We start from the raw sequence: 142,973 nt of genomic DNA on the forward strand, positions 1-142,973 counted from the left end.
TAGATCTACCCTGCTCCTTTCCCAAAGCCCCACTCTGCTCACTCCATCCCGCCCCCACCCCCATTCACTGGGCTGGGACAGGGGATTGGGCTTTGTGAGGGGGCTTGGGATGCAGAAGGGGGTATAGGTGCTGGCTTTGGAAGGCACCTCAGGGCTGCAGCTTGGGGTGCAGGAGGGAGTGCTGGCTCTTGGAGGGTGTGGGGGGCAGGGCTGAGGCAGGTGCTAGGAGTACAGGAGGGAGTCTGGGGTACAGGAGGGGTATGTATGCTGGCTCTGGGAGCGGGTAAGGGTTGGGCTTTGGGGTGCAGTAAGGCATATGAGGTGCTGGTTCTGAGAGGGGTCAGGGCAAGGGTGGGGGTGCAGGCTCTGGGAAGGGAATCAGAGCTGGGGGTTGGGGTGCAGAAGAGAGTGCTGGCTCTGGGAGATAATTAAGGGTTGTGGTGCAGGCACCCACTAGGTGGCATTTACTGCCGGGAGCTCCAGGATGGAGGTGCAGCATGGCCAAGACAGGCTCCCTGTTTGCTCTGGCCCCAGCCCTATGCTAGAGCCCATGGATAGACATTGGTATCTGCTGATCCACAGGGCTCTGCTCCCGGGAGACGCTGCAGCCAAAGGAGTGGAATGTGGTGTTGCCACTCCCAGGAGCCAGCACCTTGTGCTGGCAGCTCCTCCCAACTGTGTGGTTGCACGGCCCCCAGCCCTATCACCAGCAGGGTTGTGCCACCCTGGAGGCCTGTTGTGCTGGGAAGCAGAGCACCCCAAGCTGCTCCACTCTTCTGAATCCGAGGACAGCAGGAACAGTTGCACCTTGAAGCCCAGTTCTTGTGAGCCATCCAGTGTCCCAATAAGTTCGAGTCCCACCATTCAACAGCAGGAGGCCCGAGAACAAGAAGAGGAAGACACAAGGCACATGCTTGTCTACGAAATGGAGTGCCCCTATTGTTGTACCCTGCCATCCATTGCAGTGTCACTTTAAAGCTGTTTCATCAGCAATTTAAATCAAATGTTTATTTCTGGTTGTTACATCATTATTATTTAATACTAAAAACACTTTGGCTGCATCTAGACTGGCATGATTTTGCACAAATACTTTTAACGGAAAAGTTTTTCCGTTAAAAGTATTTGTGCAAGAGAGCGTCTATACTGGCATGGGCCTTTGCACAAAAGATTTGCTTTTGCGCAAAAGCATCCATGCCAGCGTAGACGCGCTCTTGCGCAAGAAAGCTCTGATGGCTTTAGCCATCGGACTTTCTTGCGCAAGAAATTAACTTGGCTATCTACACTAGACCTCTTGCGCAAGAATACTTGTGCAAGAGGGCTTATCCCTGAGCGGGAGCGTCAGAGTATTTGTGCAAGAACCACTGATTTTGTACAGTACAAAGTCAGTGTTCTTGCGCAAATACTCGCGGCCAGTCTAGACAGGCAGCAAGATTTTGCACAAAAGCGGCCGCTTTTGCGCAAAATCTTGCCAGTCTAGATGCAGCCTTTAAATTAATTTATAAAAAACAGGCAATGCAATCTGCACAGAATATCTATACACTTTGCATAAGTCACAGGGCTTTGCAAAGTTATCAAATCACTCTCGGAAGCTAAAATAAGGAGAGCCATGACATGCTACTTTTACCTCCTGTCAAAGACTGAACTACTCACAATTCCTCCTCCATCCCTGCTCTGGGAAAGCAGCTGGCTATGCAGGTGCATCACTTATTAGCTATGAGTCTCAAAGTCAGAGTCATAGCAGCTCTGACAGTATTGACAAAGCTATTTTCATTTTTAATACCTGCTGATTTCACAGACTGCTAAACAAGTTTCTGTACCTCAGCCTCCCACCCATCACTAAGTCAATCTCCCTTTCTCTCATAAATATTATGCAAAACACAACATGCAGCTATCATCTCAGTGTGACAGAATATACTCCTGAATTCATAACCTACATTCTATTGTATTATGTTTTGTACTAAGCATGTCTTGTGAGGTATTATTTAAAAACTCATAATTTTCTGACCTACCATATCATGGCAAAATGCACTTAACAGTGTTGTATATGAAGTTATAAACATAAATTGAGATCATGATGACTAACATATTGTTTCCACATAAGTCTGGGGAGTGGCCAAACTAATTCCTCAGAAACAAAGGGCAATCTGACACCTCGACACCTCAGCAAGGTGTAAACAAGACTGACGGACCATTACCTGCTAAATGGCCATTCTCTGACAAATAAAGGGTCAGGGGCAAAAAATCCACATTTTAGCAAAGATCTCCAAGTTGAAAATGTTTGAAGGTGAGTCAGGCAGGGAGCCTGCCTGAGGACCATGGCAGGCTGGATCCAAAGGCTTGGGAGGCCAAATCTGATCTGCGAGATGTATTTTGCCTTCCTCTGCCCTAATCACTAGGCTATTACAAAAATGCATAGCTCTCATCTGAGAATTCTAAAAATCAGATGCCAGCTCACCTAACTGAAGGGCAAGTTAGCTCAATCAGCAGCCAAGCCTAGATTTCAAATAGAACAAGCTAATAAACCAGCCCGGAGTCCTACCAAACTCCGTGACAAGTTTCCAACACAAAAAATGTTTCTTTTTTACCCCCTAAGTTAATCAATAACAATGAAGTGTACCAGAGATACTAAGCAGCTGGCTAACTCTGTGTAGGCACATCTACACTGGAATAAAAGACCCACAGCATAGCTGCAGCTGGCCTGAATCAGCTGCCTCTGGCTGTGGGGCTAAAAATTGCTGTGTAGATTTTTGGGCTCACACTGGAGCTTGGACTCTGGGACCTTCCCTGCTTGGGGGATTCCAGAGATCAAGCTGCAGGCCAAACAACATCAGACCAAGCCCACGCCCCATCAGACCACGTCAAATGGCCCGGGCTAGCTATGGGATGTTAAATGATAGTGCAGAGGCCTTCATCTCACTCTCTGCGTGTCATGTTTTATTCAGTCTGAATAGTCATATTGAGTAGCTTGCAGTTTACTAAGAGTGGGTCTTTCAAATGAAACCTTTAAAAGTATATCCTCTGTGCCGTACATGGACATTGAGGACACATGGGCACGGCAAATGATTACAATACGTTAAAATCTTTATTTTCAAAGCACTTTACAGAAATAATTTTTTTGCTAGCGTGTCTCACAGTTACAGAATGAGGTTGGGAAACAGGCATCCAATACTCTATTTCTAACTCTGCTGCTTCATTGCTACATGATCTGGATCAAGTCACTTCACCTCCCTGGCCTTGTCTTCACCAAGGGAGCCAACAGCTTCCACCAGCTCCTGGGCAAGGGGTTCAGGGGAAGATGGAGCTTGGGCAGAAAAGGGTAACTAGCCCTCAGGGCTTCCCAGACTATGATGTGCCCCCCCAACCCTTCAAGAGCTGCCCAAAGCACACAGTGCAGTGCTCCAGTAAGGATTTAAAGGTCCTGGGGCTCTAACCTCTGCCCTTGCTGCAGTAGCAGCAACTGGGAGCCCTGGGCACCTTTGAATTGCTGGGCCCCAGGGCAACTGGCCCCTTTGTCCCCCCTCCCAATGGCAGGTCTGGTCTTCAATATGAGAATAAGGTGTGTTCCTCACTTGTTAGCTAACTCCAGTTAACTACCTTCAGTTAAAAACGCAGTGAAGACAGGGCAGTTAGCCTCTCTGGGATCCCTCAAATGGAGTAAGATTTCCCCTGGGATGCCTATAACCAATGAGTGCAAAGATGAGAAATTAGGCCAATACTGGCAAGAAACACTCTCTGGGTATGTCTACACTACCCTCCTAGTTCGAACTAGCGGGGTAATGTAGGCATACCGCACTTGCAAATGAAGCCCGGGATTTGAATTTCCCGGGCTTCATTTGCATAAGCGGGGAACCGCCATTTTTAAAACCTCGCTGGTTCGAACCCCGTGCAGCGCGGCTACACGGGGCATGAACTAGGTAGTTCGAACTAGGCTTCCTAGTTCGAACTACCGTTACTCCTCATTTCACGAGCTAGCGGGGTAGAGTAGACATACCCTCTGGCATTGGCTGCACATGAGGCCTCTATCTCCATCAGCGCTGACACCAGCGGATTTCATCATCAATGTCAGCACTGCTGGACAGATAGATTCCGAGACAGGGGAAGCTGTTGACATTCTTCAGTACGTGGTCGTCCGCCATGATGGCTGGTTCGGGTAATGGTATGGCAGGTGTTAGCTGAACGAGTACCTGGGTCTTTCGTGTATTGAGCGTCAGTCCCAATCTGCGGTAAGCCATGATGAAAACATCAAAGATTGCTTGGAGACCATTTTCCAAGGTAGCATTGACCTCGGTGTTGTCAGCGTACTGACATTCTACCACTGACCCACTGACATTGTTGTTGTCTTGGTCTTGGCTCAGAAGCAGCCCAATTAAAGAGGCTACCATGCATCCTGTAGGTTATTTTGACTCCACTTGGAAAATCATCTCCAACAGTCTGGAGCATAGCTGCCAGAAAGATATTAAATAGCATAGCTACTATCACACAACATTGTTTGACTCCAGTCCTTACATCAACTGGTTCAGTTGCATCACCATTGTTGAGTATCACAGCCTGCATGTTGTTGTATAAGAGACATATGATATTGACAAATTTTGGTGGACAGCCAAAGTGTTGCAGGATCTTCTAGAGGGCCTCGCGATTGACGGAGTCAAAAGCTTTAGTCAAATTGAGGAACGCCATATACAGAAGCTGACGTTGTTCCTGACATTTCTCTTGTATTAAACAGGCAGAAAAGATCATATCTGTTGTTCCTCGCCCTGGTCAGATGCCACATTGTGACTCTGGAAGGACTTCTTAAGCCAGTGGAAGGAGATGGTTCAGAAGGATTCAGATGAAAATTTTATCTGCGGTTGGAATCAAGGAGATCCCTCGGTAGTTTCCGCAGTCCGTCCTGTCACCCTTCTTAAAAGATGGTCACTACGATGGTGTCTCTGAGCTCGCTGGGTATGGTCTCCTCTCTCCAGGTCACCAGAACGAGGGAGTATAAGCACTACAACAGGGATGGACCTCCGTTTGAATCTCTTGGCAGGGATTCCATCGGTGCCTATGGCCTTGTTGTCTTTCATCTTTTTTGTGGATCCTTGGATTTCGCAGATGGAGGGTTCACGATCCATATAGAGCCAGACAGGTAGATTGATGATCACGTTGAAAAAGCTATTGTTGACAATTGCATCACAGTTGAAAGGTGGCTGAAGTGTTCCTGCCACCAGCTATTGATGACAACTTTGGTCTTGACAGGCAATGTCCCGTCTGCTGATTGTAGGGGAGTGACACCCTGTTTTGACAGACCATAAATTGCCCTAACAGCACTGAAGAACTCATGACTGTTGTTGGAGTCAGCACAGCCCTGCCTGTATTTCCTTTACTTTCTCTCTCCACCAGTTGTTTTTAAGGACTCTAATTCTTTGTTGTGCTTCGCCCTTGGTAAGCTTATAATCATGTTTCTTCTGCTGAAATGAGAAGTTGCTATGCCAGGCTTTGAATGCTCTGTGTTTAACATCAATCTGGCCCTGGATCTCCTTATGGTTAGTATCAAACCAATCCTGGTTCCTTCGCTTGGTGTAGCCACCAGTTTCACCGCAGGTTTTCAGGACAGCGGTTTTCAGAAAAGACCATGCCTGGAGACAGTCCTCTGGGGGATCTTGGCTACTTAACATGTCACTAAGGCTTTGCTGGAAGATAAACCTTGTCTCATGAGTCTTTAAACCCTGCCAGTTAACTACTTGCAATTAAAAAACCCAGTGAAGACAGGGCAGTTAGTAGATTTCACATGGATTAGAAGGTTGAATCAGACTATGTGTGAGCCTACTTTTAGCTTGATCTGCTAACTCATGTGAAAACAACCGGCAACCTTGTCATCACTAGGATTTTATTTTCAGTTAGCTACCCCAAGGAATGCACCTTTTTTCATGGTGAAGGCCCCCATGTCCTAGTTTCTCTATCATGTCAAATTAAATAATTACACTCTGTACAACTTAAGGAAAGGGCTTTGGGATCCTTGGATACAAACAGCTGCATAAAGCACCAAGAAGTATGCTTATTTAACTTTTCGTAAGTGTAGGCATACACCTAGCTGCATTTTTGCCTCTCTATCTCGGGATGTATGCAAGCTAGCTGACACCCATCAGCTACATTTCAGCCAGGCCCATTCCAACCCAGTGACTGAACCCTGCTGTAACTTCTTTTGATAGCACCCACATTGCATGGCCCAAGGTAAAAAGACAGGAACATCTTCCTTCCCATCTGTCCTTTCTAGGTGTGCATGGGGATGCAGCCAGACCTCAAATGACCCTAAGAACAAGGAGCGCATGTTCCCTGATATCATGGTCTTGCATGATATTCTTATCAATAAACTAGGCAAATACAACTTAGATGGGGCTAATATAAGGGGGGTGCATAACTGGCTGGATAACCATTCTCAGAGAGTAGTTAACTGTTCACAATCCTGCTGGAAGGGCATACCAAGTGGGGTTCTGCAGGGGTCTGTTTTGGGACTGGTTCTGTTCAATATCATTATCAACTATTTAAATATTGGCATAGAGAGTACACTTATTAAGTTTTCAGATGATACCAAGATGGGAGGGGTTGCAACTGCTTTGGAGGACAGGGTCATAATTGAAAATGATCTGATCAAACTGGAGAAATGGTCTGAGGTAAATAGGATGAAGTTTAATAAGGACAAATGCAAAGTGCTCCACTTAGGAAGGAACAATCAGTCTCACACATACGGAATGGGAAGCAACTGTCTAGGAAGGAGTACTGCAGAAAGGGATCTAGGAGTTATAGTGGACCACAAGCTAAATATGAGTCAACAGTGTGACGCTGTTGCAAAAAAAGCAAACGTGACTCTGGAATGCATTAACAGGAGTGTTGTGAGCAAGACATGGGAAGTCATTCTTCCGCTCTACTCTGTACTGATTAGACCTCAATTGGAGTTTTGTGTCCAGTTCTGGGCACCACATTTCAAGAAAGATGTGGGAAAATTGAAGGAGGTCCAGAGAAGAGCAACAAGAATGATTAAAGGACTAGAGCACACGACCTATGAAGGAAGACTGAAAGAATTGGGCTTGTTTAGTTTGGAAAGGAGAAGACTGAGAGGGGACATTATAGCCGATTTCAGGTATCCAAAAGGGTGTCACAATGAGGCTGGAGAAAAATTGTTCTCCTTGGCCTCTGAGGCTAGGACGAGAGGTAATGAGCTTAAACTGCAGCAAGGGATGTTTAGGTTGGACATTAGGAAAAATTTCCAGTCAGGGTGGTTAAACACTAGAATATATTAAGGAGCAGGCTAGATAGACATCTATCACGGATGGTCAGATGGTATTGGGTCCTGCCATGAGGGTAGGGGACTGGACTCGATGACCTCTCAAGCTCCCTTTTAGTCCTAGGCTGCGTCTAGATTGGCATGATTTTCCGGAAATGCTTTTAACGGAAAAGTTTTCCGTTAAAAGCGTTTTCGGAACAGAGCGTCTAGATTGGCAAGGACGCTTTTCCGCAAAAGCACTTTTTGCGGAAAAGCGTCCGTGCCAATCTAGACGCGCTTTTCCGCAAAAAAAGCCCCGATCACCATTTTTGCGATCGGGGCTTTTTGCGGAAAACAAATCTGAGCTGTCTACACTGGCCCTTTTGCACAAAAGCTTTGTGCAAAAGGGACTTTTGCCTGAACGGGAGCAGAATAGTATTTCTGCAAGAAGCACTGATTTCTTACGATAGGAAGTCAGTGCTTTTGCAGAAATTCAAGCGGCCAGTGTAGATGCTGGCAAGTTTTTCCGGAAAAGTGGCTGATTTTCCGGAAAAACTGGCCAGTCTAGACACAGCCCTAGTTTTCTATGAACTAAGGGGCGCTAGGGGTGCCCTGTGCCTTGCAACAGGTCTCATCTACCCAGGGTTTAGAGCTTGATTCCAAGACCCCCCATACATACGGGGTGCTCCAGCACCGCCGGTTCCCAGAGAGGCAGGGGGAAGAACAGGACCTGGAGCTGCGCCTCAGGCTGCAAGTCGTTGTCACCGCCCGCCCCGCAGGCGAAGGGCGCCCAGTGCCTGGGCGGGGCTCGGCGCTGCGGTGCGATCCAGCCGGGCGGCGGCGCGTACAGACCGGCTGCCCACAGTCACCTCGGCCCGCCCCTACGTGAGAGGCGCCGCCGGCTCGGGCTCGGCCGGGCTCCTCCCCCGCCTCAGTCAGAGGGCCCCGCCGGCCCCGGCTCCTCCCTCCCGGCTGCCGAGTCGCTCCTGTGGCAGGCAGCAGCATGGCGGCCGTGGAGAGCCGGGTGTGCGAGACCGATGGGTGCAGCCGCGAGGCCAAGCTGCAGTGCCCCACCTGCATCAAGCTGGGCATCCAGGGCTCCTACTTCTGCTCCCAGGTGAGCCCCCGCCGCGGCCCTCGGACCGGCGCCTTGCCCGCCCGCCCGCCCGGGCGCACGCGGCTGCAGACAGGGCGCTGCTTCCTGTCCCGGTGCCCCCTCCCGGCGCTGCTGCTGGGGCGCCTGCCCGGGGCAGCACAGCCGCGAGCGGGACCCCCGCTGCCTCCCCTGCAGGGCTCCGGCCCTGGCCGTAGTTTGCCAAGTCCCGTGATTGTGTCTGGCGGCGAGCAGGCGGGTTCAGGTGGGGCGAGGGCCGGTGTGCGACTGGGCGAGGGTGAGGAGCGGCAGATGGGCCTGAGATCCTTGCAGCGAGGCGTCCAACTTTGCACCCTTTCACGTTCTTTCCCCTCTGAGATCTGCATTTTCAATGGACAGGCAGAAACACAATCTTGGTTTGTATAAGCTTGGGCTAGATATGGTGTGTTCCTTTTGCAGAGGCCAAGTGGGGGAGGACTGTACTTGGACCCTAGAGGAAAGTTCACACCAGTAAATTAGACCCTGTAGGAAGATACTTTAATAGGGGCCATGCTGGATGCAAGCATGTGGAAATGCTGAAACAGTTCTCTTTTTGTGTCTTTCATACTACAGTTTAGCACCTTACATCTTTTTTTCAGCTCTGTCACCTATTTCCTTCTCCCCCCAATCTCCAGTCTCTCTTGCTGGATTTAATTAACTGCAGGTTAATTTGCAGTTCAATTTGCTCTGGCAGATTCTCAGTGCATTTAAGAAAGAAGGGAACAAGGCATTTCAATATGTGTGTGTTTGCTTTTATTTTCACAGAAATCAAAATGTTATTGGATAGGAAGTTAGGTGTTATGGTCTGGATTTTTATCTGTGTAAATCACTGTATCTGTTATCCTATACATGTGTGTAATATTCCAGTCTTGATTAGACAGAGTAATTGTAGCATGAAAGTTTTTCTTCATATTTCACATATGTTGTGTCCTCTTTAAAGTATGTACTTAATACATTAAAATGAAACCTGATAAATTGTTTTTAGAACGTTTCTGTGACCGTGGACTGACTGCTTTGAAGATATGACTTCTCTGGCTATGTTAATTAAATAAGCTTTTGGAAAAAAATGTTAGGCTCTGCAGATTTAAGGTAAAAACTATAATTCACGTGTGGTTAATCATCTCCATGTTTTTTTAAAAAGAAGCCAACCTGATAGGCCTACTTATTTTCAGTTACTACCACAGTTGTAATATTTTTTCTTACTTGGAAAAATGTAAAATAAGTAGTAAAACAAGCTGTTTAGTCCTCTCCTGTTGACATTAGTGAACAAATAGTAATATTTTGGTGCATAATTAACTGGTGCAATAGTCAAAAGCATAGTTGATGATAAGAGGAATAAGGATTTTGGTCCATTTATTTATAAGGCACATGAATGCTCCTGCTTCAGAGTATAAACCAGGTGCAGGAGAGGCATCTGGCCTGGGGGAGGAGTGTAGGAGGTAGGGATGTGAATGTTTAACTGGTTAACCAGTAAGCCTCATCCTTAATGGATGAGGTTTACTGGTTAAGATTAACCTGTGGGGGCTGGAGTAGCTCCCAGCCTGCCATGGGCCTTCTGCAGGTAGGGGCTGCCCTGACATCCTGCTGGTGCATCCCCTGCCTGTGGCAGGATGGGGGATGGGATGGCATTGCTGTCTAGGAGCTGATGGAGAGGCTGCTTTAGCTGGGCTGCAGCAGCTCTCCCTGGCCTCTCTTTAATTGGTTAACAGGCTAACTAATATATTTAACTAGTTAACCAATTAAATGGGATTTTACATCCCTAGTAGCAGGGGGTGCAGGGAGGGAGCTTTGACCAAGGATGGGGGCGGGAAGAGGGGGTGCAGAGGGTTTGGATGGTGACCTGGGGCAGGAGGAGGTGGTGACCTGGGGCAGGGAGAGGGAGAGGTTGGGGTGCCAAAGTCAGGCTGTGGCCGGTAAGCGCTTACCTAGGCGGCTCCCGGCTAGCAGCCCTGCAGGACCCTGAGGCAGACTCCTTGACTGCTGCAGCTCCTGGCTGCTCAATATGGCTGGCTGCTCCGTGTCACTCTTTGCTCTGGGTGCTCGGAGGAGGAGGGAGGGGGCTTTGCACACTGTCCCGGCCCCCAACAAAATCTCTCAGCTCCCATTGGCTTCTTTTTGTGGAGCCTCTCCCCATGCCCGATGCAGCGAGCCACAAGGAGCAGCTAGCTGCTTAAAGCAATGTGGAGCCACTTTGAAGCAGATGGCTCGCTTCTCTGTGCCATAGAGTTTGGTGGGGAGGCCTGTGAACCCGATTGGGTGGCCCATGGGATGACCCAGTGGCTTGGTGGGCCAGATCTTGTCTGCACTGATATAGACATTGGTGAATACAATAAGTTACTAGCCAGTTAAAAGTCTGTGGAGAAATTCTAGGCATATCTGCAGGACCCCTCCCCCAAAACCTGCAGAATGTCTGTATAGTTGGAAGGGATTCTTATTTTCTATTATGCCTACTCTTTTACTGGAATAACAAGTATGTTGTAAGGGTTTGTCTACACTGCCAAGTTTTGCTGCTGAAAGGAATATTGACATGCAGAAGTCGTCAAAATTAGAGTCGCCAAAGCGTGTTCACACTTGCTTCTTCTTTTGGCAGGTTGTGTCTACATTTTTAGCTCCGTTGTTGATACACACCAACAGTGCATTGCTCACAGTATCCCACAGTGCGTGGCAACACCATCTGTTGATAGGTATTGTGGTGAGAATGTGTAATGGCACATGCCACATCTTGGGGACCGTGCAAAACATCCTGTCAGCCACTGCTTTGTTTTCCAGCTTCTAGGGGTTTCCGGTTTGCTTTTGCACCATTGTGCGCTCCAATATCTTTAGTGAAAAAGCATGGATCCCACACTTCTCTCCTATGCTCTGTTTAGTGTCGTGAGATCATCACGCATTGTAGCAGAATTAACAGAGGAATAAGAGTCACAGGCAGCTGATGTTCTGTGTGAGCTGGGACAGCAGCAATCTGTCATTGCATTTGACACTTACAGACTGGTAAGGCAGAGTGTCTCTTTTGGGCTTGGGCAGTTGTTCTCGACTTGTTTCAGTCTGTGGACCACCAGGCCAATCAAAACATTTTCAAGGACCACCTCCAGCACATGTAGCACAGGACGAACAACACAGCAACCACTCAGCATGATGGCAGCAGCTACACTGATGCTCAGAGCCTCAGACGGAAGTTACTGGCAACACAACGCAGTTGCATCCTAGGTGACGCTATGGATGATGCGCTGCGTGCTTGTGAACATGGCGTAAAACAGCCTAACGGCAGCACCTACTCATGTCGTGTGACTTTGGACAATGTTCCTGTGGACCACCGAAAAAGTCACTGTGGACCACCAGTGGCCCATGGACCACCAGTTGAGAACCACAGGGCTAAGGAAACCAGCATGATTGGTGGGATCACATTATCATGCACATGTGAGATGAAGACCAGTGGTTACTTAAAGATGCATAAAGCAGACTTCCTGGAACTGTATGCTGAGCTGACCCAGTGAACTGCGGCACAGGGACACCAGAATGAGAGCTGCCCTCTCAGTAGAGAAGTGTGGGGCAGTTACTGTCTGGAAGCTGGCATCTCAGTTTGAAGTGGGGAAGTTGACCATTGGGGCTGTGCTACTGCAAGTTTGCAGGGCAATAAGTCCCATTCTGCTATGGAGGATTGCGACTTCAGGAAATATGCATGACATACTGGATGGCTTTGCAGAAATGGGCCTTCCTAGCTGTGTGGGAGGTAGAAGATGGAACACATTTTGACTTTAGCACCAGACGGCCTTGTCACAGTAGAGAGCAATAGGAAGGGATACTGCTTGATGGTGCTACAGGTGGGGTCACCATGGGAATTTGACAAACATCAGTGAAAGATGGTCTGGAAAGGTGGATGATGTATACATCTTTAGGAACATTGGCCTGTGCAGAAAGCTGCAGGCAAGGACTTTCTTTCCAGACCACAAGATTTCAGTGGGAGGATATGGAAATACCCCATCTTGGAAGTAATGGAAGTAATCTTGGAAGACTCGGCTTACTCCTTGTAGCCCTGGCTCATGAAACCTTGTACAGAGCACCTGGACAGCAGCAAGAAGTGCTTTAACAGGGTGGCTGCGTCTAGACTGGCAAGTTTGCTTTTGCGGAAAGACTTGCCAGCTGTCCACACTGGCTGCTTGAATTTCCGCAAGAACACTGACAATCTCATGTAAGTATTTGCGGAAATACTAAGCTGCTCCCGTTTCGGCAAAAGCCATCTTGCGCAAATGCTTTTGCGCAAGAGGGCCAGTGTAGACAACGCGGTATTGTTTTGCGCAAAAAAGCCCCAATCGCGAAAATGACGAAAGTGCTTTTGCAGAAAAGCGTCCGTGCCAATCTAGACGCTCTTTTCCACAAATGCTTTTAATGGAAAACTTTTCCGTTAAAAGCATTTGTGGAAAATCATGCCAGTCTAGACGTAGCCGCCGAGTCTGTGCCTCATGGAAGTGGAACGTGCCTTTGGCAGATTGAAAGGAAGTAAATGTCTTTGTAAGGCTAGACCTTATAGAACAGACTTTCTATGACCATAGCTGTGTGCTGCACTTTGCATAATCTCTGTGAATCTAAGAGTGAAAGGTTTGCTCAGAGATGTTGTACAGAGGCACAGTGTTTAGCTGCAGAGTTTGAGCAGCCAGACATTAGGGATGTCAGAAGATTCCAGAGGGAACATCAGCGAGGTTTTGAGGAAACACTTTGACAATGAGCAGCACTGAAACCTACCTCTTTTGCCGTTGATTCCCTGCTGCATCCCATTTAACACATATCTGTACAAGAAAATGCTTGAGCGGCCTGTACCTTGGACCAAAGTGATTGCTATGCTTTGTAGAGCAGAAAATAAAATAATTGTGCCATTAAAAAAGTTTGCCTGTATTAGTCAGTGATATACCACAGCACCCATGTTTTCTGGTAAGGGAGGGGCTTCGAAAGCGTGAAACCTCACAACTGTAGGTCCAGCTGTCATGGTTAAAGTTGTGAGAGGGGGTGGAATGCAGGGGAAACTGAGGATTCAAAGAGAGTGAAAAGGAATGTGTGCGTGTACTGTACAGGATGGGCTGCTGGACAAAGAATTGTATATGTGCTGCAGGAGAGGTTAAGCCCAGATCTGCTCACTTTGCAGCTTGATTGCACACTTGAGCATCTCGGTTTGCTCCTCCACGACCTTGATCATACCATCTTTCCTATCCTGCCTCTCTTTTATCCATTGGTCCTCTTACCCTATATGGAGGAGTGCTTGATCACTTCCCTCACTAAGTCCTCTCTGTTGCGTTTGGGCTGCTTTCTTGTATGACTGCTGGGGTAGGCCCCTATGTCCACAAGTTCTCTGCTGTAAAACACAATGCACAAAGGGAAGAATTGTTAAATTCTAGTTCAACATTGAAACATTTAATTTACAAGCACCTTTTACAACACTCCTAATCGCTTTCTCACTGATCCTTGCAAGACACATACATCTCTGCAGGCACTGTAAACATGGTGAGTGTGGGGGAAAGAGGGGTGATGGACATGCATTGGGGCAAAAGAGAGTACAATTGTGGCTTGTGGAGCAGCTGTGCAGAGAAATTGTTCTTCTCTACAGGCGGGTATCACTGTAGCAGACCTCACACTGCTGAGGGTAAGGAGGGAAACCAGGGCTCAACTACTGGATGCCAGTAGTTATTTCCCGGCTCTGTATGCAGCTCATGTATGTGCTGCTTTGGTCCCTGCGCCATTGATTGCAGAAAGGTATGGGACAGTGCTCTACAACGGGGGAAGAAACACTGCAGCACTGCTGTGGAACTTGCAGCAGAGACTTGACAAGTACCTCAGGCAAAGTTTCCAGAGCATCTTTCTACAAGATTCTATTCACACCTTGGTGTGCATCAGTGCCGTGCTTGGACATAACAGCTAGCTACACAGGGCTACGCTCAGCCCACAGAATCACAGCCAGGCTCCCACTTTTCTGTGTCCTGCACGCACCTCTGCCAGAGCCACTTACCTAGTGTCTCATCTCCTGGGCATCTTGGGTACAGCACCAGAGCAACCCTTTGCCTTACTCACCTTATGGTATGGCTACATCAGCTCCTTTATCTTCGATCTGCACTGTAGCTTAGCTCTTTTCTCACAGGCTTTGTGAAATTTGCCTGTACGTGTCCCAGTTCCTATGGATCACTTGCAGCTGGGACTACACAGACTCCTCTCCCTGTATACTGATTAGGGTTGTTATATTTCAATTAATCAGCTAATTGAGTAGTCAATGGAATTTCCATCGACTATTCAATTAGTCAGTAAGGGGGGGGGGCGCTCGCTATCCCACTGTGCCTCTCCCTTTGAAATGTACAAGAGTCAGCCACAGCTCTTGTATATTTCAGAGGGAGAGACAAAGCAGTTCCCTCTGCTTCTCTTCCTTCCTCCCAGGCTCTTGTATATTTCAAAGGGTGAGAGGCAGTGAGTTCCCTTTGCCTGTCCCTCTAAAACAGGGTTTCCCAACCTATGGGTCGGGACCCAACTAAGGTCGCCATTACATTTCAAAAGGGTCGCCAAGTGTCTCCCCAGGTGGCTCTTCCCTCTTTCCTTCCCCCGTTTTTGAATTGCCTTGGGTCACCAAGTCTTCCTGAATTGTCAAAATGGGTTCCCATCTGGCAAAGGTTGGGAATCGCTGCTCTAAAATGTACAGGAGCCACCCGGGCTCCCCGCAGCTCCTGTACATTTCAAAGGGAGAGAGACAGTGGGAACCCACGCCAGCGGGGAGCAAAGAATTGCAGACGGCGCTTGTACATTCCGAAGAGAGAGGAGCAGCAGTGAGACTGGCGTGAGTGAACCAGTCCCCGCTCATGCTGTTTCCCCTCATCCCCCTGGCTCCTCTGCCCCCTGTGGAGATGGTGCTGGGGGGACGACCATCTTTTAAGCAGGTTCCTCCCAGCACTGGCTTGTGCTCCCCCCCCCACTTGCTGCCTCTATCAGAGAGAGGCAGTAAGGGTGGGGGGAAGCAATTAGTCGAGTTCCTACTCAGCTTCCCGCTAAGCATTTAATTATCAGGTAGTCGACTAGTCACTTACATCCCTAATACTGATCAGATCCAAAAGTTCCATAGTGGTTCTAGATAAGGAGTGTCATGAGATTAAACTCTGTGTCCTGCTGGCTGGCTCAGCGTGAAGTCAAGTTTTGGGGGCTTGTAAGGGGGAGGGGTGAATTGCTGTGTACTTGGCTGCAGGGCAGCGGAGTTCAAAGCACTTCCGAGAGCAGCTGCTTGGGGACATTATGGGGAAACTTCCTGGAGGGCAATAATTGCGAATAAAAGCCTCATGGTGTCCACAATGTGTGTTTGTCGACAGTCACAGAAGGGAGAAAGAAGAAAGTCCCTCATGATTGTGGAAGTTTTTTGTAGCTGAAATTGAGTGTTTTTCACAACAAAAGTTGTGGTGTTCGCTCTTGCAGTTTTATCACCAAAAGACAGGTTTTGGTGACACAATTTGGTAGTGTAGACATATGCCCTAAGATACATGGATGGTTATTCAAAATTATAGTGCAGCAACTTAATTTTAAAAGCTCAGTCTTGCGACACAGAAAAGCAATGCAGCCTAGTGGACAGTGCACTAGACAGGGACTTGGGAAACCTGATTTCTGTTTGTTGCTCAACTTTTCAATGGCTGAATAACACTTGGGCAAATCACTTCACTGGTCTGTGCCTCAGTTTCCCCATTGGTAAAATCGAGACAATGACTCTCATCTCCTTTGTACACTGCTTTGAGAGCTATGGGTGAAAAACATTACAAACATAGGTAAACAGAAAACATAGGTGGTATTAAAAGCTTTACAGCTGTACCATTGTAGTTCCATAATATAGATGTTGCTTACTGCAACAAAAGGGGGTTCCTGTTGCTGTAGTTGATCTGACTCCCTGAGTGGAAGAATTCTTACCTTTTACCAAGGGTTAGGTTGCCTTAACTCACTCGGGGGTGTAAAAGATTCACAGGCCTAACATTCAAGAGAAAACAAATTCCATAGAAAGATCCTGAATTCATTCGTATTCAATATGTATTTTCACACACAAAAATTGTTCCTGATTTGTTTGTTTGCTCCTGGCATAGACTGGAGAAGATGTACAGTGTGTCCTGATGTAGAAATCCATTGCCCAATATGGAAAATGTCTGAAAATATAAGTAGTAATATATAACTCAATACAAACTGTTAAATGTATGCAGTATTGAGTGTTTAAATGAAGAGTAGTGAGGAAATTAAACATTTTATCTCTTTTTAGGGTTTTCTAATACTATAGTTATAGTATTTTCCAGGTAAATTTATATTTGGATGGCAAGGTCTCTAGTGCAGCAGTTCCTAACCGCCGGTCCACAGACTGGCAGTGGGCTACGGACCACGGCAACTCTGGGGGCCGTGGCTGGGGAACATTGCCCAGCGCCTCCCCTCCTGCCACGGCTGTTGGGGGAAGGCATGTCCTGCTCCATCTCGCAGACAGATAGCACCAGGCATGAGGAGGGTCTCCTCCTGGCTGAGGAAGAGCGGTTTGCTGCACAGCTGGAGGGCTGCGCAGAGCCCGGCACGCTGCCATCCTGGGCTCTGCACGGCCCTCCACCGCACAGGGTAGCACTGTTCCGCAGCTGAGAGAAGATCGCGCCCTTGCCCGGCGCTGTTTGGCTGAGAGGCGGGGCAGGATATGCCTTTCCCAACAGCCACAGAGGGAGGGAGGTGCTGAGTGGTGTTCCCCAGCCATGGCCCCCAGAGCCACCATGATGCGGGCAGTGGCATTCAGCTGGGGCTGGGAGGCAGCTCAGTCTAGGTGAGAGGAGTGGGGCAGGCACTTGGAGCTCCAAGGATGGGGCTAGTGCAGGAGGACTCTGGGGGCGAGGGGCTGGAATTGGGGTCTCTGGGGGCAGGGCTAGTATGGGGGGGACTATGAGGATATGGCTGGCACTTGGGGGCTCTGGGCACAGTATTGGGGGGGCTCTAGAGGAGTTTGGTGCAGTGGGGCTCTGAAAACAGGAGGTTGGCACGGGGGGGTCTGGTGGTGGTGGGGGTTCTAAGGGACTGCACTGGGGGGTTTAATGCAGGGGGCTCTGGGTTCAGTAGCTGGCATTAGGGGGGTTAATGAGGGGTGGAGGGCTTTAGGGCTGGCACTGGGGGGCTCTAGAGACCAGGGCTTTTGGCAAACCAGCAACATTTTATTTGCATATTTACATATTCATGATTTGCATAATAAATATTCCGATATACAAATAACATGTTTCTGGTTGGCCAAAAGTTTGTGAATGGATTTGCCAATCCCTGGTTTCAAAAAAGTTGGGAACCACTGCTCTAGTGGACCTCAGTTATCTTCATTTTTCCTTTCCCTGGTAAATGTCACTTTTTCTTGTAAATGAAATTTTTTTCTTCCTCCCTGAGAGAGGAACAATGTTCCTTCTAATTTTTTCCATCCGTGTGCAGAATAAATTTTATGTGCACCAAGGCAAGTGCAGATGTGTTGGTGGTGGTGTACATATTGGCAGCTGTGGATGCTCTGCTAATGAACTGGGAAGCATTGGATCTCTCCTGGCCACCCAAGCACACAGCTTCCAGGGAATGCTGGAAAGGAGATTTCAGCAATTTGCCCAAAAAATGGTTACCGTATTTTCCGGCGTATAAGATGACTTTTGATGTTAAAAAACATCCCCCCAAAATCGGGGGTCGTCTTATACGCTGGGTATGCAGCTTTGCAAAGTCTCGGGAGAAGCCGGCGGCGGGGCAACTCAGGTGCGCCTGGGATGCCCCGCCGCCGGCTTCCCCCGAGGCTTTGCAAAGCTGCAGAGGGGCTCCGGTGGCGGGGCAGCTCAGGTGCGCCTGGGATGCCCCGCCGCCGGCTTCCCCCGAGACTTTGCAAAGCCGCGGAGGGGCTCCGGTGGCGGGGCAGCTCAGGCGCGCCTGGGATGCCCTGCCGCCGGCTTCCCCCGAGGCTTTGCAAAGCCGCGGAGGGGCTCCGGCGGCGGGGCAGCCCAGGCGCGCCGGGACTGTCCCGCTGCCGGGGCGTCCTCAGAGGCTTTGCTCCCGGTGTCCCTGGTCTGCTGGAGACGGTCCCCAGCAGACCAGAGGCACCGGGAGCAAAGCTGAAGCGGCGGCTGGGTGCCGCGCTTCTGAGGCTTTGCTCTGGCTTTGCTCCCAGTGCCTCTGGTCTGCTGGGGACCATCTCCAGCAGACCAGGGACACCGGGAGCAAAGGAGGAGGAGGGGCGCTGGGGTATAAGACGAAACCCTATCTTTTAACTAAAAAATTAGGGGGTCGTCTTATACGCCCAGTCGCCTTATACGCCGGAAAATACGGTACTCTGAATTTGTCTGACTCTCCCTTGAATTTTGTTTCTTGGTCTAAGGTCCCTTTAGTCTGTCTAAAATGAATATTTAACTTTAAGTAGACTGTCATTCCTGTTCGCTTCTGGTCTTCAACCATCTGTTTTGTTACCCAGCTACTGTCTTCTGTTGAAGTTGCTTAATTTTAATGGTGGGTAGAGTCAAGTTACATATTCGTTACTTTTTCACACAATTATCGTGAGGGGTAATTTACAGTTATAAAGCATTTTGAGATCTTTGAATGAAAGGTGTTGGAAAAGTACAAAGCATTTTGACTGTTGTTTCTGATTAATCCTTTCCAGTAGCACATGGCACACACTTCACATTTGTTGCGAAGACCAGGATTTTAACAGGGTTAAAAAAATAACTAGATACCACACACAGGGTTACCAAATTCTGCATGTTTTTGTCTGCATAGTTTTTCTTTCTACCAGAATTACAAAAGTAATATGCACTTAAAGCAAGGGCATTTGAAGTGAGTTGAGTACTGATTGCACACAACATTGTGGGAACAGTGTGCTCCCTCTGCATCCAATCAAAGTGCTGCTATGGTTCAGTCTGTCTGCTCTGCAAGTTCTAGGTATGCATGCAGTTACCAAAACTACCTTATCCTGGGAGACCATCGTCAATCTTGCAGCCTACTAAGATGTAGGGCCACTCATGTGGCCCCCTCACTGCTGCAGAGGGTAACCATTGACTCATGCCACTCTGACACTTTTTTCCTAAAATACTTAATGAACTTGGAGGAAAAACAAATAAATATGCACATACACATGTCCAAATCATACTAATATATTTATGGAGGGTTTTTGGTTGCAGACTCAATAATAATTTACAGTTGTCTTTATTTTATTTTATTTTTGGCGCTAAACAGGATAGAAACACAAGATGTTGTGCATATTCTTGTCCTTTTTTGTTGTTTCTTTTGCTTTTTTGGTTGCTAGCTAGTAAGTCAGCTTCTGTGAAAAGTGGTGTTTTTATTTTGTTAATGTCACTTTTCAAAGCAGCAGCCTTTTCACTGCTTCCAGCTAGCTAAAAAGTGATATTTGCAAAAATCACTTTTCATGGAAGGTTTAGCCCCGTGGTGGAGAATTCAGCCTGGAATGGGGAGGTATGTAGGGCGGCAGCTAGGGACTGGGGTGATGTGGTGGATGGATGAGGCGCCTGGGGCAGTATTGGGAACCAGGGGCAATGAACGGAGAGGTGAGCCCAGAAGCACCGGGACTGGCTGTCCATCAGCAGACTCTAAGTTTGGAGCCCCACAGTCAGTTGGGGTGGGGCCAGCTGCCATGTGGTCTGAACATGCTGCCTGCCACCTCAGGGGCTGAAGCCAGAAGCCTGAGTCCCACAGCCACCAGGAAAGTGGGGAATACAGACTGAATGTCTGCTCCTCCAGTGTTTTTGACTTCAGAGGGGGGCAGGATCCTACCCCATCTTGCAGCGCCAGGGGAGGGACTGCTGCTTTGCCCCTGCTGCTATCACTACCTAGGAGGCTGTGGCTGCAAAAAAAACCCCTGGTGACTGCATGTGAAGAAGGCTGCTTTAAGATATGTGAATAATAGCTGCACAAAAAAGTACACCTATTCCATAGACTTCTTATTTCTGTGGAGATCTTCCATCTAAATAAGGGTCAGGCTTAGCACTATTTACATTTAAAAAAACATATGAAATTCATTTCCTGCATATTGAGCTCAATTCCCTGTGAGTCTCCTAATTTATTTATCACAAACCGTAAACAAAAGTTTTCAACCTTTTTAAAAGCTCACACTCATGAATTGCCCGAGCTGGGAAATCTTTGGAGGCTTTAAAGAACAAATTAGAAAAAATCGACTAGGGATGATCTAGGCATCCCTAATTCTGATTCAGCATGGGGGGGTGACCTAGATAACCTCTTGAGGTTCCTTTCAGCCTGTTATTTGTAAGTTTCTGTGCCCGTATGAGGACTAGGGGAGTATGACATTTTAAGGTTAAACAGTTTTATGTTGTATCTTTTTTTAAATCATTCTCACTATTGTGCATTTTAAAGTTTTTTTTTCATTTTTGCATAACTGAAATCTGGCTTAAATGCCATCAGTCATTCTCTTGGGCAATTTTTGAATATTATGAGCAGCTTCAATAGAGTTTTAAAATGGAATGTGTGTGCAACTTTACTGTTGAATTGGTGCAGTACAGTATAACACAGTAAAAAAAAAAACATTTCTGGGCCAGTTCCTTGACTTAAGCAGCGGGGAGATTGCAGAAGTCACTTTGGGCTGAGTTAAGAATAGAATTTAGGACTGTCTGGTTGTGTCTACACTGCCATTTTTAGTGCTAATATTTTAGTTGTTCAGGAGCATGAAAAACCATTCTCCAAGCGACAAAAAGTTTTAGCACTGAAAAGCACTGGTATAGACAGTGCTTTGTCTTTAAAGTTAAATTGCACCCAATATTTTCCCCAGGTCTCCTCCACTTAACCATAGAGCATCTCTCTCTCTCTTGTTTTGCTTATGGTACAGGAATGACTAAGAAGCCATTAAAGATAGGAAAGGTCAGATAGGTTAAAGAAAGTGGCCATGGGATTGGAACTTTTTAAATGATAAGAGTACTTCAACCAGATGGAGTAAGAGGGCCTGATGAAGGGAAGGAACAGCTTTCTTCTATGGATAAGAGGGCAATCACCAGTGTACATAGACAGTGTAATGCTCCTTATCAGGCCCACTGACAGGGTGTGTGCGCCTGTGCATGCAAAGGAGGCAGCTACCCTGGGGCCTGGCAATTTGAAAGTCCATTATAGTAGCAGTGGCCAGAGCACCAGATTTAAATTGCTATTGGAGCTCCAGACGGCACTGGAGGGCTGGCTAGGGGAGGCTAGCTTCTAGCCCCACTTCTCCAGCCCAAGGCCCTGCCCCTTCCAGGAGCCTCAAGGGCCCCCTCCTTCCATCACCTTGCCCAGGGCTCTGTCAAGTCCGTCAGCCACCCTGCTGCTTACATAAATTGGTAGGAAAGAGAGCCCTTGACTTGACTTAGCACCAGCAATGTGAAAGGTGAGTACGGGTTGTCAGGTTACCCCATGTTCCTAGGGCAGCTTCTCACCTCTTTCTCTTGGTGCTCATCCTTCACTCCAGGAAGTGGGTTTCAGCCTCCTAGACCCTGTCCCCCTGTACTATTAGGGTAGCTGGCTTGTAACCCTGCAAGTTCCTTGTAGCCTCTTCAATTCTTTTTCCCTTCAGATCAGAGGGCCTTAACACATGACAAAAGTGTGACTGTAACAAGATACATTCACTTTTGCCTTTGAATGTGACAGCATACCTGAGTTGTAAGCACGTTTAGCTACAGTTGTGGCTCCTATTTATTTAGAAAAATGCTGATTGGTCCTATGTTCTCATAGCACTTACTCAGCAACCAAGTCAAATTGAACATTTCAGTCATGGATACCTGTTCAGAAAGTGAATGGTTTTGTCTCTAATAATTTAAATGATAAAAAGAGCAATAAAAAAGATTTTTCCATTTGCAACATATATCTAAGATTGGATTATGTAATTACAATAATGGGAAGAACTTTATTAAGTGAGTGTAGTTTTCAGACCTGTTGTATTAGTCAGAGGTTCAGTATGTGCACACACTGGTTTTAATAAATTGCTGGCTCTGGCTAGCAGTTTAAAATGATGATTCATCAGTAGCACTAGATTTTCCTTATAAAGGAAAAAAAGTTTGTTGTCTGCTTATTTTTTTCTGAAACTTCAGCTGTTGATGTAAATCAATGGAATTGCCCTCTTCCGAACAGTTTAATATGATTTAATACAACCAAAACAATGTTCCTACGAATTAAACTTTCATCTACAAGAACAGAAAGTTTACAGCTAACAGAATGACATTTGTAATTAGGCTTTCTGATATATGGAGGGAGACTAAATACCTGCTGTTTAGATATGTAAGATGCTTAGCACAATGGGGAAAGTCAGTGATTTTCACCAAGGACTGGCCTGGAAGATTCAGGCAGCCTGAGCATACTTTTTCGGCAGCTCATCAAAGTGACTGAATGAACAACGTGGAAGGCATTGTGTGATACTGTACTGTGTTCATGTACATATGTATTAGCCGCACATACAACATGCTGGCTTATGCCCTCGCTTAAGGCTGCGTTTAGAATACATATGCTGCAGATCGCCTAGCATGAGGCACTGCTTAGGTGAGTAAAAACATGTCACAGCCTTAGGATATGTACTTTTTGTGGCTTTGCACACACCAAGCAGTACCTTCTTTTAGCAGTGTAGTGTGCCACTGCTGCCTGATGTCCGGGGTTTTCCTTGCTAAACAGAAAGACTCCTGTGGCGGAGAGAGGGGAGAGCTGTCAGGAAAGGCGCCTGTAACTCCTCACTGCAGAAGCCTTTTTCCCACATGGAGAACTGGAGTAACTTTTCCCCACGCCCTTCCCTCTACCAGAGCCATTCACTACTTTGTGTAGATCAGTGTTTCCCAATTTTATTTGATCATGGAAACCTTTTAAAAAAAAAAGGGGTGGGGGTGGGTGGGGAGAGTGGAAATACTGTCGAGCAAAAAAACAAAAAAAAAATGCTGGCCACAGAGCACTACTTGGGAAACACTGGTGTAGATACATACTGGGGACATGAAAGTTTAACCGATTAACCAATCAGCATTACTTTAAACAGGTAATGCTTACTGGTTCTGGTTAATCACAGGGGTCAGAGCAGCTCCCTGCTCACCCCACTGCTACAGGTTACACACTGGCTCCCCAGAAACAAGGCTGGCAGGCCCTGCTCTTGGAGAGACAGCTTCCTCCCTGAGAGGGGGGCCGACAACTCTTGCTGGCTTCACTCCTGGGGCAGCGGTTTTGCCATGGCAAGGAAGCCTCCTCCGTAGGAGCTAGGCCGGCAGCGCTTGAAAGGAATTAATTTACTGTTCTCAGCTTTCATGCTGTCTTCCTCCCAAATACCAACCCCTTTTAGAAATGGTATATGTTGGACTGCAAGCAAAAAGCTGAAAGTGGTTTCCTTTCAGCACCATATTTATCCACTCTTCTATTTTAATCTCTTCTTCCTTCACTGTTTTTACCTTAATCTATTGTTTGCTCCCCATATCTTCTGTCCATCACTCCTATCCATTCTGTCTTTCTCGGCCATTCACTTTACTGCCTCTCCACCCATTCAGTGCATGTTCACTGCTTTGCTTTTTCCTATTCCCATGAAATTCTCTATTCACTCGTCTTTCCATCTACATTTTCTGTCTCTTCTCTCCATACACACCCTCCCATTTCCAAACATTCAGGCTCTCTCCATTTTCCCCTCTATTTCCTATTTCTGTTTCTGTGTCTCTAGTGCATGCACACACATACACCCATATATTTTTCATCTGAGCGCACAACATACCAGTTGAATCCTGTTGCTGCTCTACAGAAGTGCTCCAGCATAGGCGGGCAGAATGCATTTTGCAAGAGGCAGTGCTCTAGCAGCCCAGAGAGAGGACCATCATGGTCTCAGCCCTGGTTCCTAAACATGTTCATTTTGCGAATCATTTCCTACAGTAGTGCACCTCTCCTATACACCTCTTCTCACTTAAAATACTAGGAAATGTGGTAAGTACCAAGCATGCACTGGAAGAGGGGTGAACCAGATGATTGAATGAGCCTTTTCACTCCTGACTGCTGTGATTCTATCAACTCTCTGATAGTACATCATCCCTGTTGGAGCTCTAGTGCTTGGTTACACAGAAAAGTCATATTGGGACAGTATTAAGGAGGTGAGAGGAAATACGCCTGCTGTCATGGAATGGTTGCAGCTGTTTGGCGCGGTTCCCTCCCTTATGGAATATAAACCTGTTGAATACAGTATTTTCTAGTCTTAACGCTGACAGTGAAAGCTGCTTTTTTGAGTGTTGCTAAAGTAGATAATAGATTCCTTATTTTAGTTTCCTTTTAAATATAGTTTGTCATCCATTTTGTAGAGGTCACATTATTCTCTCGGGCAACACTGATTTTTATATTTACAATTTCAGGAATGTTTTAAGGGAAGCTGGGCCACTCACAAGTTACTTCACAAGAAAGCAAGTAAGTAAGCTCCCTGTGTCATCTTAATTCAGTTTTGAATTTGTACAGGAAGACTAACTATTCTTGCTGTTACAAGTGTTCAGGTTTTTTTTTTCACTCTAGTTTGAAAATGCAAAATAAGGGGCAAGTTATATGGTGTACACTGCTCTGTATCTTTACTAATGTGCATGAATGTGTTAGAGTGGTTGTAGATTTTTCTGAGATAGCAATGTGCACTGCAAATCTAAGATTCAATTTAGGTCCTAAGCTAAACTTTTATAATAGAGCTAGGTAAAACTTCAGAGTTTGGGCGTAGAAATCTATTTCTATTCATGCCATATCCATGTGTGACTGAAATATTGTTGAGACTTAAACTGCCAGGGTCGTAAAGAGGGAAAGGAGATCAAATTATGGCATTGAAACATTGCCAGATTTCTTGCATTATGTGTTTTTTAATGCCTGAGGCTAAAAAACCAAAAATTTGAATGGTTATGCTAAAACGGAAATATCCCAGAAGCTAGAGTACAGCTGTGCTTAATATTTAGTGCTTATCTATAACATCTTTCTACGTAGTGTTACCAGTGGGTAATGTGCTCTCTGCCTGGCGGAGGGGGAGGAAGTGGCTCTGTATGCTGCTCTTCCCCCTGGTTTGGGGAACGGCAGCGCAGGAAAGCTAGCACACCCCTCCTGGCTTTTCCCCCATTGCTCCCATTGGCCAGGAAGCTCAGCCAATGGGAACTGTGGGAGGCAGTGCCTAAAAGAGCTGCTACCTGTGCCCCAGTACCCTCTGGGAGCTGGTAAGTGCCCAGATCCCCAGTCCCCTCCCAGACCCCAAATCCCCTGCACCCTCCCCCACTCCTTCACCCCAGCCCACTTCTGCACCCTCTTTCTCTCCCTCCTGCCCTGACCCACAATCACCAGCCCACTTGCTGGAAACCTGCTCCTGCGCACTGAACTCCTCATTTTTGGCCCCACATCAGAGCCTAGAGGGCCCCCACAAAATCTACTAGCCCTGAGCCCCAAGAATACAGGCAGTCCCCGGGTTGCGTACAAGATAGGGACTGTAGGTTTGTTCTTAAGTTGAATCTGTATGTAAGTCGGAACTGGCGTCCAGATTCAGCCCTCCCCCCCCCCCCCCCACACACACTTCCCTACCTTTGTAAGTCGGAACTGGCGTCCAGATTCAGCCCCCCCACCCACACACACTTCCCTACCTTACTTACTTTACGCTCAATAAGACTTTTGTTCCCAGAATAAAATATCATGTGTGTTTTTGTTGTTTTATATTGGGAGCAGTAGAGGAAAAACACCAATGATTTTTTTCTAGTTTAGGCTCTCTCAAGGCAACTCTTGGCACTGTAGTATTCGGTTCTGGTTCACTTTACACCATTGCAGTGGTGGCATAGGCAAGTAATATACAAGTATTTTAGATGCAATGGTGGAATTAATCTTCCCAGTGCAATCCCACAGTGCTCCTGCCCACTTGTCATTGTCAGGTTTGACAGCTCAGTATAAATCTACTCGCTTTACAGCAGCATAAAGGCCTGAGAGGTCTCGTATTCTCCCCATTTTGGGAATAGGTGGTTGGTTTGTCTCAATAACATGCAATTTATTTTTTTATTTTTTTATTTTGCAGAAGATGAAAAAGCTAAGCGTGAAATTTCTTCTTGGACTATGGAAGGTGAAATAAATACAGATCCCTGGGCTGGTTATCGATATACTGGTAAACTCAGGCCACATTATCCACTAGTAAGTGGCTGTATTATCCACTAAGAGTGGCTGAAATAATCTTCTTTTTCCAAACACTGCTAGCAACAAAATCAGAGCAAGGAAATTCCTTGGCAGTTGAGTTCTAAGCCCACTTAGGGTGTGTCTACACAGCAAAGTTATTTTGGAATAATGGCTGTTATACCGAAAGAACAATGTGAGTGTCTATACAACAATTCTGTTATTTCAAAATAATTTTGAGATAATGGACAACTTATTCCAAAATCTGTAACCCTCATTCTACGAAGAATAACGCCTATTCCAAAATACAGAAGCTATTTCGAAATAGAGGCATGTGTAGACGCTCCACTTCTGCTATTTCAAAATAGCACCTTACTAGGGCCATTCTAAGTTATTCCCCCAGGAGCTCTAAATCAAGATAGTACGTCTACATTAGGGAACTCTGTCTTGGACTAATTTTGAGGCTTCCCTGCAGTGTAGACATGCTATTTCAGAATAACTATTCCAGAATAGCTTATTCCAAAATACCTGTGCAGTGTAGACGTAGCCTTAGAGAAAATGGTTAGCTATGAATATTATCACCTGTTACATAGGTGTGTATATTGTATATTTTAAGACTATCTAGTGTGATCCTTTCATTCATAGATGTCTGGTATGGGATGTTTTATGGCAGCAAATGGCCCAGCAGGGCAATCCCCTGGTGGGCCATGAGACATTTTGGTGACATTGACCATTTGCAACCACTCTGCCCTCCCCAGCTGCTGCCTGCAGCTCACAGTGGCTATGGTTTGCCATTCCTGGTCCATGAGAGTTGTGGGAAGTGGTGGGCCACAGGAATGTGCCTGGCCACTGCTTCCTGCGGCTTCCATTGGCCAGGAATGGAGAACTGCAGCCATTAGGAGCTGCACATAATATTATAGGTTGGAAATTAATCTCACTGCAGGGGAGTAAGGGGAGGGAGAATAATTTTAAAATACTCAAATAAACAAAACCTAAAATTACTGGAGATTTATTTAATTATATTGGGGTAGAGTTTCAAAGTTATGCACCTAAATCCCACTGAAAGATGGATTTATGATGCATCCAATCTGTGTGATCCTGTAGCCGTATTGCTGCCAACACCTCACTATTGTTTCCATGGCTACGAAGTATTAAAAAAAATGAGCTCATGATCCTGCAAAACTTGCATACGTGTTTGACTTTATGCCCTGAGTAGTCGCATGTAAGTCAATGGGACTACTCATGGCATGGAAGTTATGTTTGTGTGTAGAATGGTTTTCATGAGAAAGATATACTGGTTTAATTTAAATCAGTTTGATAACTGGTGTAGTGAAACTTGCACAAAACATTGTGTAGATAAACCAAAATAGGAGTATTTTAAATTGGTAATACATCTATTTACACTTACTCGATATAGGCCATTCTTAAAGTCAAATAAGATGGTTTATACAGATTTTTGTGCTGGTTTTACTAAATCATTTAAAAACACACTTTTATGCAAATTTATGGGTAGACAAGGCCTACATTTTGCAGGATTAGGGCCTAAATTATGGAAATGACAAAAGAAAATACATTAGTTGTCTGTCCAGGTGTGGTGGTCTAGTGGCATTTTATTTGTGCCTTTATCTAATTTACTTATAGTGTAAACTGTAGTACCTAAGAATATTTGTTTTTCTCAATGTATTGCAGGTAGGTAGAACAGCCTGATACAGTTTGATCACATCCCAGATTCCGTGCATTTATTGGGATGGGGGAATGGGGAATACTGATCCACTAACCTGGGCTGCACAGCATCACCATCATTCAATCCTTGCCTTCTTGACTGCTGACATCTTCTTGGCTGCTAAAGACTGAATGTTATGAAACCCCAGTACAGACTGATAACAAATGGAATGTTATTTAAACAAAACTAAGGGGATGCGCACGCTGCTCGCTATGCTCGCCAGCCTCCTCCCCTCTGGCGGCTTTCACAGCCAGAGAGCATGAGAGTGTGATGATGTCATTCTGTTGCCTGGCAGGAAAAATCTTTTTTATTTATATAGAGAGAGATAGTTGAATCTCATTAATTTGTACTAATTACTGGAGAGATCTGTCTGCAATGAGTGAATTTTGTTAGTTGGAGTAAGTGAAGAAAGATAACACATTCCAAAATTGACATGTGAAATGTGATTTTTATGAAGCTTCACATGAGAGTACTAAAGGTTCTGTAGTATAAAAGCAATGAGGGTATAGAGCACTTTTCTGAAGTCTCCTATTACTATTACTAAATCTTTGCTGAGAAATGAGCAGAGAGCATTATTTCTATGTATGTAAACTATAAGGCATGGGATTAGCAATCAATTTGATTTGCCAGGTTTGACTGTATTAAGTTTTTATGTACGGGCCTTTGCTTGTTCTTTATGACTATATGTGCTTTTACAATTTAACTAGTTTTGACTTTGCTTCATTTAGATGCCAACGAGGCCTGTGCCAAGTTACATTCAAAGACCGGATTATGCTGATCACCCACTAGGTAATTTGAAATGCACTACAATTAAAAAAATTTAGTTTTTTGATATAGGCTGCAGGTATTCCTAGAACTTGTTATAACAAAGTATGAGAGGAATTTAATAGTCCTTTTGTGATAAGATTGCTTATGTATCATAGATACTCCAGACTTTCTAGTGCCTTATCATTCACAGGTCATTTTGATTTTTGAACTCTGTTTTCTCCAAATGTGCCTTCCTGTCTAACAAAGTACATGTAACAAGGATTATTTAAAAAAATTAACTTGAAAGGACTGATTGTATAAAACTATTCCCATTGACATCAGGGCCCCTGCTGTAAGTGTACTTTATAAAATGACCCATAGATATTTTTGCATGACTTTTTTTTTCAACAGCAATCCTTGGAGAAGACAAACTATTGCACCTGGCATACTAGTGCTGGATCTTATTTCTGGAGAAAGAGTCTTCAAAATCTATTTAATTCTTCAGTTACTTTGCTTCTTCTTTTTTACACTGGGAAATGCTAATAAGTTAATGTTAGACAATAAATAAGTGTTACTCAGAAACCATTTTAACCCTTAGGCAAACTTAAATTATTTAACTTAATATCAAAATAATACACAGTACTGATTTTGGTAGTCATTGTTTATTCTTAACTGAAATTTCAAAACTGATGTTGTAGAAAGCCACAATGTGAATAAGTTGAACACTTTTCCATCAGACAAGTACAGCAATTATTGCATTTTTGCTACAGAGAGATAGCTACTATCACAATCTTTATAATGCTCTCTGCCTCCTGTAGAAAATTATTCATTCCACTAGCTTTAAAGACTAGCAAAACATGTAGATGGTATCGTGAGCTTTTGTGGGAACAGCCCTCTTCTTCAGATGACCAGAAAGCTGGAAGTCCAGAATCAAGAATAAATAAGGGGGGGAAGGCGAAATTTGGGAAGAGGGGAGGAAAGAGGACATTGGGTAGATAAGTTTCAAAGGGATAGCCGAGCTAGTCTGTAACAGGAAGAACTTAAAACAACAACGAATAGTCTATTAGAACCTTAAAGACTAAATAGTTAAAAGAGGCTGATAAGAACCATTCGTTTGCACTAGGAAAGGAAGGGATGTCTACACTGCAAAGTTAATTCTAAATAACAGCCGTTATTTCAAATGAACTTTAATAGCGTCTATACATGCAAACCGCTATTTCGAAATTAATTTGAAATAGTGGAGCGCTTAATTTGAATTTGGTAAACCTCATTCTACGAGGAGTAACGCCAAATTTGAAATAGCTGTTTCAAATTAAGTGCTGTGTAGACACTTAATTCAAAATAGGGGGCCTCCAGCCCTTCCCAGGGAGCCCTGGTGGCCACAACCAGGAAAACTTACTCTCCTCCCTCCCAGCCCCAGAGCCATTAAAGAGGTAGACCCTGGCCACAGTGCCTATGCCAGCTCCAAGCTTGCCAGCCCAGAGCGAGCAGTGGCCGCCGGGGCCCCTGACCCAGTGGCCCCAAAACAGGAGCCAGCAAGCCACTGGTAGCCAGCCCTCCACCGCTCCCTAGGAGCAGACTGCTAGCTCCCAGGAGCCTGACGGGGCTGGAGAAGGTGGGCACCTTCCTGGTCCAGGGTGGAGATCATGGACCTTATTCAGGTTTGGGGGGGATGCCCTCAACGTCCATGATCTCCGCACTAGACGGAGGAACATGGCTGTCTATGGCAGGATAGCTGCCAGCCTGGCCACCAAAGGCCACATGTGAACCCAGGAGCAGGTTTGCATGAAAATCAAGTTGGTCCGGTGAGACCTCCAACCCTAGGCCCTGAGCTTCCCATCCCCCTTCTTCCCCTTGCTTTTCCCTTCCAGCTCCCTCTTCCCAGGTTTCCCCCTCCCCTCTCTCTTCCCCTCTCCCACCTCCTTTCCCCAGTCTCCCCGGAGATTCCTTGCTCCCTCGCCCCCTCCCCAGTTTTGTTCAATAAACCAGTTTCTATTTTTGAACATTCGTGTCAGGGAGGGGGGCTAGGGAGGGGTAAATGGAAAGACATGAGGGAGGAATGGGGCACGTTCCCCCGTTGGGGAGGACCGGGGTGGCTCTGAGGGCTCATCAGGGTGGATGCTCTCCCGCAGGGCCTCCTAGATCCTGATAGCCCACCAATGGACCGCTCTCCCCCGGATGGCAACTTGCAGCAAGTGCATGCGGGCTGATGGCAAAGACCCCACAAGATGCACCAGCGTGCCCAGGGGCAGCTCTGGCTCCATGTGGCCAAGTGCTGTGGTGTCCTGAGTGCGGGCACTCAGGGCACTCCAAGACAGGACTGCTTTGCTGTCCCTCATCGAGGTAGACAAGCAAGCAGGGAAACCTGAGAACTGTCGCTCTGGGGTGGGAGTAGGGTCCCTTTAAGCACAGAGCTCAGTTAGCCTCAGGCAGCAGCCCCACACACTTAAGTCCTAATCCGATGCCCTGCCGGCACTGGTTCCAGCCATCCTTAACTTCGGTTCAGGATCCACTCAGTGTGGACGCGCTATTTCGAAATAGCAAAACGCTATTTTGAAATAGGTTTTGTGTGTAGATGTGTTAATTCAAAATAGTTAATTCGAATTAAGTTAACTCGAATTAACGCTGTAGTGTAGACATACCCGAAGAGTACTAACACCAGATTCTACACAGACATCAAGAAATATTGGCACCTTCATTTGTTTTGTTGATTGATAATGTGCGAGCTATCCGATATCGCGATTTAGACCTTTTGCTTGAGTTAAACTTGAGAATGAAGTGTAATTCCAATCCTTCTCTGTGTATTTGACTTGTGGAATTGGTCTGAAACAGAACAGCAAGTTCTAGATCCCTTAATGAGTGTCTAGGGAGGTTAAAGTGTAGAAATACGTAGAATACCCTTTACACCAACGTTCCACATGAAGACGGATTACAGGTCAGAAACACCATCCCTGATGACAGCACTGTGCACCTGATTACAGAGCTCTGTGACTTTGTCGTCACCCACAACTACTTCAGATTCAGAGACAATTTGTATCTTCAAGTCAGTGGCACAGCCATGGGCACCCACATGGCCCCACAATATGCCTACAACATCTTTATGACTGACCTTGAACATCGTTTTCTCAGCTCTCCCTTAACACCCTTACTTTACTTACGATCTGTCCACACGAGAAATCCACTTCCTTGACACTACAGTCCAATTAAATGATGGACAAATTTCCATCGGCCTATACCGGAAACCTACCGACCGCTACACTTACCTTCATGCCTCTAGCTTCCATCCCAGACACATTTCTCGATCTATTGTATACAGCCAAGCCCTAAGATACAACCGAATTTGCTCCAATCTCACAGAGACAAACACCTACTGGACCTATATAGAAACAAAAAATAAGACTGTGTAGCACTTTAAAGACTAACAAGATGGTTTATTAGGTGATGAGCTTTCGTGGACCAGAAAGCTCATCACCTAATAAACCATCTTGTTAGTCTTTAAAGTGCTACATAATCCTGTTACATAATCCATAAAGTGCTACATAATCCAGCTACACCAGACTAACACGGCTACATTTCTATCACTGGACCTATATAGAGCATTCCTAAAACTGAAATATACCCACCTGGTGAAGTGAAAAAACAGATTGACAGAGCCAAAAAAATATCCAGACATGAACTACTTCAAGACAGACCCAAAAGAGAAAACAACAGAATTCCACTCATCACCACCTATAGTCTACAACTTAAACCCCTCCAGTGCATTAGCCACGTCTACAACCTATCTTGGAAAACGATCCTTGGGGGAAAAGCCTATTCTCGCTTACAGACAACCCCCTAACCTGAAACAAATCCTTTCCGGTAACCAGACTACACAGCTAAATCATAAGGATCCAGGAACCAACCCTGCAGTCAACCCCGGTGCCAATTCTATGCTCTCACATCTATACAAGCGATTTCATCACTGGACCCAACCACATCAGCCACAAAATCAGAGGCTCATTTAACTGCACATCCAGTAATGTGGTCTATGCCAGCAGTGATATACAGGGCTTGCTGAGTGGCGGCGAGCCCTGCTCACCAGCCGCGTGGGTCTGCGCTCTGCACATGCACAGATCGTTCAGCGCATGCGAAGATTACTCCGTGACGGCTCTTCTAGGGTGTAATCTACTCACCATGGGCGAGTAGATTACACCATTTGTCGAGCCCTGGTGATATATATTGGACAAACTGGACCCTACAGGAAAGAATTAATGGACACAAATCAGATATCCGAAAAGGCAACACACAAAAACCTGTTGGGGAACACTTTAACCTCCCTGGTCACTCATTAAGGGATCTAGAAGTTGCTGTTTTGTTTCAAACCAATTCCACAAGTCAAATACACAGAGAAGGATTGGAACTACACTTCATTCTCAAGTTTAACTCTCATGCAAATGGTCTAAATCGCGGTATCGGATGGGTTGCCCGTTATCAACCAACCAAATGAAAGTGCCGATGGTTCTTGATGTCTGTGTAGAATCTGGTGTTAGTACTCTTCCTTTCCTAGTGCAAACTAATGGTCCTTAATCAGCCTCTTTTAACTATTTAGTCTGTAAGGTGCTAATAGACTATTTGTTTAAGTTTTTCCTGTTACAAAGTTGGCTACCCATCTGAAACTTTTGTTTCTTTAAAGCATCTGATGTTGGAGTTAAAAGCATGTGTTTTGAGCAAGACTGAGAAATTGATTATGGGCGTTATGGGAGTTAACTTTCTTTATGAGCATTTAGTGTGGAGGTGTGGAAGTGGGGAGATTGTGTAGGAAGGCATGCAAATTGAGGTTAGTCACATGTTAACCTTGCCATGACTGGTATAAGTGTGGTATGAGTGTGTTTTGTGGAAAGGAAGTACATTTGTATTTAAGTCCACGAAAAGAGATTTTGGTGTGTTTATATACTATAAACGTGTAAAATTGAACCTAAATATAATCCAGATTTTTTTATGATTTTTTTTTCCAGGCATGTCTGAATCAGAACAGGCACTTAAAGGAACGTCTCAAATAAAAATCCTCTCATCTGAAGATATAGAAGGGATGAGAGTAGTGTGTAGGGTGAGCTTATTTTACAGAATGTATATCCTCTCCATAAACTTAGAGAACTTGTGATCTTGCTAGTGTGTGACAATTCACTTGAAGAGTATAAACCTTGAAAATGCAGTTGTACTCTGAGAAGTGACTAACTAAAAATTGGCATGGTTCTGTCTCTGCTTCTCTCCCAGCAACTTCAGATTAAATTGTCTTATTTTGCAAGCGAAAAGGTGATTTTTCTACCTCTTGTCACTACAAAATCAACCTTAGATCTGAAAGTTAAGCTGACTGCTGACTAACAGGACTAACAAAATAACTATTTATTTCAGCCTCCAAAATAAGTAGATCTGTTGAATAAGAACTTCCGAGTTGTAATTAGTTTCTTGATCATAACCATATTTCCAGGTTTAAGTGGTTTATTTTACTTGGCAGGATTGTAAATCTAATTATTTATAAACAGTGAGTGGGATTTTCAAAGATGTCCGAGTGATTGAGGAGCACAAGTTCCATTGACTTTTCAGAAGTCCCAGTCTTCCCTTGCATCCTAGTACAACTTCCCTACTATTCTGGTTGTAATCACAGGAGATTGAGTAACCCCAAAGGGGGGAGGAATCTGTGTTCTAAGTGACTCAGGCTGTGTATAATTTTGAATAAGTAGTTCCTGATGTCATCTTACAGCTTGCTAGAGAAGTGTTGGATGTTGCTGCAATGATGGTGAAACCAGGCATAACTACTGAAGAAATAGATCATGCTGTCCATCTAGTAAGGATACTTTATCATACTTTTGGATTTGCACAAGCTCTCTCCTCCCTTTTCTTTGGTATGACTATGTAGTGTGTGTTACTGCTGAAATGTCTACTTCGATTTTCTTTATTTCCAAACTACCTTTAATTTCCAGCTAAAAAACCCCCAACCAAACAAAAAACCTCACATCCTCTCAAATGAAAGCCACTATATAATAGACATGAGAACAATTCCATTGCTAGAGTGGTAGATTTAAAGCCTTCTACCTCCCCCCCCCTTTGCAAATTTGGAGGCTCCAAGGGATCTACTGCCAGGAATCAGAATGGGGCACTTAAGAGAACAGGGATGGAACTGACTGTTATACAAAACCCACCCTCTGCTCTGAAACTAGCTGCCCTGTGCAAATCAGGCAAACAAAGGCCCAAATCCAGCACAGTACTTGAAGTCTAGCAAGTGCTTTCCTGGATCAGGGTGTAAGTTCTAATTTATCTTGATTTTGTGGTTTTCATAAAGCCCACTTAGGAATTTGTTTATATTGGATCTCGGTTGAGTGTAGACTTCACAAAAAGCACAGCAGTTCCCTGAGATCTTGTAATATCAGAGGCAATTAGTAGGGGAGCTTTATGGTAGCTACTTTGCTATCTGCATTTGAGGCAGCTGGGCCAAAAGCAACAGGGAACACCCTGATTTGAGTTGAGAGGAGTGGAGGATGCTGAACCCTCCTGATGGTTCTGGTTTAATATGGTTTTACAAGGGCTAAATTAACCTACTCTTAAAAATTTCAATATGAACAGCCAGCATGTAAATTGTTAGTGCCCCTACCCTCACCCAAAATAGTGTCTGGGTAGTCTTTCAACGGCTCACTGATAACAGTGAATAATGGTGTTAACTGTTTTAGGAGCAATTTTATTTTTCCAGAATTACTTTTTTTGTGTGTATGTATGTGTGTAGCTGTGTAAGCATCTAAATGGTTACAAAGACAAAAGAAGCTAAACATTTTTCTTTGTTTTAAAAGCAACTTAAATTTTGCTCAGGCTTACATTTTGTAAAAATGAAATTGTATAAATATGTACACTAGCCAGAGTGTTTCCATTGTTTAAAAAAAATCACCCACTCCAAAATAGTTAGCTTTTAAACAAATAAATATTCCCACAAGGTATCGAAGAACCTGAACATTTCAGCATTGATAACTGGAAGTGAAAACATCTGTAAACAAAAGAAAATAAATTAAACTTATTTCACACTGTCAATGTTGAAAGGAAATGCAAAAAGTAACAAACTAAACAAAGTGTGTCATGAGTCTAAACAAATAGGAAAATAAGCATTTGAGGAAATGTAAAGTATCACTTCTAATACAATAATTCCTCATTTAACACGTGCCCGCTTAACACGTTTTTGCGATAGCACAATATTTTTTTAGGGAACGTTTTTTGAATTACACGACTGTCCCTGGAATAACACGATTTCCCCAACCGGCCCGTTGCCAGCAGCTGTGCGGGTCTTCCCCCGCCTCCCTGCAAAGGGGCGGAGGGTTTGTCACTCGCTGCACTGTTCCCCAGTTACCCCCCCTCGCCGGACGCAGTGCAGGTCCCAGCAGACCTGTCAGAGGGGCATACTCCCAACCCGGTCTCCTCCCCTCTCCTCTCCTTCCCTTCCCCAGAGACAAACACCAGTCTCCTTTCTCCCCCAACCTTATGTCCCAGTCCCAACAGACACCATCGCTTGAAATTCAACCCCCACCTTTTCCATTATTTTCAATGGGAAAATTGACCCCGCATAGCACGTTTTCACTTAACACGATCATTTTCTGAAACATATCTATAGAGTTAAATGAGGAATTACTGTACAGAATTAAGATATTGACATTACTCAAAATCTATTCTACTCCTTGACTAATGGCTTTGCTAATCTAAAATGTATTATGTGTATGTTTTCTAAATCTGTTTTAGGCCTGCATTGCCAGGAACTGCTATCCTTCCCCACTGAATTATTATAATTTCCCCAAGTCATGCTGTACGTCAGTGAATGAAGTGATCTGCCATGGAATTCCTGACAGACGGCCATTGCAAGAGAGTGATATTGTTAATGGTAGGTGACATGAAAGTCAGACCTTTCAATAGCTCTATTTGCATCCAGTCTTTACAGCTCAAACACTAGGGTAGGGTTTTGATTTTTAGGGTGGTACATTGTGGTTGGAAGTTGTTTTTCTTCACTCATGAGTTAGCGTTTTGTTATGTGTAGTATCTACGTATCCAAATTCATGGATTGTGTAAAATTCCAACTATACAGAATTAGACAAAAGAACTCAGAAATACTCTTGTTATGACCATATTGCGCACATGTAGTTTCCAGCTGCTATTATTAAATGAGAACCGTTTAACGACATTACACTTCTGCTAGTTCATACCATAAAATCTATAAGATGGACAGTGTGGCTAAGTTAATGTCACTGGAGTTTTGCATGGTTTGAGTTCTGAGAATGCTTTGTATTTAATTACTGTTGTGCCTTAAGCAAAACAAAGGTCAGGAAGTGAGAAGTTTTCTCTTTGATGTTCTTTGCAGTGGATATCACTATATATCGCAATGGTTATCATGGGGATCTGAATGAGACGTTTTATGTTGGAGACGTTGATGAGGGTGCAAGGAGGCTAGTTCAGACAACTTATGAGTGCCTAATGCAAGCAATTGATGCAGGTAAGTACCATTGCTGAAGCCTAAGGTGTCAGGCTGTACTGATTTTTGATGCTAGAACTCTAATGTTTAAACTGCTACTTAGGAATTACTGCTGTTACAGAACCATACTTAATGCGTGTTGCTAGTTGAATACACTTAAACACTGCATAATGCAGGGTCATTCTTAAGTTGCTGTATTTTAGTTTCTGTTGATGGTTGTTGCAAACTTTATTTGGAATGCGCGTTGTTAAGGAAAAGGTGTAATAATCTCTATTTGATAAACTAATTCATATGTGACACTGTGGTTTGTTCATATGCAAACATGTATTTGATTCTCTGCAAGAGAAATAAGGATATGTCTACACTACCACCCTAGTTAGAACTAGGGTAGTAATGTAGGCAACCGGAGTTGCAAATGAAGCCCAGGATTTGAATTTCCCGGGCTTCATTTGCATAAAACCGGGCGCCGCCATTTTTAAATGTCCGCTAGTGCGGACTCTGTGCCGCGTGTAGCCACGCGGCACGGAGTCCGCACTAGCGGACATTTAAAAATGGCAGCGCCCAGCTTTATGCAAATGAAGCCCGGGAAATTCAAATCCCGGGCTTCATTTGCAACTCCGGTTGCCTACATTACCACCCTAGTTTGAACTAGGGTGGTAGTGTAGACATACCCTAAGAGTCCATGACCTGAGTTGCTCTCGCTCTAGGAGGGAAAAAAAAGAGACAGTGCTCAGGATGCTTTGGGAGACCCAAGAGGGGGTAACTTTTTAATTGTAAAGATTATGTTTATTATCTATGATAGGGTCAGAGCAGAAGGCTACAAAAAAGTAGTGGAGGGGAGATATATAAGATCTCTGTTCACAGAGTAACAGGGAGGGGCTGGTTTAGAACCAGCAGAGGCAATGGGTGGGGGGGCTGCAGTGGAACACCTGGGGCTATTTGACCAGGCCTGCAGAGTCAGGCCAGCCTAGGCTACTTGGGACACCTGCAGGTAATTAAAAAAAAAAAAAAACAGTTCAGATTGGCTATTAAGCAGCTTTGCCTGCAGTTAGTGCAGGTGTGTAGCTGGAAGGATGGAGGAAAGTTCTGCTGAGAGGAGGAGGAGAGGAAACAACAACTGAACACTAGGGCCGTGTCCAGACTCAGGGGTTTTTTCGGGAAAAGTAGCCTTTTCCCGAAAAAACTTCCCCTGCGTCCAGACTCAAGCCGCGTTCTTTCGAAATTATTTCGAAAGAACGTGGCTTTTCTTTCGATGGCGGTAAACCTCATTTTACGAAGAAGAACGCCTTCTTTCGAAAGTTCCTCTTTCGAAAGAAGGCGTTCTTCAATGTAAAGAGGCCGTCTTCGAAAGAGAGCATCCAGACTCGCTGGGTGCTCTCTTTCGAAAAAGCGGATTTCCCTTTCGAAAGATCCGCCTGCAGTCTAGACGTGTTCTTTCGAAAGAGGCTCTTTCAAAAGATGCTTTCGAAAGAGGCTCTTTCAAAAGATGCTTTCGAAAGAGGCTCTTTCAAAAGATGCTTTCGAAAGAGGCTCTTTCAAAAGAAGCCTGCAGTCTAGACATAGCATCCGAGAATGAACCAGAGAGAAGGAAAGTGTGGAAAAGTAGCCTAAGGGTCTTGGAGCTGTCTTACAGCAGTTATTGGGGACTCATACAGGCAGATACTATTACAGGGCCCTGGGCTGGAACCCAGAGAAGGGGGTGGGCCCAGATTCCCCACAACATCCACCTCCTTACTTCCACTTGGGGAAGAGAACTGTGGAGTTTATTCTCCGTTTTACCATACGTTGGCGATGATGAAAAGAGCTCAGCAAACAGCAAACTAAAGCCCTAGGCTTAGTGCTTAAAATTGTGGGCTGCTGTAAGCCTCTGGCTATGTCTAGACTGTAAGCTTCCTTTGAAAGACGTTTTTTTGGGAAGAGATCTTCTGAAAGAACTTCTTTCGGAAGAGCATCCACACACATCAAAAAAAAGATCTGCTTTTTCGCAGACTGATTGGACGCTCTCTCACATAAAAGGCCACCTGGCACCACTTCAGCCAGGGCTTGAGGTCACCAGTTGCTTCTGAGTGCTAGTGCCGGAGTCCTTGTAGAGACACACGCTTAAAGGGACCCCCCCGGACAGCCGTTTCTCTTCTACTGCTGCGTGCTTGCCTACCTCTTCGAGGGACAGCAGAGTTCTCGCAGGGCCTGTTGTGGTTGCCCTGCTTTTTTGGACACCACAGCTTTTCTCTTGGTGCCATGGAGCCAGAGCTGCCCCTGGGCATGCAGTGGTGCCACACGCCCATGCTGCAGTTTTTGCAGCACTTTGTGCCAGCTGCCTTCTTGGTTCTGCACAAGCTCGACCCTGAGCTTATTCTTGGGACCCTCTCCCTGGGTGCGGGAGCTACACTCCGGCAACCGCTCCCCATGGTGGAGGCATTTCTGGAGGCTGGACACCAGTTTGGACTGATGGGACCGGCTGGTCCTGGAGCAGTGGGAAGACCAGCAGTGGCTCCAAAAACTGTTTTGGAGCTGTGTGCCTGGCTCGCCCCCGCCCTCCAGAGACACGACACCCACCTGTGGCCTGCCATCCCCTGGAGAAATGGGTTGCAATCGCCATTTGGAAGCATGCCACCCTAGACAGCTAGCAGTCGGTGGGCAATCAGTTTGGCCACACATTTTGGAGAGGAAGGGGCAGGCCTTTCTCCTGGAGTGGAGGGGAGATGCTGGCCACGAGGGGTGAGCCATTGAGCAGCCGCGGACAGCTGCCATCCGCCAGGCCCATCAGGCTGGGGTGCGAATCTGGGAAGCCCTGAGGGAGAGGTTCTTTCAAAGACCCCAGTAAGTCTCCCCAGGGCATTGCAGCCCTCCCCCCCGACCTCTCTTTGTCCTTTCCTTGACCTCACAATAAAGACACCTGTTTGGTTTCCAACAAAATGAAGTCTGTATTTATCTTTCATTAAAAAAGGTGGGTAGGGGAGAAGGGGGGCTCATAAGCTGGAGGGGGAGGCAGGCTCAGAGTGGCATGGGGGGTTAGCTAGATGTCCCACCTCGGGTGAAGGGACCTTATCAGAGTTGGGGTTGTGTGGGTCCGGGGATCACAGGGTTAGGGCATAGGCATCACATGGGGAGGGGACATGGGCATTGCTTGGGGAAGGAGCAGAGGCATTGTATGGGGGGCAGAAGGAGGAAGAATGGGCATAGCAGGTGGGGTGACAGCAGGCGGGGCTTCCATCATTTCTCTCATGACGGCACACGTGCTATCACACTGCTGCATGAGATGGTCCCAGGCACGGTTCTGCCACTCGGACCCTGGCATGCTTTTGGGTCCCCCCGGACTGTGATAGCTGGCACAGGTGGCGTGGATCACCCCTCAGTCCCGACTGGTCTGGCTGTGGAGAACACTTAAGAGGGAGAGTCATCCCTGCAGACACTGTCCCTGAGGCCGTGCCTCCTCTGTGAGCAGCCACCAACAGTCCTGTCCATGTGTGGCCTGGACAGCAGGCTCTGCCTCACAAGGGCCCCATGCAGGCAAGGGAGGTGTCCAGCGACAGTGGGATCCCATGGGCATCAGAGGAGCTGGGAGCAGCCTGGCCCTCCCTGGGGTCTGCACACACACACCTGCGCCTCACAGCACTGCCCGCATGAGTGGGTGGTGCCTTGCATGTGCAGGCATGCCTGTGTGCTGTGTGCGGCACTCCTTGGGGTGTCTGAGGTCGTGCCTGTGCCCTTGTGGCTAGCTTGCTTCCAGCCGTGGCTGGTGCTGGGAGTCCCAACCTCCCCCCCTCTGGGGGAAGGGGCAGACGTGTGTGTGGCCTCCCCTGAGCCTGGCATCAGGATCCCACCCATGCTCGGGCTGCCTGCTGTGTCTGCGTGCCGCAGGGCTCGCTGAACCATGGTGAGCCCCACTCGCCAGCTGCGCTGTCCTGCGATCTGCACATGCACAGATCGCCTAAACCCGGCTCTTCTGGGTTGCAATCTACTCGCCCTGGGCAAGTAGATTGCATTATTTGTTGAGCCCTGGCGTGCCGCACCCTGGGTGCTGGAACCCCTGGGGCTTCTTCCTGTGATCACCCGGGGGGAGGAGGCGCGGGGTTTTGTGGCTCCACCCTGGGTGGCAAGGCCTGTAGTAGGGAGAGCCATGCGGTCAAGGTGCTGCTCTCAGGCCAGCTTCCTGCCACAAGCCTTGTCCAGGGTGCTTGCAGCTTTAAGAGCTGGCAGGAGACAGGAAGTATAGAGTTGTGATAAGTATGGCTGGTGTCTACCAGGGCACCTGTGTTATTTCCTGGAGGCCTCTTTTTTCGAAAGAAAACTCTCTTCCCTATCCACACACGCCTTTTTGCGAAAGATGATGGTGTAGGGAGGAAGGGATTAGATTTTTAGGAAACAGGGAAGTTTTTGGAAAAGGGGGAGCCTCTGACTGGGCGGGGCTGATTAATCACCTGTGAAGATGAGGGAACACGTATGTTGGTTGATTGCTGTAATTCACAAAATCATGCGTGTTTTAAAAAAAAAAGCCAAAAATAATTGTAAACTTAAAAATTGGATGGTTACAGACTATGAATCCCGGTGGTTGAACATGGGGATATTTGAAACTAAAAGAGCTCTAAACTATGCAGGGACCTGTTTCCATCATTTCACACTGATGCTACAGACATTCCAGACTTCAGAGTGATGCCTAGACAGTGACCATTATGGAATCTGACTTGATAGCTAGATGGAGGTGGCAACCTTGGCCCATACAAAGTAGATGGAAATGTGTTGAAGGAGGGCTCTTGTTAAAAACATGCATGTCTTGTCTTTCAGTAAAACCTGGCGTTCGATATAGAGAGCTGGGAAATATTATTCAGAAACACGCCCAAGCAAATGGCTTTTCAGTTGTTCGGAGCTACTGTGGGCATGGGATCCACAAGCTTTTCCATACTGCTCCTAATGTGCCACATTATGCCAGTGAGTATTCAGTTATCTGCCAGTACATGGCTAGTGATGAATAAACACAATTAACGTTTGTTCCTTTCCTACTAACGTCATGTATGTGGCTTGACAGCCTGTCCCTTTGGATTTTTGTATTTACAGAATAATTTCTTGAATGTTGGATTTAAAATATGTTATGAACAAACTGGGCCAACGTGCATCTGCTTTGGAGGTGGGGAATGGACCCTTGCTGCTGTGAATGAATGACAACTTGCCATGTGACAATTCCCGATTTTGTTGATTCAAGACATTTAGAGGAGGAGTTTGAAGAGGACTAGATACACTTAACATTCTTTAAAATTGTTTAGACTAAACTAAAACCAAAATTACTTGATTTAAAAAAACAAAACCCTACTGAGAGAGGAATAAGTTCGAGGAGTAAAAAGAGAATGGAGGCAGAAGCCCAGCAGCAGCGTGGGGGCTCTCCAGTTTATTGCACCCAATGTACCAGGCAGGATTACCTGCCCTATGGACAGGTGGCATATATGTGCATTCGGTGGAAGACAGGTGTCAGTAATTGGGGCTTTGATCATTAGAAGCATAAAGAGCTGAAATTTGGGATGACCGGGAAAACTGAGACTTACCTGTCTGGTGTGAAGGTTGTGGACCTCTTGAGACATCTAGATAGACTTACGTGTAGTGCTGGGGAGGAGTTGGTGGTCCTGGTATATGTAGGTACCAATGACATAGGGAAGAGCTCCTGGAGGCCAAATTTACTTGCTAGGTAAGAGAGTGAAATCTGGGACCTCCATGGTAGTGTTCTGTGAAATGCTTCCAGTTCCACATCAAGTGCTAGGTAGACAGGCAGAACTGCAAGGTGTCAGTGTGTGGATGAGATGATGGTGTAGGGAGGAAGGGTTTAGATTTTAGGAAACAGGGAACCTTTTGGAAAAGGGGGAGTCTATACACGAAGGATGGGCTCCACCTAAACTAAAATGGAACCAGATTGCTGGCACTTAAAAGTTAAAAAAGGTCATAGAGCAGTTTTTAAAGTAAGGGCTGGGAGAAAGCTGACAGATGCAGAGGAGTACATGTTTGTACAGAGACAAGTTTGTAAAATGCTTATATTATAACTGCTAGAACAATAAATATTAAGATAGGTCAACTAGAGTGTCTCATATTGAATGAGGATATTTTGTATAATCAGGGCTCGACAAATTAGTCAATCTACTCGCCCGGGGCGAGTAGATTATAAGCCAGCACGGCTCTGCAGTGCGATCTGCGCATGCGCAGCGTGCCAAATCGTGCGGCTGGCGAGCAGGGCTCACCATCACTTGTCAAGCCCTGGGTATAATAATAGGCATAATTGAAACTGGCTGAAATTAAGATACTCAGTTGGACACAGTAATACAGGATACAAAATATATCAGAAGGACAAAACAGATCATGCTGGTGGGGGAGTGGCACTATATGTGAAAGAAAAAGCAGAGTCAAATTAAGTAAAAATCTTAAATGAACCACATTGTTCCATAGAATTTCTGTGGATAGTAATTCCATGCTGTAATAATATGAATATAACAGCAGGGATATATTATTGACCACTTGACCAGGGTGGTGAAAGTGATTGTGAAGTGTTAAGGGAGATTAAAGAGTCTATAAAAATAAAAAAAACTTAATAAAATAATAATAATAATTAATAATAGGTAATCCCCATATTGACTGGGTATATGTCACCTCAGGACAAAATGCAGAGATCAAGTTTCTTGATACCTTCAATGACTGCTTTTTGGAACAGCTAGTCTTGAATTCCACAATGGAAGTCTTGATTTAGTCCTAAGTGGAGCATAGGATCTGGTCCAAGAGGTAGGTAAGAGCTGGCCTGCTTGAAAATAGTGACCATAATATAATTACGTTTAACATCCTTGTGCTGGGAAAAACACCACAGCAGCTCAACACTGTAGCATTTAATTCCAGAAAGGGGAACTATGGAGGTTAAACATATTAAAAGGTACAGGGCCAAAAGTGAAATCCCTGCAAACTGCATGGAAACTTTTCAGACACCATAATACAGGTTCAATTTAAATGTCTACCTGAAATTTAAGAAAACCACAGTAAGAGAACTAAATAAGTGCCACCATGGCTTGGCTTAAGTAAAAGAAGCAGTGAGAGATAAAAAGGCATCATATAAAAAGTGGAAGTTACATCCTAGTGAGAAAAATAGAAAGGAGCATAAATTGTCATATGAAGTATAAAAATATAATTAGGAGGGCCAAAAAGGAATTTGAAGAACAGCTAGCCAAAATTTCAGAAAATAATAGCAGGTTTTTTAAGTTTATGAGAAGCAAGAAGCCACCTGCTAAACAACCAGTAGGGCCACTGGATGATTGAGATGCTAAAGGAGCACTCAACAACAATAAGACCATTGTGGAAAAAATAAATGAATTCTTTGCAGTAGATGTAAGGAAGATTGCCAAACCTGAGCCAGTTTTTTAGATGACAAATATGAGGAACTGTCTCAGGTTGAATTGTCATCAGAGGTTGTTTTGGAAATTGCAGAACTACTATCTGTTGTTTGTAACTTACCCTTTAAATCATCTTCTGTACCAAATGACTGGAAGATAGCTAATGTGATGCCAGTCTTTAAAAAGGGCTCTAGAGGTGAGCTTGGCAATTACGGGCCAGTAAGTGTAATGTCAGTACTGGGCAAATTCATTGAAACTATAGTAAAGAGCAGAATTATCAGACACATAAATAAACATAATTTGTTGGTGGGCAAAAGTCAACATGGTTTTTGTAAAAGGAAATCATGCCTCACCAATCTATTAGAATTCTTTCAGGGGATCAACAAGCAAGAGGACAAGGTAGATCCAGTGGATATAGTGTACTTAGATTTCCAGACAACCTTTGACAAGGTCCCTCACCAAAGGCTCTTAAGCAAAGTAAGCTGTCCTGAGATAAAAATCCATGAGTCCTCTTATGGATTGATAACTGATTAAAAGAAAGGAAACAAAGGTTAAGAATAAATGGTCAGTTTTCAGAATGGAGTGAGGTAACTAGTGGTGTCGCCCAGGGGTCTGTACTGGGACCAGTCCTATTCCATATATTCACAAATGATCTGGAAAAAGGTGGCAAAATTAGCTGCTGATACTAAACTGCTCAAGCTAGTTAAGTTCAAAGTAGACTGTGAAGAGCATACAAAGGATCTGACAAAACTAGGTGACTGGGTAGCAAAATGGCAGATTAATTTTAATGTTGATTAATGCAAAGTAATGCATATAGGAAAACATAATCCCAACTACACGTATAAAATGATGGGGACTAAATTAGTTATTACCACTTAAGAGATATTGGATAGGTCTCTAAAAATATCCATTCAATGTGCAGCATCAGTGAAAAAAGCAAACAATGTTAGGGATGATTAAAAAGGGATTAAGACTTAAACAGAGAATAATTAATTGCATATCTATACATTCATGGAACATTCACATCTTCACTATTGTGTACAGATGTGGTTGCCTCATCTCAAAAAAGATATCTGGGTATTGAAAGAAGTTCAGAAAAAGGCAACAAAATGTCTACAAGTATAAAACAGGAGAGATTAATAAGACTGAGACTTTTCAGTTTGGATATGATAAGAAGGATTATGATAGAGGTTTATAAAATCATGACTGGTGTGTAAAAGTGAATAAAGAAGAGTTATTTGCTCCTTCCCATAATACAAGAACTAGGGGTCACCAAATGAAATAGGTAGAAAATTTAAAACAAACAAAAGGAAATACTACTTTACACAATGTACAGTTAACTTGTGGAACTCATTGCTGGAGTATGTTGTGAAGTCCAAGACTATAACAGGGTTAAAAAATGAGCTAGATAAATTCATGGAGGATATGTCATTAGCCAGAATTGATAGGAATGGTGTCCCTAGCCACTTTTTGCCAGAAGCTGGGAGAGAGGGATCATTTGATGATTATTCCTTCTGAGACAAGTGGCATTGGCTACTATTGGAGGACAGGATACTGGGCTAGGTGGACCTAGAATGGTGGTGGATATGTAATTACCCAATTTTCTTAGTGTAACTAAAAAAAAACCTGAGAGAGAAATTCACATTCTTCTTGGATATTAGGGACAATGGACGCTTATTGATGGAAACAATAAGCAAGCTTCATTTTGAGGAGGGAAATGCATTATTTTCCTTAGGTTTGGATGAGTGACAAAAGCAAAAAGGAAAAATCTAAAGTGGAATTGTTAATGAGAACAGAGTGGAAGGGTCAGTTCCTTTCTGGCTAAACCCAAATGCATTTTAAAAGAAAAAACAAACAAACCACAAAAACCACTCAGTTTAGTCCACAAACTCTGCTGAACAAGATTAGAAGCAGAATCTACAAGAGGAGTGAAACTCGTACAGAAACAAAGGGGTGTGTGTGAAAGCTTAGCATAATTGTTTATAGCATGCAACAGCAGCACATGATTGGGTTAAGGGAAGCCTTGTTAAGTGTAAGAAAGATTTACTGTACTATGTACAGTGAATCAGTGTGAAGACATAATGGTTGAGATTTGTCAAAGCTATGTAGATGATTTTTGACATACCACTTTCATTAGATATATTCCCTATTCAAACGTTATTAGTATACCCCAGATTCTTAAATTGCTTATGTAACACAATGACTCTACTTGCCAAAGTAAAGATAAAAAACCTTTTTGTTGACATGGCAACTCTGGACAGCAAGATGATCTGAATCCCATCTCTTCTTGACTTTTTGTTGCTCAGAGAAGAATCAACGATAGAAACAAATTGACATTTTAAAATCTTCTTTGAATATTTTTAAACAATTATGCCATATGCTTTTCATTCAACCTGCCACTTGTGCTTTTCATATTCTTAAAAAAAACTTCTCTTGGAGTTTCTGCATTTTGTTGACTTGATTGCTTTCATGGAGTGAAAACTGAGGTCTAGAAAAGACAGGAATGAATTGCAAGCACTTTTCATGAAATGGAAGCATAACAATAATGTATATTAGGCTGAGAAGGGAGGGGAGGGAGATAGAAATATAACTTGGAGGAATGTAGGTGGCTCTGCAGTACACTGCATTGAGGGGATTGAGCATCCCTTGCATACATCTTTTGACCTTCACTCTTGGAAGATGTGTTCAACTATAATTAATGTTCTAATTTCATTTCAGAAAATAAGGCTGTTGGAGTGATGAAGCCTGGTCATGTCTTTACAATTGAACCAATGATTTGTGAAGGTAAGTGGTGAGGTGTGAAGAAGGGGACTTAAGTAAAGAGTGAGGAAGTGGAATTTGTTGGGGGTGTCATTTCTTGGTATGGAGCTTCCTCTAAACGGGAAGTGTCAAACAGATGGCCCAGGGGCCATATTCATCCCCGAAAGCTTTTTTTTCCATCCTGCAAATACCTTTGCAATTTACAGAGGGTTTCTACCTACAGTTGCCTGGCTGTGCCAGTTCTAAGGGGCTGGGATGAAGCCAGTTTAGAGCTTCAGTTGGTGGAGTTTCTGAGGGAGCCAGTGCCAGATTGGATGCGGGATTCTGCCCCTGCCCCTTCTTCTCCCCTTTGCTTGCAATGATGCTTCATGCAGCCAGTGGGGATGCTATGACCCCCTACATACCAGGGTTCTGAAGAGGCATCTTTCCAGTTCTTTGTCCCTCCTTGCCAAGCCTTATTTCTCTACTAGACCCTCCAAGAGCTGGGCTCCTTCTCTTTTTTTTTTTCCTCACTCCTTCCCTGGTCCCTGCTGACACTGAGCCCAGCAGCGCTCAAACCTTTATTCCCTGTACTGCACTGTTGCTGAGTCCCACAGGAGCAGGTTCTGGGAAGTAGGTTCTTTTTCATTCCCCCAATTCCAGGGAACAGGATGTGGGCAGAACTGGAAGGGAGGAGAGACTCCTCACTGGGAGAGTGAGACACATGGGCAATAGATAGTCTCCAAAGGTAAAGCAGGTGTGCATATACATGCTGGTGAGGAAAATTGAGGTCATGGGTAAGGAGAAATCATAAGAGGGTAGAGGGTATGACCTGTATTGAGGGGATGCAGAGCTGAATTAATGAGCAGAGGAAAAGAGGTTTCCTCGTGCACTTTTTTTTTTTAAGACTATTTGTCTTTAAATGTGATACTGAACTTGGCAAGCTAAAGAGAAATACTGTGGTCTGATGTGGAAGGCAAAATTTTGCCTCTTGCCAGTTAACTTTATACTCTCAGCTTAGTGACACTCTGCCATGGTAAGTCTGCTGCTATTGCAGAATGAAGTTAACAACTTTAATAAGCTCTAAAAGACTGTAATGACTGAAGAAAACTGAGTTTGAAGTTCTGTCTTCATTTGTTGTCTGTCTTATGTTTCATTGTGTATTATTAAGCAGGCATGGTGTAGCAGTGATAGAAGCTAAGTGGAAAAAGTATGCCAAAAATTGGAAATTTTAAGAGGCCTTTGACAAATTAATTCTGATTCAAGTGTAATACACATTCATAATTCACTGTTTCTATACTACTTAGAAGAGACACCTTTAAGAACTACCGTTGTCCATACTTTGCGTGATTTTGAAAACAAAAGTCAAAAAGTAACACTCAGTGAACAATTTTAATATTTAAATTATTTTGCTAGGTGGGTGGCAAGATGAAACCTGGCCTGATGGCTGGACTGCAGTGACAAGAGATGGAAAGCGGTCTGCACAGTTTGAGCACACGCTTCTGGTCACAGATACTGGTTGTGAAATCTTAACCCGGCGATTGGACAGTATTCGTCCTCACTTCATGTCCCAGTGTTAGTTTAGACTGAACTGATGGATATGAGTATCTTTTGTCTCTGTACTATGCATTTTATTAAGAGTACAGAACAGAGGGGGATTTTATCATTTGTTTTGTTCTCATTGACTGTAGTTAAGAGAGGAATACAGCATTTGGTACATATTTTGAAGAACCTGACCCAGCATCTGAAAACGAAGTATTTAAAATATTTTCTGCTTCCATCCTGTCCACAACACACTGTATTTTCTTTATTTTTGTTTTCTTTCATTTCCCCCCCCCCCTTGCTTTCAACCCGACCTACAGTTTTTTCTGCACATGCATGGTATTATCTAGAAAGTGTAGGTTACTTTCCCACTGAGGACTTGATGTGTTGTGCATCAAGTCTTTTCTCACTTCTTCAATGTGCCTGACCTTTCTCTATGTATAGTGGCACCTGCAATTTTAATTGTTGCCATTTCTGCAAATGGGCTTTGTTTATAACCAGACAGAGGAGGGGGATAACTACTTAGAAAGAGGCACTTGTTGCCAAGACTTGTCTTCCTTAGTTCTGTCCCAGATCTTTGTCAATTGCCACTGCTGTAATTGAGACCATAGACATCTTTCTTGCTGGAAATTGTTAATGCTGCTTCTCTGCTTATAAAATCACTTGAAAATTGCTTCCTGCAAAGAGCTGCCTTTCTGAAGAGCAGAATTTTCGGTGGTCAGAATTTTCGGTGCACCAAAAGTTCACCGTGAAACTGCTACTTCATACCTGAACATGAAAAGGAATAAGCTGGGTCACCAAGACAAAATTATTTACACGCTACTGTGCATGTTATTGAGGGGCCTCTCCCCTAGAGATATGAGGGGATGGGGACTGCAAAGTGAAGACATTACAGCAAGAGGAGATTCAGAACTATTTCAAAATAATGCTCATATCTGAGTGAAGAGGAAATGTCTGAGCTACTGCTGCTGTATTAGTTTTCTTGGAATTTTAAGAAAGTTTTATGTGAATTTCAAGCTCTTGAGAAGTGTCAGGCTGACAGCCCTGGAAACTGAAGTGCTGGCCTCAGACCAGATACAGTGTGGGCAGCAGTAGAACAATTTTCCCCATGCATCTTGACTAGGGTGCCACCATCCTGCTCTGAAAGGAGTATGGGAGCTGGTTAGCCTCTCCCCCTGCCCTACCCTTGAGTCTTTAGTGTTTCTGCCGAGATTTTTTTCTTTTCTGAATCAGTAATGAAAATGGTTTCACCCACAGTTGCAGTTCCAATGTCTATTTTCCTTGAAACACTATAATGCCAGAAAAACTTAAACCAATGAAGACAAATCAAATCATAAAATCATGGGCATAAAGTGCACATTTTACTTGGTGTCTGACTTCTTGTCACACAGCGGGCCTGGTCTTTGAAGGCACTGAGTGTTCTCACCTGTTGTTGGCACCAATTAAACTTGAGAGCAATTAATGCATCACAGAACTGGACCCATTGTGGACACAATGAAATGTGAAACTTGCCAGAAAATGTCTTCTCTTCCCACAGTGCCTCAGACCTTTATTGCTGTAAGAGTATCATTGTGATAACATTTTCATTACCTTTATTATTTTTAATGATACAGTAAAAAATGACCTAAAATGGTTCACACGTGTGCGCACGTGTGTAAGTGTAGATTTTAACAAAACAGACTGCAATATTTGAGTGGAATTACCTGTGTTGAGTGCCATGTATGTAATGTACTAAGGAGATTAAAAGTTGGGATGACTATCATGGAAATTTGCCCACCATGCCACCTGAGTGGGTACAATTGTCTTGACTTTTTTGTGTGCGCATATGTGACAGGAAGTCTTCACTTTGGCATATAAAAATTGCAGCTTCTTTTAATGGAAACTATTTTTATAGTATAAAATTATAACACAGTATTTCTGAGCCCTGGGGACATACAAGAGTATTTGAACCTGTAAAAATCCTTATCAGATTCATCGTAGGTTAATTCCATTAATTTAACAATGCGCTAAACTCCCTCAGGCATGGTTTAATATACATTTGTTAAGTATTTGCAGTAGGATAACTAAATGGACAATTCTCAAATGGGATTTTGGTTCTCAATTAATAATTTATATTTAGGATCTTAACTTTAATACACCAGATAGCAAATCAGTCTAAAAAGCAGAACAGTTTGGCTTCTCTCTCCTCCTATCTGTATTTTTTTCCAGTGTCTAGATTTAAAAAGTGTCCAGCTGTAGTTTTGCTTACACATGCATACTAGATTTCTGGTTCTTCCAAATTTTTGGAAATAGATGGAAACTTTGATAAGATTTAAACTGTTTACAAAGAGTCTTGAATTTCTGAGCGTTTCTCTTTACTTGAAGGATGCTGCCAAAAGCACAACTGTGGAGTTGCTCTGAAGCTACCTTTTAGGTACCTACTTCGTTCCTCAGCCCATACATGGGGTTAGGGAAGCTGCTTCCATTTCCTTGTAGCATGTAGTAGTTTTGGCTATGCATGGATATTTTCCAAGGAGACAAGCAGTTACAATTTATGCTGAAGATCAATGCACAGCATGAAACTAAACAAATTCTTGAACTACGTGAAGGGGAAGGGGTGGAATAAAGAAATGCAGAGTGAATTCTCCAACCTTTACGTGACTGTCATTGCATGGGCTTGGCTGACAGGCTCGTATTGCTCCTACGTGGAATCAGATTTGTCTGAAAGTCCTCAAAATGGGTAAATATTTCACATGCTACAATTCATAACAGTGTGAGTGACATCAGCACAATTTTTATTAAGAGGAAAAACTTTTGCTTTATCCCTTCTTATTCTTTAGCAGATGCTACATCACAAAAATTGCCGTTTAACTGAATGGTCAACTGGTCAAAATATTAAGTGGCTAAGAGGGCTTTTAGGCCTGTTGGTTTGGGGTGGGATCCTTATAATTATTTTCCAGTTATTACAAAAACTGGCTTTTTACTAATTGAGCCAGATACTTAAGATATAATTAATATTTAATTACTTTCTCATTTTTGGAACAAGAGCGAATGGAGTCTCTGTGTCACACTACTTACTCACATCATGTAGTAGTGCAGGCAGCGCACCCTAGAAGTTATGGATGCTATGACTTAACCAGAATTGATATGTCTGAAGTTGCATGTTAAGAAACCCTGTTCAGGGTGATCTCATTGGGATTCTTCACTCCCTACTTTAACTTTTTCTTAGACTTAACTGGTCTTGCATCCACTTAATTGGAATACCTACAGCCTAAGGTGGTAAATGAATCAAATTGTTTCTTCCTAAACACTTCGTCAGCATGAAACCATGTCTGAACAATGGACTAAACATGAATCTGTAGATAGGAGTATGGCATGATCGTGTAGGATTTCCATTATACTGATCTGCAAGCAGGCCTCCAGCATACTTTATTTACTACTGCTAGCTCATTAACAGTGACACTGTAGCACAGGAGTGGAAGGCAAAGTATAATTTTAGCCAAATGGGAAAGGAAGCAGGACGAAGCAACCAGCATCTTGTGAAGTTACCAAGGGATGTTCATGGTACTTAATTTGGCCCTTGATATTGGTCACATTTACTACAGGAGTGGTTCCTAACCTTTTTTACACTAACATTTTATCTGCATTATGAATATGCACATAAAATGTGATCAGTCCATCAAAAACCCCAGCCCCGGTAGCCACCCCACTACTATTGCTACCCCCAGAGGGTCCCAGTGTCTGCCCTAATGTGCTTATGCAACCCTCCTGCTGCACAGCCAACTGCTCTTCTGCACCGGGGAGACCATGCCCCCCAGTGCTGGTTGGTTGTGAGGTGCGGCAGGACATACCTCTTCCAACAGCTGTGGCAGGAGAGGAGATGCTGGGTGTACCCTAGCCCCAGTTCCCACAGCCCAGCAGCCATTGGTTGGGAATGGCTGTACTACATAGGCCAGCCATTTTTTGGCCAAGAGGAACAAAGTGAATCTCTCATCACTTCACACTGTGCTCAGTTTTCCTTCAGCACTACTGTGTCAGAGTGAACTTTCCTCACACTGCTTACAATAGTAGACAAATCACAACCCACACGGCAGTGGTTTCTGGCTTCATACTGCAACATCATCACAGCAACCTCTGATTAGTTCTAATGTTTTTGGGGGAGGGGAAATTAGTCCCTGCTACTGTAAACAGCCCTAAGGGGTAACATGTTGGCTGAGTATTGGGCCTTGAGATAAATCATTCTCTCCTGTGCCCCATAACTTCCGCAAGTTGGCCAGGAGTTTGCTCTGAGGTCTTTTCCTTAAACTTAACCAGGAAAGAAAGTTTATACGAAGGATTATGTCAATTGCAGCCTGTAGTGCAGCATTTCACTGGCATCTCCATCTTCAGCAACACAGCTTACCTTAAGAATCCTGCCCCCCCCCCAATAAAAGAATCCTGTTCCTCCCCAAAATAACAAAAACCCCACCCACACGAAAATTAATAAAATGATGTAAAATATTGCCTTCAGCCAGAGGATTCTCAGCAATGTGAGAGATTCACTGCAATACTCAGCTTTTACTGCAGGAAGATCCCTCAGCATGAAACTTTGTAAGCTGCTGCAGAAGCAGGTGTATTTTCTCTCCTAAATCATTTTGCACGGGGAGGGAGTTCTGTACACATGTGAAGCCCACATACCTTTAGGTAGTAAGTACTCCATCTAATAACTACAGAACTAGAAAAAAAATCCATGGCAAAAGGAATGAAAGGGTCCAGGTGATGTTTACAAAAAGTTAACCAGCTTTAAAGATTTAGGCACTGTCAAAATTCAAAAAAAGGAAACATGAATTTCATGACTACAACCAGCATTAGTTACCATATGTGGATTCAGTATTTACCATTAGTCTGAGATCAGGTTACCATATTTTATTAGAGACTATGATCCTAAAGCAGATGGTTTTCCCATCACACAATTTTTTTCTCCAGCTGATCCTACACTTCTTCAAAAAGCTCCATTATCCAGCAGGCATGGCACAACACGAAGACTGGCTGGATCCATCTTTGGGATCCTTAAAATTTCAGGACACTTCGAATGCTTCAACAAAAGAAAAAAATAGGAATCAATAAGAAGACTGTTTCACCACTGCCCCTAAAATGTTGTTAAACCTCTTCTAAGATGCTCCCTGTCAAATGAGTGTTTCTTCTTTTTTTTTAATGCTGAATTAGCTGCTAAGTTGAACTGGTCACTCACATTGGTTAAGGTCTTAAATTCTCTATTCTCTTAAAACCCTCTCTTCAAAGATGTGTGTTCTTCCATGCTCAGTTTGAGGCTATTTGTATTAGCTGGGCCAAAGGGACGGCTTTAAATGCATTTTCTTCTTCTCCCACCTGAATTTAAAAACTGCTCTCTCTATTATAATCAGAAAGTGCTCTCACAGGGGAGCACGAAAGTGCACTAAATAGTTGGAATTATTCCATTTATAAGAATCATTTCCTACAAGCTAATTCATAAATAGAATTGGTGCAGGCAATGCAGTGTCTGCAGAAAATATAAAGCCTCATAATTACTAGGAAAAAAAAGACAACGGCATGTTTGTCTGATTTCATGTCCACTAAGCGATTCCCTCTTCTCTATTTACTCATGCTATTAATAGATAGGTGACCTGGACCATTTATTAATCCTGTTTCTGTTTCTACAGGGAAAGATAGCTATTTCATACAAATGGTCTAGAAACTCAATTAGGAGTTGGGAATTAATGCTCTCACTTACTACCCTGAACAAAAATGAATTCCCAGTAGTCTGGCCTACAGCTTACAGGCATAGACCTCACCACCCTTGGAGAACAAACCTTAATGTTACTGCTAAGACTGACACTGGGTGTTGCCTTTTCCTCTGAGTTTAATCTTAAGCTCACAAGCTGTGTAGTCTGCCATTGTGTCTCCATACAGGCTCTCTTCTTCACATGTGTGGAGAAATTGTATACAAAAATACATAAGTGGATCCAGCTTTTGCTTTACATGGAGAGATCCTCCCTTTCACAAAAGCTGAGAGGGTTATACTATATGATATGACTGGAACAGATCCTGGACTGTGTGCATTATGTGTTGATGATATGTCACTTGTTATTCACCAGGTGGCAGAGTTGCTCGTGCTTTGATTCACAATCTGTAAATAACATGCATGTTTTTTCTTCCAGGTTTGTACCAAGCTCAATGAGAGCCTCAGTTAGCCTTTCTTGAGGAAAAGTGTTGAATTTACTTACTGTTATAGCCGAGGCTTTGCTCTGGAAACAGAAGCACATTTACCTGAGCAGAGCAAAAACTCTGGGCAAGATAACATGGGCAGAAGTCACACAGCCAGTGACTAAAGTTTTCTTTAGTTCTGCCTGAAGTCTTATGTTAGAGAGGGGGAAAACATTCATTGGTTTGCAAGATAAGAACAGAATGAATACAACAACTTGTTAATAAATGTAAACTTCACATTAACAGTTCACTATCATATAACTGTCAATATTGAATCTAGCATAGCTATCAGCCAGTTATTTAAACTACTCTGTTTGAGGAACATTGCATTTAATGAAGTTAAATACTGTAGAAACTGTATATGTAGGGCACCGAGCTTGTTCGTAGCTGTGAACACAATATTATGCTCTGTCAAAAGTTTACAAGCAAACATTGACTTAATACAGCTTTGAAATTTTACTAAGCAGGAGAAAAATGCTGTTTCCCTTTACTTTTGCAGTAGTTTAACACTGTATTGTACGTGGGGTTTTTTTGTCTGCTGCTGTCTGATTGTGTACTTCTAGTTCCAAATAAGGCTTGTGGTTGACTGCTGAATTCATAACTCTGAGGTATGACTGTAATAACTGTTCTAAAATAATGCTAATTGTTCTGAATTAAGTTTAATGGAGATTTTAATATCAAGTACTTTCTTTTGTTATTTCCTTTTCAGTCTCTACTTTTATTCTGGTGCTAGAAGTTAGCACTCCATTTATTTATTTTTGTCCTTTATGGCTTGAGTTTTCCTTCTCTAGTTTGTTTTCCTCCTCTGCTCAGACACCAACCATTATAATTTTCCTTGCCTTTCACCTGCCCCCACCCAAGATAGCGGCTTATACTAGAGCACTCACCTAAGAGCAGTGTGAGCAACTAGTTGCTTTAGCTGTGGGATGCATGAAAAGGCAGGAATGCCAGTCAAAAGAGGCAGAGAGGAAGAACATAGTGGTCTACCAACTTTTATTGAGCTACTCAATCTTACAGACATAAGACATTTAAACCTACCTCTTCCCTGCGTGCATCAACTCAAAAGCCTCATTAATTCTGTCAAAAGGGAGAGTGTGAGTCACGAATTCATCAACCTTGATCTTTTTTGACATATATTCAGTCACCAGCTTTGGTACACTCTCTACACTCTTCCAACCTGAAAAAAAAAATTTATATTTTTTAATTGACTAAATTCAAAGCCACAGAAGGACAGAGGTTGGACACAAAATCTATCAACCCTACCCCCAATAGTATGAGTCATTAAAACTCAGTTTCCTTGGTGAGAGAGAGATCCTGGGATCATGTTATAATATCCATACCTATCTGGCTGTAGAATAGCACTGTAGTAAAGAATGCAAGAGTACAGCTGAAATCAGTCAAAATGGAGGGCTTAATTGTAGTACTTTTCACTGCAGGGATCTGCATTCAATATCTAGCTGAGATTAGGGATGGTTAGTGTGTATGTTTACACATGATTAACCGATAAGCCTGGGCTCATCAGTTAATCTTAATGATTATATGCACTGCTCCCTTGCTGCCTCTGTATTGGAGTCAGGAGCCAGTGCCCATGGGGAGCTGGCTGCCCACTACCCGCTCCTTCCCATAGAGGTAGCGCTGGAGGGTAGGCAAGAACTGGTGGGGAGACGCTGGACCCTCCCCACATGCTATTGCCTCTGACAGAGGCAGCAGCGTGAGAGGGGCAGGCAGGAGAGGGTACATGTGTGAAGCCAACTTTCAAACCGGCTCCCTGCACATACCGGCTCCCATGGAGCTGCCTCTCTATCAGAAACAGCAGCATGTGGGGTGGGCAGGCAGCTCCACGGGCACATACCAGCTCCTACCTCCCCCCACCTCTGCTGCCTCTTTGGGAGGCTGTGGCGGGGGAAGAGGGGAGGGCAGCCAGCTCACTGAGAGCACCAGCTCTGGCCTGCCCCGCCCTGCATGTAAACGTGTACATGTTAAAAATTTCAGTGGTTACACATTTACACAAATACATGTCTTTTAAAATCCCTAGCGGAGATCACCTCACAAAACTGGCTCTGTCTATTCTTCCTGTTCTACATTTGTGTATTTTCTAACCAGACCGCAGCACCGGTTTGAGTTGCATGTAAGAGAGTTGCATAAAAGTGTTATCAATTTTGGACACTTTGTAAAGATTCCAGCAGCTTTTCATGCCTGAATTATGTCCACAAAGAGGTTAGATAATAAATTCAGTGAAAGATGACAAGTTTCTGTTCTGACAGGTAAGAGGTCAACTATGCTTCCTGTATTTTAAACAGTTTCTTCATAAAGCCTCCCGTTTTACTGTCTAAACCCATTCCCTCCTCACCTCAAACTACGTATCCTCACAACTGAGGACAATGCTTTCATTTTCTCAGTGACTGAAAAGTGCAGAGTTACTTATACAAACCCATTTACATTATTCCCTGTGTCCCAGTGAACACCTCTCCTTACTATTGCTCAAGTTTTCAAAAGTAATAATTTGGCACTTCAACCACAGACCTATACAGAAGAAGTACTCCCATTATGGCTACTTTTTGCATTTTAAATTCATATATGTGCAGCAGAAGGATGATAATTCACAGCTTGTCTATGGGGACAGTTATTTATAAAAGGTTATATTTGAAAAGCCAACATAACAATGTCTTGATAGGAAGAAGTTTACTAGAGAGGAAGACAGTATTTTCACCCTCTTTTCCTAGATAAGAGAGCATGAGTGTACCAGAAAGTTACCTCCAAAGGCAGTCCCTTTCCATGTGCGACCCGTTACTAGTTGGAAGGGCCGGGTAGCGATCTCCTGACCAGCAGCTGCTACTCCAACTATCACACTGACTCCCCAGCCTTTGTGACAGGCTTCCAAGGCAGCCCTCTTCAGACAGAAAGAACAAAGCAAATAGCTGGTTAGAAATAAAGTTTCAGCACAGATTCCTTGTGACTTCATCTTTCTTCCCCTATGACAAACTTAATAGCTTAGGGTATGGCTACACAGTGGAGTTATTTCAGAATAACTGATGATATAACATAGTACGCATCTACACTACAAGCCTTTATTTCGAAATAATGTCAAGCTGGAGGACTTCTTACTCTGACTCTTGTAACCCTCATTTCACGAGGAGTAAAGGAAGTCGAAGGAAGAGTGTTCTTCGACTTCCCACTGTGCAGACAACGCCAAAAGCCGAATTAAGCTATTTCAACTTAAGCTACGCAATTGACATAGGTGAAGTTGTGTTGCTTAAATTGACTTTAGCCCTGCTGTGTAGACCTACCCTTAATTACAATATTGCTAGGAAATAATGCTAATTCTTTCAATAATAGAATAGACCAATCCAGCACCCATTGAAATAAACAAACTCCATTTAACTCCTGGTAAAAGATAGGAATGCACTGTTAAAAATAATTTGCAGGGCAAGGTATTAATAGTGCTCCTTTTCACCAAGGAAGTGTCTTGAACTAATTAAATTATCAGACTAATTCAGGTAGCTGAGTTAGTCTGTACAGAATAAACTTAAACTACAAATAGTCTGGTGGCACTTTAAAGACTAACAAAACATGTAGATGGTATCATGAGCTTTCATGGGCACAGCCCAGCACCATCTATGTGTTTTGTTAGTCTTTAAAGTGCTACCAGACTATTTTTTGTTTTTTAAGTTTTATTAAATTATGTCCATTTTTTCTTAACTATGTACATCACCTCTGACATTTACTCTCAATGTTTAAAAAATGGTGAAATCTGTGGGGCTAGATAACATCAATATATATAACAGATGCTTTTCAGCCCTAACAGAGTTTGCATAACACATTTTCTTCCATAACTATATTTTAGAACATAAAGGAGCTATTCTTCACCTAAGCGGTAAAGTTATTTCTTCATTTTATAATCCGGATGGGTTGAAATAAGGCTGCCAACTTTCTAATTGCACAAAACTGAACACCCTTCCCCTTACCTTACCCCACCCCTGCACTGGGGCCCTGCCCCCACTCAGCTCATCCTCTGTCACTTGCTCTCCCCCACCCTCACTCATTTTCACTGGACTGGGGTTGGGGTGCAGGAGAGAATGAGGATTCCAGCTGGAGGTATGGGCTTTGGAGTGGGTCCATGGTTGAGGTGTGGGAGGGAGAGGGGCTTAGGGCTGGGTGGTTGAAGTACCAGAAGGAATTTAGGGGCCTGGGCTGGCTAGGTGGTGCTTATCCTTGGGTAGGTCCCAACTGGTGGCACAATGGGGCTTTGCCCGGACTCTGTGTGATTCCCAGAAGCTGCCAAGTGGAGGAGCTAGGGGGACTCTGTGCAATGCTGAAGCCTGCAGGTGTTACCCCTGCCCGGGGTGGCAGCCGTGCCGAGGGCACTTCCTAACCCTTCCACCTGTGAGTTGAACATGCCAACTGCTTCCAAGAGCCACACAAAGCAGCCAGGACAGGCAGCCTGTTTTAACTCTGGCTCACCACCGATTGAGTTTCTATCTGCCCTGTCCGCAGTGGAGACTAGAGCCACTATCACTTTTTGACTGGGTGTTCCAAAAAAATACCAAACCAGACACCTAGCAACTCTTGTTGAAATAAACCCTTTTAAGCTACTGTGAAAGAACTACCAAGCTCCTCTCAATAAAAACTGAAGTTGATAAACTGTTCCCTGGTAAAGGTCCTTGTCTTTCTTTTAAGGTAAGTAACTGTCCCAAGTCACAGTCAGATTTCTCTTCCCTGTCAGTACTGCCACGTATACACTTACCATAACACCAACATTCCCAATGCACTCAAAAGAGTAGTCCACACCACCCTCAGTAAGCTCCACCAGCACCTCTTGTATGGGCTTCTTAAAGTCCTGAGGGTTGATGCACTCAGTGGCTCCAAACTCCTTAGCCTTGGCAAATTTATCTTTGTTGAGATCAACTCCAATGATCCGGGAAGCTCCAGCCACTTTACAGCCCATAATAACTGCCAGCCCAACTCCTCCCAAACCAAAGATGGCGCAAGTCGAACCAGGTTCCACCTAACAGAGCAAGAGAAATCAGTTCAGGAGGAAGGAAAGAAACACATCCGCCTATGGGTATGAGAAATACAGATTATTTATTATATATTAAGAAAAACAGACTAAAAATTCCCAAAAGTTGCAAATTCATTATCGCTCAGAGGTAGGGAACTATGTCAGAGATTTCGCTGGTCTATGAATTGTTTTTTGAAGTGCTCTAATGGGCTGTGCTTCTTCCAAATGCAGGGGGAGAACTTGGCACATAATAGGATGGTATAAGGGCAGAAGGAAGCAGAGCTCACTTTGCCAAAGGGGATATTTAAAACAGCTTTGCATTGTCAATATGTACAAGTCTGTCCTTACTCTAAGATAACCCCCCACCACTAGACCCTAATGTCCATCCACAAATAAATCCTTGAACATTGCAAAGTGGCTCCTCTCCACAGCCATGTGTCTCCATCAAGACAGGCTTCCTCTACCCCATTCTCTACAGAGAGCACTGGCAGGAGGAGGAACAGGGGTTTTCATCTGTATTTGATTCTGTCTGCTGAGGCTAAAGCAGGTGGAAACCCAGGTCAATATCCCTGTTTCCTACTACGTCTTGCTTCCTGTCAAATTTGGCAGTGGAGAAGGAACAAAGGGGTGAACACGTCTCCTCACCCTCTACCCAGTAGGCAGTTATTCCTCTGGTCTTACTTGCTCCTGGCCCCAACAGATTTTCATTACAGTACTTGGTCTCCAGTTCAGGGTCATTAGCCACACGATCAGCTATAGCCCATACCTTGGCAGTGTTGATGACAGCTCCATAGCCTGTTGAAATTCCACAGCCCAAAAGACAAACTTTATCCAGAGGTGCCGCAGCATCTATTTTAGCCAAAGAGATATCCGCCACAACAGTGTATTCAGAGAACGTGCTAGTCCCCATGAAGTGATAAATCTGCTTCCCTTTGCAGGTAAACCTGCTGGTACCATCTGGCATTAGTCCTTTTCCTTGGGTAACTCTTAAACACAATACAACAAATAGTATTTATTGTAGTGTCACAGAAAGTTATAGGACAAAGTCTAGGGAGCAAAGTCGTGAAAATTAACGAAGTGGTACAGTAACAGTGCATGCATGGAGATTTAGCTAATGATTACCCTTAAACACTTTGAAAATATTTAAGTAAATCTTGACTTCATGGAAGTGAGGGTACGTCTACACTACAACGTTAATTCGAACTAACTTAGTTCGAATTAGTTAATTCGAACTAAGCTAATTCGAACTAGCATGTCCACATTAAGTGGACCCTGAACCAGGCTTAAGGATGGCCGGAAGCAGTGCCGGCAGGGCATCAGAGGAGGACTTAGAGCGTGGAGATGCTGTCTCAGGCTAGCCGAGGGCTGTGCTTAAAGGGTCCCGACCCCCACCCCGGACAGACAGTTCTCAGGGGCGCCCCGCTTGCAAAGCAGTCCTGGCTTGGATTGCCCGGAGTACCCACACTGGGCACATCACAGCACTTGGCCATCTGACCGGCTGCACTTGCCGCAGGCTGCCTTCTGGGGAGAGGGGGCAATTGGAGGGCTGCAGGAGAGCTTCCACCCCAAAAGCCTGCAGAGCCAGCCCAGTCCTCCCCATTGGGTGCTCATACCCCCCATTCCTCCCTCACTTCCTTCCACTTACCCTTCCCTAGACCCTCTTCTTGATGTACAAAATAAAGGACAATTGTGTTCAAAAATGGAATCTGTCTTTATTGAACAAAACTGGGGGAGACTGGGAAAAGGAGGTGGGAGAGGGGAAGAGACAGGCTGGGAGAGGGGAGGGCAACTAAAATGATCAGGGGTTGGGAACAGGTCCCATATGAAGAGAGGCTAAAGAGACTGGGACTTTTCAGCTTAGAAAAGAGGAGACGGAGGGGGGGACAGGATAGAGGTCTCTAAAAGCAGGAGTTGGGTGGAGAGGGTGAATACAGAAAAGTTCTTCATTAGTTCCCATAAAGAAGGACTAGAGGACACCAAAGGAAAGGAATGGGTAGCAGGCTTCAAACTAGTAAGAGAAAGTTATTCTTCACAAAGCAAAGAGTCAACCTGTGGAACTCCTTGCTGCAGGAGGCTGTGAAGGCTAGAACTAGAACAGAGTTTAAAGGGACGTGAGATCTAGTCATGGAGGTTGGGCCCATGGAGTGCTATTAGCCAGGGGGTAGGAGTGGTGTCCCTGCCCAAGGTTTGTGGAAGGCTGGAGAGGGATGGCACGAGACAAATGGCTTGGTCACTGTCTTTGGTCCATCCCCTCCAGGGTCCCTAGGGTTGGTCGCTGTCGGTAGACAGGCTACTGGGCTAGATGGACCTTTGGTCTGACCCAGTACAGCCATTCTAAGCTCAGGGTCGGGGGTCTCACTGGACCACCCTGATTTTCATGCAAACCTGCTCCTGGGTGGCCAGGCTGGCAGCTCTCCTGCCCTAGCTGGCCACTTTCCTGTGCCTAGTGCAGAGGTCGTGGACGAGGTCCACGATGTCTGCACTAGCCCAGGAAGGTGCCCGCCTCTTGCAGTCCCGGGAGCCGCCAGCCTGGTCCCGGGAAGAGGGGGAGGGCTGGGGGGCATCGGGTGGGTGGCTCGATCCGTGCCAGGTGCAGGGTCTGCTGGCTGGGTGCTGGTAGGCTTGAACCTGGCACGGGCACCGTAGCCAGCCCGTGCCCCTTTAAGGGCTCCGGGGCCGGGAGGGGGGCAGTAGAGTTTCCCTGGTGTTGGCCAGAGTGGCCACCAGGGAAACCTGGGGAGGGCTAGCCTCCCAATAGTTTGAATTAAGGGTCTACACAGCCCTTAATTCGAACTAGTAAATTCGAACTAGGCTTAATCCTCATGGAATGAGGATTACCTAGTTCGAACTAAGCGCTCCGTTAGTTCGAATTAAATTCGAACTAACGGAGCGCTAGTGTACCGCCTATGAAAGTTAGTTCGAAGTAGACATACCCTTAGAGACTACAGGCCTGTTATAGGCTATGGATCATGCTCCAATGCCACAATTCTTAATGCACAATTAAGTGCATTAAGAATGCATTTAAGTCTCTGACTTCACCCTTACGTTGATAAACCATAACTCTGCTTGTCAAAACCTCCCCTCCTGTCCCAACATATCCTGTACCTTTTAGTCCTACAGTATTTTTGTCTGATTTTGTTAGCAAGTGATTTTCAAGTGAGGTAAAATTTTGGGGTTTACAAGACCAGATTCTTGAGGAGGGGTACAGTAGTCTGGAAAGGAGGAGACACAGTGGTGTACAAGACTGACATCAACATGTATGACACCTTAGCCCAGGCTAACTGAAGTGCACACATTTAGGACAAAGACATATTAAAGGGCAGAATACGCAGTCTGTGGAGTAATACTATTCCGTGGGCTGAAGCTATGGACTACAGTGAGTCTTGTTTTTCCTTAGTAAAAATTATTACTCTTTGAACATCAGCTACCACTTGAATCTAGAATTTTGAATAGATCCTCACTCCCTAGGTCCCCTTTCAAACGACAGTATTAGTGCAGTGCTTCTCAAAGTGGGCCGTGGACTCGCATTGAGAAAACTGCTAACAGACCACTACACTTTGCCTAACTAAAGGCTCTGCAGTGGTGTGGCCCGGGCTGCAGCTCCCCTTGGCTGGAAATGGCACACTGGAGTCAATGGAAGCCACGAGGTTCTGTGGCCGTGGAGCTGCCTGTTAGCAGCTCTCTCAAAGTGAGCCCACGGCCCACTTTGAGAAACCCTGTATCAGTGGTGTAGTATCATGCCTACACATACAGAAGTGAATTTAAGACAGACTAAAAAAGGAGACTGAAAACCCCTACTACTAAGCCTTGAAAGGAGGGGGGGAAATGGGTATTGCACAACAAACCTTAAACATGCATCTTTCCAATTAAGTGACCTTGCTCTGCATGTAATAAGATGACACATGAAGTCAAAACAACGTGATTCAAAGTCAGGTAGCTTTGTTACATAAGCGAGCACACACTGAACAATTATTATTCCCTGTGTATCAAGAAAAAAATACACCAACCTTATCTTTTGACAGAGATTGGTTTTAGGGTTCAAACAGAACTTGCATTCTCCACATTGTGGGACGTACAGTGGGATGACTGTGTCACCTAGAGAACATAACGAGAGAAACATTGTATATGACTAACTATCTAAAGGACAGCGTGTCAGAATATACACACATTTGGTATGTGGTCAAATGTAACATGGTCAATACCGTGAAATGTTAATTGCGGCAATCATTCATGCAATCTTATTTGTCCATCTGAAATTTCCAAAGTGCTTACAAATATAGAATGACAAAGTACAGGTTTTGTAAAGTGAAGTGTATAAAAAACCTGATTCATCTGATGCCTGAATAATCAATTTCCATCTAAAGTTAAAAAAGAACACAAGGAACAAAGATATAAAACCTATCCTGAGAAACCAGCATATTTAGACAGCTGTTAGCTCTAATTGTTCAACTGATTAAAAACAACTGACACTTTTTTTAAACACAAACCAAATTCAAACAGTTTCTTCATACAGTATTACATAATAAACCTGTATCCAGGGGTGGGCAAAAGGGCCTCCGTGAGCTGGATCCGGCCCATCAAGCAGGTTGATCCAGCCCATGGAGGCCCTTCCACTCCCCCACTCCCCCACCCCCAGGCCATTTAAGGCCCAGGGGCAGAGGAAACACATAAAGTTTCCTCCACCCTGCCAGGAGCATGCGGCACTTAGAAGTTCCACGCACTCCTGGCAGGACGGGAGAAGACTTTGCACGCTCCCCACCCCCAAACCTGACTGGCCTGGGGGCAGGGGGAGCGTGCAAAGTCTCCTCCCACCGCCAGGGGCATGGGAGCCTTGTGGGGGGGTTCCCCCCCAACCAATCATGGGCTGTAGGTGGGGAAGCAGGGAAGTATCCTGGCCCCACCCCTTCTGGTGCAGCCTGGGGCCATTTAAAAAATTTCTGAAGTGGCCCCTGGCAAAAAATTATTGCCCACCCCTGCTGTAAACTATTCTCTTCTGAACAGCAAACCAAGATCACAGTAGTTAGGCTAGTATTGGACCACCAGCATTGAGGAAAATTTTAGGCAGGCATAGCCCAACAGAAACATCACTGCAGCTCAATAACTCTGCTTTTCAGCGGACAAGTATGAGCAATTTATTTTAGTAAACCAAAAAAGCAGTCCTGTAGCACTTTAAAGACTTACAGGATGGTTTATTAGGTGATGAGCTTTCGTGGGGCAGACCCACTTCTAAAGTGGGTCTGCCCCACGAAAGCTCATCACCTAATAAACCATCCTGTAAGTCTTTAAAGTGCTACAGGACTGCTTTTTTATTTTATCATGATCAGACTAATACAGCTACCTCTCTGTGACAATTTATTTTAGTGAAGAAAGATTTCCAAAGAAATTAGAAAAGATTATTTTTGTGAAGAGCCAAATGTTTTCCTACCTGGTTTTACCTTAGTCACTCCTTCTCCAACACTCTCCACAATTCCTGCTCCTTCATGACCCAAAATCACTGGAAAACACCCCTCAGGATCAGCACCACTCAGTGTATAGGCATCCGTGTGACAGACAGCAGTGGCAACAACCTAAAGAAATATAATAATCAGAAATATCCTGCAGGTAAAAAAGGAGAATCTAAAGAGATAAATGGTATTAATGTGTTTCCTAAGTCAGCAATCCAAGACTAGTGCTAGGATGAATTCACTATTCTGAAAACTTATGTAGTAGTTTAACAAAAATGTTTTTAGCTCTGGCAACTCACAAGATATCTTGGACCTGAAAAAATAATCACATCGCTTTGATCTCTGCTTACATAAGAATGGCCATACTGGGTCAGACCAAAGGACCATCCAAGCCCAGTACCCTGTCTGCCAACAGTGGCCAATGCCAGGTATCCCAGAGGGAGTGAATCGAACAGTTAATGATCAAGTGATCTCTCTCCTGCCATCCATCTCCACCCTCTGAAAAACAGAGGCCAGGGACACCATTCCTTACCCATACTGGCTAACAGCCATTTATGGATTTAACCTCCATGAATTGTTTCTCATCCCTTCAGTTCTGACATGAAAATGGCAGCCACTGGCTGAAGATCTGCTAAAGCCAATGGTCTATGTCATCTGAAAACAACGTGCCACACCAGAGTTCAAATGGGATCAAGTCAATTTACAAGTGAAAAAAAATCACCTCATCCAGAGAGTCCATATGCTATCATAGGGCACCACATACATCCAATTTCATTTAAAGTCTGATAAATTATGACTTAAAATGGCTAGCACTGAATGACTCATACAATTTGAAAAATTAAAATAAATGAATGAAATCAGTTTTCCAGTGGGATAAAGCACGTATTCCTAGCTCAGATGGTTTAAAATTGCCATTGATTCCAGAGACTAGCAGTGATTTTTAGGCTTGCTCCCAAAGTAGGTGTTAGGCCTCTGACCAGCAGCAATTTCATTTTATGCCATCCCCAAAAACCAGACACAATCATTTTCTTTAGAGCCATACCTAGATTTAACAAGCAAACAGATAACACAAACACTATAAATTCAATATTTTTTCCTGCAAGGGCAAACAAATTATTCAGCTTTCTTATTTGGTCTCCCAAATAAACATTTGCTTAAATTACCTTAATACGGACTTCATGTACTTTTGGTGGTGCAACCTCCACCTCTTCTATAGAGAGAGGTTTACCTGCCTCCCAGGCAACAGCGGCCTTGCATTTAATAACCTAAATGAGAGAGAAGAACATAGTTACTGCACTGTTCGTTTATAACAATTCCTGCTCACTGGAGTGAACAAACAAGAAAAAGGCTACTAATTTTTGGAAATAATCCCAGATATGAAATTATGGGTCAGATCCTACTCACAACTTCCAATGACTTTAGAACAAAGGAACAGCTGCCCCTTCATTTGTTTTCAGGTACAGAAACAAGAATCGCCAAGATCTGGACTTTAAGTTTTATTTTAGAACTTTGAAGACAATATGCTGTAGCAAGGTGTGTGTGTGGGAGGAGGGGGTGTCATATGAAAAAATTTAGATAATGTCAGTAACATTTTAAAATAAGCATTCAGCATGCATGTAAAGCACAAGATGTTTTTCTACAGCTAGTGCCAACAGTACATGCAATCGAGATTACAACGTTTGGAAAATGTTAAGACATTTGTATACGTAAGAGTGTGGAGCCTCATAAATGTCAGTCTGTTGCCCCACACCCAGCCCACTCCCATTGTGCCTTTCTGGGACAGATTATAGGCAGCCAGCACAGAGAATCTTTAAGCAATGCATAGGGGATGCACAGATATCCCATGTGAAGACTCAACAGAACTGCTCCTCATCAACACTCTGTGTAGGCTTCTGCATCGTGGATAAATTTCACCCTTATAACACAGTCCGTTTATTTATCTAGGGAGGGAAGCTCACTTTCTCAAGCAAGAAAGATAGAAACATTTTGAAGAAAAACAGAACTTCAGTTCTGAAAAAAGCAACATTTTTTGAACCAATGCTTCCAGTAACAAGGTTGCACTTCCAGCCAACAAAGTCAGAAGGAATTATGTCCAGGCAACAAAGAGGAAAAAATGGGTCCTGTGAGAATGAGGACTGCTCTTAGATTTCTTTTTAAAAGTTTGATGAGCTTCATCTCCATTGTCTGAGGAGGTGTGGGAAAATCTTACATTGGTAGTACATTGGTCAACCTAACACTCCTTTTTAATCACACAAAGCAGCATATTTGTTAGAGAAATGCTATATATAATAGCTTGCCACAGAACATAGTTTGCCTATTATAATAAATTCTGAAGCTGCGTTTAAGGCCTTGTCTACACAGAAACTGACTAGCACAGCTAGAGCTATTGTTTTGTGAGCAGAGCATTCCAAAACTGAGTGCCAACATGGGGAAGCTATTGCAAAATAGTTACCTTATATTGGAAAAGTCACAGCAATAAATTTCCCACAAGTAGAAAAGGGTTTTGTTACTTCTTTCCCATCCTCTTTCACAAACATAAGGTTAGTTTATTCTGCATTATTGTCTGTATGCATATAATAAACATGATATATTAACTTGGTAAAGCAGCTGCATAGAAATCAACAAGTTGCACTGCTTTGCACTTGGGGAACAGTGACTAAACTCCTGAAAGTTTGCCAGGAAATCTAGTCAGTTTCCAGGGATCAAAGTACAAAAGGAATTGTCAATCTTTAAAAAACTTGGAAGTTTTCACTTAAGCCTTCCCCCCCCCCCCCACTTTATAAAAATGTATTCATTCTCTCAAATTAAATGTGAACATTTAAGAGTAAATGTTTTCAAAATATGCAAGGATATTGGTTATTTAAATAAAGAGAAGGCTTAAAAGTTATAGAATAGACTTAGACCTTCTTAGTTGGCTGGGAACGTTCAGTGAACAAACATTTTAACTCTTAAATTTATGATAAAAGTAGACGCTCCTAGTTTTTCCCCACATACATATCTCTAAAAATAAAAAGCAAAAAAAGGTAAGACAATTCAACAGCTATGACAAGATGTTGCAGAAGGCTCATTCCAAGTACCTCTCGGTCTACAACAGGGGTGGACAATAATTTTTGATGGGGTGGCCACTCCAAGATTTTGATAAATGATCAAGGCCTACACTTTTCTATGGAGGGGACGAGGGGTCTGAGATGGAAGTTGGGCTGCAGAAGGGAGCTTGGGGTAGGGAACTGGGGTGTAGGAGAGGGTGTGGGATCAGAGAGTTTGGGTGAAGGAGGGGGTTTGCAGCACAAGAAAGCCCCTCATCCCCAGTGTAGAGAGGGAGATGGAGCAGCCAGCCGTTTTGAACCCTGGGGCTGCTCCCTGTCTGCCGCTGGCTAGACCGAAAGGCTTGGGGGGCTGGATTCAGCCCCTGGGCCATAACTTTCCCACCCCTTTTCTACAACATGCTGTTGTACTCTATAAAGAAGGCTTGAAATAAGCAGTTACTGGTTATCCAGGCTCCTTGCAATATTAAAAAGTTAAATTAGGGTATCAAAGAGTTGTAGAAATTATTAGGCTGAAATTCAATTTTCTTTTGTTTTACTGAGATGTCTGAAAACATTTAAATAATACTATACTTTTCTTGTTCTTTAGTATGGATATTAGCATCAAAACAGTATCTTTGTTAACTCAAGCAAGCTAGCCCTCCAACACACACACACAATCATCTTCTATTTATGACATTACAGCTGAGCTTTGGATGTTAAACTGCAGTTATCTGACTAATTGTGTAGTGGACACAATTTGTATCCACTACACAATTAGCCGATGAGGACCACTGTGCAGAACTGCAGTGGGGATAGCTCCAGGAGCCAGCTCGAGCCGGGAATGAGAATTCCTGGCTCATGCTTGGACTGGGGGCCACCCGAACTATGGCTCTGCATTTTAAATGTTGTAAGAGCCACCGGGCTCTTACATTTAAAATGCAGAGGTGTAGCATCTCAGACTAGCCCAAACTGGGACTGCTCGGTCCCTGCCCGTGCTGAGTCCAGCAGCCCCTGCCCATGGCCAATCCTGGCTGCCACAAACAGAGGCTGCTCTGGCACCTCTCTGGAGCCTCTCCTTCCTCCCCCCCCCCCGCTCCCGCTGCCTCGGCTAGAAGCAGCAGGGGGGGTAGAGGAGCACCGCAGAGATAGTGCTGGAGGGAACTGGCTTTTAAGCCGGCTCCCTCCCCCCAGCACTGGCTCCTGTCCCTCCGCTCCCCCCTTGCTACCTCTTATAGAGGCAGCAAGGGGGGGAGGAGCGAGTAGTCAATTATCCAGTTGACTACTCGCTAACTTACCTACAAGAGATTTTGCAAATGGCCAACTTATTGTCCCTGGGTGAACAGTGTTTGTTGATTTTATAGCTGTAGGAGAGACTGATATGCCAATCATTTCACAGCAACCACACAGGAGCAGAGGCAGAAGAGAGTAACAAGTTTCCCAAGTAATTATGTACCCAGCCTTCCAGACTGATGTATACATATTTATCGTGATCATAGTTCATTTTAGAGTGAAGAAAGTTGGGTATTTCCCCCTGATCTTATCTGTGCAAAGCTACTTTTCATTTTAGGCCTATGCTCCTGCAAACAGTATCTGCATAACTTTACGCACATGTGTAATCCAGGGCTACTCAACACACGGCCTGCAGGCTTCACTGTTTGCGGCCAGTGGTGCAGTTTGGGTTTATGCAGGGCTCAATGCTCGGCCTGTGGGTGGGATCCTTTGAACATGGCCTCCACTGGGAACATGCTCCACAACAGTGCGGTGTCTCCCACAGAGCGGGGAGGGTGTGAGCACTGAAACATGCAAGCGGACAGGCTGGCTGGAACAGACGGGTACAGGATATCGGCATTTCTAGCCGGGGCACTGTGGGAAGAGCTGGCTGCTTGGCTTTGTGGGGAGAGCCTGAGAGGTGCTGACTGGCTCACACTGGCCACGTTTGGGTCTGGCGCCGTGGCCGGGCAGCCCTGCCTCCATCCTGCATGAAGCAACCGACACCCATGTGGGATCCTGAGTCCTGCTGGGAATCCAGGACGGGGCTCCCAGGCACCTTTTTTGCCTCATGTCCAGCCTGACTTGCCCAGCTCCCCACTTCTTCAGATGACCGGAGTTATGAGTAGGGGATTTGAAAACTCAAAATAAATGGGGGGGAAGAGAATGATGCTCTTTCTTCCACCCCCCTTTCCTATTTTTTCTTTGAGTATCTGGAGAAGGGGTGCTAAACCTAAGCAGATAAAGATCAAAGTCAATAGATTGCTAAAACAGGAAGGATACCACTCAGAAATTATACGTTTTTCTTTTTAATAAGAAGCATTAAAAATGGAAACAAATAAGAGACACTTGTTGAACACAAGGTTTTCACTCCTGTTTGGGAGATGGAATTTGCATATATACCGTATTTTCCGGCATATAAAGCTACTGGGCGTATAAGACGACCCCCTAATTTTTTAGTTAAAAGATAGGTTTTCGTCTTATACCCCAGCGCCCCTCCGCCTTCCCAGCTTTGCTCCCAGTGTCCCTGGTCTGCTGGAGACGGTCCCCAGCAGACCAGGGACACCGGGAGCAAAGCCTCTGAGGACGCCCCAGCAGCGGGACAGCCCCGGCGCGCCTGGGCTGCCCCGCCACCGGAGCCCCTCCGCGGCTTTGCAAAGCCTCGGGGGGAAGCCGGCGGCGGGGCTTCCCCCGAGGCTTTGCAAAGCCGCGGAGGGGCTCGGAGCAGCCCAGGCGCGCCTGGGATGCCCCACCGCCTGTATACCCGGCGTATAAGACGACCCCCGATTTTTGGGGGATGTTTTTTAGCATCAAAAGTCGTCTTATACGCCGGAAAATAAGGTAATTGCATGTACATGCAACCACACATAAGTTGCCGGCCTGGAGATGTGCTGTATCACTGTGGCCCCGAGGGCTTCCAAAGTTGAGTAGCCCTGGTGTAATCTGTCAATTCAATGGGACGTTTCACCCCTAGGGGCTTAGATCATGAACTCTCTGGGAGAGGACATGGCTTTGTCCAGTACCACACAGTACTTAGCACCCCGCATCCCATTTGGGGTCTCTGGCAGACGCTGCACCGCAAAGCGTATGAAAAAGCAACAGTGCAATGAAGACGAGGCGACGGAGCCGGGGAACACCCTAGATGCCCAGCTTCCCCCTGCTTGCTCTAAAACCCCCCAGCGTGAGCAACCTCGAGGACTTGGCGAGCTCCAGCCCCAGCAGGCCGCCTGAGTGCGGGTCAGACAGGCGCTGGGGCCGCACCGGAGCAGCCCGCTGCGCTCCCTGCTCTGCAGCCCTCCCAGCCCCGGAGCTGCTCGCGCTTCCGCCCGCCCGGGAACGTCCCACGCCCGCGGGAGCCTCTTACCCCGCTCGCCATGGGCCCCGCCGCGCGTCCTCCACCTCCCAGCCCCGCCAGGCGCGCTCCGAAGGGGCCGCCCCGGTGCATGCGCGGTGCGGCGAGCACCGCCTCCGCAGGGCCGGCCGGGACACAGGCGAGCGAGGCGCCAGCCGGATGTTTGCTCGCGGTGGGGAGGCGGGTACGAAGGGCCACGTGCAATGCAAGCGCAGTGTCAGCAGGACCGGTGTGCTAAGGAGGAGGGGAAACGTGACACCCCCTCCTAATCTGCGCCCCGTTTGTCCCTGGGCAGGGCGGCGTGGCTGGGACGGTGCCCCGCTGTGCATCAGCTACAGCTGGCTCCCACCGAGGCAACGCGCCCGCCCAGGGGCGTCTCCTGGCGGTCTGTGGCCAAGCGGGGGCCGCTCCGAAGAAATGGGGACTGGTCTCTCATGAAAGAGCCTCCAGCGTTGTACGCAGGGGAAGAGGGTCTGCGGGACACTGAACAACATGGACGTAAAAAAAATAGAGGTGCGGAGTCAGGTTGCCCCCCGCCTGGCGCATCTTACAGGCTATGCTCCCTGCAAAGCACTCCTGCTGCACGTACCGGGACCCTGTTGCAGCTAATAGGTTAATTGCCTTCAAGTGCATAGCGAATAAAAAATATCAAAGAGCACTGGCAGAGCACTTTCAGGCCATATGTCCCAGGAGTGGGATTGGACAGAAACAGCTGCCAGTCTTTCCTAAACATTTCTGCCCCCTCCCACATCTCATTCTTTTCGAGTCCCTAGTGTCTCTTGGTGACTTTAAAAAAGTTACAGTAAGAAACATTTTTATACTTTATGTATTTATTTTTCCTGTTGTTTTTTACTGAATTTAATGACTGGTTGCCTTTACTTGGGAGCAGGGAGATCCAGCAGGGTTGCTACCTATTGTGAATTTTACATCATTATCTTGCAACATTATTTTGTTTTTCAGAGTTGGTGCAGTGAGAAACGGGTTCTCTGCAATGTTCCCTCTAATCTTTTCCATCCATGCAGAGAATCAATTTTATGTGCACTGAAGCCTGTGTGAATGTCCAACACCAGAAACACAAAACCTAGCTGTGTGAGCTCTGCTAAATAGCTGGGTGGCATGTGAATTTCTCCTGAGGGGCAGCACAAGCTCACAGCTTACCAGAAATATTGTCATGGGCTGTGTCTACATTAGTGCGATCTTGCGCAAAAGCAATTGCTGCCTGTCTACACTGGCCGTGAGTTCTTGCACAAGAACACTGACGTTCTAATGCAGTGGTCCCCAACGTTGCATGGCTGCTGGGTGCCCGGGGGCAGAGCCGCTCACGGGCTGGGCATCCTGGGGCAGAGCCGCTCACACACCGTGCTTCCGGGGGCGGGGCCACCCACAAGCTATGCGCCCGGGGTTGGCACAGCACATGGGCCGTGCGGGCTGGGGCCACCCACGCATCCCGGGCCGGCCCTGCGCATGGGCCGCGCACCCAGGGAGGGGCCGTCCTGCGCCTGGAGCCAGCATCATGCATGTGCCGCACGCCGGGGGCGGGGCCAGCCCAGATGTTTCAGCGGGTGCACATAAATGCCCCGGCGGGCACCATGGCGCCCGTGGGCACCGTGTTCGGGACCACTGTTCTAATGTATGAAATCAGTGGTTCTTGCGCAAGAACTATGATGCTCCCGCTCAGGAATAAGCCTTCTTGCACAACTGTTCTTGCACAAGAGGCCAGTGTAGATAGACAACATGAATTTCTTATGCAAGAAAGCCCTATGGTTAAAATGGCTATCGGAGCTTTCTTGTGCAAGAGCATCTACACTGGCAAGGATGCGCTTGTGCAAAAGCACATCTCTTGTGCAAAGGCACATGCCAGTGTAGATGCTCTCTTCTGGAAGAGTTTTTGAACAAGAACTCTTCTGCAAAAGAGTTCTTGCACAAAATCATGCCAGTGCAGACATAGCCCAATGGTGTTTCCATGTGTCATCATTTGTATATCATGTGATTGTTTGTAACATTTTCACACTATTTAGATTGTCATGATATGATACAAACATGCTTTTGCATTACACCAGTTTTCATTCTTCCCCTGAATTAAGTCATAATCCCTATTTTGTGACATCCTAACTGATCCACACTCAATAATTATTTCATTCATATAATGCCTCGTCTAAACAGGTCCGAAAGAATACTACTCTATCTTATTTAAATTTCTCCTCAAGATTGTTTTTTATCCATGACTTCTACAAGAATGGAATTTTATATGATACAAGGGCCATAGGTGTAGTTGAGGTGTTCTTTCATTATTTTAATATATAAAATGCATATATTGCAAATATTTACCTCTTATAGAGACTTGCTGGGCTATTTAGTTAACATTAGATAAGCAGAGGATTCACCCTCTTGTCCCTTCTCTCCTTACACTTTGACACTCTGCTCTCCTTATTCTTGTGGAGGTGCTTTTTTGATTACCCAAATGCAGTACTAGATACACGAATATTTATATCAACCTTTCCTTCCAAGTTCTCTGTAAACACCACTGTCCTAAAGTAACTGAAAGTATTGAATTATTTTTAGATCCTGGACAGATCTTATGAATGTCCTGGGAAGACAGGATCCCCCCCGACTATGTTATTTTTCCCAACATACCTGTCCCAATAGCCCCTTTTGTCCATTTTGAACAAAAATTTCCAGGATCAGGCTAAATTTATTCAGGGTATTTTTTTTGTAGAACCACAAAGCCATATTATATCTGGCCATATCATGCCACTACCTTTAAAGTGATAGAAATGTAGCCGTGTTAGTCTGGGGTAGTTGAAGCAAAATGCAGGAAAATGTAGCACTTTAAAGACTAACAAGATGGTTTATTAGATGATGAGCTTTCGTGGGCCAGACCCACTTCCTCAGATCAAATAGTGGAAGAAAGTAGTCACAACCATATATACCAAAGGATACAATTAAAAAAAATGAACAAATATGAAAAGGACAAATCACATTGCAGAACAGGAGGGGGATGCGGGGGGGGGGGGAGGGGAAGGAAGGAAGGTAAGTGTCTGTGAATTGATGATATTAGAGGTAGGGAGAGTGGGATGTTTGTGAGTTAATGGTATTAGAGGTGATAATTGGGGAAACTGTCTTGGTAATGGGTGAGATAGTTCAAATGTTTGTTAAGTCCTTGTTGGAAAGTGTCGAATTTTAACATGAATGACAGTTCAGAGGATTCCCTTTCAAGTGCAGATGTAAAAGGTCTTTGTAGCAGAATGCAGGTGGTTAAGTCATTGAGAGAGTGTCCTTTCTGGTTAAAATGGCAAGAAACTGTTTTCTCTTTGTGATCTTGTCTGATATCTGTTTTGTGGGCATTAATCCTTTGGCGAAGTGTCTGAGATGTTTGTCCAATGTACATAGCAGACGGACACTTTTGGCACATGATAGCATAGATTATATTTCTGGATGCGCAGGAATATGTGTTCTTGATCTTAGGTTAGGTCACTTGGTTAGGTCCAATAATGGTATCAGCAGAATGAATATGTGGACAAAGCTGGCAACGGGGTTTGTTGCAAGGGAAGGTACCAGGGTTGGTATTAGTGTGGTATGTCCTGTGGTGGTTGGTAAGAATCATCTTGAGGTTAGGTGGTTGTCTATAGGAGACTATGGGTCTGTCTCCCAGAGCCTCTTTGAGTATGGTATCCTGTTCCAATATAGGCTGTAGTTTATTGATAATGTGTTGGACAGGTTTAAGTTGGGGGTTGTAGGTGATGACAAGTGGTGTTCTATTGTTGGTTTTCTTGGGTCTGTCTTGAAGTAGATGGTTTCTAGGTATTCGTCTGGCTCTTTCAATTTGCTTTTTTATTTCTCTGGGTGGGTAGTTGAGATTTATAAATGCTTGGTAGAGATCCTGAAGCTTCTGGTCTCTGTCAGTGGGATTAGAGCAGATGCGGTTGTATCGAAGGGCTTGGCTATAGACGATGGATCGTGTGGTGTGTTCTGGATGGGAGCTGGATGCATGTAGGTAACTCTATGAGTCGGTGGGTTTTCTGTAGAGAGTGGTGTCTAATTTTCCATTGTTGATTTGTACAAAGAGGCTCTGGGAGACAGACCCATAGTCTCCTATAGACAACCACCTAACCTCAAGATGATTCTTACCAACCACCACTCCTATAGCAGTGTACTTTGTAGGAGAGAGGGGAGACCAATGTTTATGTAGCATTTTGAAAAATTAGAAGGTATCAATTTTATTTACTTATTTTTGTTGAGTAGAGATGGTTGAAAAATGAAAACCTATCTTCAAAATGAAAATAATTTTGAAATATTTAAGAAAGTACTAAATTGACCCACATTTCATTTTTTCCCACAATTTTTAATGGATTAAAAAAATGTTTTGTCAAAACATTTTTGAAAATGTTATTGGAATAGGTATTGAAATTTTTTATTTCAAAGGGAAAACTTTGGTTGTGATTTCAGTAATATGAAAGCAGAATAAATTCCCAAATGAATGGCCTGTGACAGTCAGATGTGCTGATCTCTTGATACAAGAAAGTAGAAGGTTTTAAAGTTTTGCGTAAGAGTTGCATGAAGCTGTGTTGCATATTGCTTTTCAGTATTTGTTAGAGGTGGAAATCAGTGCTTCCGGGATGATGTGTGATAGTGACAAGGAAAGCAAGAGTATTTCCCCATAACTTCTTATGTTGATGCTTTCAAGGTTTTGGATAGTTGGCAGATGTTATGATTCAACCTTAACTGCCCAGCCGAACACATTTTTGTTCTAATGTTTATATGGGTCTATTTTCTATTATTTGATACTCTATAAATTATACTTACTAATGCTATAATTTTTAGCATTAGTTTTTAGTTTTTTTAAAAAAACTCAGAAAAGGCTGGCTTGCCTCAGGTAAATTTTGGGACGTTAGTTCGAATTAACTTTGATAGGCGCTACACATACAAACCGCTAGTTCGAACTTAATTCGAACTAGCGGAGCGCTTAATTAGAACTAGGTAAACATCATTCTACGAGGACTAACGCCTAGTTCGAATTAAGCAGTTTGAATTAAGGGCTGTGTGGCCACTTAATTCGAACTAGTGGGAGGCTAGCCCTCCCCAGCTTTCCCTGGTGGCCACTCTGGGCACCACCAGGAAAACTCGTCTGTCCCCCTCCCGGCCCCAGAGCCCTTAAAGGGGCCCGGGCTGGCTACGGTGCCCGTGCCAGGTGCAAGCCTGCCAGCACCCAGCCAGCGGACCCTGCACCTGGTACGGCACGAACCAGCTACCCGCTGCCACCCAGCCCTCCGCCTCTTCCCGGGACCAGGCTGGTGGCTCCCGGGAGCCTGCCCGGGTCCGCAAGAGGCAGGCGCCCACCTGGTCTAGTGCGGAGATCGTGGACCTCATCCACGACGTCCGCACTAGGCACAGGAAAGTGGCCGTCTAGGGCAGGATAGCTGCCAGCCTGGCCACCCAGGAGCAGGTTTGCATGAAAATCAGGGTGGTCCAGTGAGACCCCCGACCCTGAGCTTAGAATGGCTGTACTGGGTCAGACCAAAGGTCCATCTAGCCCAGTAGCCTGTCTGCCGACAGTGGCCAACACTAGGGACCCTGGAGAGGATGGACCAAAACAATGACCAAGCCATTTGTCTCGTGCCATCCATCACCAGCCTTCCACAAACAGAGGCCAGGGACACCATTTCTACCCCCTGGCTAATAGCATTCCATGGACCCAGCCTCCATGACTTTATCTCACTTCTCTTTAAACTCAGTTATAGTTCTAGCCTTCACAGCCTCCTGCAGCAAGGAGTTCCACAGGTTGATTACTTGCTTTGTGAAGAAGAACTTTCTGTTATTAGATTGAAACCTGCTACCCATTCATTTCATTTGGTGTCCTCTAGTCCTTCTATTATGGGAAGTAATGAAGAACTTTTCTTTATGCACCCTCTCCACACCACTCATGCTTTTATAGACCTCTATCATATCCCCCCTCAGTCTCCTCTTTTCTAAGCTGAGAAGTCCCAGTCTCTTTAGCCTCTCTTCATATGGGACCTGTTCCAAACCCCTGATCATTTTAGTTGCCCTCCCCTCTCCCAGCCTCTCTCTTCCCCTCTCCCACCTCCTTTTCCCAGTCTCCCCGAGTTTTGTTCAATAAAGAGAGTTTCGATTTTTGAACACACGTGTCCTTTATTTTGTACATCAGGAAGCGGGGCTAGGGAGGGGTAAGTAGAAGGAGGTGAGGGAGGAATGGGGTACGAGCCCCTGATGGGGAGGACTGGGGTGGCTCTGTGGGCTCCTCGGGGTGGAAGCTCTCCTGCAGTCCCCCGATTGACCCCCCCCCCGCCGGATGGCAGCCTGCAGCAAGTGCAGCCAGGCTGATGGCCGAATGCTGTGATGTGCCGAGTGTGGGCACTCAGGGCACTCCAAGCCAGGACTGCTTTGCAAGCGGGGAACCCCTGAGAACTGTCTGTCCAGGGTGGGGGTCAGGTCCCTTAAAGCACAGCCCTCTGCTAGCCTGAGACAGTAGCTCCATGCTCTAAATCCTAATCTGATGCCCTGCCGGCACTGCTTCCGGCCATCCTTAACCTCGTTCAGGGTCCACTCAATGTGGACTTGCTAGTTCGAATTAGCAAAATGCTAATTCGAACTAGTTTTTAGGTCTAGATGCACTAATTTGAATTAGCTTAGTTCGAATTAACTAATTCGAATTAAGTTAGTTCGAATTAGTGCTGTAGTGTAGACATACCCTCAGGGATTATGGCACTCTGCTGCTTTTATAATATGGGAGATCAATGCTCAAGTCCCTGCTCCAAATCAGGCAGTAAAAGGGATTTGAAAACAGGCCTCCCACATCTCAGGTGAGTGCCCTAACCACTGGGTTACTGGTGACAATAGAAGTATCCTGCCCTTTGGGAGAAAGGGCTGACCTGGTTTACGTGTCCAATTCCACAAGCGTTGAATCCCTAGTAGTGGAATTAAGTGCCTAATTTCCCAGGAGGAGCAAGCTTTAGCTACTTTCTTGGCATAAATTAGGAAACACATGTTATATAGTTTATTCCATGACTTTAGATACTGTTAGCTAAAAAAAATAGCATATCGCAGAGTTAGCAAAAAAGCATGTTGCACTAAAGGACCCACTGTTTGCACATTCATGTATAAATGTTATGTATTAGTATCACAGTGCTACGCAACACTTACATCTGTATGTTTTTTAGCTACTGTCTAATGTGACCTTTAATTCTTACCTGTTCTATATTATTATGTACTGAGCATAAGTACTTTCAGGAATATGGAAAGAAAAGATAATTGAATCAATAAGCAATAAGGCAGGCAAAGGACGAGGCTCAAATTCATATGGGAGTCTGCAAAAACTTAAGTTGAATCCTTAAAAAACTAAGACGGTTCTGGTGCTGCAAACAGAAAATAAAAAAATATCAGTTTTATTTATTTGAAGCTTTTAGACATTTGTACATAGCATCTGCATAGGGAAAATGCTTGTTTTTTACTGTCCCTGGCTGCTTCTGTTTAAAGCCTCAGCCTCTCCCACCTCTGTCAGCTGTTGACCAATTTAGCAGAACTGTTCTTGTGCTGGGAAGATAAAGTGCTAGGATTCACTGATGGAGTACAGGGGATCTTTGGGTCCCTCTTAAAATTGTTACCCCAGTAAAAGGAAATTTGGCTAGTTTTCCTGCCTTGGATGGAGCCACCTGTTCTTTGCTAAACCTGGCCAGGCCACAGATAACCCAGTGGGGGAGTGTCACTAAAATGACAAGACAAACTTTTGGCTTTTGCAATAGGCCAAATTGTATCAGATGGCCATCACCCTGGCCCCTCCAAAATGTGTCCTTGCATGCACCCTTCTAATTACACAAGTTGAATGCAGTGCTGTTTATATCTAGGAATAAAGTTTAAATATCAGTTTATATCTAGGAATAAAGTATAAATATTTCCAGCAAAAGTACAGTTTAGAACTTTTTAAAAGAAGGTTTGTTAGTGCTGATAATTTCTAATATAAACAAAACTAAAAAAGGAGGTATTCTGTTTAAATGTAGATTTCCCATTCCCTTTACTCTCCTTTGTGGAAGCACATGAACCACTGCCTGATACATTGGGCTGATTAGGAAACTGTTAGAGCCCATTGAAAATACTGTCTGATTACCCTATCAGTTGTAATCTGCTAAGAGAGTAGCAGGAATAAAAGGCAGGACTGTGCAGCACTTTAAAGACTAACAAGATGGTTTATTAGGTGATGAGCTTTCGTGGGCCAGACCCTTGCAGGAAGCCTGCAAGGCCAGATAACACGGCTACTACTATTCTACATAGCAGGAATAAGGTTTTGATGGGTTTTTAAAGGTGCTTTGTTTTAAAGGTGCTATATCAGCAAGATAAGACAGATTTAATTTCTTGATAATGACCTACCTCTTCCCCTCACACATAAGATCAAAAGCTTTGTTGATTTTTTCAAATGGCAGAGTGTAAGTCACCAACGCATCCAAATTGAATTTCTTTGCCATATAGTCAGACACCAGCTTCGGTACAGAATCTATACTCTTCCAACCTGCAACAAACCATGTAATACCAAAAATCAAACAGGTTGTATTTATATAACTAGGTCATAAAAAAAAGATAATTTTGGTTCAGGAATAGGAATAGGAAAGTAGTCAGGGAGGTGTGTCTGAGTCAGCACTTCATTGAAAAGATCAAAGTCATCCTTAAGTGGGCTTGATTTTCCTTCTCTGGAGGATTCTTATACTGTGATTCTCCCCTTGAGTTTCACTGGGAGAGATCAGCATTAATTATGGCAGTGAGTCTGCGGAAGGAACCTGTCTACCCAAAGGCTGCCCAAGAGGTATTCTGGATCAGTGCATATCCTAGGCACACTTATTATGCCCTCTCCGAAGCAGCCCCTTCATTCAGGGAAGTTTTGGCTGCCTCCAAGTTCCTTCGGGGGACTGAAGATACAGGTAAGCCTATGTCACCTCAACTCATCCAAAGAAGTGGAAGTCAAATCCTAGTGAGATAAATAGAAAGGAACATAAACACTGTCAAATCAAGTGTAAAAATATAATAAGAAAAGCAAAAAAAGACTGTGAGGAATAGCTAGCCAAAAACTCAAAAAGAAATAACAAAATGTTTTTTAAGTACATTAGAAGCAGGAAGCCTGCTAAGAAACCTGTGGGTCCCCTAGACGATTGAGATATAAAAGGAGCAATCAAGGACGATAAAGCCATTGTGGATAAACTAAATGATTTCTTTGCTTCAGTCTTCACGGCTGAGGACGTTAGGGAGATTCCCAAATCTGCTGCGTCCTTTGTGGGTGATGAATCTGAGGAACTGTCCCGGATTGAAGTGTCATTAGAGGAGGTTTTGGAACAAATAGAAAAACTTAATGTTAACAAATCTCCAGGACCGGATAGCATTCATCCAAGGGTTCTAAAAGAACTCAAATGGGAAATTGCTGAACTATTATCTGTGGTTTGTAAGCTATCCTTTAAATGGGCTTCCGTACCTAATGACTGGAACGTAGCCAACATGACACCAATATTTTAAAAGGGATCTAGCAGTGATCCTGGCAATTACAGACTGGTAAGTCTAACTTCACTACCGGGCAAATTAGTCGAACAATAGTAAAGAATAAAATTGTGAGGCATGTAGAAGAACATAATTTGTTGATCAAAAGTCAACATGGTTTCTGTAAAGGGAAATCATGTCTTACTAATCTATTAGAATTCTTTGAAGGGGATAATAAACATGCGGACAAGGGGGATCCAGTAGATCCAGTATACTTAGATTTTCAGAAAGCCTTTGACAAGGTCCCTCACCAAAGGCTCTTGTGTAAATTACATGGCCATGGGATAAGAGGGAAGGTCCTTTCTTGGATTGAGAACTGGTTAAAAGACAGGAAACAAAGGGTAGGAATAAATAGTAAATTTTCAGAATGGAGAGGGGTAACTAGTGGTGTCTCCCAAGGTTCAGTTCTCGGACCAATCCTTTTCAACTTATTCATAAATGATCTTGGAGAAAGGGGTAAGCAGTGAGGTGGTAAAGTTTGCGGACGATGCCAACCTGTTTAGGATAGTCAAGACAGAAGCAGACTGTGTGGTACTCCAAGAAGATCTCACCAAACTGAGCGATTGGGCAACAAAATGGCAAATGAAATTTAATGTGGATAAGTGTAAAGTAATGCACATCAGGAAAAATAACCCCAACTATACGTACAGTATGATGGGGGCTAATTTGGCTATGACAAATCAGGAAAGAGATCTTGGAGTTATCATGGATAGTTCTCTAAAAACTTCCACACAGTGTGCAGCGGTGGTCAAAAAGGCAAATAGGATGCAAGGAATTATTAAGAAAGGGATAGAAAATAAGACACAAAATATCTTACTGCCCCTGTATAAAACTATGATTCGCCCACATCTTGAATACTGTGTACAGATGTGGTCTTCTCACCTCAAAAAAGATATTTTGGCCTTGGAAAGGGTTCAGAAAAGGGCAACTAAAATGATTAGAGGCTTGGAACGGATCCCATATGAAGAGAGGTTAAAGCAACTAGGACTTTTCAGTTTAGAAAAGAGGAGACTGAGGGGGGATATGATAGAGGTATATAAATCATGAGTGGTGTGGAGAGGGCGGATAAAGAAAAGTTATTTATTAGTTCCCATAGTAGAAGAACTAGAGGACACCAAATGAAATTAATGGGTAGCAGGTTTAAAACTAATAAAAGAAAGTTCTTTACACAGCATGTAGTCAACCTGTGGAACTCCTTACCAGAGGAGGCTGTGAAGGCTAGGACTATAACAGAGTTTAAAGAGAAGCTAGATAATTTCACGGAGGTTAGGTCCATAAAAGGCTATTAGCCAGGGGATAGAAATGGTGTCCCTCGCCTTTGTTTGTCAGAGGCTGGAGAAGAATGGCAGGAGACAAATCACTTGATCATTGTCTTCGGTCCATCCTCTCTGGTGCATCTGGTGCTGGCCACTGTTGGCAGACAGGCTACTGGGCTAGATGGACCTTTGGTCTGACCCAGTACGGCTGTTCTTATGTTGCACTTTCCACTATAGGAATGTAGTGATTCTGTTGGTATTCCCTGGCTAACCCCATGGAGTACAAAAAGCTTTCTGTATTTTCTATGAAGAGAGGAAAGTAACAGTGGGGCTTAGTCATTAAATCAGTGCTCAACTTGAACATATTTTTCCTGTGAGTTTTTTTTAAACTACCCCTCGTTACCTCTGGAATTACCAAGAGGCATCAGGGTTGGATTACCCAATAGGCAGACTAAGCATGTGCTTAGGGCACCAGCAAAGCAGGGGCACTAAAAATAAAAGATTTTATGGTATAGTATTTTTATTTTGAATTACATATGGGGGGGGGGGGGCACCAGGTCTTAATCCAGCCCTGAAGAGGCTTAACAGTTTTTAGGTAAGAGCACGCATATATAAACTAATTTAAGTTCAGAACAATTATTTAACACACTCTCTTGCTTAAAGCATGAGTTATGCAAGGTTGTAGCGTATGGTGTTGTCAGTCATTAAACAAGCATTTAAAGTCACCTCTTACTCTCATTCCATATGTGGAATGGCCATTGAAGTCAATGGGGATTTGGCCCAGAAAAGCAAAATTGTAGGCAAAATATCTTCCTTGTTTAGCAGCCCAGAAGGGGTCATTCACATACTTCATTTCACAGCATGGAGAGCATGGTCTCTCTAAATTGATAGGCCACAAGCCACCTCTTTTCAAACTAGTTGTACAATTTAGAATAGTAATTTGTTTGTTTTGAAGATCTACAAGTTTGATAATCTGTATGTACAGCAATATAAATCATATCCTTATCTTATTTTGGGGCAGAGCTTATTTAAGGGCCATTTAGACTACTGAGATACATATTTATACCCTGTTCGTCATTGTGGCATCTGAGCCTTAAAAGACCACAACCAAGTAATCAAGTGGGCGTGGTGACATCTGCACATGAGGCCTGTGCACCAGTTCTGTCAGTTTTGCTTTGAGGGTGTGAGTGGTGAATAGCCCTTGTGCTGGACTTCTGCCATGGTGAATTTCTCCCATGAATCTTTGTTGTGTTCTCTCTCACTTCCTATGACACTGAATGTTAAATTGGGTTGGTGATTTGGCTTGTAGTGTTTCATTATTATTATTGTCGTTCAAGGCAGGTAGGGCGTAGAGATGGGTTTGTGTTTGTGGAAGTTGAAATCAGTGATCCATGATCATCCTGACACTTTCAGGAACTGAGTTGCACAGGCTGCTAAGAAAGCTCAGTCTCCAGTTCTGCTGAGTTTGACAGAGAACTGTGCTTCTCAAAAAAAAAAAGCCATAATGGCAAATCTTTGTGGTGGAGGAAGGTGCAGCTCATCAAAGAGGCTTGCTGATGTATATCTTTGAAGGCGAGAGCCATGAACTTGAACTTGATCCAGGATTTAGTAGGGCACCAATGTAGTGATTGAAGCCCAGGGGTGAAATGCTCCTACTGAGAAGTAATTCTAGTCTTTTCTGATGAAAATAATTACAGTGATTCACATCCCTATAAAAAGATAGGGTGAATACACCAGACTTTGGGCTTGAAATTTTTGGAATTGCTAAATTTCACAGGATTCCTCTTCCCATTTTCTCCTTGTGAAAAATCTCACTTCCATGTTTACTCTCTTGTATGGAAACATTTTGTTTTTCCTATAAAAATACAAGACAGCAAACAGCTTAGCTTCCAAGAACGCTATCTGAAGAAGGGGCAAGATTGTGCAATTTTGGATTAATTTTCTTGAATTGGACGATAGTCTTTTTATTTTTGTTTACATTTCCCCAGATGTAGTGCAAAACAGTTGCCAACATGTTTATATCTTAGATCTCACATGAGATGGATAATACTGTTCTTCCATTCCCTCCCCCGGCGCCTTCCTTATGGTGAAACTATGTAAGAAAACTGACCTCCAAAGAAAGTGGCATTTATTTTCTTTCCCATTATCAGTTGCATTGGAGAAACAGCGATTGTTTGTCCTCCCACAGCCACTCCAACAATCACACAAGTTCCCCAGCCCACTGTGGTGCACTCAAGGGCAGCATTCTGAAAAACAAAGCAAACTCAGATTTAGAGAGCAGAAATTAGTCAGACTTTAGGCCCTTTACTCCATTCATAATTCAATCAATTACACTTCCATGGACTTTAACGGGAGTTTGAGTGAGGACTGTGGTGATAGCCATGGATTAAGAGGTAACATATTGTCATGGATCAGCCGATCCGACAGAGCGTGGCAGTCTAGACGTGGATCTGTCGGCTGGGGATCCTGTAAACGAGGTTTACAGGATCGGTCGGCAAAGGCTTCCCCAGCCGACAGATCCGCGTCTAGACTGCCGTGCTGTATCGGATCAGCTGATTGTCAGCACAGCGCGGTGGCCATGTTTATTTTAACGAAGTGGGGATTATTTAAAACCCCACTTCTTTGACTATGCCAAATAATCTAATTTACATGGCTCTGTCGACGGAGCCATGTAGTCTAGACACATCCTAAGGCTCTGTGATGGATAGAAGGAGTGCTGGCCAGCACTCAGTGACTAATGGGTTAAACTCAAGTAGCTAACAGTGTTGGCAGGGAGCCAGAAGAACCAATGAGATACAGTGCTGAAATTTAAATTGTAAATATATTCCTGCTGTCTGCTCTGTTTGTGGAAGTTCTAAGTTAGTAGCTGGAGGAAACAAGATGAAGTAATCAAATGGAATTACCATGCCTACAAGAAATATTGGGCATGGGAATGGACTGGGCCTTGAAGTGCAGATTAGTACAGATTATGAGTATATAAAGAAATGTATGTTTAGTCACGATCAGGGTATTTTTCTTTATTTTGCTGTTTGGTTAAACTTTTCTGTGTGAAATCCATGTGCCGCCTTCCCCTCCCTCATTCACTATAACTAAGATGTGCCAGAGATTCCATTCTTCTCTGTGTTTTAATCTGCTCTTTTTCTCAGTTGCTCAAGTATATCTTTTTGTTTGGTTAATAAAATCACCTTTTTTAAGGTGATGATTTGATTCTTGTGTCCTGGAAGGTAACAGGTCTGTGTGTGTGCCTGTCTAGGCTGAGAGGTCAGCTACTAGAGATTGAAGTTTGTTTTCTGTTTTCTTTTTTCAAGCTCTCTTTTGGTAAAAGAGCTTGAGGTACTCCTCTGGAAGAAGTTCAAGTGATTCTTCCTGAGTTTTAAAAGAAGGAGTTGGACACCTGATGGTGACAGTGTCAGAGAATCTGTGACTCTAGGGAGTTTTTGTAAGCAGAGCCTGTAGAGGCAAGGTATTTTTAAAGTCTCTTGTGGGCCCCCATCTTCTGCACTTGGAGTGCTAGAGCGGGGAACAGCCCTGACAAGTCCTATAGATTAACACAGTAAATTCAGATACTGATAGTGTATATACCAGGGTGTTGGCAAATGCCCGTTAAATGGCATCATTACCACTTGAATGGCTCTATCACAGATTTGATGTTCGGCTAATGGATCTGGCAGGCTTTTTCACTTTTAAGTTAACTAGATCCTCTCTGGAGGAAGCAGAGCAGGGATAGGAAGAGTGGGTGGGTGGACATTAAGACCCAATGGTGCCCCAAATTTTCAGGTGTCCTATGCAACTGCATATTTTGAATATACGTAAGGATGGCTCTGCCTGGCAGAGCAGCAAAGGATCTTATGATGAACACATCTATTATCCATAAGCAAGCCCTGTGACCAGTCTGTGGTACAGAAGAACATAAACATACCATGACTGCAACGTTACCGATGCATTCAATGGCAAAATCGACACCACCATCATTCATTTCAGTTATAACCTCCTGAATGGGTTTCTTGAAATCCTGAGGATTGAGGCAGTCGGTAGCTCCTAACTCTTTTGCCAATGAAAATTTATCTTTGTTGATGTCAATTGCAAAGATCCGAGAAGCTCCAGAAACTTTACAGCCCATAACAGCTGACAGGCCAACTCCTCCTAAGCCAAAGACAGCACAAGTAGACCCAGGTTCCACCTGCAATAAGAAGAAAGGTTAGAAAATGGCTTTAGAATTCTGGAGATAAAAGCACCTTCTAAATGTCTGTCTGTGATCTCCGGTTCATATCAATAAACCACAGCAAATGCACAGGTCGGATGGGACTATATCAGTTGCATTGTTTGAAAAATAAAATAAATGATCCACTTCTTGTGTTTTGTAGCCTGTAAGCCTTGTATCTTCTTCCAAACCTTGCCTGCAGCTTATATACTTTCCAAAACCTTTTAACTATCTCACTCCATTTGTTCTGTTTTAGCAGTAATGCAAGGGACCTGCAGAAATCTTATTTCTGTAAGAAGTTAGCATTGGGAATAAAGTAGGTAATCAGTTCCATACATACAAGATGGGAAGCGACTGTCTAGGAAGGAGCATAGCGGAAAGGGATCTAGGGGTCATAGTGGACCACAAGTTGAATATGAGTCAACAGTGTGATGCTGTTGCAAAAAAAGCAAATATAATTCTAGGTTGTATCAACAGGTGTGTTGTAAGCAAAACTCGTGAAGTCATTCTGCCGCTCTACTCTGCACTAGTTAGGCCTCAGCTGGAGTACTGTGTCCAGTTCTGGGCGCCACATTTCAAGAAAGATGTGGAGAAATTGGAAAGGGTACAGAGAAGAGTGACAAGAATGATTAAAGGTCTAAAGAACATGACCTATGAAGCCAGGCTTCATGAACTGGGCTTGTTTAGTTTGGAAAAAAGAAGATTAAGGGGGGACATGATAGCGGTTTTCAAATATCTAAAAGGGTGTCACAAGGAGGAAGGAGAAAATTTGTTCCTCTTGGTTACTGAGGACAGGACAAGGAGTAATGGGCTTAAAGTGCAGCAGGGGAGGTTTAGATTGGACATTAGGAAAAAATTTCTAACTGTCAGGGTGGTCAAATATTGGAATAAATTGCCAAGGGAAGTGGTGGAATCTCCCTCTCTGGAGATATTTAAGAACAGGTTAGATAGACATCTGCCAGGGATGGTGTAGACGGAGCTTGGTCCTGCCTTGAGGGCGGGGGGCTGGACTCGATGACCTCTCGAGGTCCCTTCCAGTCCTATTATTCTATGATTCTATGATTCTAAGATGGAGTAGGGTAAGTTATAACATATAGCTTATTAGCATGCATGGAAATTTCCAATCTTGTCCATAAGGCCGGGTCAAAACCACAAAGATGTCTAGAGTGCTAGCCAAAGTAAAAATATATATTAGACATCCTTTTATATTGTATGCATTATATTGTATTGTATATTGAAGAGCAGAGAGACCCAAAAATATAAATGAGGTGTCCTGTTTGTCCAATAAAGGTGAACACCTGGTCAGTTTCAGCATCGTGCCCATTTTTGGAGTTAAGATGTATTATTTCCAATCAAATATGTACACCTTCAAATCTTAAGTTGCGGAAATCTGTTTTTGCATTGGTTATTGGTTTACGTAAAAATGCCAATAAAAAGGCTATGAATGTTCTGCCTGGGGTCAACATTCCCCTATCTTTCCTTGCCTTTCATACTGTTCTTTACACTCACTTCTATTCCTTGCTACCGTATCTTCTTGTTCCCCCACTAAGAACCCTGCTTCATCTGCAGAATGAGGCTGGTTCCTTCATCTCCTGAGGGTCTTCATATATGTTTAGTCTTGATGTTACATTTACATTGATAGTGCAATCAGAGGCCACTGCCGCCATTTTTGAGGTAATCATTTAAAGCCTTTTACCATGTATACTCATAATACTCTTATCATTAAAAGCATTCAGTTTTAAATGTCAGTGGTCTAAGTGTCATTGTTGTGAATCCCGAAATCTGCCTTCTGACATAGAGCTGTCTGGTTTGTAACTTCTGTGGCCGGAAGGAGGAGAAACCTAGAAACCTTCTGGTCAGATTGGTGAGCCTCCTCAGCAAATTCCTAATAAAACTCCAGTCAGCAGTGTTTACCATCAAGATCTTTGATTCATGACTGACCCAAGAGACCACACCTCTCAAATAGAGTTTGGTGTGTTGGTTAAGTATTCATGACTTCTAATTAATACCAGAAATGTTGAAATTTGAAACTGAGGTTATATGCAAGCCATCAAGTACAGTTTTGTTTTTAAAACTAGAACTGTACTAAAGATTTTTAAAATGACATAGTACAAGTACAGGAACAAAGAGTAAACTTTTTATTAAGTTATTTTACATTTTACGTGTATATATATCTATATATCTATATATACATACACACACACATACACACACAAACTAGAAGATTTCCCAATAGTGCTTGCTTCCTTAACTGAAATTATTTTTGTTTTTCTTAATTTAAACCATTGCTGTGGAGTAGAGCTGGAGATGAGGGGTTCAGTATGCAGGCTGCCCCAGGGAGAGAGATCAATCCTAGCCCTCTCTCACTGCAGCAGCTTGGGGTGAGGTGTGAATCACCTGTTAATGGCCGCTATAGGAGGCACAGCCCGGAGACATGTGCATGTCCGCTGGCTGGGGGACAGACAGAAAGACACATGAACAGACAAACTCTCTGAAATATATAGTAGATTGCTGTCCCTTTCTCTATCCCTGTCCCCTGCTGCCCCAATAGGGTTATAGCTGTCCTGGTCTCCATCTATCACCTGTGGTCATTCTACAGTATAACTGTCCCTGCTCGCAGAACCCTCCCATGTTATGACAAACAATTATATTCCAGGCACATCCCATTTTCCTAGCACAACCAAACCCTTACCTTGCTTTAAGTTATAATAATAGGAAGCTGCATACTTAATTTGGGACCTAACTCTTACCATTTAGGAAGAGTTCTTGAATAGACAGAGACACACACTCACTCAGTGAAGACAGACAAAGTCAAATATGTAGTAGATATGTATAATATAAAATGGTTAAGGCTAATGTTCTAGAAGAGTATATTCTTTTTTTAAATTAACTTTTGGAGACAGTATTGCTCACTATTTCATGCAAACAGACCTACAGAATTCATTATAATCATATGGAACAAGTTCCCTAATAGAAGGGGCTATTCATGTTAGTATAGGTATAGTGACTAGGAGATGGGCTTTAATTAGCTCACCTTGGCAGTATTGATAGCAGCTCCATAACCAGTGGAAAATCCACAGCCTATCAGGCAGACTTTTTCCAGAGGAGCAGCATCGTCAATTTTGACAAGAGAGGTTTCTGCTACAACAGTGTATTCAGAGAAGGTGCTAGTTCCCATGAAGTGGTAAATCTGCTTCCCTTTGCAGGTAAACCTGCTGGTACCATCAGGCATCAGGTCTTGATCAGATATAGCTGTTTTAATTTTGCTAGAGAGATAACAACAAAAATTGAATTAATATTGTGCTTTGCAGGATGGGGTCATAAATCAAAATGATATGGACAAACTGGAGAAGTGGTCTGAAGTGAATAGGGGCCTGAAGTAAATAGTAATCTGAAGTTTAATAAGGACAAATGCAAAGTACTCCCCATAACAAAGAACAATCAGTTTCACACATACAGAATGGAAGTGACTGTCTAGGAAGGAGTACTACAGAAAGGGATCTAGGGGTAAAAGAAGCAGTGAGGGACAAAAAGGCATCTTTTAAGAAGTGAGTCCAATCCTAGTGTGATAAATAGAAAGGAACATAAACACTGTCAAATCAAGTGTAAAAATGTAATAAGAAAAGAAAAAAAGATTTTGAGGAACAGCTAGCCAAAAACTCAAAAAGAAATAACAAAATGTTTTTTAAGTACATTAGAATCAGGAAGCCTGCTAAAAAACCTATGGGTCCCCTAGATGATCGAGATATAAAAGGAGCAATCAAGGACGATAAAGCCATTGTGGATAAACTAAATGATTTCTTTGCTTCAGTCTTCACGGCTGAGGACGTTAGGGAGATTCCCAAATCTGCTGCGTCCTTTGTGGGTGATGAATCTGAGGAACTGTCCCGGACTGAAGTGTCATTAGAGGAGGTTTTGGAACAAATAGAAAAACTTAATGTTAACAAATCTCCAGGACCAGATGGCATTCATCCAAGGGTTCTAATAGAACTCAAATGGGAAATTGCTGAACTATTATCTGTGGTTTGTAACTTACTTACTTACTTACTGCCCGTTACGCCAATGGCGCATAGGGCAGCAACAAAGTCCTTCCACTTCTGTCGGTCGCAGGCCAAAGCGCCTATTGTTCCTCAAGTGTGATGATGGTCTTTTAATTCTTGTTCTACCGTTCGGCGCCAGGTTGTTTTTGGTCTTTCTCTCTTTCTCTTCCCATCTGGTTTCCAGTGGAGTGCAATTTTCATAATAGATCCGTCTTCTCTTCGTAACACATGACCTATCCATCGCCAGCGTCTTTTCATAATTATAGTAGCCATGTCTTCTTGTTTACACTGAGACAGTAGATTTTCGTTGGAAATTTTATTTGGCCAAAATATCCTGATTATTCTTCTAAGATTCTTGGTATGGAATGTAGACAATTTAGTAAGGTCTCGTTGTATCATGCGCCAACATTCTGCTCCATAGAGAAGCACTGGAAGAACACAGCTGTTGTATAGTTTCAGCTTAGTGCACACGCTGTACTTTGAGGATTTCCAGATGTTATTCATACTGATAAAGGCATTTCGTGCTTTACTCAGTCTATTCTGAATGTCTTGCTTACTTCCACCATCTGGGGTGATGATACTACCCAAATATACAAATCTATCAGTAAAGGGAAAATCGTTGTTATTGATCTTGATAGGGGTTTGTGTTATAGTGTTCAGAGTCATGACTTCTGACTTCTTCTGGTTTATCTTAAGGCCAACTTGTGAGCTATATTTATTTAATTTATCTGTTTTATCTTGCATATGCCGATGAGTGTGAGAAAGAAGTGCTGGCGGTCCATCCTAGAGGGTGTGGTTTGTAAGCTATCCTTTAAATGGGCTTCCGTACTTAATGACTGGAAGGTAGCCAACGTGACACCAATATTAAAAAAAAGGACTCTAGAGGCAATCCTGGCAATTACAAACCGGTAAGTCTAACTTCAGTACCGGGAAAATTAGTCGAAATAATAGTAAAGAATAAAATTGTGAGGCATGTAGAAGAACATAATTTGTTGGACAAAAGTCAACATGGTTTCTGTAAAGGGAAATCATGTCTTACTAATCTATTAGACTTCTTTTAAGGGGTTAAAAACATGCAGACAAGGGGGATCCAGTAGATATAGTATGCTTAGATTTTCAGAAAGCCTTTGACAAGGTCCCTCACCAAAGGCTCTTGTGTCAATTACACTGCCATGGGATAAGAGGGAAGGTCCTTTCTTGGATTGAGAACTGGTTAAAAGACAGGAAACAAAGGGTAGGAATAAATAGTAAATTTTCAGAATGGAGAGGGGTAACTAGTGGTGTCCCCCAAGGGTCAGTCCTGGGACCAATCCTTTTCAACTTATTCATAAATGATCTGGAGAAAGGGGTAAGCAGTGAGGTGGTAAAGTTTGCGGACGATACCAACCTGTTTAGGATAGTCAAGACAGAAGCAGACTGTGAGGGACTCCAAAAAGATCTCACCAAACTGAGTGATTGGGCAACAAAATGGCAAATGAAATTTAATGTGGATAAGTGTAAAGTAATGCACATCGGGAAAAATAACCCCAACTATACGTACAGTATGATGGGGGCTAATTTGGCTATGACAAATCAGGAAAGAGATCTTGGAGTTATTGTGGATAGTTCTTTGAAAACTTCCACGCAGTGTGCAGCGGCGGTCAAAAAGGCAAATAGGATGTTAGGAATTATTAAGAAAGGGATAGAAAATAAGACACAAAATATCTTACTGCCCCTCTGTTTAAAACTATGTACGCCCACATCTTGATTACTGTTTATAGATGTGGCCTCCTCACCTCAAAAAAGATATTTTGGCCTTGGAGAGGGTTCAGAAAAGGGCAACTAAAATGATTAGGGGTTTGGAACGGGTCCCATATGAAGAGAGGTTAAAGCGACTGGGATTTTTCAGTTTTGGAAAGAGGAGACTGAGGGGGGTATGATAGAGGTATATAAAGTCATGAGTGGTATGGAGAGGGCGGATAAAGAAAAGTTATTTTTTAGTTCCAATAATAGAAGAACTAGAGGACACCAAATGAAATAAATGGATAGCAAGTTTAAAACTAATAAAAGAAAGTTCTTCACACAGCGTGTAGTCAACCTGTGGAACTCCTTTGCAGAGGAGGCTGTGAAGGCTAGGACTATAACAGAGTTTAAAGAGAAGCTAGATAATTTCATGGAGGTTAGGTCCATAAAAGGCTATTAGCCAGGGGATAGAAATGGTGTCCCTGGCCTCTGTTTGTCAGAGGCTGGAGAAGGATGGCAGGCGACAAATTGCTTGATCATTGTCTTTGGTCCACCCTCCCTGGGGCACCTGGTGCTGGCCCCTGTCGGCAGACAGGCTACTGGGCTAGAAGGACCTTTGGTCTGACCCAGTACGGCCATTCTTATGTTCTAGGGGTCATAAGCTAAATATGAGTCAACAGGGTGACATTGTTGCAAAAAAAGCAAACATGATTCTGGGATGCATTAACAGAAGTGTTGTGAGCAAGACAAGAGAAGTCATTCTTCTGCTCTACTCTGCACTGATTCGGCCTCAGTTGGAGTATTATGTCTATTTCTGGGCACCACATTTCAGGAAAGATGGGGAGAAATTGGAGACGGTCCAGAGAAGAGCAACAAAAATTATTTCAGGTCTAGAAAATATGAGCTATGAAGGAAAGCTGAAGGAATAGGACTTATTTAGTTTTGAAAAGAGAAGACCGAGAGGGGACATGATAGCAGTTTTCAGGTATCTAAAAGGGTGTCTCAGGGAGGAGGGGGGAAAATTGTTCTCCTTGGCCTCTGATGATAAGACAAGAAGCAATGGGCTTAAATTGCTAGGGTTGCCAGATGGTTTCAACAAAAATACCAGACACACTTGACATTACATCACAATCTACATTACATCTTATTTAGAAAATACTGGATATTTACATTTTCTCATTTATATTTTCTCAGTTTGTTTCCCAAACAGAAAGCTCAAATACCGGACTGTCCGGTTCAAAACCGGACACCTGGCAACCCTATAAATTGCAGCAAGCGAGGTTTAGGTTGGACATTAGGAAAAACTTTCTAATGTCAGGGTGGTTGAACATGAATACATTGCCTAAGGGAGGTTGTGGATTGCTGGAGATATTTAAGAGCAGGTTAGACAGACATCTATCAGGGATGGTCTAGAGGTGCTTGGTCCTGCCGTGAGGGCAGGGGACTGGACTTGATCTCAGGGCAGTGTTATCTTCAAGTCATCATTGTCAAATCCAAATCGAGTCTCAAGTCACTACAGTTAAAGTCTCAAGTCGAGTCTCAAGTCCCTAAAGTCACTTTCAAGTCAAGTCCCAAGTCTTAAATTTAAAAATGTCATCACTTTTGTGCAAGCCATCAATATCGGCATTTTCGGACAATTTTTTCACCAAGTCAACTTAACAAAATTAGCAAGACTCAAGTCGAGTCTCAAGTCACAAACAATGAACCCGAGTCGAGTCTCAAGTCGAGTCACCTAGGCGACTTAAGTCGGACTCAAGTTCAAGTCACGGGACTTGAGTCAACAACTCTGTCTCAAGATCCCTTCCATTTCTAGGATTCTATGAGTCTATGATTGTTTCACTGCCCCCTACTGTCAGAGTCCCTCTACTGATTCACTATCCTTTTGCTACGCCAGTCAGAGGCTCCACTTGAACAAAGGTTGTCAATTTTGCCAAATGGTGAATTGGTATTTGTAGACTGTGAACAGGAGAATTTAGGAGGAGCCCAACCATCAAATTCACTGTCATGTCTGTCCTGAACAAGGATTTTAACTGGGACCTCCAGATGTTCCCCTCTGCAAGATTAGTGAACCACCTAGATCCTAACGATCAGCTTTTCCAACAACATACCTGAGAATAAATCTCCCATGGCTATTACTTGTACTTAGAAGCTGGCAAAGCCCAATATTTTATTCATTACACTTTCTAAGTGTTTGATAAGCAAGATGATTAAAAAATGTAGTGTTCTCTCATACTGGCACAAAAAGGGAGCTCCTGAATCTCTGCTGCAGGGTGTTTCCCTGGTGCGACGGACAAAATGTAGCTTACTGCTAGGCTGTCCTTCTCATTACAGTGTAAGAAACAAGTTAGGGGCAGGAAGGATAAGGCACAGTTGGATCCAGCTGTACTCCAGCTATTGCTGGTTAGTGGATGGTCTATCCCAGCTGGTGAAAGTTAGAGCAGTCCCCAGGATCAAGCTACACAGAGAATCATGGAAATGTAACTGTTTCCATGATTGCTTCTCAGCCACTTCTAGCTAAGGCCCCATCAAATAGCCTCCCCTACTGCTCCCTGCAAGAGAGAATATTTGTAATGCCTACCTGATCTTTTCACAAAGGTTGGTCTTTGGACTCAAGCAGAACTTACATTGGCCACACTGAGGCATATAGAGTGGAATAACCTTGTCACCTAGAAGAAACAATATTTATTGGATATGGTTTGTTTAAAGTTATTATGACATTTTTTTTCAAAGTCTCATAGGCCCAGACCTCCTAGTTCTCCATTCTTAGAACTTCTGAAGCCCCTATATATGTTTAGTTCTCTGTTAGTTTTTCAACGTCTGGTTTGCTTGAGATGTTAAATATTACATTCAATATTTTAGCTTACGATATGGTTTCTAACAACATTACTTATACCATATTACATTGAATTTCTATTTTCCACACAGTATGTGATACTATAATATAGCTTAGCAGAATAATAATCCAGATGTTGTTTATATTCCCTGTCCAACACTAGAAACTGGAACAGCTCTACATTTTTTCCAAGTTAGGTCTGTCAACTGACCTTGGAATATAGGGCAGATGAGTGCTGTACAAAACACAGAATAACAGTTCTTGACCTGGAGAGCATATACAGAGGAAATGGGTTGCAGTGATCAACTCACAAAAGGGAGTGAGTTTTATTAGCAGTTATTAATTGATCTCCAGTGCATACTTCTTGTGAATAGTTAAGAAGGACTTGAGTGAGGAGATGGTGGCTAGGAAGCAAGCATTCTATGTATTTGGGGAAGCTTGGGGAAAGACAGAGCTAGGAGTGGAGCAGCAACAGGGCACAGAGACTGAAGGAGACAAGGGATGAGATAGATAAAAGCCAGAACTGAGACTCTGTCTACACTGGCAATTGAGAGACAAACTCTTGTCATTCACAGGTGCTTAACCTCCCACCTTCTCTACTTTGCCACAGCAAGCACTAGTGTAAACAGTGCATTAACGCAGCTCACAAGGGATGGAAGTTTTCTGTCCACAAAAGTGTGGACAAACAGTGTTTATACTTCCTGACTCTTAGGGTACGTCTAAACTACGTGGCTCTGTCGACGGAGCCATGTAGATTTGTTTGTTTGACAAAGTCAGATGAAGCTGATCAGCTGTTTGTTGGCTCAGCGCGGCAGCCATGTAAATTTAAATGAAGCCACGATCATTTAAATCGCGGCTTCATTTGACTTTGCCTATGTGTCTAATCTACATGCCTCTGACGACAGAGGCATGTAGTCTAGACACAGCCCCTGTGACATGACTGTCAACACAGATGTGTTGCTAAAAGCTGTGTAGTAAAGACATACCCTGAGTTGGGCAGAGTCTGAAAGGGGAAGAAAAGGAGTTCAAATTCTGCTTGTTGGGCACATGGGAAACAATGGAGGAATTCAGAGAGGGAGTGTGATATTTAGATCACCGGGCAAAGAAAGAACAAGTTACTCACCCTGTGTATTAACGGTGGTTCTTCGAGATGTGCCCCGTGGGTGCTCCACTCTAGGTGTCGGGTCCATCCCGGCACCACTGGTCAGAAGATTTCAGAGCCATCTTCGGCCGGTCTGCGCATGCCCCCTGCAGCACGTGGCTTTCACGCCTTTGATCACGAGCGCAGACCGGCCCCCCCCGCCAGTTCCTCTCACCGCTCAGTCCCTGAAATGATAAATCAAAGGGAGAGACCTGGAGCGGAGAGGAGGGTGGGTCGTGGAGCACCCACGGGGCACATCTTGAAGAACCACCGTTACTACACAGGGTGAATAATTTCTTCTTCTTCTTCGAGTGGCCCTGTGGGTGCTCCACTCTAGGTGACTGTAGAGCAGTAACCGGAACACCAGCACTCCGGGTCAATTAATTATTGCCTGTAAAAGACAGGACTGCGGAAGCCACCGCGTGGTCTGACGCCCATCGTTGCACTATGGCATAGTGTCTCATAAAAGAAGTACTTGAAGCCCACTTAGTGGCTCTACAAATATCCGCTAGGGGAACTCCCCTGGAAAAGGCCATAGAGGTTGCTACTGCCCTAGTCGAATGTGCCCGTGGATTAGAGGGCAACGGTCTGTTATGAATAGAGTGACACGTGGGTTATGCAGAGGGAGATAAGCTTAGCTATGCGTTGAGTTGAAAGCGCCTGCCCTTTGGATCGCTGCGCTGTTGATACCAAAAGTTTATCTGTTCAGCACCACTGTCTGGTTCTGTCTATGTAGAAGGCAAGGGCACGTCTGACATCCAGTGTATGAAGCATAGCCTCCTTATTTGAGGCATGCGGCTTTGGATAAAAAGAAGGAAGTACAATCTGTTCGTTGATGTGAAACGACGAAGAGATCTTGGGAATGAACGCCGGGTGCAATCGTAGCGTCACTGCTTCTTTTGAAACAATGTGAATGGGGGAGTCGACATCATCGCTCTTAACTCACTGACTGCGCGCTGATGTAATTGCAAGCAGGAAAGCAGTCTTCATAGTTAGTATCTGCAGTGCTACGGATGCCAGTGGTTCAAAGGGGGGAAACATAAGCATTTCGAGTACTAAGTCCAAATTCCACGACGGTGGAGGAGGTCTCCGAGGTGGACTTATATTATTTAGACCCTTGAGGAATCGCTTGGTGGTCGGGTGTGAAAACAATGAGAAACCCTGTATCAGACAATGGAAAGCACTGATGGCTGATAGATGAACACAAAGGGATGCCAATGAGAGTTTTGAAGTCCGCAAGTGAAGCATGTCTCGAGGACCTGGTGTAACGGAGTAGACAGCCGTCGGACATTGTTTTGAAGGCACCAAGATGAATATCTGCGCCATTTAGCAAGGTAAGTACGTCTTGTTGAATCTTTTCTACTGTGAATCAGAATGGACTTGACCTGCTGTGAGCAAAGGTTCTCATCTCGTTCGAGCCAGTCAGGAGCCACACTGTCAGATGTAACATCTCTAGCTTGGGATGTAGAAGAGAACCCCGTTCTTGAGAGAGAAGGTTCTGGTGTAAAGGCAGAGGCCACGGAGGCCGTAGAGACATCCTGTGCAAGAACGGATACCAAGCTTGTCTGGGCCAGCCGGTGCTATCAGTATTACCGTTGCTGCCTCCATTCTGATCTTCTCCTGTGTTCTGGGAATGAGAACTATCGGAGGAAATGCGTACAGTAGTGATTTTTTCTAGTTGGTTAGTAGTGCATCGCCTAGGGATCCCTTGCCGATCCCTGCTCTGGAACTATTGGCCTCAGTGATTCGTTGTGCAATTTCCGTCAATCTTGCAATGTTATCGAAGCTATGATTGGACAAGAGCGCCGCATAATTAGCGATACGCAGGAGAAGTGTGGATGAAGAATACACCTTACATCCAAAAATGTCTAGCTTTTTTGCATCCTTGTCAGCTGCTGAATTTCTGACCTGTGGGCTCTTTGCTCTCTGCAAGGCTGTCTCCACCACCAGTGAATTAGGCTGGGTGTGTGAACAGGAACTCTGCCCCTTTGGCTGCTATGAAATATCTTTTCTCAGCCCTTTTACACGATGGGGTAACTGAAGCCGGCGTGTTCCAGATCTCTGAAGCTGACTCTAGAATTGCCTCGTCTAGCGGTAAGGCCGCTCTGGACTGATGCCTAGGGTGCAAGTTCTTCCACAACTTATGTTGTTTCGCCTGCACGTCCGTTAGTTGAACTTCCTGCGACTGTGCCACCCTCTTGAATAGGTCTTGGAATTCACGGGCATCGTCCGGTGGTGAAGGATCCGCCACGAAAACTGCGTCATCTGGGGAGGATGATTGGACATCCCCAGGGGAAGCTGCAGGCATGTGCTCGTCCGTATCTGAAATTTGACCCGCCTCTGCATCAGAAAGGACTGATACTGAGGGGGCCGTGGGAAGGGGCGGCTTCGGTGACTGAGGTCTTTGATATTCTGGAGCATGTGGTGAAGATCGTCTATGATAAGACTGATGGCAACAGCAAGAGTGGGAATGGGAGTGTGATCTGCCCTTCCTTATAGGGGCATGATAACTCCTGTGAGCGTGATAATCATAGTCAGGAGATGATCTCCTTGATGCATATATTCTGCCATGCCTGCTCCAATATGATCTGGGAGGAGAGTAGGTCAGCGAGTGAGATCTATGTGGAGAGACACAAACATATCTATAGGAGTAATTTGAGCAAGAGCGTCTATGAGAATTGCTATATGCAGAGGAATAAGCACCCCGTCTGAGTGACATGCAGGTGGGGAAGGCTCAGGCAAGAAGTACGGTGAAGGCGACCTGGAATGGTTTCTAGGTGCTGATTTCCTTGCTGCCTTAGTAGGAACAGCTGTCAAGGACTGCAGAGCAGCTGTCAGGTCTCCTGCTGGGTTGCCATAGTTACGCTCATCATGCACCGGCTGACAGTGTCTTGGAGGCAGAGAGGTTGATTGTAATCTCAGTGCCGAGGGGTGGGAAGACTGAGCAGCTCTACCGAGTGAATGATCTCACATGGCACGGAGTGAATGATCTCACATGGCATGGAGTGAATGGTCTCACACGGCACCCGGGGTGCTCCGTGGGAATTGCTCTCTTGCGGTGCCGGCTGCCCTGTCGGCACCGTGTCTACGGCATGGTGAGCCGTGGTCTCCCAGTGCCGCTGTCTCTTCTCTGGAGCGGCCAGTGCTCACTCCTATGGAGGGGTCAGGGGTGCCCTCAGCAGTGCAGACTCCGGTGCTGCTCCTGACTCGTCCCGCTGCTGCAGGGACGGTTCCTTGTCAGGCGGCATCGTTGGTGGCATTAGTGGCATGGCCAGCTTATCCTCCAAAGGGGTTCTGGTCCGTGCATGCTCCCTATAAGTAGGGGAAGCTGCTGCAGGAGCCCAAACTGCGCGCAGCTTGGATGATTCTGCCACAGACCAGGAAAGTGATTTAAATGCCGGTCGAATGCCCACTGTTGCTGCCTCTGACTTGTCCTGATTCACCCGCGGCAGGGGGACGGCGGGGAGAGAGCGGGTGGGAGAAGCCTTTTTCTTTTTTGTTTTAGGCACTCCTGGTGATAGTGCCCTTCTCTTCGGAGCAGTTATTTGCTCCTGTGAAGTTTGTACAGGCTGAAGAGCCTTGTCGCAGAGAAGAAGCTTGAGCCGGAGATCCCTGTCCCTGCGCGCCCGCGGAGTTAATTTCAAGCAATGAGTGCATTTTTGGGGTACATGAGACTCCCCCAAACAACGGACAAAGACTGTGTGATTGTCTGAGGCTGGCATAGCCTCTTTGCACTGGGAACACCGTTTGAATCCTGGTGTCCCAGGCATGATGAAATTGACTAGGCAAACTGCCGCACTGGCAGAAATTGACTAGAACAAAGTCTCTCTTTTTTTTCCCTTTCAAAACTAACTAATTAACAGGAAACTAACTACTGAACAAAGACTAACTATTTTACAATTCTTTCTGACAGAATTTTCTCTGTGTCTGAGGAGATCGCAAAGCTCCGCCAGCAACCTAGGATGGTAGAGAGGAACTGGCGGGGGGGGGGGCCGGTCTGCATTCGTGATCACAGGCGTGAAAGCTGCAGGAGTCATGTGCAGACCGGCTGAAGATGGCTCTGAAATCTTCAGACCAGCAGCGCCTAGAGTGGAGCATCCACGGGGCCACTCAAAGAAGAAATAATTTTAGCCGCCACCTTTAGGTTGAACTAAAGATGTCGATGCAGCAAGCCAGAAAAGAAGAGGTTGCCTCACCATGCAGCTGTGTAAAAACAAAACAACACCCACACAAAAACCACCCCCCAAAAGGGGTTATAGAAGGGAAGGGGGAAGCCTGACTACAGTACAATAGCTGATCAGATGGCAAAGAGCCACCTGCTTTACTCATTGTCACAGGGAGGCTGGACTAGGTGAGTGATCCCAATTCAGATAAGCAGCTGGATCTGTAAAGGGCTGCTAATAGGTAGGTGGGAGAAGGAAGGAGTGAAATATGTTGAGCCCTAAAGAGGAAGCTGCACTGGAGTGAAGCTAGCTCCTGTGGTGGGCCCCTAGAGTAAGGGAGTTAAGGAAGCAGTCCTGTAGTAGCTGCTCTGGGAAGAAGCAGAGCTGATGGAGGCTGGGGCCCTGAAGCCTGCGATCAGTAATTGTGCTAGCACTGTGTTGTGTGTGTTTGTTAGCCTCCTTGCCTGAGTTTTGGTGTGGAGACATTAGCTTTGGATCTGGGGAGAAGTGACAGCCCCTGGTGATATTCAATAATTTGTTGCTGACCAACCCCCGGGGCATCAGTTTCAGAACCTGTTCTTTCAACTTGAGAGTGGAGAAGTGAGGAAGGAAGGGATAGAACTTGGGTGTTTCAGCAACAGGCGCAGCAGACACCAAGCTGTTCAGTCTAAATACAGTGGCTGCGTCTAGACTGGCAAGATTTTCCGGAAATGCTTTTAACGGAAAAGTTTTCTGTTAAAAGCATTTTCGGAACAGAGCATCTAGATCAGTGGTCCCCAACCTTTTGAGGTTGTCGGGAGCCAGGGGGCGTGTCCGTTTGCCCGCCGGATGCCAGGGGGCGGGGACACTTGCGCGCCCGGGGGTGGCCCCCCCATAGCTGCATGCCCGGGGGCGGGGCCCCCCCATAGCCACGCGCCTGGGGCCGTTGCCCCCTCCGAGGGCTGCGCGCCTGGGGCTGGCGCCCCCCCCGCCAAGCGCCGCATGCCCGGGGCCGGCGCTCCCCCCGCCAAGCACCGCACGCCCGGGGCCGGCGCCCCCACCCTCAAGCGCCGCGCGCCCGGGGCCGGCGCCCCCACCCTCAAGCGCCGCGCGCCCGGGGCCGGCACCCCCCACCCTCAAGCGCCGCGTGCCCGGGGCCGGCACTCCCCCCGCCAAGTGCCGCGCGCCCGGGGCCGGCGCTCCCCCCGCCCAGCGCCGCACGCCCAGGGCCGGCGCTCCCCCCGCCATGCGCCATGTGCCCGGGGCCAGGCCAGCCCCGAGCACCTGGTGGGTGCATGGAAATGCCCCCACGGGCGCCATGGCACCCGCGGGCACCATGTTGGGGACCACGGATCTAGATTGGCATGGACGCTTTTCCGCAAAAGCATTTTTTGCGGAAAAGCGTCCGTGCCAATCTAGACGCGCTTTTCCGCAAAAAAGCCCCGATCGCCATTTTTGTCATCGGAGCTTTTTTGCGGAAAACAAATCTGAGTTGTCTACACTGGCCCTTTTGTGCAAAAGCTTTGCGTAAAAGGGACTTTTGCCTGAACGGGAGGAGAATAGTATTTCCGCAAGAAGCACTGATTTCTTACAGTAGGAAGTCAGTGCTTTTGTGGAAATTCAAGTGGCCAGTGTAGACAGCTGGTAAGTTTTTCTGGAAAAGCGGCTGATTTTCTGGAAAAACTGGCCAGTCTAGACACAGCAAGTGAGAATTCTTTGGCCCGGCAGCATAAGTGTCCATTTCTAGATTGCTCTGCAGCTGCAGGTTTTTTTTGTTAGTTATTTTTGTGCATTATAACTGAAGGTGATACATCTTCAGCAACATCCATGTGAACCGCACTGTGGTCTTTCCTTCACAAATCCTAAACCCTAATCAGTCATAATCAACATCTGAGTTATTGCTTGTCCCAGACTCCTAGAATATGTATACACTGCAGCGTTTTTCCAGAAAAACTATACTTATCATCCACACTGCTATTGTACTCTTTTGACAGAAAGCTGAAAGAACAGAGGGGTTTTTCCAACAGCGATAAATCTCTTTCTACAAGGAAGAAGCCTTTTTCTGAAAAAGCTTTTTCAGAAAAATGTGCGTGTGGACATAGAAGAGGGAGTTCTTTCTAAGGAAGAGGCCTCCAGGAAATAACACAGGTGTCCTAGTGGCTACTCCATCCATATTAACCACAACTTAAATGCAAGATAGCGTCCAATCAATGTGGATGCCAACTTTTGAAAAAGCATATTGCTTTTTCATTGCACTTTTGCTGTGTGGATGCTCTCTTTCGAAAAAAGTATTCCTGGAAGATCTCTTCCGGAAAAGCTTCTTCCAAAAGAAGCTTGCAGTCTAGACATAGTCCTAGAGATCAAAACTAGAAAGGACCTCCAGATCCTCTAGGTCTTCTAGCTTGACCTCTTGTATATCACAGGCCACCAAAACCAAAAACCCTAATGCCACTTCCAGTGTGTACCAGCCCACCCTATCCCTGTTTTTTCAGAATAAGAAGACACCCCTATCCTTCCAAACACACTGTGAGGGGGAAGTCCCTTTCTGACCTGAAGGGATATGCCCCGAAGCATGAGATTTCAGGAATGTAAGACAAACTGGAAGGACAATCAGGGCTGCTGAGCCTTGCCCAGTATCCTCACAAGCAACTCTGTCGTGAAATCCCACTCAAATTTGTCTAGCTCTATTTGTTACAATTAATTGTATGCCTCCACCACTCCTATTGGGAAGCAGTTTCATAATCTCAGTCCTCTGATAGTTAGTCCTTCTAATGTCCAGACTGAATTTGTTCAAGGCCAGTTTATACCCATTTGTTCTCGTACCAGCATTATCTTTCAGCTTAAATAGCTCTTCAACTTCCTTAGGGCTCGTCTACACTGGCCCCTTTTCCGGAAGGGGCATGTAAATTTCACCTATCGTAGTAGGGAAATCCGCGGGGGATTTAAATATCCCCCGCGGCATTTAAATAAAAATGTCCGCCACTTTTTTCCGGCTTTTAAAAAAGCCGGAAAAGAGCGTCTACACTGGCCCCGATCCTCCGGAAAAAGCGCCCTTTTCCGGAGGCTCTTATTCCTACTTCAATAAGAGCCTCCGGAAAAGGGCGCTTTTTCCGGAGGATTGGGGCCAGTGTAGACGCTCTTTTCCGGCTTTTTTAAAAGCCGGAAAAAAGCGGCGGACATTTTTATTTAAATGCCGCGGGGGATATTTAAATCCCCCGCGGATTTCCCTACTATGATAGGTGAAATTTACATGCCCCTTCCGGAAAAGGGGCCAGTGTAGACGTAGCCTTAGTGTTTACTCCTGTCCCCTGCAATGTATTTAGAGAAAGTAATCATATCCCCTGATCACATTTGGGGGAAGAGTGGTGTGGCGTGAAGGAGTAGTTCAGTTTATGTGCACTCTTTTAAAAAAATGTACTAGTGCTATGTCTTCTTGGCGTAATCCATAAATCTGGATCCTATTGCATCCTATTGCATTTTCTCCTCCACAATGTATAAACACCAAAGTTTAATTATAGCTAAACTTCAACCCTAGTAGAGGTTCTTCACTGTTTGCAGCAGTTCACACCAGTATAAAGCATTGACTTTAACAGAGTACCATCAACAAATAGCCATTGTTCAGAATGGTGAATAAAGCCCAGACATTGCAATGGTATAGATAATATCTCAGTACCTGGTTTAAATTTAGTCACTCCTGGTCCAGTGCTCTCCACAATTCCTGCTCCTTCATGGCCCAGGATGACTGGAAAAAGACCCTCCTTAAAACTGGGGCTTATAGCATGCGCATCACTACGGCACACCCCTGTAGCAACAATCTGCAAGGCAGTAACACCTTTATATTTATACTGTAGGTTGATAATGGAGAATTGCAACTGTGACTTGAATCAAATTAGTGAGCTATTCTTACCACTCCAACACCACCAAGTTTGATGGGAAATGTGAGTTACTGCCTTGATAATACCAACTACTTCATTAGTATTTTGATAGAAATGTAGCCGTGTTAGTCTGGTGTAGCTGAAACAAACAACAGGACTATGTAGCACTTTAAAGACTAACAAGATGGTTTATTAGGTGATGAGCTTTCATGGGCCAGACCCACTTCCTCAGATCAGATTAGTATTGTGGTTTTGTGTGACCCAACACTTATCAATATACACAGGAGAAAATAAACAGTTGCCTACCCTTTTTAAGATAGACAAGTAATCCTAAAACGTATGACGACTCTCTTTCTTTTTTGTTGAGAATACACAAAGTGATTTAAATCTGATTATCATGAAATTTTGCCAGAATGTGCATCTTGGTGAGATTTAGGGAATGTAGTACACTCTGGCTCTTCTGTCCCTCTTCAGCAATACAAAGCAGCTATCATCTCATCTTAAATGGGATTTTAAAGATGGGCAGCAGGTACAATAGGCCAAGAGAAGTGCTGCACTGTCGCCGGACCATGTTTGTTGGTGTGGTGATGGGATTTTTGCTTTTTATTAAGTGCCATGCACGTACCAGGCCAACTAAGGAGATGGTATGTGCTACTCAGTTTCCTGGGTTCATATGCTAAGATCCCTGGACTCCATGAAATTCTTTCATAATGAAACTGGGATGTTGAGTAACACATGCCACCTCATCAGACACCTCAGAACCTGCATGTGCATAGGAAAAGCATAGGTTCTTCTTCCAGAAGGTGGAGAAGAGCTTTTGAATTTTCCTGTGGGGAGGCTTAGGGTCTGCCGCGGGGAGGTGCAGTTGCAGTATCTGTCTGGCCTGGGCTCTTGCCAGCTTGGGGCTCCTCTGGGCAGGTTGATGGTGGGAGGGGACTCCAACTGGTCTAGGATTCCTTTGGCCATGGGACGGGATGAAACGTGGGAAGGCGGGGGTGTCTCAGGGCTTTGGAGACAGAGAGGACAGGGGTTCTCTGGGTTCTGGCTGTGGAGGGGACAGGTGGGAAGGGTGGAGCCGGGGAATAACTTGTCTGAATTGGGGCCCACCTGCTGTTCATACTCCATTTGTTTATGTCTGATTTGCACATTCAGGATATGTTTGTGAATCTTAATTGCTGTTTTCAAATGTAATAGCCTTCATTGCTGTGCAACTCCAGTTTTACACCAGTGTCACTCTACATGACTTACCTTAACTCGAATTTCATGTTCTTTGGGTGGGGCGACTTCAACCTCCTCAATAGAAAAGAGGCTCCCTGCTTCCCAGGCAATGGCTGCCTTGCATTTAATAACCTTGGAAAAGAGTAAGTACATGTCAGATTTAGAAATTTAATTTTATTGCACTCCCTTCAGTGCATTTTGAGAAATAGAGCCTGATACTGATCTCGTTCATCCTGGGATAGTCAAGAATAATTCCATTTAAATAAACGAAAAATAAAAAATAATAAAATTGTATAACAAATGGAAGGAAGATTGATAGTAATGAATATAAATCAAAAGTTAGGAATTGTAAAAAATTGATAAGGAAAGCAAGGAGACACAAGGAGGAATCTGTGGCTAACAGAGTTAAGGACAATAAGAAACTTTTAAAATACGTTAAGAAAAAAAGAATCCTTATACAGGTATTGATTCTTTACTAGAGGGAAACAGTAGATTTATCTGTAATAATGCCGAAAAGACAATTTCTGATGAATGGGAGGCACCCTTTTCTAGACACCTTAGCCATTCAGTTAACTAAATTGCCTGTAAAGGATTAAACTGAGATGGTGTGTCTTCGGGAAGCCAGGAGAGCCAATGTGAAAAAAGTGTGAGATATGAATCGGAAAACAGGTTCTGCCTGCTTCAGTTCTTTGTGTGAGTTCAGAGCAGGAGCTGGGGGAGAGAGAGAGACTGAGCCAGGAATAAAGCATGGAATTTTCAGCAATATCCATGTCTAGAAAAGACTAAACCTTGGAACAAGAGATATATAAGTGAACAGGGAATGTTTAGTTAGACGAGATCAGATTATTTTCTGGTTTGTGAACCCCTCTGCTCTGAATCCAGGTAACTTCCCTCCCCTGGGGTATGTCTACACTACAAAGTTAGTTCGAACTAACGGATGTTAGTTCGAACTAACTTTGATAGGCGCTACACTAGCACTCCGTTAGTTCGAACTTAATTCGAACTAACGGAGCGCTTAGTTCGAACTAGGTAAACCTCATTTTACGAGGATTAAGCCTAGTTCGAACTAGCTAGTTCGAATTAAGGGCTGTGTAGACCCTTAATTCGAACTAGTGGGAGGCTAAGGCTTCCCAGGTTTCCCTGGTGGCCACTCTGGCCAACACCAGGGAAACTCTATTGCCCCCCTCCCGGCCCCGGAGCCCTTAAAGGGCCACGGGCTGGCTACACAGTTTGTGCCAGTTGCAAGGCTGCCAGCACTCATGCCAGCACACCCTGTACCTGCCACACTATGAGCCAGCCACCCGAGAACACCCAGCCCTCCACTGCTCCCCAGGACCAGCCTGGCGGCTCCCAGGAGCCTGCCTGGGGGCGCAAAAGGCGGGCGCCCGCTTGGTCAAGTGCGGAGATCGTGGACCTCATCGAGGTTTGGGGGGAAGCCTCCAATGTCCACGATCTCCGCACTAGCCACAGGAACGCGGCCATCTACGGCCGCATGGCTGCCAGCCTGGCCGCCAGGGGCCACCAGCGCAGCCGGGAGCAGGAGCGCTGCAAGATTAAAGATCTGCGGCAGTCCTACTCCCGGGCCTGCCAGCCAGGGGCCGACCCGGAGGCCTGCCTCCACTTCCACGCCCTGGACCGCCTCCTGGGGGCTCATGCCGTCCCTGCCCCCCGGGACGTGACAGACCCCGGGGCAGAGGGCCCGCTCTAGGAGACGGAGGAGGAGGAGGAGGGCTCTGAGAGCCAGGAGCCTGCCGCCAGCCTGCCCAGGACCCGGGACCCCCGAGGCACCCCACGGAGCCACTTGCCTGTGTCGTCCGAGGCCGGGGAGGCGTCCACATGTGAGTACCATGGGAGCCCCGGGACCGTGCGCCTGGGCCTTGCCCACCAAGGAGCAGCAGCTGGGGATCCTGCAGGGGCCCTGGCCTTGCAGAGGGGAGCTGGGTTTCACACACTTGGGCCCTGGGATAATTGACCGCTGGTCTTGTTGCACCACAGCTGCAACACCTGGGCCTGCAGGGCGCACCACACCGCCTGCAGCAGCTGCCCGTGCCCGGGCAAGCAGGAGAGCCAGGAATGAGGAGGAGTACCAAAGGCGGCACCTCCGGTTCATGGATCACCAGCTCCGCACCCAGGACCACTGGGTCCAGGAGGACCTGAGGCTGCGCCGGAGGAGTCTGGAGGTCCTGGAGGAGCAGGGCCGTGCCCTGCGAGGCCACCTCCAGAGCCTGCTCGACCGCTTCCCATTTCCTCCTCCCCCTGCTCCTCCTGCTCCCCCTGCTCCTCCTGCTCCCCCTGCTCCCGCTCCTGCTTCCTCCACACCCCCTGTCCCTCCTGCCCCCCCCCAACCATTTCCCACCGACGCCCCCGGATCCGCAGTGTGGCGAGATGGGAGAAGCAGCCGGACTCCCACCACTGAGCTTTCCTTTCCCTTCCTCCCTTCCCTCCCCTTCCAGCTCCCTCGTCCCAGGTTTCCCCCTCCCCTCTCCCACCCTCCCCCCACCCCACTTATGTTAAATAAACATACGTTTTTGTTTGAAAAACAGGTGTCTTTATTTTACAGTAGGTAGGGAGGGGAAAGGGGAAGAGGGGTAGTGTGGAAGAAGGCCCCAGTGGAGCATGCAAGGGAGAGGTCAGTCCTCCTCCTCCACCAGGAAGCTCTCCCGCAGGGCTTCCCGGATCCGGACGGCCCCCCGCTGGGCTTCCCAGATGGCGGCGGTGCGGGGCTGACCGTAGTGTCTAGCCATGCGGTCAGCCTCAGCCATCCAGGCTGGCAGGAAAGCCTCCCCCTTTCGCTCACACAAATTGTGGAGCACACAACATGCTGCCACCACAGGAGGGATGTTGTGCTCGGCCAGGTCCAGACGGGTGAGGAGGCATCGAAAGCGGGCTTTCAGTCGCCCGAAGGCCCCCTCCACCACGATGCGGGCCCTGGTCAGCCTGGCATTGAAGGCCTGGCGGGAGGGATTGAGGTGCCCCGTGTAGGGCTTCATCAGCCACGGCTGCAGTGGGTAGGCGGCATCCCCCACCAGGCACACGGGCATGTCCACGTCCCCGACCCTGATGTGGCGGTCGGGGAAGAAGGTTCCGGCCTGCAGCCGCTGGCACACGGAAGAGTTGCGGTACACCCGGGCGTCGTGTGCTTTACCGGACCAGCCCACATTAATGTCTGTGAACTGGCCCCGGTGGTCACACACGGCCTGCAGGATCATGGAGAAGTACCCCTTGCAGTTGACGTACCGGGACGCCTGGTGTTCCGGGGCACGGATGGGGATGTGCGTCCCGTCGATGGCCCCCCCACAGTTGGGGAAGCCGAGGGCGCCGAAGCCCTGGATGACGGCGTCCGGGTCGGCGAGGCGGACCACCCTGCGGAGCAGCACCCGGCTGATGGCCTTGACCACCTGCGGAGAGAGACACAGCAAAGCGCCAATCAGTGGGGCGCCCGGGTGGCTGGGAGCGTTCGTGCCCTGGCAGTGCCCCGTGCCCCACTCCCGGTAGCAATCCCCCTGGCGGCGTGTAGTACGGCCAGGACAGACCAACCCCTCCGATGCGGGGCACTTTCGCCTCCTCCCGCCCCCCCTTTGTCCCTGGGGCGGCCCATCCCCTCCTCGCAGCCCCCCTCCCCACCGGCTCAGTGGCCGATGAGTGCCATACCTGCATGAGCACCGCTCCGACGGTGGATCTCCCCACGCCGAACTGGTTCCCGACGGATCGGTAGCTGTCCGGCGTAGAGAGCTTCCAGAGGGCGATGGCCACCCGCTTCTGGAGGGGGATGGCGGGCCTCATGCAAGTGTCCCTTCTGCGCAGGGCAGGGGCGAGCCACTCGCAGAGCTCCAGGAAGGTGTCCCTCCTCATCCTGAAGTTCTGGGTCCACTGTCGGTCCTCCCAGCGCTCCAGGACGATGCGGTCCCACCAGTCGGTGCTGGTGTCCAGACGCCAGACGCGGCGGGGCACACCGGTGTCGGGGCGCCGCCGCGGCTCCTCCACAGCCCCCAGGGCGGCCAGGCGGAGAGGCAGGGGGCTGACGTGCACCAGGTGGTGCCAGGCAGCCTCGAGCCATTGCTGGCAGGCTTGCAGCAGCAAGTCCAGAAAGTGCACCAGAAGGTGCAGGGCGACCTGTGGCTCCATGTTGCCACCTGCGGCGGCCCCCCCGAAGGGAAGCACTGACACAGACGGGCACAGAGACCAATGCTTTCCTGTCCCTCGGCGAGGTTGGCAAGGAAGCAGGAAAAGCTGAGAACCGGCTGTCCGGGGGGGTCCCTTTAAGCTCGAGCCTCAGATAGCCTCAGACAGCAGCCACACAACGCAACTACTGACCTGATGCCCTGCCAGAACCTGTTTCAGCTGCCCTTAAATGCCCCCCTGCGTCCAATCAGTGTGGACGCGCTAGTTCGAATTAGCAAAACACTAATTCGAACTAGTTTTTAGTTCTAGACGCGCTAGTTCGAATTAGCTTAGTTCGAATTAGCGCTGTAGTGTAGACATACCCCCATATACTGAACCTTTAAACTGAATCCTAGGGAAGCAATTCTCTGTGCTTTTAATCTGTTGTTCTGTAATACCTAACCTACCGAGTATGCTTTACCAAATATATCTCCTTTGTTTTGTTAATAAAATCATGGTTTTTAAGACTCTGATCTTATTTCTATGTCTTAGAAGGCAGGAAGGTCCTGTGTACATGTGCCTGAAACTGAAGTTCAGCTATTAAGAAATTACAGTTACAAAAAAGCTCTCTCTTGAGGAAGGGTTAAAGACCTTGGCATTGCCCCGCAGGAAGAAATTTCCAAATCCGTTTTCTTGGACTCTCAAGGAGGTTTTTGCATTTGGGTGGGGACAGCGTACCATCCTCGGTCAGGGAGTCTGTGACAGGTTTTTGAAGCAGAAGCCTTTAGTGGCAGGGTATTTTAACATCTATTACAGGCCTCCACCTTCTGCACTTGAAGTGCCAGAGTGGGGAACAGCCATGACAGCAGTGTTCCCTCTAAGCTGCATAGCAGCATAGCCCTGCAGCTTCTTAATCAGCTCCTTCCAGCCAGGGGCTCAGGACACGTCCCCTCCCTACTGGCTGGGAGAGACTCTGCTCTGTCCTCAGCAGGGAGCTACAGCTGTCGCTGAGGGAGAAGTGCCTCCTCTCCCCTGCCAGGCTGTTCTGTGTGCAGAGTCTTGAGCCCCAGGCTGGATGGGGCTCATTAAGTAGCTGCAGGGCCAGGCTGCTGCACAGCTTAGAGGGAACACTGCTCGACGGCATTCAAATATTTCTGTTCTGTATTTGGGGAAAAAATAGTACATTTTCATCATGGTGAGGATAAGACTCTTTCCATTCTTCTAGTATTTCTGGAGGATATTAAACAGAAACTACCAAATCCAGCACCATCCCTAGGGAGATGTGGGTCTTGGGACAGTGCTCCTTGCCTTGCTTTTCCCACTTGTGCTCCACCCCCACCCCACTTCAGTCTACCTCTTCCCCTAAGCTCCGCCCCCATTTCACCCTTTCCCCAGGTGATGTGACCTAGGGGGTTTTGGGGAAGTCTATTGCTGTCAGCAGGGAGTGGCCCTCTCACCATAGCAGTGGGAAGCAGAGGTGCCTGGCTTCAGCCCCATTAGAACTCTTGAGTCCAGCTATCAGCCGCATTGCTGAGGGGGAGTGGAACAGGCTGGGGCCACATTGCTCCTCTTCCTGTGGCTTCAGCTGCCACTGGTAAGAGTGGGGGCAGGCTTGAACCCCGCTGCTAGCACTGAATCCCCCCCCCTCCTCCCAAGTGCAAGGTCTGGGGTAACATTTTTTAAATCAGTAGGTCCAAGAGTTATACTAGAGGTCAGACTAGATGGTCACAATGGTCCCTTCTGGCCTTGGAATCTATGAATGTTGGTCCCCAGAAGAAGGCTGGTGTAACAAACAGAATTGGAATCCATACCGCATAAAACCAGCTTGAAGTTGAGATCTATGACAAGTTTGGAATTCAGATACAAGATAATCAGCATTGTTTAAAAAGACAGTAATGTTTCATTCTTTATTAATCTGCCTTTTTATGTTTCCATCCCAAGTTATTTACATTGTAGACACATTAATTCTTCCCCCTCTGATATAGAAGCATCACAAATACTATGATCCAAATGCAATAGGACTACCCACTGCCCCGTCTATGTAATACTAGATGAAGAGAGGCAAAATAGACCATAACAATCCTGATCTGTGTGCATCGTGTAAGTGATGCCTTAGCCCCTATGGATTATGGCAGCTCTTCTCGATGAACTTCATGTATAGTCAGGGCTCTGTGGTCTGAGGTGAAGTCAGCACTAGCCACTCTGTATAATAGGAACCTCTCAGGATATGTGGATTTTAAATGATTCCTAAATAATGCAGACTTAATTCTCTTTTGTACGCTGTAACAACTTGGAGAGGGAGCAGAACCAATAGCAGCGCTTCTCCAAAGGGAGTTACGTTGCCAGGAAAGGGAACTCAAATGGCTGGTTCTGTTCAAAGATCCACGTAGATCGAGTCTGCTGGTGTTTCCAGCCCCGTCTCCTTTTCTCTCCACTGTCATAAACACCTCACTCCAGAGGGAAGGATCTGACTCAAATTTGAAAGGTTCAGAGTCACAGTTGCTTGGATACTCTTTCTTCCCTCTACTTCTCCCATAGTAGAACAGCATGTGTCTCTCCCAGTCCTTGCTGAGGCAAAGCTGTCATTGATTGAGAGGGAGGGAGTTTTGCTTGAGTAAAGAATACAGGAATATGCCCTTATAATGGCTCTTACGTTATCTGAAACGTATTCTACAATTTAATTCCTCCTTAATGATTAAGCATTTGAAAAATCTCCAAGTATGGAGCCATAGGCTAATAAGGACAAATCTGAATCTATGAAAATGTATAATACGTCCAGATAAATTAGGTGAAAAATAGCTCATCGTTGTCTGTGGGATTTTAAGTATCAAAGGGGTAGCAGTGTTAGTCTGAATCTGCAAAAGCGGCGAGGAGTCTTGTGGCACCTTAGGGTATGTCTACACTGCCTCCCTAGTTCGAACTAGGGTGGATAACGTAGGCATTCAAAGTTGCAAATGAAACCCGGGATTTAAATATCCCGGGCTTCATTTGCATCTTGCCGGGCTCCGCCATTTTAAAATCCCCCTTAGTGTGGACTCCGCGCCCACGGCTACACGCAGCACGGAGTAGGTAGTTTGAATTAGGCTCTCTAATTCGAACTACTGTTACTCCTCGTGGAATGAGGTGTACCGGTAGTTCGAATTAGAGAGCCTAATTCGAACTACCTACTCTGTGCCGCGTGTAGCCGCGGGCGCGGAGTCCGCACTAAGGGGGATTTTAAAATGGCGGAGCCCGGCAAGATGCAAATGAAGCCCGGATATTTCAATCCCGGGCTTCATTTGCAACTTCGAATGCCTACATTAGCCACCCTAGTTCGAACTAGGGTGGCAGTGTAGACATACCCTTATAGACTAACTGAAGTGTTGGAGCATAAGCTTTCGTGGGCAAAGACCCCCTTCGTCAGATGCAGGAGGTGGAAATTTCCAGAGGCAGGTATAAATATGCAGGCCAGAATCAGGCTGGAGATGACAAGGTGGATCCAATCAGGGAGGATGAGGCCCACTTCTAGAAGCTGATCTGGAGGTGTGAATTCCAAGAGAGGAGAAGCTGCTTTTTTGGTTAGCAAGCCATTCACAGTCTTTGTTTAATCCAGAGTTGATTGTGTCAAACTTGAAGATGAACTGTAGCTCAGCAGTTTCTCTTTGAAGTCTGGCCCTGAAGTTTTTTTGCTGCAGGAGGGCTACCTTTAGATCTGCAATTGTGTGTCCAGGGAGATTGAAGTATTCCTCTACAGGTTTTTGTATGTTGCCATTCCTAATATCTGATTTGTGTCCATTGATTCTTTTACGTGGGGACTGTCCAGTTTGACCAATGAATATAGCAGTGGGGCATTGTTGGCACATGATGGCATATATTACATTAGTAGATATGCAGGAGAATGAACCAGTGACAGTATGGCTGATCTGGTTAGGTCCTGTGATGGTGTTGCTGGTGTATATATGTGGGCAGAGTTGGCACCGAGGTTTGTTGCATGGATTGGTTCCTGAGTTAGAGTTATTATGGTGCGGTGTGTAGTTGCTGGTGAGAATATGCTTCAGGTTGGTGGGTTGTCTGTGGGCAAGGACTGGCCTGCTCCCAAGGCCTGTGAAAGCGAGGGATCATTGTCCAGGATGGGTTGTAGATCACTAATGATGCATTGGAGAGGTTTTAGCTGAGGACTGTAGAAAATGGCCAGTGGTGTTCTGTTGGTTTCTTTCTTGGGCTTGTCCCGTAGCAGGAGGCTTCTGGGTACACATCTAGCTCTGTCAATCTGTCTCCCCACTTCCTTGTGTGGGTATCGTAGTTTACATGCTCGTTGAAGATCTTGTAGGTGTAGGTCTCTGTCTGAGGGGTTGGAGCATATGCGGTTGTACCTCAGTGCTTGGCTGTAAACAATGGATCGTGTGGTGTGTCTGGGATGGAAGCTGGAGGCATGCAGGTAAGCATAGCGGTCGGTAGGTTTTCGGTATAGGGTGGTATTGATGTGACCGTCACTTATTTGCACTATGGTGTCCAGGAAATGGACCTCCCATGTAGACTGGTCCATGCTGAGGTTGATGGTGGGGTGGAAGCTGCTGAAATCATAGTGAAATTCTTCCAGAGTCTCCTTCCCATGGGTCCAGATGATGAAGATGTCATCGATGTAGCATAGGTAGAGAAGGGGCATAAGTGGACGAGAGCTGAGGAAGTGTTGTTCCAGATCAGCCATAAAAATGTTGGAGTATTGTGGGGCCCATGAGGGTGCCCATAGCAGTGCCACTGGTCTGGAGATATATATTGTCACCAAATCTGAAATAGTTGTGTGTGAGGATAAATTCACAGAATTCAGCCACCAGTTGTGCTGTGGCATCATCAGGGATACTGTTCCTGACAGCTTGTACTCCATCTGCATGTGGGATGTTTGGGTATGTCTACACTACCCTCCTAGTTCGAACTAGGAGGGTAATGTATGCATACCGCACTTGCTAATGAAGCCCGGGATTTGAATTTCCCGGGCTTCATTAGCATAAGCGGGGAGCCGCCATTTTTAAATCCCCGCTGCTTCGAACCCCATGTAGCGCGGCTACACGGGGCTCGAACTAGGTAGTTCGGACTAGGGTGCCTATTCCGAACTACCGGTACACCTCGTTTCACGAGGAGTAACGGTAGTTCGGAATAGGACCCTAGTCCGAACTACCTAGTTCGAGCCCCGTGTAGCCGCGCTACACGGGGTTCGAAGCAGCGGGGATTTAAAAATGGCGGCTCCCCGCTTATGCTAATGAAGCCCGGGAAATTCAAATCCCGGGCTTCATTAGCAAGTGCGGTATGCATACATTACCCCGCTAGTTCGAACTAGCGGGGTAGTGTAGACATACCCCTAGTGTAGAGAGCCTCTACATCCATAGTGGCTAGGATGGTGTTTTCTGGAAGATCACCAATGCATTGTAGTTTTCTCAGGAAATCTGTAGTGCCACGGAGGTAACTAGGAGTGCTGGTGGTGTAGGGTCTGAGTAGAGAGTCTACATAGCCAGACAGTCCTTCAGTGAGAGTGTGAATGCCCAAGATGATGGGGCGTCCGGGATTTCCAGGTTTGTGGATCTTGGGTAATAGACAGAACAACCCTGGTCGGGGCTCTAAGGGTGTGTCGATTTGTTCCTGTGCTTGTGTAGGGAGTGTCCTGAACAGATGGTGCAGTTTTGTAGTGTATTCCTTAGTGGGATCTGAGGAAAGAGGCCTGTAGAATTTGGTATTGGAGAGTTGTCTGGCAGCCTCCTTTAGGTAGTCAGGCCTGTTCATGATAACAAGAGTACCTCCTTTGTCAGCCTCTTGATTATAATGTCAGAGTTGTTCTGGAGGCTGTGGGTGGCATTGTGTTCTGCACGACTGAGGTTGCCAGGCAAGCGATGCTGTTTTTCCACAATTTCTGCCTGTGCACGTCGGCGGAAGCATTCTATGTAGAAGTCCAGACTGTCATTTCAGCCCACAGGAGGCGTCCATGTGGAGTTCTTCTTGTGCTGTTGGTGGGAAGGTATCTGTGTGTCAGTGCACTGTTCAGTGTTGTGTTAGAAGTATTCCTTGAGACGGAGACGGCAAAAGTAGGCTTCCAGATCACCGCAGATCTGTATCATGTTAGTGGGGGTGGCGGGGCAAAAAGAGAGTCCCCGAGATAGAACAGATTTTAGACACTGGTGCTAAATAAGGTGCTGCTTTGCTTTACCCATAATACCTGGAGCATCTGTTTCAGTGGTAACAGATTTTTAGAAAGAAATCTATAGTATTGTAAGCATCTAACATATGTGTTCGTTATCATCTGTGATTTTTAGTAACAGTTTTGCCCACAGTATGATGATAACTTTCTAAGATACTGAAGCTGTTATTGCTCCTGATCTTTTGGTCCTGACACAGACAAAGCTCCCACTGAAATCTTGAATGCGTAAGATCTGAAGAACAGGCCCATTATCTGAGCTTAAAGCAAAACTATGAAAACCATAGATTCCAGCTTGTGAAGATGTTAGTTGAAAATGCAGCATGCCATGGAATATAGCGTAGCTCCATTTCAGAGATATACAGAGCATGTTACTTTGCCTACTGACAATCGGCAAGAAGGAATCTAAATAAGAAAATGGGTGGAGGAATAAAAGGCAAGAGCCACTGTGCAGCTAGACTTATTTGAAGAACGGGCTGCTTTAGCCATGCCTCCTTCCCCAGGCAGCCACATCCTGATAACCCCCTATACAAGAACAAGCCCTACATGCCTTAGGGAGAGGTAGGAAATGTTTTTTTGGGCTCAGTGGCCATTGACCCACAGAAAAATCAGGCAGGGGCTGCACACAAATGAGAAGGAAAAAAAACCCACCACCAACAACAAAACCCAGACTAACGTGGTCCCCCACTGAGGAGAAAGATATTCTCCCCTGACCCCCAGCTACTCCCCTACGGGGCTGGAGCACAAAATATCTCCTAGCCTGGAACACCTGAGGTTCAGGGGGCAGGAGTGTCAGTACAGACTCCCTAATGCTGAGGGGGAACACTGAGCCTTGGGGACTGAATCCACCCCTGCCTTAGGGGTTTAATACATTAGCAAAAGTCACCTGTATCTGGTTGTCATTATTAAGGCTTCTATGTCAGATGTGATCTAAAAACTGAGTAATTCTGTGTTCCAAGTGAATTTGTTTATCTAAGTTATGAACGAATGTTTAAAAGGGTGGATTTCTAGAGACAGTGTGCAGACAGCACTCTAATTAGAGCAGGGTCCCTATGGGATTTCAGAAATGAGGTCTGCACCTAGAGTGTCTGCCAAGATGCCCAAAGCCAGGGACAGTGTTAAAAACTTTGCTCCACCCGAGCAAGCTAAAGCATATGAGAGTCAGCATCTGGATTGCCTCACAGCAGTCTGGCAAGGATCCAGCAGGGGGAGCATGACCAGATCCCTGACAGGAGGCAGTGATGAATGGCCCCTATGAAAATAAGATACAAAAACTCCCTGAGTTACAAACATCTGATTTACCAACATAGAATCACACAGACTCCTAGAACTGGAAGGGACCTAAAGAGGTCATCGAGTCCAGTCCCCACAAATACAGACAAAAGCTCACCTGCAGCCTCAGGGGAGCAGGAAGAGGCCGAGGTGGTGACAAGTGGCGCAAGTGCTGGCCGGAGGATTCTGGAGGAGCAGGGGGCAATCATGCAGCCAGTGGCTGGAAAGAAGCAGTGCTTTGAAGGGAAACTACCACTTATCTCAAGACACCGGCAGCGTGGCTTCCTTCTGCTGCTCCTGAGTCTTCCAATCCATATGTATGTCACTCACTGCCTCCCAGTGAGTGGAGGCGGGCGCAGCCCATGAGGAGGGGCAGCTGGGGGATGGAGGCTAATGGCACCGGTGCTGAGGCCAGAGCAGCAAGGGATGGAGCTGGCCGCAGGCATGAGAGCAGAGCTTGCAGGTGGGTATGGGTGGCTGGGGGATGCCCGGAAGTCCTTTTCAGAATCTCCACCTATCTCCACCTCCTCCTCTAATTAAACTTGCCTTTCCTCAAGCACCAGCATTCAAGGTTAAATAAAAAAAACTATTTCTACTAGTTTTCATTGCAAATATAGAGTATTTCAGCTACAATATGGGTTACATAGGCTTCTGTTAAATAAATTACCCTGGAAACCTGACTACCATTTATAACATTGTTTCTATGAGAAAACGTGTTCCGAGTTCCAACCGATTTACAAACAAACATTTGGAACACAACCTGTTCATAAGTTTGGAACTTCCTATACTTTTGAAAGGCTGCCTTAATCCCTGTGCTATGTACTGTACAATGAGTATACTGGGTGGAACTGAGACTGAAATAATGCAGGGAGATGGGAGACTGAAGAAATCACTGTGGCACTCTTGGAGTGGAGCAATCAAAGATCCTGCTGCAGAAGTGGTCTCCCTTAGTGGAGCAATTGAGAATTGTGCAGAGTGTAAAGGACTAGAAAGATGAATTGCTTCACTTGAACATGAGATTTTCAGATTTATTTATATTTCAAATAAATAGCAAAATACAGTTACCACTGAAGTTCTGTATATTTTGGGCCTACAATTCCCCATGTCTGACTCACAGATGATACTATGACCAACAGTATCTTTTATCAGCGTTCAACAGATTTTGCTTTCAATCTGTAGTTCTGCCACAGACTCCTGTTGAAGCCATTCCACTTTAGATAAATAAACAGTTTTTGCAGCAGATGGCTGTACCTGGATCTTCCTGCGAGTGTCATAGGCACCAGCTTACAAAGTAAAGACATGTCCATGTGGTGATTTCGTGGCTAGCAAGCTGGGCTAGCTTACCATGCCCTCATTGGCCATGTGATCTGCTAAAAATTCCAGAGAGTAAGTCCCAGAGGGAAGATAGGTGGGGCTATGCCTATTTTCACCTGGTTTGGGCATAGTGTGAGGCTTATGCATGAGATAAGTGTCGAGATAACTAAAATTGGAATGTAGTACAGATGCCTGGAGGTAGAAACTTACATGCCCAGGAAACTTGTTTTTAGTAAAAATGTAGGTGCTGAGCGAGTTTTAGGGAACTATTGAGTTAAATAGCACCATGGGAGGGTTTGTGGATTGAATTGGAGCCTAAATCTGGGTTCTATGTTCCTTTGTGGATCTGGGGTTTGGATACTGTAGTTATGGGGGCTATATTAGTACTTTAAAGAGACTATATTAATTTCTGTATGACCAACTTTTAATGTACAATTTTAATTCAGATTCTGTTAGGTTTGATGGAAGTAGTAATTGTAAACTTTCAATTTAGTTTTCATCCTTTAAATCTTGAAATGTAATTTAAAAAACTGATATAGGATTCAAATATACCTCCAAATTAAAACAATATTTTCTGGCTTGCAGAACTTCAGCTGCTACGTAGACATAGCTATCGTAGTGTTTTAGGGGAATAATCTAACAGTCTGACTGAACAATTGTTCAGTTAGTAGAACAATTAACATTGTCAGCAGCAGTCCTAATTTAATTTCCCATCTATCTATTTAAGTTAGCGTCCTAGTTTGCTGTGGAACAGCCTCAAGCACAGCTGAAATGAATTCCTGTTGGCTTCCAATGTAACTAGATGTTTATACAGGAAGGGAATCTTGCAATCAATTAGCAACCATTGTTGTCCTGTTATTTTTTTCTTGTTGCCATCACTCAATATTTCATCACAACTCTTCCTATTAGTATTATATTTTTCTTGAAATGTACAGTTTCTTGAAAAAAAATGTGAACGTGGACAGAATTAATGGAATGAGAGTGTCTTGTAAAATAATTTATTAAGGGTAGCTGTCAGGATCTAAATCTGTTTCCATTTAAGTTGAAGGAAATTTTCCCTAATGTGGCCTCTCTCTTGCCCTAGTTAAGCAAGTCACTATTCTGTCCTCATTGAGATACCTCTGAAAAACATTTTAACCACAATGCTCATGAGGACTGAAAATTATAACAATACAGAAAACAAAACAACAATCTCTAAGTTGTTTGAGTGTGCTATGTCTCCTGAATAGCTCCTCTTCAGACTCTGCTCCTGCCAACGTTTGTGCATATGAATAATTCTACTCATGTAAACACTGCCACTGTCACATAAACAAAATCACTGACATAAAGGTATCTAGCATCAGGCCCTGGGAGCGTAGATTCTTTGGGGTCCTTTAAATCGGGTCAGATTCTTGTCCTTGCCATGGTCCCATTTGGCCGCTGATGTGGTGCAAAAGGACTGTACCACTACTCAAAGGGGCCGATACGTTGCTTCTGTGTTACTCGAGACAGGGATAGGACAGAGTTTGGGGTGTTTTGCCTATGGCTAGAGGCAGTACGGCTGGAATGCTTTGCGTTTCAGCAGTTTCCATCTGTGTACAGGCTCCTATGGGCTATTGCAAGCCATGTTTGCCCCACCCTTTCCTCAGGTGCACCAAATAGATTTCTGGCAAACTTGAGGCTGTGTACACCATTCTGTTTTGGAGAGTACAAAGTATATTCATAACACAAACAAGTAATAATAAGCAATACTGAAATAAAGTCTGAAGGATTGGTCCCATATATTTAACCTAGCCATACTATAATTCAGTGGTTTTCAAACTACGGCTCGTGACCCCAGTACTGGTTTGTGGACTGCACTGCGTCACTTTGCTGTAAGGTGACCAGCAGGGTACTAAGGCAGGCTACTTGCCTGTCCCAGCACTGCGGACTGTGTTGTGCCCCGGAAGCAGCCAGCAGTAGAGTTTGGGTGTGGGAATGAATGAGAGCTGGGGGGGGGGAGGGACAGTTCATGCAGGCAAGAGCAGTGTGCCAGAGCCACTTGCTGACCACTTCCGGGGCACAGTCAAAAGATATAATTATGTTGGGTTGCAGGTATCCACAGTTTTCTTCAATTGGGTCACAAGAGCATGCTCTATTCAGGAATATGCTCTATTTTATGAGCATCTACCAGGAACGTGCTCTATTCTATGATTCTGCCTCATTTTGTTGCTGGTCAAAAGTTTGCATTTAGTAAAACCCCTTTTCTGGTCATCTTAATTTCAGAAACAGCTTCTTTGCACAGTGGTGCCCATTCCCCACACTGCTGCCCAGACATATTGCTCTTAGCCTGACCCTGCCACTCTCTATCGCAATTGTATGATCCATCTTCTCCCAAAAGCCCCAGAAAAGGCAAAGGCAGAGTGCAGATGGCGGTACCTGCATAGTGCTCTGAGGAGATAGGCCCATGCTATGCTAACAAATAGGCTTGGAAGTCAACAACCAGCAAGCATACACCATTGTCTTACTTTGCCCACAGTGCTCATCTTCTGCCCCTCTCTGGATTCTCCCTCAGGAAGGAGTCCAGTCTCAAAGAGTCTTGCTCAGATCAGCCGTGCCAGCAGCTCCCCAGGTACAGCCCACAAAGTCTGTCTGTCCAGGGTGCTGCCTGCACTGTCCTAAATAGCAGCTAGCTAGCTAGCTAGCATTTCCCTCATTCCACTCCCCTTTCCCCTCCTACCACAGCACTCCTCCCCTTTCAGCACTCCCTTCTCCGTGCTTCCCAGGATTTGCCTGAGATGTGAAATATTAAATATTCTAGTTCACAAAAGCGACTGTTTCTAATTCCATGTTAAATTACTGGTGAACTTGTATATAATCCCATATGTTTTCTATGGTCTAGCAAAATAATAAAGGTGCTCTTTTTGATGCATAGCAAATACTAAGCAAAAGGAATAGAGATACATCTTCCTTTGGCTTGGAATGTGTTGACTTTATGGGTGATGGCAGGACAGAGATATATTTTTTTATTATCAGTTTACTTTAAAGGAAGAATGAACAGTCCTCAGTCTTTAAGGGAAAGCCTTCTCTTGGTTTATTGTGCACTCTAGTAACAAGAAGGGGAAAAATGCTTGGCAACCAGATTGATGAGCGAAATTCACTGGTGCTTTACTTTGCAGCTGGTGAAAGCAAAACTGCTAAAAATAAGTTAAAGGTAACCTGAAGCTCTGGGTGATTCAGGTTTAATACAGCAGACTCACAGTTATAAATAATTCTGAAGTGATCTCTTATTACTGTTCCAAAAAGTAGCTGTCCAGTGTTAAAAGAATCATTTATTGATAATTTCTTGAATTTCTTGAATATTAATGTCAGCGGGAGCTGTAGTAGTAAAGTGAAGTTGTACATCTAACTTCAACCTAACAAGCCAGTGATCTGAATTGTTTTCTTTTAGTCTGTCATCTGTATTGCATATAGCAGCCAGTAATACAAACTCTACTGAAGTTGCATAAAGTTACTCAGGTGCATAATCATTTGAAAGATTGGGACCTTTTGCAGTATTTCATTGTATTTAGTATGTTTCATTGAACCTCAGTCAGTAGAATATAACTTATCTTTGTTTAGCCTTCATTTCAGATGTCCGACATGCATTACACAGATTCTTCCTGCATCAAGAGCAGGGCCTAGGTTTTAAAATATCACCAGTAGTCATTACAATTTTATGTCAATTATGTGGTAATATTATGAACCTAAATGAATTGATCTGTGAGGTCATTATTTGGGTTTGTTAGTACAGAAAGTATCAGAGGGATAGCCATATTTGTCTGAATCTGCAAAAGCGGCGAGGAGGCACATTATAGACGAACAGAAGTGTTGGAGCATAAGCTTTCGTGGGCAAAGACCCACTTTGTCAGATGCATGTAGTGGAAATTTCCAGAGGCAGGTATAAATTGTGGTGTTTATGTGGCCGTCGCTAATACCTGCCTCTGGAAATTTCCTCTTAAAATAAGGCATCTTTTGGAAAAGGCTTTATTTTCCATAAGATCCGTGTCTAGACTGCCGCTTTTTTCTGGCAAAGCTCCGAGCCGGAAAAAAGCGGCAGCCATTTTTATGCAAATGAAGCGGGGGGGATTTAAATCCCCGCTTCATTTGCAATTGCGATGTGTCTAATTTGCATCCCTTTTACGGAAAAAGGTTGCAGTCTAGACACAGCCATACTGTACACCAGTAGGGCCACTTTCACCTTACGTCATTCTGCTATCTAATATCACTCTCAAGTTTTGCTTTTTCACACTAAGGATCCTATTCCAGTTTTTTTGTACACCACAAACTTTCACTTAGGGGCGAAGGAATCCGAGATGTACATTAAAAAGGATCTGGACCCTTGTTTGGGAAAAGACAGTCTTAATAGCGTTAATATTATTTAAGTCAATGTGAGTTTTGGGCATCTCCCCCACCAAAAAAAAAAAAAAAAACAGATTAGTGGGCAAAGGCAGCAATTAGTATAAACTGCTTCCTTGTGCATTAGAATGAGGCTCTGATTTTGTTGAAATCTCTAGATTTCGCCTAAAAAACACAAACTGTGTGGGACTGTCTAAAATTATAACTGGTGTGGAGAAAGTGAACATCACAAGAGCTAGGGGCCACTAAAGGAAATTAATGGGCAGCAGGTTTAAAACAAACAGGAAGTATTTCTCCACATAGTGCCCAGTCCACCTGTGGAACTTTTTGCCAGGGGACACTGTGAAGGCCTAGATTTCAACAAGGTTAAAAAAAAGAGCTAGATTGATTCATGGAGGCTAGGTCTATCAATAGCTATTAGCCAGGATGGGCAGGGAAGGGTCCGTAGTCTCTGTGTTCCAGAAGCTTGGAACGGGCAACAAGGGATGGATCACTTGATGATTACCTGTTCCTCTTCATTCCCTCTGGGCACCTGGCATTGGCCACTTTCAGAACATAGGATACAGGTCTAGATGGGTTTTTAGTTTAACCCAGTATAGCCGTTCTTATATTCAGTTCTGTTCTATGACCAACTACAGTTACTAACCAACTCTCTTTGAATATAATAGGGATTTTTTAAAAGTAAATAATTTCTTTTACATTCATCTGCATTGCCAACCATACTGTGGAAAGCCTTCAAGGAAATGATTAAAGACTCACATAGCACTTTTTGCTTCTGATTCACTACAGTAAAAAAAAAAAACACACAAAATGATGGTAGTATAAAAAACAACTTTCACAGTTGGAAAGCCGAGGTATGATCTGCTTATTGCCAACTGTGCAAAAGACAGAGAACAAAAAATAAGCGTCAGTGGCTAGGTACTAACGGGTGTTGCTCAAAACAAAACAAAGGAGCTATGGATGAATAGATAAGAACAGCCAATTATATGTCGGACTGCTACAAGAGAAACAGCAAGTGCTATTTAAGTAATAAAACCAATATGATGGTATTAAAATGCAGAATTCTATTTAAATAAATAAATCCCTTTACACATAAAGACCTATTCCATTCACTCTATTCCAATACTACCTTCAAAATATAAAAATTTTGGATGTAGTCTAAGTATCCACTGCCAAGAGACACACAAAAAACTCAAATCTTTTTGAAAATTAAAAATTCTCCCAAAAATCTTACTGAAAATTAATTTTTTCAAGACAACAAGCCTTCCAGCCTAGCAAAACCAATAGAGCAGACAGTTTATCAGAAGGTTTGTTACAATTGATAAACCAGTCTTTACTATTAATTAAGTTCAAAGGAAATTAGCACTCTCTTTGCTCTGGAATCTTTTTCTTTACTAAAGCAGCGAGGAGTCCTGTGGCACCTTATAGACTAACAGAAGTATTGGAGCATAAGCTTTCGTGGGCAAACACCCACTTCGTCAGATGCATGTAGTGGAAATTTCCAGAGGCAGGAATAAATTGTGGTGTTTATGTGGCCGTCGCTTATACCTGCCTCTGGAAATTTAGCCTTTTCCAAAAGATCCCTTATTCCTTATTTTAAGAGGAATAAGGGATCTTTCGGAAAAGGCTTTATTTTCCGAAAGATCTGCGTCTAGACTGGTGCTTTTTTCCGGCAAAGCTCCGAGCCGGAAAACAGCGGCAGCCATTTTTATGCAAATGAAGCGGGGGGGATTTAAATCCCCACTTCGTTTGCAATTGCAATGTGTCTAATTTGCATCCCTTTTATGGAAAAGGGATGCAGTCTAGACACAGCCTATATGTATATTCTTTGAGCAATTTCATATGCCCATTGCACTAGCTGTATCTATGCTGTGTGCACCGGTACGATCAAGTTCTACCCAGCAGTACATGTGGGGCAGCCATGCCCTGCCCTGATATACCCTCTGCTCCCAAGAAAGGCTATGTAAAGGGCACCCCTGCCCTGCTCATCCTTCAGTTCCTTCCTGCCAGTTATATCCTTATGATTTTTGATGCCAAAGCACCTGAGCTACGAGAGACAGGCCTCCGGGGCAGGATCAGGGCACGGAGACTGGTGGGGGAGCAGGTGGGAAGTGCCAGTGGGGAGTGGCATAGGTGGAGCTATGGGCCAAGAGACAGAGCAGGGGGCAACTGTGCAGCCAGCTCGAGATAGACAGAAGGGGAAACACAGCTGCACAGTGTCGGGGATGGGGCCGCTGAAGTCGGTGCTGCCCGCCTTACCTGCTTGATGTCTGGTCCCAGATGTGGCCAGAGGCACACACAGTCCATTACACTAGTGGCTTTCAACTTTTCTAGTCAAACTATGCCTCTTTCAGGAGTCTGATTTGTCTTATGTGCTGCTAATTTCACCTCACTTAAAAAATTACTTGCTTACAAAATCATATATAAATATACAAAAGTGTCACAGCACATTATTACAGAAAAGTTGCTTATTTTCTCATTACCATATAATTATAAACTAAATGAATTGGAATCATAGAATACTAGGACTGGAAGGGACCTCGAGAGGTCATCGAGTCCAGTCCCCTGCCCTCATGGCAGGACCCAGTATTCTCTAGACCATCCCTGGTAGACATGTATCTAACCTATTCTTAAATATCTCCAGAGATGGAGATTCCACAACCTCCTTAGGCAATTTATTCCAGTGTTTAACCACCCTGACAGTTAGGAACTTTTTCCTAATGTCCAACCTAAACTTCCGTTGCTGCAGTTTAAGCCCATTGCTTCTTGTTCTATCCTCAGAGGCCAGGAAGAACATTTTTTCCTCCCTCCTCCTTGTGACACCTCTTTAGATACCTTTTAGATATTCTATCATGTCTCCTCTCAATCTTCTCTTTTCCAAACTAAACAAACCCAATCTTTCAGTCTTCCTTCATAGGTCATGTTCTCTAGACCGTTAATCATTCTTGTTGCTTTTCTCTGGATCTTCTCCAGTTTCTCCATATCTTTCTTGAAATGTGGTGCCCAGAACTGGACACAATACTCCAACTGAGGCCTAATATAAATATTGTGCTTACATTTCAATATATAGTATATCGAGCAATATAAACAAGTCATTGTATGAAATTTATTTTGTGTTGACTTAGCTAGTGCTTATGATGTAGCCTGTTGTAAAATTAGGCAAGTATCTAGATGAACTGATGTACCCCTGAAAGATTCTGTGCATATTCCCATGAGTACATGTATCCCTTGTCAAGAACCACTATATTACCTGACCTCCTTTCTTTCCCCAGCACATTGGAGTCTATCAGCTAAGATTCCGATAAAGGAACTCACAGATGTTACCACCCTTCATGTTCTCAGCTTGGAGCACGAGGGATGCGCCTAGTGTACTTCTAGGGAAATCTTTCCAGCACTGGCACATGAAGTGCATGCTCACCGGGTGTAATGGGCATATGCAACACAACTGGGCTACACCTACACTGGCGCGTTCTCACGCAAAAACTCTTTTGCGGAAGAATTCTTCTGCAAAAACTCTTCCAGAAGAGAGCATCTACACTGGTATGTGCTTTGCGCAAGAGCATCCATGCCAGTGTAGAAGCTCTCTTGCGCAAGAAAGCTCTGATGGCTATTTTAACCATAAGGCATTCTTGCACAAGAAATAAATGTTGCCTCTCTACACTGGCCTTTTCTGGAAGAGCTCTTGCGCAAGAGGGCTTATTCCTGAGCGGGAGCGTCAGAGTTCTGGTGCAAGAAGCCCTGATTTTATACATTAGAACGTCAGTGTACTTGCGCAAGAACACCTGGCCAGTGTAGACAGGCAGCAAGTTTTTGCGCAAGAGCGGCTGCTTTTGCGCAAGATCACGCCAGTGTAGATACAGCCCTGGAGAACATGTTACAAGGAATAACTTGTTTCTTTCCACCTGTATGCCATATTCGGTGCCTGACCTGTGGTCCCTTCACAACATTAGATGATACTGTATATTTTAAAATGATTTCTTTCAGCAATCTGTGAAAATTACTCTAGAAAAATGAATAGTAGCTAGCTCTGATGAATGCTCTCTTCCAGCAGCATGTGTGCCATTTGTCAGTGTCCTTACATAGTCACTGTTGCTAACAACTAAACCACTAAGGGGCTTGATCCCACAAGAGTATGAGTATCTGGTCCTGATCTAACAAAGTGCTTACTTATGTGCTTAATTTAAAGTACATGAGGAGTCTTCCTAAAGTTAATGAGACCTCTCACATACTTAAAAGATAAGCACATGAGTAAGCACTTTGCTGGATCAGGACCAGAGTCTTGCTCAGTATCTGTAGGATTTAACCTAAGTGAATTCTTGGGGAGGCAAGATGGCCTTGCTATTAAGACAGAAAACGGAGCCAGAAGAGCTGGATGCTATTCCAGGCACTATTCCAGGCACAGCTACAGACTTCCGGTGTGACTTTGGTCAAACACAAATTATGAACTTTAGTTTCCAACTGTTAAATTAGATGAGTTTATAATACTTACCTACCTCTATCAATCTCAAAGAGATGTTTTGCTTTATGTAATTAGTTTTTGTAAAGCATTTTGAGAGTCTTAGATGGAAGATATGCTAACAGAGAAAAGGATTTTTTTATTACCCACATACACCTAGAAACAAACATTTTAATAATGCTATTCAGTACTGCAAGTTCCTGGATGGTCCAGTAGGTAAGCATTATTTTATTAATTAAATGTTCCATTTTTCTTTCATTTAATTCAATTGGAGTTTTGCCATGAGAAGAGGATTGGGGTCAGATTTATAATCAAAATAAAGATTATTATGGCTTACTAGGAGGGAATCTATTCTCAGCTCATGGCTTTTGGTTCTGTCTTTTCTCTTTCTTTATCTCCTGCATTCATGCAGAATATGTTGCTAGGTATATTTTGTACAATAAATTGAAAACAATTGCTTAAAATCAAACTGCAGCCAATCTTTTATGGTAAGGACTGTTTAAGGTGTTCTGCTAATCTGTCACTAAATAGTGTGACGTGACTTCACATTTGTCCTTTCATATCTAGAACTAACAGAGACAATAAACCTTGCCTAGATTGAAAAATAATGAGAAAACTGATTCTATTGTATCATGGAAATATGATTTCAAATACATCTCAGATATAATATTTAGCAGGAAATATAAGAATAGCTTGGAAATGACACCTGTGAGGTTCTGAAAGCTACAAAACACATGAATAAACTCTCCTAACTACATAGCAACCATACACTGCAAGGTTTAACAAATTCAGAAGTGTACCCTGGTCTCAGTATATGTTTCTCATCTTGTATTTTGCAGTTACTGCAATAGTGGATGCGCTTATTAGGTTTGCCTAAAGCGCCTAGCACAAATGAGAGCCTGATCTTGAGGCCTCTAAGTGTATTTTAAACAATTATGCTAATTAATAATATTTCTTGTTCTATTTTCTGGGAGAAAACTATACTGCAGGGCTACGTCTACATTGGCACCATCTTGCGCAAATACTCTTTAACGCAAGAGTTCTTACGTTAAAGTATTTGCGCGCAAGAGATCGTCTACACTGGCATATGCCTTTGCGCAAGAGATGTGCTTTTGCGCAAAAGCATCCGTGCCACTGTAGATGCTCTCTTGCGCAAGAAAGCGCCGATGGCCATTTTAGCCATCGGGCTTTCTTGCGCAAGAAATTCATGTTGCCTGTCTACACTGGCCTCTTGTGCAAGAACAGTTGCGCAAGAGGGCTTATTCCTGAGCGGGAGCATCATGATCCTTGAGCACGAAGCACTGATTTCACACATTAGAACGTCAGTGTCTTTGCGCAAGAACTCCCCACCAATGTAGACAGGCAGCATGTTTTTGCGCAAAAGCGGCCACTTTGGCGCAAGATCGCGCCAGGGTAGACACAGCCCAGTAGAATAAAAAAGAAACTAAAGAAAATTCAAGACAAATACAGGGAGTACGGATCTTTTAAATAGTTCCATAAAAACAACAAAATTCCTATGCCTACTCTGAAAAGCACCAGAGAGTTCCTAACCGAGAGTTTAAAATAAAGTATGTTATCCTTCATCTGTACTGTGTAATCCAGTCCAACAGCAGGATTGGTTACATTCTGTCTCCAAAAGAAGCAGTATCACGCATCTAGAACTAAACACTCCTGAACTCTGGGATATGAAATCCAGATCCAAATTCAAACTGGCAATATTCAGGTGAAAAGGTTTCAAACCATTATATCACAACTGATAACAACCACTCTTATAGTAGGCAACCAAGAAACACACGTTCAGACTTCCACTTAGCAACCCTTCTAATAGTTGCTGTCCCCATCCTTCAGAAGTTAATTTGGGTGTTGATTGCCTGACATAAAAACTAAAAAGCTTTTTTACTGTTTTCTCAGGATTTTCCCTTTTTGTAGTGGCTCTGTTAATCATTTAAGCAATATAACCTTAAAGAAACACATTTGCTGTAAACTTGTAAGTGCAATGGGATTATTCAGAAAAATAAAACTGGTATGATTGCTAATAGAAAAACTATAGACAATGCATCTCTGCTAATTTGTTTGCTGGTTGCTAGGCTTCTCCTTCTCTTTACTATTGTAAAATGTTAATTTCACAGTTGTAAAACTTAATGGATGGAAAAGGAAATGATGAGAAAAAAAGAATGTCATGAGGAAATCTCCCTTTTCTACTCACAAGTAAGGCAGAGCAAAAATAAATTTATGGGTTCCAGACCATGGGGCAGGAGCCGTGTGTCTGTGTAGAGTCCTATTGTGCCATATGTGTCCTCCTGTATGGGTCATTTTAAGGCAGTGGGATAACAAACTTAATCAGGCTTAGATGCTAACTGTAAAAGAATTCTATCTGACCATAGTAGGGATGTAAAATCCCGATTAATCAGCTAACCGGATAAAAGTTAGATTAACCTAATATTTAACTGGTTAAGTGACTAATCAGGATCCCAGCGCTGGGGCTGGGAGCTTTCTGGCTGGAGCAGACTAAAGTCCAGAAACGGCTCTTGGCCCCACGCTCGCCCTGGGCTGGCAGGCTCCCATTCCTGCCCCCTCAATGCTGAGGCTATCTCCGGTAACCTCCTGGCCCCACCAGTGGGACTGGGGCTGCCCCAGACAGGAAGGTACTTGGGGACACGGGCACTGGGAACAGCAGAGTTCCCTTCCTCAGACAAAGGGAGAGGGAGAAGCACCTTGGTCCCAGGCAGGTGTGAGGTTGTAAGGACACAGCACAAGGGGGCTGGGTTCCTGGGCAGGTGTGTGTGTGGGGGGGGAGGGGAGGCGAGTTCAGGGCCCAGAGAGTAGGGGGAGGGGGGATTGTTTCGAGAACCAGACGGGAGATGGGGATCCAGATGGGAGAGGAGAAGAGGAGACAGGATCACAGCAGGGTTGCAGTGGGCCAGGAGATGGGGTTGCTGGGCAAAGGCTGAGTTGGGGGAGGCGAAGAGAGGGGGGAGGTAACAGAAGGGAGGTCGCGGGACAGTGGCAGGGGCACACAGGCCAGCAGGGGCGGGGAGAGACAGCCGGGAAAGAGGGTTTCACACTTAGGGGAGTTGTAGGGGAGAGAACACAAGCAGGGGAGGGGTCAGGAGAGGAGGAGTTGTGGGGAGGGCGCAGGGGAGAGGGATGGCCATCCAGCAGGTGGGCACATAGGCGGGGAGGCCGCACTCACAAAGACGAAGAAGAGGCCGCCGGGCTCGACTCACCAGCTGCGATCGCCCCACGCTGCCCTCCCAGCAGTGGCCATGCCTCCGGGCTGCACACACAGGGCTCCCAGCACCCCAGAGCCATGCGCAGACTCTGAGCAGCCAGGCACGGGGCTCCTAGCTTGGGGCAGCGTCTGCGGGGCTCCCCACTCGGATTTGGGTCTCCACAGAGCCCCAGTGCCTGCTGACTCCCTGAACTCCGCTCCAGTGAGCTGGCTGCCAGGAGCAGCCACCATGGCCACGGCCTGCCCTGCCGAGCTGAGCATCACCAGCCACAGCCGCCCTGTACCGCGGCCAGGCCTCTGGAGGCTCCCCGATGCCCTGCTCCTACCATGGGCCAGAAAGCCGCCCCTGGCCAGGTGCCACCCAAGCAACTGCTTGTTTTGCTGGTGCCTAGGACTGGCTCTGCTTGTCCCACCCGCTGGTGGCAGTGCCGGCCCGACAGGAGCTATAGCACCGAGGTGCACGGAGACTTTACAGGGGTCCTTTTTGCTCCCTGCGCCTGTCCCCACCAGTGACTGAAAAGGCAAACGCCTCCCGCCTGAGAACAGGAGCCATGTCCCGTGCAGAGATCGAACCCGCCGCCAACCAACAGAGCGCCCTGGTCTGCAGGCAGTGCCCGAGTCATGTCTTTTAACTCAGGGGAGCAGCCCCGCCCCTGCACCACTTCCCCAGGGACAGGACCAAAGTGGCTCCGCGATTGGCTGAGGCGCTTCCCCGGGCACGAGGCCAGATACTGATGCGGACAGAGGACCAGGATGCGACCGCAAGGGACCAGCTAGGTCTAGGGGCGGGGCTAACGAGAAGGGCGGGGCCCGGGCTGCTGCAGGGGGCGTGGCGCGGAGAAGGTGGGGGGGGGGGGAGAATGGTGTAGCGGAAACCGCTTGGCCATCTACGGCAGCCGCAGCACCGCACCCACAGCCACTAAGACGTCGCACACCACCGCGACCCACTTTGGCGTTCCTTGACTGCGCAGGCGCCGATTTTCCCGCCAAAAGAGGGCGGAACCCGATCGCCACGCCCACGCGCATTGGCCCCGCCCACCGACAACGCCGGCCTTCGGACGCGTTTCCTGACTGCGCAGGCGCAGATTTTCCCGCCAAAAGAAGGTATAAAAAGGCCTCTTTTGACTACGCCCACTTTTTTTTTTTACTCCGCGCAGACGCTCTCTCGACCCGCGTGCGGCCGGGCGGGCAGCGCGTTTATCGAGGAGACTCGCCGAGCCGCTGACCCTCGGGCTGGAACAGCAGCGGCGGCGCGTTGCCAGGAGGCGTCTGGAAGTTTCCTACAGGTGAGCGGCCGCGCCGGGAGGGACCCGCCAGCCCTGTTCTCCCTGCCCCGCCGCCCCGCCCCTAGCCCGGGACTCGCACTCACCCGCCAGCAGCAGCGCGTCCGGAGCGAGAGGCAGCTCGGCTCCTGCCAGCGCGTTTCCCTCCACGCGGCGTCACGTTCCCGCCGCCTTCTCCCGCTCCCGGCCCGAAGCGCGGAGCAAGGGCAGCAACCGCGTCGCGCAACCGCCCCGGGTACGTGGGAAAACCGCGATAGGACTCGGGGTGAAGGCTGGTTCCTCTTCACTCTGAGGGAACAGATGGAACCGAGGCAGCGCCGGGCAGAGCAAGAACAGAAGCCAGGGACAAGCGCGTCTTGCAATCGACCGTCCGCCCGGAGTACATGAGAGCCGGGAAACCGCAATAGAACCTGGGGTGAGTGTTGCCTTCGGGGGTTGGGGCTGTGTCCTGAGCTGGTGGGGCTACATGGGGTAGGCTTTGTGAGTGCGGTGATTTTCTTCACTGGTGCTGGTTCCTGAACCGGTTTGTCCACGTATTGCTCATTGTGAATGGTGAGCAATGGCAGTGCTTTGTTTCAGGTGGATTTTGAAGGGGTGTCAGGATAGGGGGCAAGGCTTTGAGCTGGGCCTCCTTCCTCTTGCCACCAGCCTTCCTCCAAAGCCAGGCACTGGGGAAACAGAGGGAGCCTCGAAAAAGGAGCTTGCCTTGGAAAGCTGCCTTAGGACCTGGGGTGAGTGTTGCCTTCGGGGGTTGGAGCTGTGTCCTGCTCTGGTTGGACTAAATGTGGTAGGCTTTGTGAGTTATTGGATTACCTTCACTGGTGCTAGTTCCTGGGACGGTTTGTCCACATTTTTCTCATTGTGAATGGTGTGTAATGGGAGTGCTTTGTTTCAGGTGGATTTTGAAGGGGTGTCAGGATAGGGGGCAAGGCTTTGAGCTGGGCCTCCTTCCTCTTGCCACCAGCCTTCCTCCAAAGCCAGGCACTGGGGAAACAGAGGGAGCCTCGAAAAAGGAGCTTGCCTTGGAAAGCTGCCTTAGGACCTGGGGTGAGTGTTGCCTTCGGGGGTTGGAGCTGTGTCCTGCTCTGGTTGGACTAAATGTGGTAGGCTTTGTGAGTTATTGGATTACCTTCACTGGTGCTAGTTCCTGGGACGGTTTGTCCACATTTTTCTCATTGTGAATGGTGTGTAATGGGAGTGCTTTGTTTCAGGTGGATTTTGAAGGGGTGCCAGGATAGGGGGCAAGGATTCGAGCTGGGCCTCCTTCCTCTTGCCACCAGCCTTCCTCCAAAGCCAGGCACTGGGGAAACAGAGGGAGCCTCGAAAAAAGAGCTTGCCTTGGAAAACTGCGTTAGGACCTGAGGTGAGTGTTGCCTTCGGGGGTTGGGGCTGTGTCCTGAGCTGGTCGGGCTACATGGGGTAGGCTTTGTGAGTGCGATGTTTTCCTTCACTGGTGCTGTCTCCTGGGATGGTTTGTCCACGTGTTGCTCATTGTGAATGGTGTGTAATGGGAGTGCTTTGTTTCAGGTGGATTTTGAAGGGGTGCCAGGATAGGGGGCAAGGCTTTGAGCTGGGCCTCCTTCCTCTTCCCACCAGTCTTCCACCAAAGCCAGGCACTGCGGAAACGGACCCTCGAAAAAGGAGCTTGCCTTGGAAAGCTGCCTTAGGACCTAGGGTGAGTGTTGCCTTCGGGGGTTGGTGCTGTGTCCTGAGCTGGTCGGGCTACATGGGGTAGGCTTTGTGAGTGGGATGATTTTCTTCACTGGTGCTGGTTCCTGAACCGGTTTGTCCACGTATTGCTCATTGTGAATGGTGTGTAATGGGAGTGCTTTGTTTCAGGTGGATTTTGAAGGGGTGCCAGGATAGGGGGCAAGGCTTTGAGCTGGGCCTCCTTCCTCTTGCCACCAGCCTTCCACCAAAGCCAGGAACAGGGGAAACAGAGGGAACCTCGAAAAAGGAGCTTGCCTTGGAAAGCTGCCTTAGGACCTGGGGTGAGTGTTGTCTTCGGGGGTTGGGGCTGTGTCCTGAGCTGCTTGGGCTAAATGTGGTAGACTTTGTGAGTGCGGTGGTTTTCTTCACTGGTGCTGGTTCCTGAACCAGTTTGTCCACGTATTGCTCATTGTGAATGGTGTGTAATGGGAGTGCTTTGTTTCAGGTGGATTTTGAAGGGGTGCCAGGATAGGGGGCAAGGCTTTGAGCTGGGCCTCCTTCCTCTTGCCACCAGGCTTCCACCAAAGCCAGGCACAGAGGATACAGAGGGAGCCTCGAAAAAAGAGCTTGCCTTGGAAAGCTGCGTTAGGACCTAGGGTGAGTGTTGCCTTCTGGGGTCGGGGCTGTGTCCTGAGCTGGTGGGGCTACATGGGGTAGGCTTTGTGAGTGGGATGATTTCCTTCACTGGTGCTGTCTCTTGGGATGGTTTGTCCACGTGTTGCTAATTGTGAATGGTGTGTAATGTGAGTGCTTTGTTTCAGGTGGATTTTGAAGGGGTGCCAGGATAGGGGGCAAGGCTTTGAGCTGGGCCTCCTTCCTCTTGCCACCAGGCTTCCACCAAAGCCAGGCACAGAGGATACAGAGGGAGCCTCGAAAAAAGAGCTTGCCTTGGAAAGCTGTGTTAGGACCTAGGGTGAGTGTTGCCTTCGGGGGTCGGGGCTGTGTCCTGAGCTGGTTGGGCTACATGGGGTAGGCTTTGTGAGTGCGGTGGTTTTCTTCACTGGTGCTGTCTCTTGGGATGGTTTGTCCACGTGTTGCTAATTGTGAATGGTGTGTAATGTGAGTGCTTTATTTCAGGTGGATTTTGAAGGGGTGCCAGGATAGGGGGCAAGGCTTTGAGCTGGGCCTCCTTCCTCTTGCCACCAGGCTTCCACCAAAGCCAGGCACAGAGGATACAGAGGGAGCCTCGAAAAAAGAGCTTGCCTTGGAAAGCTGTGTTAGGACCTAGGGTGAGTGTTGCCTTCGGGGGTCGGGGCTGTGTCCTGAGCTGGTTGGGCTACATGGGGTAGGCTTTGTGAGTGCGGTGGTTTTCTTCACTGGTGCTGGTTCCTGAACCGGTTTGTCCACGTATTGCTCATTGTGAATGGTGTGTAATGGGAGTGCTTTGTTTCAGGTGGATTTTGAAGGGGTGCCAGGATAGGGGACAAGGCTTTGAGCTGGGCCTCCTTCCTCTTGCCACCAGGCTTCCACCAAAGCCAGGCACAGAGGATACAGAGGGAGCCTCGAAAAAGGAGCTTGCCTTGGAAAGCTGCGTTAGGACCTGAGGTGAGTGTTGCCTTCGGGGGTCGGGGCTGTGTCCTGAGCTGGTGGGGCTACATGGGGTAGGCTTTGTGAGTGCGGTGGTTTTCTTCACTGGTGCTGGTTCCTGAAGCAGTTTGTCCACGTATTGCTCATTGTGAATGGTGTGTAATGGGAGTTCTTTGTTTCAGGTGGATTTTGAAGGGGTGCCAGGATAGAGGGGGCAAGGCTTTGAGCTGGGCCTCCTTCCTCTTGCCACCAGTCTTCCACCAAAGCCAGGCACTGCGGAAATGGACCCTCGAAAAAGGAGCTTGCCTTGGAAAGCTGCGTTAGGACCTAGGGTGAGTGTTGCCTTCTGGGGTCGGGGCTGTGTCCTGAGCTGGTGGGGCTACATGGGGTAGGCTTTGTGAGTTATTGGATTACCTTCACTGGTGCTAGTTCCTGGGACGGTTTGTCCACGTTTTCCTCATTGTGAATGGTGTGTAATGGGAGTGCTTTGTTTCAGGTGGATTTTGAAGGGGTGCCAGGATAGGGGGCAAGGCTTTGAGCTGGGCCTCCTTCCTCTTGCCACCAGCCTTCCTCCAAAGCCAGGCACTGGGGAAACAGAGGGAGCCTCGAAAAAGGAGCTTGCCTTGGAAAGCTGCCTTAGGACCTGAGGTGAGTGTTGCCTTCCGGGGTCGGGGCTGTGTCCTGAGCTGCTTGGGCTAAATGTGGTAGACTTTGTGAGTGCGGTGGTCTTCTTCACTGGTGCTGGTTCCTGAACCAGTTTGTCCACGTATTGCTCATTGTGAATGGTGTGTAATGGGAGTGCTTTGTTTCAGGTGGATTTTGAAGGGGTGCCAGGATAGGGGCAAGGCTTTGAGCCGGGCCTCCTTCCTCTTGCCACCAGCCTTCCACCAAACCCAGGCACAGAGGATACAGAGGGAGCCTCGAAAAAAGAGCTTGCCTTGGAAAGCTGCGTTAGGACCTAGGGTGAGTGTTGCCTTCCGGGGTCGGGGCTATGTCCTGAGCTGGTCGGGCTACATGGGGGTAGGCTTTGTGAGTGCGGTGGTTTTCTTCACTGGTGCTGGTTCCTGAACCGGTTTGTCCACGTATTGCTCATTGTGAATGGTGTGTAATGGGAGTGCCTTGTTTCAGGTGGATTTTGAAGGGGTGCCAGGATAGGGGGCAAGGCTTTGAGCTGGGCCTCCTTCCTCTTGCCACCAGGCTTCCACCAAAGCCAGGCACAGAGGATACAGACGGACCCTCAAAAAAGGAGCTTGCTTTGGAAAGCTGCGTTAGGACCTGAGGTGAGTGTTGCCTTCTGGGGTCGGGGCTGTGTCCTGAGCTGGTGGGGCTACATGGGGTAGGCTTTGTGAGTGGGATGATTTCCTTCACTGGTGCTGGTTCCTGAAGCAGTTTGTCCACGTATTGCTCATTGTGAATGGTGTGTAATGGGAGTTCTTTGTTTCAGGTGGATTTTGAAGGGGTGCCAGGATAGAGGGGGCAAGGCTTTGAGCTGGGCCTCCTTCCTCTTGCCACCAGTCTTCCACCAAAGCCAGGCACTGCGGAAATGGACCCTCGAAAAAGGAGCTTGCCTTGGAAAGCTGCGTTAGGACCTAGGGTGAGTGTTGCCTTCTGGGGTCGGGGCTGTGTCCTGAGCTGGTGGGGCTACATGGGGTAGGCTTTGTGAGTTATTGGATTACCTTCACTGGTGCTAGTTCCTGGGACGGTTTGTCCACGTTTTCCTCATTGTGAATGGTGTGTAATGGGAGTGCTTTGTTTCAGGTGGATTTTGAAGGGGTGCCAGGATAGGGGGCAAGGCTTTGAGCTGGGCCTCCTTCCTCTTGCCACCAGCCTTCCTCCAAAGCCAGGCACTGGGGAAACAGAGGGAGCCTCGAAAAAGGAGCTTGCCTTGGAAAGCTGCCTTAGGACCTGAGGTGAGTGTTGCCTTCCGGGGTCGGGGCTGTGTCCTGAGCTGCTTGGGCTAAATGTGGTAGACTTTGTGAGTGCGGTGGTCTTCTTCACTGGTGCTGGTTCCTGAACCAGTTTGTCCACGTATTGCTCATTGTGAATGGTGTGTAATGGGAGTGCTTTGTTTCAGGTGGATTTTGAAGGGGTGCCAGGATAGGGGCAAGGCTTTGAGCCGGGCCTCCTTCCTCTTGCCACCAGCCTTCCACCAAACCCAGGCACAGAGGATACAGAGGGAGCCTCGAAAAAAGAGCTTGCCTTGGAAAGCTGCGTTAGGACCTAGGGTGAGTGTTGCCTTCCGGGGTCGGGGCTATGTCCTGAGCTGGTCGGGCTACATGGGGGTAGGCTTTGTGAGTGCGGTGGTTTTCTTCACTGGTGCTGGTTCCTGAACCGGTTTGTCCACGTATTGCTCATTGTGAATGGTGTGTAATGGGAGTGCCTTGTTTCAGGTGGATTTTGAAGGGGTGCCAGGATAGGGGGCAAGGCTTTGAGCTGGGCCTCCTTCCTCTTGCCACCAGGCTTCCACCAAAGCCAGGCACAGAGGATACAGACGGACCCTCAAAAAAGGAGCTTGCTTTGGAAAGCTGCGTTAGGACCTGAGGTGAGTGTTGCCTTCTGGGGTCGGGGCTGTGTCCTGAGCTGGTGGGGCTACATGGGGTAGGCTTTGTGAGTGGGATGATTTCCTTCACTGGTGCTGTCTCTTGGGATGGTTTGTCCACGTGTTGCTAATTGTGAACGGTGTGTAATGTGAGTGCTTTGTTTCAGGTGGATTTTGAAGGGGTGCCAGGATAGGGGGCAAGGCTTTGAGCTGGGCCTCCTTCCTCTTGCCACCAGGCTTCCACCAAAGCCAGGCACAGAGGATACAGAGGGAGCCTCAAAAAAAGAGCTTGCCTTGGAAAGCTGCGTTAGGACCTGGGGTGTGTGTTGCCTTCGGGGGTTGGGGCTGTGTCCTGATCTCGTTGGACTAAATGTGGTAGGCTTTGTGAGTGGGATGATTTTCTTCACTGGTGCTGGTTCCTGAACCGGTTTGTCCACGTTTTCCTCATTGTGAATGGTGTGTAATGGGAGTGCTTTGTTTCAGGTGGATTTTGAAGGGGTGCCAGGATAGGGGGCAAGGCTTTGAGCTGGGCCTCCTTCCTCTTGCCACCAGCCTTCCACCAAAGCCAGGAACAGGGGAAACAGAGGGAACCTCGAAAAAAGAGCTTGCCTTGGAAAGCTGCGTTAGGACCTAGGGTGAGTGTTGCCTTCTGGGGTCGGGGCTGTGTCCTGAGCTGGTGGGGCTACATGGGGTAGGCTTTGTGAGTGGGATGATTTCCTTCACTGGTGCTGTCTCTTGGGATGGTTTGTCCACGTGTTGCTAATTGTGAATGGTGTGTAATGTGAGTGCTTTGTTTCAGGTGGATTTTGAAGGGGTGCCAGGATAGGGGGCAAGGCTTTGAGCTGGGCCTCCTTCCTCTTGCCACCAGGCTTCCACCAAAGCCAGGCACAGAGGATACAGAGGGAGCCTCGAAAAAAGAGCTTGCCTTGGAAAGCTGTGTTAGGACCTAGGGTGAGTGTTGCCTTCGGGGGTCGGGGCTGTGTCCTGAGCTGGTTGGGCTACATGGGGTAGGCTTTGTGAGTGCGGTGGTTTTCTTCACTGGTGCTGTCTCTTGGGATGGTTTGTCCACGTGTTGCTAATTGTGAATGGTGTGTAATGTGAGTGCTTTATTTCAGGTGGATTTTGAAGGGGTGCCAGGATAGGGGGCAAGGCTTTGAGCTGGGCCTCCTTCCTCTTGCCACCAGGCTTCCACCAAAGCCAGGCACAGAGGATACAGAGGGAGCCTCGAAAAAAGAGCTTGCCTTGGAAAGCTGTGTTAGGACCTAGGGTGAGTGTTGCCTTCGGGGGTCGGGGCTGTGTCCTGAGCTGGTTGGGCTACATGGGGTAGGCTTTGTGAGTGCGGTGGTTTTCTTCACTGGTGCTGGTTCCTGAACCGGTTTGTCCACGTATTGCTCATTGTGAATGGTGTGTAATGGGAGTGCTTTGTTTCAGGTGGATTTTGAAGGGGTGCCAGGATAGGGGACAAGGCTTTGAGCTGGGCCTCCTTCCTCTTGCCACCAGGCTTCCACCAAAGCCAGGCACAGAGGATACAGAGGGAGCCTCGAAAAAGGAGCTTGCCTTGGAAAGCTGCGTTAGGACCTGAGGTGAGTGTTGCCTTCGGGGGTCGGGGCTGTGTCCTGAGCTGGTGGGGCTACATGGGGTAGGCTTTGTGAGTGCGGTGGTTTTCTTCACTGGTGCTGGTTCCTGAAGCAGTTTGTCCACGTATTGCTCATTGTGAATGGTGTGTAATGGGAGTTCTTTGTTTCAGGTGGATTTTGAAGGGGTGCCAGGATAGGGGACAAGGCTTTGAGCTGGGCCTCCTTCCTCTTGCCACCAGGCTTCCACCAAAGCCAGGCACAGAGGATACAGAGGGACCCTCGAAAAAGGAGCTTGCCTTGGAAAGCTGCGTTAGGACCTAGGGTGAGTGTTGCCTTCTGGGGTCGGGGCTGTGTCCTGAGCTGGTGGGGCTACATGGGGTAGGCTTTGTGAGTTATTGGATTACCTTCACTGGTGCTAGTTCCTGGGACGGTTTGTCCACGTTTTCCTCATTGTGAATGGTGTGTAATGGGAGTGCTTTGTTTCAGGTGGATTTTGAAGGGGTGCCAGGATAGGGGGCAAGGCTTTGAGCTGGGCCTCCTTCCTCTTGCCACCAGCCTTCCTCCAAAGCCAGGCACTGGGGAAACAGAGGGAGCCTCGAAAAAGGAGCTTGCCTTGGAAAGCTGCCTTAGGACCTGAGGTGAGTGTTGCCTTCCGGGGTCGGGGCTGTGTCCTGAGCTGCTTGGGCTAAATGTGGTAGACTTTGTGAGTGCGGTGGTCTTCTTCACTGGTGCTGGTTCCTGAACCAGTTTGTCCACGTATTGCTCATTGTGAATGGTGTGTAATGGGAGTGCTTTGTTTCAGGTGGATTTTGAAGGGGTGCCAGGATAGGGGCAAGGCTTTGAGCCGGGCCTCCTTCCTCTTGCCACCAGCCTTCCACCAAACCCAGGCACAGAGGATACAGAGGGAGCCTCGAAAAAAGAGCTTGCCTTGGAAAGCTGCGTTAGGACCTAGGGTGAGTGTTGCCTTCCGGGGTCGGGGCTATGTCCTGAGCTGGTCGGGCTACATGGGGGTAGGCTTTGTGAGTGCGGTGGTTTTCTTCACTGGTGCTGGTTCCTGAACCGGTTTGTCCACGTATTGCTCATTGTGAATGGTGTGTAATGGGAGTGCCTTGTTTCAGGTGGATTTTGAAGGGGTGCCAGGATAGGGGGCAAGGCTTTGAGCTGGGCCTCCTTCCTCTTGCCACCAGGCTTCCACCAAAGCCAGGCACAGAGGATACAGACGGACCCTCAAAAAAGGAGCTTGCTTTGGAAAGCTGCGTTAGGACCTGAGGTGAGTGTTGCCTTCTGGGGTCGGGGCTGTGTCCTGAGCTGGTGGGGCTACATGGGGTAGGCTTTGTGAGTGGGATGATTTCCTTCACTGGTGCTGTCTCTTGGGATGGTTTGTCCACGTGTTGCTAATTGTGAATGGTGTGTAATGTGAGTGCTTTATTTCAGGTGGATTTTGAAGGGGTGCCAGGATAGGGGGCAAGGCTTTGAGCTGGGCCTCCTTCCTCTTGCCACCAGGCTTCCACCAAAGCCAGGCACAGAGGATACAGAGGGAGCCTCGAAAAAAGAGCTTGCCTTGGAAAGCTGTGTTAGGACCTAGGGTGAGTGTTGCCTTCGGGGGTCGGGGCTGTGTCCTGAGCTGGTTGGGCTACATGGGGTAGGCTTTGTGAGTGCGGTGGTTTTCTTCACTGGTGCTGGTTCCTGAACCGGTTTGTCCACGTATTGCTCATTGTGAATGGTGTGTAATGGGAGTGCTTTGTTTCAGGTGGATTTTGAAGGGGTGCCAGGATAGGGGACAAGGCTTTGAGCTGGGCCTCCTTCCTCTTGCCACCAGGCTTCCACCAAAGCCAGGCACAGAGGATACAGAGGGAGCCTCGAAAAAGGAGCTTGCCTTGGAAAGCTGCGTTAGGACCTGAGGTGAGTGTTGCCTTCGGGGGTCGGGGCTGTGTCCTGAGCTGGTGGGGCTACATGGGGTAGGCTTTGTGAGTGCGGTGGTTTTCTTCACTGGTGCTGGTTCCTGAAGCAGTTTGTCCACGTATTGCTCATTGTGAATGGTGTGTAATGGGAGTTCTTTGTTTCAGGTGGATTTTGAAGGGGTGCCAGGATAGAGGGGGCAAGGCTTTGAGCTGGGCCTCCTTCCTCTTGCCACCAGTCTTCCACCAAAGCCAGGCACTGCGGAAATGGACCCTCGAAAAAGGAGCTTGCCTTGGAAAGCTGCGTTAGGACCTAGGGTGAGTGTTGCCTTCTGGGGTCGGGGCTGTGTCCTGAGCTGGTGGGGCTACATGGGGTAGGCTTTGTGAGTTATTGGATTACCTTCACTGGTGCTAGTTCCTGGGACGGTTTGTCCACGTTTTCCTCATTGTGAATGGTGTGTAATGGGAGTGCTTTGTTTCAGGTGGATTTTGAAGGGGTGCCAGGATAGGGGGCAAGGCTTTGAGCTGGGCCTCCTTCCTCTTGCCACCAGCCTTCCTCCAAAGCCAGGCACTGGGGAAACAGAGGGAGCCTCGAAAAAGGAGCTTGCCTTGGAAAGCTGCCTTAGGACCTGAGGTGAGTGTTGCCTTCCGGGGTCGGGGCTGTGTCCTGAGCTGCTTGGGCTAAATGTGGTAGACTTTGTGAGTGCGGTGGTCTTCTTCACTGGTGCTGGTTCCTGAACCAGTTTGTCCACGTATTGCTCATTGTGAATGGTGTGTAATGGGAGTGCTTTGTTTCAGGTGGATTTTGAAGGGGTGCCAGGATAGGGGCAAGGCTTTGAGCCGGGCCTCCTTCCTCTTGCCACCAGCCTTCCACCAAACCCAGGCACAGAGGATACAGAGGGAGCCTCGAAAAAAGAGCTTGCCTTGGAAAGCTGCGTTAGGACCTAGGGTGAGTGTTGCCTTCCGGGGTCGGGGCTATGTCCTGAGCTGGTCGGGCTACATGGGGGTAGGCTTTGTGAGTGCGGTGGTTTTCTTCACTGGTGCTGGTTCCTGAACCGGTTTGTCCACGTATTGCTCATTGTGAATGGTGTGTAATGGGAGTGCCTTGTTTCAGGTGGATTTTGAAGGGGTGCCAGGATAGGGGGCAAGGCTTTGAGCTGGGCCTCCTTCCTCTTGCCACCAGGCTTCCACCAAAGCCAGGCACAGAGGATACAGACGGACCCTCAAAAAAGGAGCTTGCTTTGGAAAGCTGCGTTAGGACCTGAGGTGAGTGTTGCCTTCTGGGGTCGGGGCTGTGTCCTGAGCTGGTGGGGCTACATGGGGTAGGCTTTGTGAGTGGGATGATTTCCTTCACTGGTGCTGTCTCTTGGGATGGTTTGTCCACGTGTTGCTAATTGTGAACGGTGTGTAATGTGAGTGCTTTGTTTCAGGTGGATTTTGAAGGGGTGCCAGGATAGGGGGCAAGGCTTTGAGCTGGGCCTCCTTCCTCTTGCCACCAGGCTTCCACCAAAGCCAGGCACAGAGGATACAGAGGGAGC

The 142,973-nt window shown here is 45.9% G+C and overlaps 3 protein-coding genes across 4 annotated transcripts; 1 reads left to right on the plus strand and 2 right to left on the minus strand.

Moving 5' to 3' along the window:
* Nucleotides 1–8,045: 8,045 nt before the first annotated feature.
* On the plus strand, nt 8,046–50,817 carry METAP1 (methionyl aminopeptidase 1). 2 transcript variants are annotated; one of them, XM_075929646.1, is made up of 12 exons: nt 8,046–8,357; nt 24,695–24,746; nt 26,362–26,474; nt 28,905–28,965; nt 33,918–34,009; nt 34,664–34,747; nt 36,679–36,817; nt 37,292–37,423; nt 42,188–42,331; nt 47,476–47,541; nt 48,913–49,100; nt 49,612–50,817. In XM_075929646.1, exons 1-11 carry the CDS (start codon nt 8,244–8,246, stop codon nt 49,074–49,076), a joined length of 1,161 nt encoding a protein of 386 aa, XP_075785761.1. In that variant the 5' UTR covers nt 8,046–8,243; the 3' UTR covers nt 49,077–49,100; nt 49,612–50,817. The 2 variants fall into 2 exon arrangements, with proteins under 2 accessions (XP_075785761.1, XP_075785759.1); XM_075929644.1 differs by having other exon boundaries at nt 8,048–8,357; nt 48,913–50,817.
* Nucleotides 50,818–53,907: 3,090 nt separating this feature from the next.
* On the minus strand, nt 53,908–72,213 carry LOC102463576 (alcohol dehydrogenase class-3). The gene is made up of 9 exons (XM_006130139.4): nt 72,061–72,213; nt 66,846–66,947; nt 65,664–65,805; nt 64,246–64,333; nt 61,005–61,224; nt 59,984–60,244; nt 57,994–58,129; nt 56,278–56,416; nt 53,908–54,091 (listed from the first exon to the last, which is right to left on the minus strand). The coding sequence occupies exons 1-9, from the start codon at nt 72,139–72,141 to the stop codon at nt 54,067–54,069; spliced, it is 1,194 nt and encodes a 397-aa protein (XP_006130201.1). The 5' UTR covers nt 72,142–72,213; the 3' UTR covers nt 53,908–54,066.
* Nucleotides 72,214–79,045: 6,832 nt separating this feature from the next.
* LOC102463832 (all-trans-retinol dehydrogenase [NAD(+)] ADH4) lies at nt 79,046–121,510 on the minus strand. Its single transcript, XM_006130140.4, has 9 exons — nt 121,344–121,510; nt 106,038–106,139; nt 104,588–104,729; nt 95,377–95,464; nt 90,071–90,302; nt 86,755–87,015; nt 84,946–85,081; nt 80,428–80,566; nt 79,046–79,418 (listed from the first exon to the last, which is right to left on the minus strand). Exons 1-9 carry the CDS (start codon nt 121,359–121,361, stop codon nt 79,394–79,396), a joined length of 1,143 nt encoding a protein of 380 aa, XP_006130202.2. The 5' UTR covers nt 121,362–121,510; the 3' UTR covers nt 79,046–79,393.
* Between the last annotated feature and the right edge of the window lie 21,463 nt (nt 121,511–142,973).

Source organism: Pelodiscus sinensis, chromosome 5 (genome assembly GCF_049634645.1).
Source record: "Pelodiscus sinensis isolate JC-2024 chromosome 5, ASM4963464v1, whole genome shotgun sequence".
Lineage (NCBI taxonomy): Eukaryota > Metazoa > Chordata > Testudines > Trionychidae > Pelodiscus > Pelodiscus sinensis.

Bases quoted from the DNA above. Each gene is read 5' to 3' on its own strand.
- METAP1 (XM_075929646.1), top strand. From the start codon at position 8,244: ATGGCGGCCGTGGAGAGCCGGGTGTGCGAGACCGATGGGTGCAGCCGC. The intron at 24,747-26,361 runs GTAAGTAAGCTC...TTTATTTTGCAG, and splicing joins GTTACTTCACAAGAAAGCAA to AAGATGAAAAAGCTAAGCGT. The intron at 26,475-28,904 runs GTAAGTGGCTGT...TGCTTCATTTAG, and splicing joins TCAGGCCACATTATCCACTA to ATGCCAACGAGGCCTGTGCC.
- LOC102463576 (XM_006130139.4), bottom strand. From the start codon at position 72,141: ATGCACCGGGGCGGCCCCTTCGGAGCGCGCCTGGCGGGGCTGGGAGGT. The intron at 65,806-66,845 runs GTAATTTAAGCA...ATATTTCTTTAG, and splicing joins TACATGAAGTCCGTATTAAG to GTTGTTGCCACTGCTGTCTG. The intron at 61,225-64,245 runs GTTGGTGTATTT...ATTGTGTTTAAG, and splicing joins AATCTCTGTCAAAAGATAAG to AGTTACCCAAGGAAAAGGAC.
- LOC102463832 (XM_006130140.4), bottom strand. The intron at 104,730-106,037 runs GTAAGTCATGTA...ACTGCCTTGCAG, and splicing joins AACATGAAATTCGAGTTAAG to ATTGTTGCTACAGGGGTGTG. The intron at 87,016-90,070 runs GTGAGCTAATTA...TTCTTATTGCAG, and splicing joins CTGCTATCAATACTGCCAAG to GTGGAACCTGGGTCTACTTG.